The 144,179-nt window shown below is 37.7% G+C and overlaps 6 protein-coding genes across 7 annotated transcripts; 3 read left to right on the plus strand and 3 right to left on the minus strand.

Annotated features, from left to right (window-relative positions):
* Positions 1–1,139: 1,139 nt before the first annotated feature.
* On the plus strand, positions 1,140–35,955 carry LOC149067394 (uncharacterized). Its single transcript, XM_089252814.1, has 3 exons — positions 1,140–1,457; positions 27,068–30,014; positions 34,899–35,955. Exons 2-3 carry the CDS (start codon positions 27,924–27,926, stop codon positions 35,082–35,084), a joined length of 2,277 nt encoding a protein of 758 aa, XP_089108940.1. The 5' UTR covers positions 1,140–1,457; positions 27,068–27,923; the 3' UTR covers positions 35,085–35,955.
* Positions 35,956–36,098: 143 nt separating this feature from the next.
* On the minus strand, positions 36,099–43,868 carry LOC149067395 (5-formyltetrahydrofolate cyclo-ligase-like). The gene is made up of 4 exons (XM_089252815.1): positions 43,459–43,868; positions 40,303–40,442; positions 37,387–37,517; positions 36,099–36,624 (listed from the first exon to the last, which is right to left on the minus strand). The coding sequence occupies exons 1-4, from the start codon at positions 43,582–43,584 to the stop codon at positions 36,401–36,403; spliced, it is 621 nt and encodes a 206-aa protein (XP_089108941.1). The 5' UTR covers positions 43,585–43,868; the 3' UTR covers positions 36,099–36,400.
* Positions 43,869–43,994: 126 nt separating this feature from the next.
* LOC149067396 (G kinase-anchoring protein 1-like) lies at positions 43,995–61,034 on the plus strand. Its single transcript, XM_089252940.1, has 10 exons — positions 43,995–44,425; positions 48,160–48,282; positions 50,131–50,208; positions 51,980–52,151; positions 52,731–52,861; positions 55,344–55,436; positions 58,068–58,131; positions 58,361–58,431; positions 59,882–59,959; positions 60,458–61,034. The coding sequence occupies exons 1-10, from the start codon at positions 44,234–44,236 to the stop codon at positions 60,488–60,490; spliced, it is 1,035 nt and encodes a 344-aa protein (XP_089109066.1). The 5' UTR covers positions 43,995–44,233; the 3' UTR covers positions 60,491–61,034.
* Positions 61,035–70,124: 9,090 nt separating this feature from the next.
* On the minus strand, positions 70,125–73,773 carry Pmvk (Phosphomevalonate kinase). The gene is made up of 4 exons (XM_089252978.1): positions 73,345–73,773; positions 72,363–72,426; positions 71,104–71,395; positions 70,125–70,389 (listed from the first exon to the last, which is right to left on the minus strand). The coding sequence occupies exons 1-4, from the start codon at positions 73,431–73,433 to the stop codon at positions 70,259–70,261; spliced, it is 576 nt and encodes a 191-aa protein (XP_089109104.1). The 5' UTR covers positions 73,434–73,773; the 3' UTR covers positions 70,125–70,258.
* Positions 73,774–74,148: 375 nt separating this feature from the next.
* Scamp (secretory carrier membrane protein) lies at positions 74,149–96,723 on the plus strand. Of its 2 annotated transcripts, none has more exons than XM_089252811.1 (10): positions 74,149–74,363; positions 80,678–80,785; positions 82,516–82,686; positions 86,675–86,741; positions 87,154–87,282; positions 87,876–88,035; positions 89,994–90,095; positions 91,600–91,717; positions 92,704–92,872; positions 96,005–96,723. In XM_089252811.1, exons 1-9 carry the CDS (start codon positions 74,307–74,309, stop codon positions 92,866–92,868), a joined length of 1,077 nt encoding a protein of 358 aa, XP_089108937.1. In that variant the 5' UTR covers positions 74,149–74,306; the 3' UTR covers positions 92,869–92,872; positions 96,005–96,723. The 2 variants fall into 2 exon arrangements, with proteins under 2 accessions (XP_089108937.1, XP_089108939.1); XM_089252813.1 differs by having other exon boundaries at positions 92,704–92,854.
* Positions 96,724–98,331: 1,608 nt separating this feature from the next.
* Positions 98,332–103,445, minus strand: LOC149067399 (uncharacterized). Its single transcript, XM_089252972.1, has 3 exons — positions 102,929–103,445; positions 102,048–102,240; positions 98,332–99,292 (listed from the first exon to the last, which is right to left on the minus strand). Exons 1-3 carry the CDS (start codon positions 103,270–103,272, stop codon positions 98,387–98,389), a joined length of 1,443 nt encoding a protein of 480 aa, XP_089109098.1. The 5' UTR covers positions 103,273–103,445; the 3' UTR covers positions 98,332–98,386.
* Between the last annotated feature and the right edge of the window lie 40,734 nt (positions 103,446–144,179).

A 144,179-nucleotide genomic window follows, 5' to 3' on the forward strand; every position in this document is an offset into this window, starting at 1 on the left:
TGCAAGCTGCATCGGAGTAAAGTACATTACGTGTACGAGTATTATATTCATGGTTAAATGGAAATATGAATATAGTGCTTTTGGAAGTTCAGGGGAAGTAGGTTCTAAAGCAGTTTTCAAAGGTGCACAAAAAAAAAAGAAGAAGAAAAAAGTAGAACGTGACAAACATTTGATATGAATATTTATATCGACGGTCAGAATTATCATAACGTAATTAATTAGGTTATGGAAATAATCTTCACTCTTGATTTCAGCAAAAAAAATGAAAATTCAAGTAACCTTCGTTGAAAAAAAACTGGAGAAAAAAAAAGTCGAGGTGGCCGAAAACACGTGAAAATACGGGGTTTTGTGGTCACAAGAGCGTATAATGCAAAAAATCTATTTACAGAAAATCTATATTTTACTCACTTATAAATCATTTTCACCTCTATGTCGAATCGCGCTTTTAATTATACATCAAACCGTACAACGTATTATTGGTAAATACGGCTTCGGAATAGAGATTTTTGACCCGAAAAGAAAAGAAAAAGGGGGGAAAAAAAGCATTGGACGTTAATTGTTTAACCGGCAGGTCACAATCAAAGTTGAACATTAAAGAAAAAACCACAAAAAAAAAAAAATTGACCGTCTGGTGTGTGTGTGTGCAAAGTAGATAAGGTGGAAAACATTCGTGACTCTTAAAAGAATCACGTCATATGAAGGAGTGGAGAGAGAGAGAGAGAGTTTTTTGTGGCCAACGCAATAATCCTCGAAGGACATACGCATAATAACAACAAAAAGAAATTGAATTACGTCGAAAGAAGGTCATTAGAGTGATCCAGTTTATGAAATGGTCATTTTTTATTTTCTTACTTTCTTGTCTCGTACATGAGGTTTTGCGCAAGAAAATAGAAAGTTCCAATCGTAGACCCCGTAGGCAGGTAGAATAAAAAAACCAAACAAACTGAACTTACAAGGGCTATTTAATGTTATGTATTCGGAACAAATCTGTCCCTCGGGGTATTTAGAGTTGTAGTATTTTATTTTTTTTAAAAACTGAACTAGAAGACGAGGAAGTCTGTTGAGATTCTCCAAGTAGAAAAAAAGACAAAAAGTAAACACGTGTTTTAAGTGGTATTATCCGGCGTTTTTATTACGATACCTCAGCCATTCTTGTTCTCTGTCCCACTGGTGCGTGTTCAGCTGGAGGATCCACAGCATCTTGTTTTTTTTGTTTTGTTTTTGAAATGGCGTTGCTGAATAATTGAAGAAAAAAAAATAAAACAAACAAAAGTGCTCGAGTTACCAGTGGAGTAAGTTGATGTGTCAGGTGTAGACAAGGTCTGGGAGAGAGAGAAAAAGGGACAGTGAAATTGAAGTCAATTGATTCAATCGTGCGGAGACAAGTTCCGAGTCCGGGACTTTCCCTCTCTTTTGAATCAAGATGATGTCTTTGGATATCGCTGAGGTTACTACCGGTAAGTTGTTGCTTTTAGCTTACCTTCTTCTTCTAATTTTGTATTTTAACGTGAGAATACGTACCGTGATATCGTGTGCTATCCAAGGATTTTTTTTTTTTTTCGATTTTGCAAAAAAGGATTCAGATTTTCATCCCGGAAATTGTGTTTAATTTTTGCGCATTGTTTATAATCAACATATGGATAGGGGGAAATATTTAGGGTCCCACAAAATCTGAGACCTTTGGCAGGAGCCTGAAAAAATTACGGTATTACTATGTTTAACCATTTAAGCGGCATCGACGAGATATCTCGCTATCTTGAAAGTCTATTATTTTAGCATTGATAAGCCCAGATATTTAATAAAGTTGATTTCTCATTGGCTCAGTGATTTCTCAGTGGCTCAGTGATTTCTCACTTTTGCCCTATAACCCTGTTACTTCGCACCTGCTGGAAAACTGAAGAGAGCCTATTTCACTAATGGATGTGCTATTTTTTAGGGGTTCAGTGATCTCTGCTGTGCCGCTTAAAGGGTTAATATAAACTGAAAATATTTTAAAAATTCCGCGGACCGACGGGAATGGGTGAAATAGTTTGTGGACCTTCGAAAAATACATAAATCGGAAAAAAAAAATTAAATAATTTGCGAATCAACTATAAATACATAAAAAGGAGAAATAATCTGCGAACTGACTATGCAAATAAAGAGGAGCAATAAAATTTGCGGACCGATAGTAAATACACAAGCATGAGAAATAATTTGCGGACCATCAGTAAACCATACAAACAGGAGAATTAATTTGCGGACCATCAATAAATACACAAACAGGAGAAATAATTTGCGGACCAGCACAATAAATATACAAACAGTATAAATAATTTGCGGACCAGCAATAAATACACAAATAGGGGGAATAATTTGTGGACCTAGCAATAAACATGCTAACAAGAGACAATTTGCGGACCGCCTATAAATAAATAAATTGGCAGAATAATTTACGGATCGGCAATAAATACATAAACAGGAGAAATAATTAGAGGACCGGCAAAAAAATGCATAAACAGTATATAGACAGTATTTATTAAGTTTAAAATTATACGTAGCGGCTACATATAGATTGGACAAACTCTTTCGCGGACCGGTAGGAAATTCCCACGGATCAGCGGTCGAAGAACACTGATTTAAATTACGATTTGTTCCCTCTGGTCATTCACTATGCATATCGCTGTTTTATGAAAATTATATACAGGGTCCAACTTAGATATGAGGAGGCCCTGGACAACGCAAGAAACAAAGGACGGCAAGGAAACCCTACGACTAGAGTCAAATATGAAATCAATAGGCTCTGTGGATATTATGCCAAATAATTCCAGAATAAAAGAAATAAATAATTCCAGAATAAAAGAAATAAATAATTCCAGAATAAAAGAAAGAAATAATTCCAGAATTGAAAAAACAAGTAATTTCAGAATTAGTGAAAAAAAACTTACAAATCAATGACAGAAATGATTTCGTAATTTCTGATGGAAATTATTTCGCAATCAATGAAAGAGTAATTGCATGATTATATTGAAAGAAATGATTTCAAGGTATGATGAGAACGAAAATAATTTTGCATATAATTACCGTAATAAATAATTAAAGAATCATTTAAAGTAATTTCACATTGAAATTAATCGCAGAATTAATCGAGTTGATCAGTAATTGATCAAAAACTTTCTCAGAGTTGTTGAAAAAAAATTATTTAAGAAATAATCGAAATTTATAATTGTTATATGGTTTCAATGTCCTGCATTGGACGGGTGTGCGTTGTTGGGTAGCGGTAGAGTGCCTACCCCCCTCAATCGCTCGAATGTAACCATTGCCAAGACTTCTTCCAGCCTAAATTTGGGGCGGAGTCTGGTACAAAGTGTGTGTGCGTGTGTGCGCGCGCGCGTCTAACAGTCCGAGTGAATATTTAGTGTTGTGTCTGATTTTTCACATTACTGCGCCATCTGTATTTGAATCTTAAATATGAGCAAGCATTTCATGATGATATTCTTATGTCGAGACTTATTATAGTCGAAAGAATGACACCAATAGCTGATAATTTGAGCGACCACTTGGAAGGGATATCTTCAAACGTACAGTGTTTTTCAATAGCACTCAACGGAATTTTGGGTGTTAAAGTACTATATGGTTCAAACGACTGTTTCTTTAGGCTAACGATGATAGTGTTACCGCCAAAGCCCGAAGTGTGGCCAATTCCCGACGGGGCCGGCTTTTTCGCGAATTCGCCTAGAGTTTTGGCCGAAGTCCGAATTGCAGAAATGATTCGGACTTTAGCCGGCCGTTTCGCGAAGTGGCCGGAGATGTACTGATGTAAAGCTCGATGTACTGATGTAAGTAAGACGTCCCCGGCAGGAACCAAATCCATTTTTTTAATCGCCAACGTTTGATACACGCGTGTGTATATAGCAACTGTATTGGATTAGCTCCATGTGACGAGAGGGGAAGAAAGTGAAAATTTGAGAGAAAAAACTATAAAAATAATTATAGAAACATGTAGTTTTTTTTCCTGATAAATTTTGGAGAAAAAAGAAATGATTACCGCATCGTGACTGTGGTTTTATGAGTTGCCATAACTAACGTGGACATAATTATCACGAAAGTATACGTCAATTTGACGATGATCCCGAATCATGTCTTTTTTTTATCGAACTTTGGCCAGGCATGGCCGGTCACTTCGCGAACTGGCCAATTTCGGGCTTATATATTCTCTGAAGACGACACCCCCATAGTGTATTGAAATGCATTAGGGAATTTCGTTTTTTTTTGGTGTATTTGCCTTTTTTGTTGGTCTTCTTTTGTGATGTCAGGCAAAGGATTGTTTACTCTTCCAAAGATGTTTGTCTAGTCAGTGACCATATCTTGTTTAAATTTTATGGCTCCCAAAATCATTGAGCCCTTTGACAAATGTCCCTCCCCCCCCTTATCCAAGAGGAAATCGGACATTGATTCTACAGAATTCACGGTACTGCGCAGCTCTGCGTAGTTTTTATTGTTTATAGTTGAATGATATACATTATACAATATACTTACAATCAGGGGCGTACGCAGGATCTCTTGTACCTTTATTAGTGGCGGGGGAGCGCACACTTATAAGTTAGTGGTTTCAAGGGGAGGGGGGAAATCTTATTCACGGAAATTCTGAGATACTGTACTGCTTCAAGAAGCGTTTTAAATTAGTAGAAATTAATTAAAACCGAATTTAGAGAAATTTTTTTCAATAGCGTACTCCCCCCCCCCCATGTCAGACGGCATGCCGGGAAATTCGCGTCCCAGATTCTGAAAACTAAAAATACATTTAATGAATGTATAATGTGTGATTTTTCCTCGTTGAATCTCGCTTTTGCCGGTTTGACGAAAACCGGACCAGGCCCCCCCCCCTCCCAACATTAAAAAAAGACTGGTGTCCCCTGAGTCTTATGGCATGCCGGATAATGCGGGGGATACTGTATTTTAATTTTTTAATTTCTTTACTAAAATATATTTTCAAAAGTCTTGATCGCCTGTTCGCTATGCCCCCCCCCCTCCAGCCGACAATCGATTTTTTTTCTTTTTTTTTAAAAATCAAACAAATTAACCCATGACAGACAATGCATTTTCAGAATGCTTACATCTTCCTTTATATCACAGTTTCCCAAACTTTTTTGTCCCGTCACCCCCCCCCCCCAAACTAAAGCCAGCGCATAGGAACCTATACTAAACTCAAAGCTTCTACCGTTCCCTGGACCTTTCCATCCCCCAGGAGGCGATATTGCCCACTTTGGGAAACACTGCTCTATATTCTAAACTCACGGTTCTTGCCTCATTTTACTAGCTACACATGTCAAAAATTGGATGTGGTCACAATAATGTGACTCAAAGCTGTATTCGCAATCACAGCTGTACTCCGCAAAATATTTATTTAGATTCTGGTCCACACTGAACGCAGTGGTGAATTTGAAAGGGGTGGGGGGAAGGGTTGGCGGGCTATAGCCCCGGCGGCAAGTTCAGAGCGGCGGCAAATTTGAGGAATGAGTGGCCAAGAAAATTAGTAGAATGGGAGAAGGGCAGCAAAATTTGTATGTCCCTAAATAAATCCTCCTCTGCCGAGACAGTAAGGGACCAGGTCAGTGAATGACCAAAAGTGTGTCCTAGACAGTTTGCAAGCACGTGAAAAAGGAAAATAATGACCTAAAGCGTGAGCAAGCATGTGAGTGAACAAAAGAGAAACCTACAGGTAAGTGAGTGACCTAGAGCGTGTACAAGCATGTTCCTAGAGAGTGTGAAAACATGTGAATGACAAAAAAAAGATGACAGAGCATGTATAAACGCGTATGTGATCAAAAGAGTGACCTATAAAGCTAAAACCTTGCCAGTGAGCGACCAAAAGAGTGACCTATAAAGGTAAAACCTTGCCAGTGAGCGACCAAAAGAGTGACCTATAAAACTAAAACCTTGCTAGTGAGCGACCAAAAGAGTGACCTATAAAACTAAAACCTTGCCAGTGAGCGACCAAAAGAGTGACCTATAAAACTAAAACCTTGCCAGTGAGCGACCAAAAGAGTGGCCTATAAAACTAAAACCTTGCCAGTGAGCGACCAAAAGAGTGAAGTATAAAACTAAAACCTTGCCAGTGAGCGACCAAAAGAGTGACATATAGCGTGTGCAAGCATGTGAGTGACCGAAACAGTGTGCAAGCATGGGAGTAACCAAAATAGTGTGCAAGCATATGTGAGTGACCAAAACCGTGTGTAAGCATGTGAATGACTAAAATAGTGGGTAAGAGAGTGTTTGTGAGCATGGGAGTGACCAAACGAGTGACTTTGAGATACAGGTGTACTTGCAAGAGCGGGGGGGGGGGGGACCAAGTGGGTTATAGCACAGGGTGGCGAGTTTGAGTAATGAGTAGTGAAAAAAATGTGGACTATAGAGTAGGAGAAGGGTGACAAAATTCTTGTTGCTCACAGGTGGCAAACCATAAATGTGCCCCTAACTAAACGCACGTTTGACATTAAGCAGATATGCTCATCGAGAGACGACGTGTATACTCGTCAATTGACACTATCGATAAGGTTTTTTTTTTTAAAATCGATATTTTTCCCTTCAATCTTTTAATTTGAATCACCTACTCACCCGGAAGAAGACGTATTCACTATCATTAGCAAGTGACAGGCAACACATATATAGGGTTTTATTAACTGATACACCTATAATTATTATTTATTTTCTCAAAAGAAAATAGGGCATTGAAAGCTGGAAAAAGACATTATAACAGGTTCACTTAACAATGAAATTGAAAAATATTGGGGGGGAGAGGGGGGAAGAATTATAACTACAAATCGGTGAGCCTATAATCACGTTCGGATGAATCCCAATCATGACGTCCACATCAACCAAACATGTCAATACAAAAACCTCATTTCATCATTTATAACAGGTTTGATGGCATAGTTTGAAAACAATTTTGATTGACGTCAATGAAATCTATTAACTGGCGATCAATATTTTTCAAATTGAATTCCCGACCGGGGGTTATATTGAAATACCTGAATGCAAAAGAGAAGAATCCAAAAATCCCGTGACGGAAAAACAATAGGCAAACAATCCATATGATTTATTTGGGTCTTTTATAATGATTATCATAAGTCACGATCATTCTTCTTTAAAAGGGTCATGAATATTTTACGTGAATTTCAATGAATTCTCAACGTCGTGTATTTCGCGATTTTTTTTTATTTATAAACTGTATTTCGATCTGTATTTTTTCTCTAAGATAAGAGTAAAATTTACAATAAAATCCCCTTTATTGTGATTCGATCTATGTACTCGCTCTCGATCGTTATACTGGATAAGATTAATATTGTGAATCGATTCATTTTCTTATCGATTACCGAGACTTATTTGAATAATCGTTAAAATAGGTTGTTTTAGAAAGCATTAAGATAATTTCCTTTTTCTTGGCTTGGAAACGGATAAAAAACTTGTAGGAAATATTTTCGTTTTTGGTAATTTTTGTCGATTTGAACATTCAATCATGAATAAGTATAGTTAAAGAGATGATAAATTTTTCCATCGATGACAAAATGATGAATTTTTATAAAAACGAGTTTTAGATAAAATTCTGAGGGATTATTTGATTTCAGTTAACTCGAAATTTCTAGGAATGACTTCATTGATTGATGGCGTTTCTATAACCAATTTCGTTCAATTTTACCTATGATTTGTCAAACTGACCCCATTAAAATATACCCACGAAGGAGTCCTATGTATAGTTTCGGTCCGTTAATCGAGATTTTTTTCTTTTAACTGACAATGAAAAAATATTTTTAAGAATGACTTCAGTTGATTATTACAGTTTCGAAGACCGATTTCAGTCGATTATTTTATGTCTAAGACTGGTTTCAGTTGATTCTCCGCGTTATGCTGCCTACAGACGCGCAGCATGAAGATATGGTTTCCCCTACCTTTTTATTTATAGGTTGCTGCGAAATTTTCTAGCTGAGTAACAGCACTGAGAGTTCATACATTTGTGACCAGAGGCATACGCAGGAGCAGGGTCGCAACTAGGGGGGGAGCAGGCGGGTCTCGTGTCCCGGGCGCTGGACCGGGGGGGGGGTTCAAATTTTATTTTTAAACCTCTCCTTCAACATTACAAGGGGGCGCCAAAATGCGCACTTGCCCCGGGTGACCAAACATCTAGTTGCGGCCCTGCGCAGGAGAGAACAAAGGGTGCCCACTTCCTAATACAATCAAAAATTAGAAATATTTTCAAGTATATTAGTCAAGATTAAAATTTTGCAAGAGAACACCTTTATACTGTGTGTTATCTTTATTCATTTCTGTTAATTTAAAATGCTTTTTTATAGGCTAGTAGCTCAAAATTTCTCTGGGGAGAGATTCCTTGTGCCCCCAAACCCAATGTGCACCCTCTAAAGGTCGATCAAGCGCACGCCAATGCTCGTGACTAGGGTGAAGGGTATTGTAATGTGGTAACCCTTCTCATGGTGCAACCTAGGTAACACAAATTGTACCAGAAGTCATTATACCGCTTGATCATTGTTTGGCGAAGCATAACCTTGATGTTCCTTGCACAAGTAAAACACGCTCCAATCCAATCCGAAAGTGAATATGCAAGCACACACGAATGGTTGATAGCACATATCCTAGAAAATAAGTTAGAAAAAAAAAATATATATAGTCGGAAAAATACGATATTTGTTTTTGGTGAAGTGCTGTTCGTGCACTATCTAAAAACACCCCCCCCCCCACCTACCGCCTTTGCTGATGCGATACGACCGCGCATATTCTATGATCAAAGATGCTTGTTTAGGCGTCTTATATCACTATTAAAGTTTGTCTCATGAATTTAGAATCACCCTGTATTACATGTGAGGAACATCAATGAACTGGAGCCCGTTCCGCCACTTATCAAATAAAACTTATGTAATTCTTCGACAGAAATTAGCGAAAGGTTTATGATTAATGTGGAGCATGAAAAAAACATTATATGATATTAGTTAATATTTTATAAGCAAAATAATATTAGTATCCTGGATGAGGGTAGGGCCCTGGGTCAGACGGGGGGGGGCATGAAAAAATATGGTACAAAAGGGGCCATGGGCTAAAAAACATTTAGAAGCACTGCAGTACAGTTACATATTACACATGAGAAACATTTTCGAATCGAAACTTTTGCTGCCACCTATCAAATAAAACTGTTATAATTCTTCAATTGAAATTGATCACTCGATTTTGATTTATGCCTTTAATGAAAAAAAAAAATTATGATATTATATGTAATTTTTTTATAAATAATAATATATTAATATCATCTAGTTTATCCCGAAAATTTTAGCAATTGATACTTTTTTGTAGTAAAATAACGTTAGTAAAACACGCATAAAAGCCGCAGACGACCAACTAGTTATTAATTAACCCCTCTTGGCGTGTACATTTGACCCTGGAAAGAACGGCAATACATTAAAATTGTACTAACGTTATTTTACAATACAAAATTATTAACTGTTAAGATTTTGGAGCAAATTTGAAAATTTAATTAATATTATTACTTATAAAATATCAAATAATATTATACTATATCGATCTTTTTCATTTTACTTACTAATCAAAAACCAGTCATCAATTCCGATCGAAGAATTAAAACAGTTTTATTTGATAGGTGGCAGAAGTGATTCCAATTCGTTGGTGTTTGTTTCTCGCATGTAATATACAGTACTCTGTATAATTGTTTTCAATATTTCCATGAAGGCAATAATTTTGCTGATAAAATTTTACTTATACCTGTTTGGTGGTTGGGTACAAAAGTGACTGAGAAAGGTACAATTTTTTCATGGGGAAAAAGTTTGTAAAATATGGATGTTTTTGGACCTGAGAATCCTTCCGTGTGTACAAAGTTTTTTGTTTTTTTTGCAGAAAAAAATTTCCCACATTGTATAAGGCGGTATGTTATTGTGTCATTCCGCAGAGATATCAGAATTCTGGGGTAGAGGAAACAGGTCTGTGCTGTCTATCTGGAAAAAAAAAATGTTATATTTGATGTAAGAATAAAATTTATCTTTTACCCGCGAGCATTTCGGTGCTCATCATGCCCTCATCCATCCTGGAGCTAGCGTCCCCCCCCCCAAGACTCAGATCTTTGGTAGGGCCTCCTCTATATCTTTATAGTGAATTTATAGTGTAAAAAAAGCAAAACAATGTCCCGTACTAGAGCCCTGTCAGCCCTACCCTAGTGGGGTTCACGGTGCTCACTGACACCATTGAGGATATGTGCTTGATTTCGTACTCAGGACATTATCACCGACAACTAAGATGTACACCCTATTATTCAATGATTAGCATCATGATTATTTCAGTTGGAGCCATATGTCGGAGTTCTTGTACGGGTGTATTTCTTATGATGGTTATAATCAAAGCTCTTGATTCGTGAATTGCCTCCTCCCAGTAGGATATTAAACCACACATGTACCTCGTCCATATTCCAATTATAAAATTTGGTATAATGATTTATGACAATAAATTAGTAAATTAAGTGGTGGTGCTTAAGCCCTCTTTCATTTTGCGCTGGGGCTATGATATTGTTAGAACGGCAGTAGGGACACACTTTTATTTGGATAGTACTCAAAAATATGTTTGGGTTCTATAGAAAAGCCTCATTATCATCAAGGGGTGCGGTAGCCCTGAGAAACTTTACGTTGTAAATCCCCGACATGAAGAACAGATAAAAGTAAACAGAAATGGGCAGTCGGAACATTCCGCCAAATATGGTGTGCGTGTGCTGAAAAAAAGCATTTGTCCGAAGATGAGAACAAGGAATCCAAAATTGTGTTGGGGGATTCGACTAAGGCCGGCATTACACTATAAAAGTTTGGTAAAAGTACTTTTATAAAACTTGAAAAATGCAATCAATAGGCGGATCAGTGAAGTTCGCTCGAATGTAACAGATGTGCTTATTCGTTGCATTTTTCAAGATTTATAAAATAATTTTTATCAAACTTTTATAGTGTAATACCGGCCTAAAGAAAGAAAAGTCAGTTGGAAAAACGTTGATAAAGAGTGAAAAGATCCTTAACAAAAAAGGGAAGGAACCAGCTACTCTAGGGAAAGGTGGCACTTTTTGGAAGTGCAAGAAAGGAGGTGTATTGGGATGAATTAAGCATTGAATAGCGAAGAGTTGAATATCATTTCAACACTGAAAAGTATTTTATTTACCTGCGCATATTTATCCACTCACGCTTTCCCTTCAAAATTATTTCAATGCGTAAGACTTTGTGTGAGAAGAGTGAAAACACCGTCATAATAAATCTGTCATGAAAAATGCTGGCCCTGTAATCATGCTGCCCTATGTTGATCATTTTTTTTTTTATCATTTTTGTCGCACCACGGTCATTTTCTGCACACGAGGGCTAATTAGACCGGGACCTACAATTTATTGCCGATTCCGAACGGCAGGCTTGTTTTTTATACTCATCGGGAGGTTGGTGCGCTAACCCCTCGATGGGGGACTCCCTGCGGTAGCAATTTTTGCTGCGGTCAAGTCGCCGTTTTTTGTTGTACCCCTGCGTCAGGAAAGTTTTCCGACAAGGACGAACTGGGTATCGAACTCGCGACACCTCTAAACATCCTTTGGTACTTTAGGCGACCATCTTATCGACCGGGCTACCGCGCCCCATGCTGCCCTAGGCGACCGCCTCTTCAACTCATGCCTAGCGCCGGCCTTCGCTATCACTGACTTCAATTACATATACAGTCGGATCCCGTTATGAGGAATTCAAAGAGACCGGAGAAATTTCTTCGTTATAAAGGAATTCCAGGTTTTTGCATTGTTCCGATGTGAACTTATCTCGGGGTTACAAAAGTGTGCGTTAGATCGAGATTTTTTCGCTATAACGGTACAGTAGAACCTCTCGATAACGGATACCCATAGGACCAAAACTTTTGTCCGCTATTGAGAAGGTACGATATATTGTAGAATCTCGTTTATACGATTTTCACATTTATAAGACGTATGGCTTCGGTCGCAATTAGTTCCCATATGTTATTGTGCGTAAAAGTGATACACCGGTGGTTATGCATAGTCATCAATCGTCTCGATGAAGAAAGTTTTATCACTTTCACCGGTGATAATTCCCAAATAAAGTTTGATAAATATGGGAAAATTTGTAACCGTTCTTCTCTTCACTAAACCCCTTAATTATTTGTACCCGTGCATGGTACATGGTGCACTACGCATATATTTCAATAATAACTAAATTAAAATAAGTGTGAAACGTTCATAACAACATTGTCAGTAATGTTGGGTTTCTTCACACGTATCAACATTTGCAAACAAAACCAACATTACTATTCGGAATCCGCATCCTGGATAATAGTTATGTTAAGATAATCACGTAATTAATTGAATTATTATCATAATTACCAATACGAGCTTTTGATTAGACACCGTTGAATACGATAAATTCTCGATTTATGAACAAAAATTCACAAATTACTTTTACTGTTCGCTATCGAGAGTGTCCACTAACGGGAAGAGAAATACATTAAAGCCCTATTCCACGGGACCGGGGATCCGAAAGTGTCCATTAACGGGAGGTGTCCGCTAACGGAGAGTGTCCTTTAAGGGAGGTTCTACTGTATTCATTAAAACGGGATTCGACTGTAGTAGGATTTCTATCACTGACTTCAGTTGTAAATAGAATTTATAGAATTACAATCACTGCTCTGACTTGAATTAGTAAATAGGACTCCTATCACCGACTTCAATTAGTTAATAGGATTTCAATTACTTTACAGGTTTTAAAAAAAACACCTGTCAATACTCTTAGCTATTATTTCTGAGATTCAATTCATTCAATAACCCAAGATTTATTTCTACGATCGATGAAAAAATATCTAGTAATCTAGGTATTTGGATTATTTATTATTATTATCCGGGATTGTTCATCTCTCATACCATACACAGCCCTGGACCCAGGGGGGATTACAGACAAACTTCACTCGATTACGCAGAATCTCTAAGTAATTTACTTCAGTCAATTACCCAGTGGATCCCTCTATTGCTGACTTCGGTCAATCAATAAAACTTTCTAAAAATGACTAAAGAAAATTAAATTCAATCCAAAAATTCTAAGCTGGACTCCGGTCGAGTACCAGAACACAGTTTTGCTTTTTTTTTTCTTTCATACCATGCTAGAGCCGAGACCTGGAAACTAACTCCAGTCTCAATAAATTAAGGTTTTGAGACTGACATCAATCAATTACCCTCTTGATATGAGCCTGATGAAGGAGTCTTTTATATGATTGGTTCTCAACCTGGGCTCATGTGACCCCACCCCCTTTAGTCCTGGGATGTTCTGGGGGATGGGGCATGGGTGCAAATCAGATGGAAGGAAAGCTAAGACAAGCTGGGCGAAGGGGGCCGCGGAGAGCTGTGAAAAATTAAAGCTTTCGAGTAAATGGTGCGAGAAAATGTTGTAAATTTCAGAATTCAGAAGAGCAAGCTATTCATAGAACCAGGGTCATCCTAACCCACGGGCCCATGTGATCATGGCCGGGGTCTCATACCCATAAGGAAAGTCTTACATGGGGTCATTCAAGTAATACGTCCGCATCGAGGGGGGGGAGGGAGTCAAAAATGGCTGAAAATCTGCTTACGTAATATTTGAATGGCCCCCATGATGAGATCTGGTACTATAATTTTCAAAAATGTAAGTATGCAAATATGTAAACTGCTATTTCCAGCTAAGTATGCCCCAGATGATCACTTTGCCCGAGGATCCCATGACGTTGAGACACAACAATGCATAAAACCCCCACTAGGAGGAAGCTAACCGAACTTTAGCCCAGGTTAGACATGGACATAGGTTGACGTCTTGAGATGAGGGTATGCGACCCTGGAAAAGACAGGGGGTAACGAGAAGAAAATATTGTCGAAAGGGGGCCATGGGCCGAAAAAGGTTGAGAAACTGTTTTATACCATACATGGCCCAGGATAATATAGTATCTGTCACATCATAGTCACTTCCAGGCCGTTTTAGTATATTCATTCTAATGCCATCAATGAATACGATTACCCGCAAATGTTCAGTAACAAGACTTCAAAAAAAAAAAACAATACCGATTATAATCGATTGAAAGTGACGTCTTATAACGAGAGAATTACCCATTCTTTTCAAAATAATAGTCTGATTGGCAGGCATTTCTCGCTTTTTATTGCAATTATAAGAAGAAAAAGCTGTTATGGTTAAAGGCCGTCTTATGAAAAGCGGCTGAAGGCAACTCTTTAGAAACGCGCGCTAGGCCTCTTTCACCTGTCAAAAACACACAGCAGGGTTTTTTCATTTCGTTGGAGAAGAAAGCCATTCTTTTTCATTCTCTCACCTGTTATTTATTCGTTGCAAAAGGAATAAACAGGTAGTGACAATAATAAATAACCCTGTGTCTAATATTGAAAATGATGGTGGAATAAAGAAGAATATTTTATAATAAAAGTAGAATAGAAAACATCGGATGAAAAAACAAATGGTGCATTTTTTTCTGGACCATGGCCTTGGCTTCTGTTATCCTTCCAGAATTATTTATTACTAAGTATGTAAATGTTTCCGCGGGATTCCCATCAATAATATATTTCATTTCATTTTTTTTTAAACAGTGACCTTGAAGAATCTATTCTTGTCGTTCAATTTATGTTGATTGTGATACATTTACTTGAATTGTTGAATATTAATGAGATTTCTTTTAGTATCAGGAATTTGAATTTTCGGTATTGCTGAAGATTGTGTATCCCACTTTCTCTGGCCTAATTAATGATAATTACTCGATAATTAACAACTTATTGAATTAGTCGATTTGTTAATATTCGTAATGAAATTCTGTATAGGGAAGAAAAAATATAAACAGAGAAAGAATTATGTATAATTGCATTGCCAAATGGTGGCCTTTTGTGATAGTTAATTATATTAATCAATAGTCCATAACACCGATTAGAATCCGGGTGCCTTAAGTGTAACAGATTCCGTCGGATATTCGCTTGATCAACTGAGCGTTGATGGGGAGAGAGGAAATGTATTGTTGAATGGTACATTGTGGGAGAAAAGTTCTTAATGACCTGAGAAATTGTTGGAAAATCATTTTCGGTGAAACATTATTGTAAACCCATGTTTAGTAAGACATTGTTGCGAAATCATTATTGGAGACGTAGACATTGTTTGGAAATTATTGTTTTGTTGAAAAGACATTGTTTGGAAATTATTGTTTTGTTGAAAAGACATTGTTTGGAAATTATTGTTTTGTTGAAAAGACATTGTTTGGAAATCATTGTTTTGTTGAAAAGACATTGTTTGGAAATTATTCTTTGCTAGAAAGACATTGTTTGGAAATTATTGTTTTGTTGAAAAGACATTGTTTGGAAATTATTCTTTGCTAGAAAGACATTGTTTGGAAATTATTCTTTGCTAGAAAGACATTGTTTGGAAATTATTCTTTTGCTAGAAAGGCATTGCTTGGAAATTATTGTTATGTTAGAGAGGCACTGCTTGGATATTATTGTTTTGTTGGGAAAGTCATTGTTTGGAAACTGTTTTGTTGGGAAAGTCATTGTTTGGAAACTATTGTTTTGTTGGGAATGTCATTGTTTGGGAACTATTGTTATATTAGAAAGACAATTGTTTGGAAACTATTGTTTTATTAGAAAGACAATTATTTGGAAATTATTGTTTTGTTAGAAAGGCATTGTTGGGAAATCATTATGGGTGAAACATTGTTGGGAAATCATTATGGGTGAAACATTGTTGGGAAATCATTATTCGTGAGATATTGTTAGGAAATTATTATTGGCGAGACATTGTTGTGAAAATCATTGCTAACGGGAATTCATTATTTTGATGCTGCATCACATTATTGGGAAGTGGTAAAGAGGAAGAGAAGTGAATAATTATTTATGATAAATACATAATTATTTATGATAATGACATTGCTAAAAAATAGTTCTTAGCCGAACATAGTTGAGAAAAAAAATCATTATTAGAGCGAGACGACATTATTATTTAATGAAAGTGAGACATTTTTTGGAAAACAAGAAATTGGTGAGAGATTTTCTTGGAAATCAAATTAACTCATAAAGCAAGCAATTGGCACATAAAATAAAATAATAATAAATTAATGCCTAAAATTTACCAAGGGGTGATAAAATGAAATGATTTTAAATCATTACTGAAAATAATTTTTTATAAGACATTCATAGATATTAACACGCAGCGTTACGGTATCGTTCACTATTATTGTAAAAGGTTAAGAACCGTCCTAACTATGTACGTGCAGCGTGAATATGGTAGAATATTGCATCAATTAGAATCTAGACCACAGCATAATGAGTGTTTAGATAACGGATTAATCCATTTTTACTGCAAAGATTTTAATAGATCGTTATCGTTTCAGTGTTTTCAGATGAGCCATTCCAAAATGACTAAATCCCTGACAGCAATTTTTTATTTTGGAAAATGAATTTATTAGCTGGAATGATCAATTTTTGTTTGAAAATCTGGTTTTAAGAGCAAGTGAAGAAACTACGTATTGTGTTCTCAAGTCAGACATGGCCTTCGCCTATCAGCAAGTAGAACTTGAAGGACACTCGGCAGACGCTACCAAAATACGATAAACTAAATTGAATGAATTCAAAGAAAAATCACATAATTGTTGCCGAAACGCTTTTTTTTTTTTTAAATTCAACAAATGGCGTTTTATCATGATCTCGAAATATGGGTCGCGTTCATTATCTCGCTGTCTCGATGTGAAAAACGATAAATTAGCGTTTATTGATGACGATGAATCTGTCCTGAAACGCAATTTGCATTCGGTCTGTGGCTTCTAAGCACTAGTCATTAATCATGAGTGAAGGGAGGGAAAGGACTTTTTTTTTTGACATAAATAAAAGATAACTTATCTTTTCTTTTTTTTTAAATCTTAATGTGTTACAATGTTACCAAAGTTCGCGACCAAATGCCCACGAGATCGCGATACATGTTATGCAGAGCAATTACGATAGGCGTTGTTTTTAATCCATTAAAACTTAATGTCAAGTGCTTATCGTTTTCTTCACCTTTCACTCCAAAAATAAAAATTTACGTGTTAAGTTTATCTCTCTCTCGCTCTCTCAACATGATTTTTACACTGAGTTATATTATATATAAATTTCGTATCTATCAGTACGTAAAAAGGAGCAGCATCGTTCCGGGGCTGAAATAAATTATGATCGGAGAAAGAGATGCAACTTCAGATAACTGTGAGCAACTAGTTTTGAAGTGATAACACAATATTTGAACATAACGAAAAGATATAATTGAAGAAATTATCAGAAATTAAGAACGCGATAATCACTGATATCTCAGTGAATTTTTATCTCAGTGTTAAAATGTTTTTTTACGAAAAAGACTTGAATTTCACTGACTAGGTATTATCAAAGGGCGCAAAGGCAAAGTATACAGGGTGTTTCCTGAAGTGCTAATGAGGCCTTTATCTCATCAACCATCCGTCGTAGAGGTATAGTTTCAATTTAAAAAATGCTCAAAATTCGTTCAAAAGTTACCCTGTAGCAGTTTTGCGAGTGAAAATACAGTGTGTCACAAAATAAAAAAAATCTAAATTTTTATGTGATCCTCCTGTCTTCTAACTTCCAATTAGAGAGTTGTTGCCCTGTTTCTCGTGAGACCAACAGAAATATTCAAGTTTGTAAGTGAAATGTTCGCTGAGATATTTCAATTTACAATTCAAACAAAAGTTAGGAAAGGACAGCATAAGCGAAGGAAAGGAGCGTTGTCTGTTAGTTTTTGCTTTCTTTCATAACTTTTCTCCAATTTTTTTAATTCCAATATCTCAACGAATAAGCGAATATTGCACTTGGAAACATGGAATTTATTCTGTTGTCCTCGGGATAGACAGGGCAGCAACTTTTTAATTGGAAGTTATAGGACAAGAGAACCGTATAAAAATTTAGATTTTTTTTTTATTTTGTGATACACGGTGTTTCCCATTCTCAAAACTGGTGCAGGGAAATTTTTTAAATCGGAATCATACCTCGATGACGGACGGTTGATCAGATGAAAGACGCATTAGCACTTACGGGACACCCTGTACATGTAGCGTTTGACATCGTTTGATCAAAGAATGATGACAATAATGGAATGATGACAGAGAATGGTGCAAAAAATTATCCTAACGAGTGTGGGTGCTCGGTGCTTATTACACGTTTCGTAGCGTTTTCTTGAGCCTTGGTTTCAATTAGAGGAGGGGTGGGCTGGAATCTCCCCCCCCCCATAAAGACTGAGATAACGTACAGAATTCAAAGCGATACCGAGAAGAAGGTAAAATATCGAGAGAATTAATGAAAAATCAAAAATAATAAAAATTCAGAACTGATAAAATTAATGAAGGAAAAGGAATGTGAAGGAATTCTTTAATGAGAAAAATAATTTCAGAATCAATTAAAATTCAGAATTTAAAAAAGGAGGGGGGGGGGGTTTGAGTTATTCCAGAATCAATGAAAGAAATAATTTTAACATTAATGAAAAAAAATCAATTTCAGATATGATGGAAACCTGGGAATAAAATGAAAATTCAGAAATAATGGGAAAAATAATTTCAGAATCAATGGAAATTGAGAAATAATAAGGAAATAATTATATAATTAATTAACATCTGCAATAGTTCAGGGGATTTATTTCACTCTTAGGCACAGGTCCCGTCGGAGTTTACGGAAATTTCAACTCCGACATCCCTTCCCCTCCCCCTTACATTGCGTCCCGACATTTCGCCCCTGCGACGCTTCTTTGCCGGTACATTTCGCTCCCTGAAATTTCGACTCGGACATTTCGCTTGCCCTAACCGTGTGAGGGACCAAGTGAGTGAAAAAGTGAATGAGTGAGTTATCGTATGAGTGACAGTATGTGACTGACCGTATGACAAACCAAGTGAGTGTGGTCATTCATACGATCACTAACTTGATCACGAAAACATCCACTCACTTGGTCACTCATCCGGCCATGCACTTGGTCACTCATACAGTCACTTGCATACTCACTTGGTCATTCATGCGATCTCTCACACACTCACTTGGTCACTCATATACCCATTCACTCACCTACAGCCACTCACTCACTCATACAGCCACTCACTCACTCATACGGTCATTCATCCAATCACTAAGTCACTCACATGGTCACTCACTCACTCATCAGTCACTTGCATACTCACTTGGTCATTCATACGATCCCTCACACACTCACTTGATCACTCATATGCCCATTCACTCACCCATACAGTCACTCACTTGGTCACTCATTCATCCAATCACTTGGTCATTCACACAGTCATTTATATGGTCACTCGCTCGGTCACTCATAGATTCAGGGCAGGCGAAATGTCCGTGGACGAAATATACTGGGGACGAAACGTCGGGGGCGAAATGTCGGAAATGAAATTTCCGGATTCCCCCCCCCCCCCGTCTGGCCACCTGTTAAGACACTACACCGAATGGGACTTAAGATACGCAATACTCATATTACTCTGCATAATTTTTTTGTTGTTGTCATTGGTGGGATTGATATGCATGCAAACAACTCTATTCATGACTATTCGTGACTTTCATTTTAAAAACCGTAAGTTTCCATTAGTATTTCAATTGGCAACCCCAGGTCGTAATTCTAGTCTATTATATCCTGTGAAGACATCGCAAAATAAATGCCATGGTATGGGTTGCGATAAATAAAGAGGGGGAAAACCCGTTCCTTACAGCGTTGTTTCCCCCCCCCCCCTAAACGTGTGGTCAATCGGTGAAGAAAGTGGACCGGCCGGTGTCCAATAAATGAGAATAAATTAAAAGAAATAAATAAAAATAATAAATATAGGCCGAAAGGCCCTTATTTATATTGAAACATGTACGTTTTGTGGAAAACAACTTTTTTTCCAAAGTCCACACCTACACCTACCTTGTCACTTAGCGTCCTATTTTTCCGTTTCGGGCGGTAATTTCCTCAAACATGAAATATTTTGTAAATGAAATACAATTATTACCAGATTGTGTTGTTTGATTATAGGTTGGAATGATTGGTTCGGAACTGTATTATACAACTTCGGTATTTTTAATTATGTATTTCCTTGATTTGTATTGTGAATATGGAGTGTATTTATTGGGGAAAAAATGAGATTGTCGGTTAGTTTTGAATTTCCTATTCATTTGTTTGACAACATTTCATTGAGGGACGTCTCAAAGGCCGTCATACAAGTAATTTCCTTGGGACGGATATCGGCACACAGATGGGAGGAAACCATGATAATTATACATTGCAATTACCTGCATCGATTTCGGCATTTGGCTAGGGCTTTCTGATAAGGATGTGATAATTACAGTCTGCTTCGATTTTATAGCAATTGCAAGCAGTTTTTAATATCTGTTCATATTTTTTATACACTTTTAATATACTATATTTTTGTATTGATAATTTCTGATTTGAAAATCTTTCCCTTTGTAAAATTCTTTGTATGGAGCTTGGAGTGAAGACTTGAACAGTTGGCTGTGTGTGGTCTCGTCCCGTTTTTTGGTGGCGGTTATATGGGTTCCTGTCGATGGCATATAGGGCTCTCTGTGCGATAGGATACCATGTTGCGATGACAGCTTTCTTGAATGGGAATCACATTCATGTCGAGAGGTAGTCTGGAAGGAAGCCTCCAGTGTATATTGATTGTCCATAATGCTATTAAATGATCTCGCTTTTATATGCGCATCCAGGGCCCGGTTTCGGCATGGGCAATATTGGCATTTGCTCAGGGCTCCACGTTTAAGGGGGGGGGGCACAAAATTTATAATAGTACATATTTTATTGAAATTTTTATAAATTTTATTTGGTAAAATTTTGAAAAATCGAAGAATTTCCCCTGAATCATATCATACTATTTCCAAAGTGTGCATTATTAGCAAACACCTATTGAATATCAATTTTAGTATTATATCAATCAGTAATATACTTTGCACAGCAAATCCCCGCAAAAAATATATTGCAATATGTCACATTCTTTTGTTCGATTCCCCAATTTCGCATCTTTTTCACCGTAAAATGATTCAAGAAAACGATGACAAGAAAGTTTGCACGTGTGATCAACATGAAATCCTCACTTCTTAGTGAAGATTCTGTATATTTACAATGCAAAACTGTGCATCTGATCGTGCACGCACTTTTTCAGACGAACTGCAACAACGTTCATTTTTGCCACAAATGTTAAATAACGCTACAGGTGTAGAAAAGACGTTCTCAAATGTTGAGACAGCATTGAATCGTCATTCACAACATTACCAATATCAAACTGTTCTAGAGAAAGATCATTCTTCTTATTAAAAGGGATAAAATCATCAGTTCGCTCGTCTTTTACAAAGAGAGAGAGAGAGAGAGAGAGGGGGGGGGGGTAGGTTGAAATCTCTTAGAATGGTTAGAGAATCTCTTAGGTTGAAATCTTTAGGTTGAAAAAAATCAACTTAGAGGTGGAAATTTGAAAAGTTCTTCCTTAGTAAGCCATCATAAAATAAAACAACTGACTAAATTTCATATTTATAGCTTCAGTGATTTCAGCTAAGCCATGATTGCTCCATATAACCTTTGAACTCCCCTCCCTTCGGGTTGAATTTTGAAAAATACATTTTTCTCACAGTTATTCCCTATATTTCAAAATAAAAATACTCATCAAATTTCATATTTTTGAATTCAGAGGTTTCACGTGATTTCTCTATGTAACCTTTTAAACTCCTTGTGACTCCCTTGGGGGGGGGGGGTCGAAGTTTGAAAAGCTCCTTCTTAGTGAGACTTTACGTAATGAAATAAAACAATTAACCGAATTTCATGTTTATAGTTTCAGTGGTTTCTTCTCGGCAATGATGAATCTGTGAATCTGTCAATGAATCAGTCATTCAGGACATGTTATTTTATGTATATAAATTGAAGCTGAAATAACTCGAAAATTGGATTTTGATTAACAATGATTTTGCTCGTATGAGAAGTACGAAAAAAGCATTCATTGTAAGATATTTCATGGACAAGTTTACATTGCATTTCTCATTTAAAATAGCACATATCCTTTTTTGATGGGTTTACAGTAAACAAGTACTATTTTTGCTGACGTACACACACACCAAACTTCTTCGACCACAGTCAGGAGAGGGGGGGGGGGTACCTCTTTTGCCCAGGGCCCCTTCAAGTTAAAAAGTCAGGCCCTGTCTGAACCATGCACTGGTTCAGACTGGTGCGTGGTCACGTGACAGTGGGTATTACAAGGCAGCAAGGTATTAAAAGTAGGTATATTACAGGGCAAAGAATGAAAAATTAATCATAATTTTCTAATGAAGTTTTAGAAGTTTTTTTTGCCACAGTTCCTTGAGTAGACTCCCCAAAATCAAGACCTACGGAGAATTTTAAATTAAAAACAGCCTTAAAAAGAAGGGGGAAAAGAGAATCATTTTGTCCGTGTAAAATATTGATGGCATCCTAAAGTAATTGTGAAAGTACCTTGCACGTTTGACCCAATATCCTTGAGTGGGGTCCCTAGTTTGTCTTCTTTTGTGGGGGGGGGGGCGGCACGCTAAGACTTCTAGTAGGGGTCAATTTATTTATTTTATAACAAATGTGAATTTTGAAATCAACACAATAATGTAAGATCACTTCCTAGACCACCCCCCCCCCCCAGACAAGAGCTCTGCCAGTCTTTGCCTTGTGATAGCCTATGAGTAACCTCCCTTCGGATTGAGATTAGAAACTTTAATCACGCTTATGAATTTTAATTCCATATAAATACTTACTTGAAGTAAATTAATAGCGTTGGATCGATAAAAACTACGAGAAACAAAATTTTCACCATCCTACAATTGTCACCTCGATTTCAACCACAAAATATCACGTGCCCCCCGCCCCGCCACATGGCTAAACACAAATGACGATATCAAGCCAAGGTACTTCCTAGCACCTTGTAAGTGAAACCAATAACGAAAAGGCTTTTAAAAAAATTCCGCTTTATGTCACAATGGGTTCGATACCGCACCCTATTCATAAACAAACTTTCATTAACGGGAACAACATATGCTAACGCATTTGATTTCGTACCAAACTGTAACATGTATGTCTTATCACACATGTTCCGTTTGTTTTATTCTTATCGCCTAAAAAGAAATGCCTCAGATAAAAAAGAAATCACTTTTTCGTGCCACACCCCAACATAATCGGTCACATAAACACTGAAATGGCAGCGGTGATACGTGACCTTAAATGGATTGTACGAGTAATTATACCGCGATTATTTTTATTATTATCTCCGAGATAAAAAAAGAAATAAAGGACCGTGTGGTTAATGAACGATAAATTACAACTTTACATACAATTGGCTCGATGTCTCAATGGCGGATCGAGAGAGGAAAGACGAGACAATTATCAGAGACAATTAAGATACAGCTACAACTTTAGCCAGAGAAAGACAATAGAACAGATTATCTATACAACAAGGCATGTCATGATAGTTTTTATCACGGCAGCGAATCCGTCCGCACCATTCTAATTAACACATTAACAGCCTGTTTCGATGTTTCGGAAAGTTTTTGAGCTGTTCAAGAGGAACATAAAAAAGCTGACTAGAAAAAATCATTTAGAAAAATACGGAAAAAAATGATCTTTTGAATGTGAGAAAATATGGCTTTTATCAATGATTTCGGTCAAAAATATTGTCAACGGTTGGTAAAGTTGTCAACTGTCGGTGATACGTGTTGGCCAGAGCGAAAATTTCCATGTTGCTGAAATTCTGTCACCTTAATTTAACTGTTCAACTTCATTAACTTCTGAAATGTGTGGTTAGATTTCACAATGTGCCTTTATATGGTTAGTAAAATAGTATCTTGAAAATAAGGAATATCGTATTGGCCACATTAAATTTTGACGTGGATTTCTATAAAGTTCTAAAAACACCTACGAGGAAGAACTCATAAGTTACGAGAATTTTTCTTTTCTGGAGGCACAGGGGACGAAACTTCCATCTTCTCTGTGTTGGTGAGAATATGCGACTACCCTCCACATCAGTTGAGTTGATCGTAACAGCATCATTGAGGAAAGATCTACAAAGTAATTAATAGGATTTTTGTCTGCGATTTTTTTCATGAGCGCGTCGTAAATTTTTTTTGGAAGGCATGGGGCATGTTTGCATCAAGTTCTGTTTCCTATTTGAAAAAAAAAAAATCACTACATTGGACGGTTTTGATTGTTTAAAGCAGCGGTTCTCAACCTTTTTTGACTCGCGGAGCCCTACCCAGTTTATAATTTCCATGGCGGAGCCCTGTTTGACTCGAGGAGCCCTTTTTTGTGCATAATTTTTAAAGCAGAACCTTGTAGGCCTCTCTTATTTATTTATCTATCAAATTTATTGATTTATATTATTTTCCTCGAGTCACCGCGGAGTCCCTGGGACGTGCACACGGAGCACCGGTTGAGAACACCTGGTTTAAAAGATAGACGAATCACGGTTGGTTCTAAAGTGAAATGTCACCGAACTGAGAAAAACATTCCTAAAACCCTTTACAAACCTTCAAAAGCTTCTTTTTTTTTAAGTAGTTTCTGGAAGCATCCTAACAGTTTCTGCTGTGGTTTCCTTAGAGATGAGACTTTCAGAAAACTTCCTACTATCGAAGAAAGGTGGCAGCACTTCTCGAAGGCGAAACATGAACAAGTCTGATATCATAAAAAAGGTAGGGCCACGCGCACAACGCTTTCCGGCATGCAATGAATTCGATAGAAATTTCCCAGACGAACGTGTAAAAGTCAATACGAATGTAAAACAAGAGTAGCAGAGTAGTCCTCTCTTTTCTCGCGAAGAAATAATTCTCGCTTTCATTCTTGTGCCTGAATATTGGCAAAAGTGCCTTATCTAGAAATCTTATGCTAATTGGTCCTGAAAACTCGGGTTTCACTGCCCTACGAATTGTACGCGAAGAAAATACCTTTATATGTTGTTATAATCAATTTCTGTTAATTTCAATGCTATTTGAAAGCTATGAACTCAAAATTTATCTTTAATAAATTCATTGCGACCCACCTTCTAAGCCAATATATGGTAAATCGCATAAAGCTGTTGGCCTGCGGACATAAAGCTCTTGGCCCTGGGGGTTATCTGAGGAGGCCCTGCCCTTCTCAAACATAATTTTGTAAAAATGAACTAAGCTGCACATTTACAGATCGCTTAAATGATACGTGGTACAATTCCAGAGCATTTAAGTGGCCCGTGGCACATTTTCAGATCACTTAAATAACCCGGAACACAGTTCCAGAACACTTAAGCGATCCGTGACACATTTATAGATCCGTTGAGTGACATGTGGCATAATTTTAGCGCACTTAAGCTGCCCCCCAGTGCGGTTCTACATTGCTCAAGTGACCCTCGACACAGTTCCAGATTACTTAAGTGATCCGCGGCATAATTACGGATCACTTGAGTGATGCGTGGCACAGTTCCAGAGCACTTGGATCCGCGAAACATTTAGAGATCACTAAAGTGGCTCTGTAGAGCACTTATCAATAGGGGGAATGTTACTTCAAGTGCCCACAAACTATCGAAAGGTTTTTCTCGTTTTTGGCGCACCGAGTAAGATGCCATTAAGAATATTTCATATTTTCATAAAGAGTGGTTGATGACGTAAGCATCATCCAAACCCCCTCGCCATCAAAAGTCAGCAAATCGGAAACCCTCTTCCCCCCTCCATCGATGCTGACGTAATACTTGAATGACCCCTTTCTTTATATATAAGATCCCACTTAACATATTTTTCTCAATGAAACATGGTCATCTAATCACTTGAATTTCTTTTTCCGTGAAATACATTTTTGTTTATTGCGATTTGTAGCAGTCCTTCATTTCCCCAACGTATGCAGCAATAAATTGCAGTTTCGACAAAATTTAGTGATTATATTAATCGCATCCTGTAGGATAGCAATTCCCGACATTCTCCACGATGATGTATGTTGAACCACAGCTACCTATCTTCTATAGGTTCTGCTGGTTTAACCCGAGTATGAAGGTACAGTTGAACCCATATGGAAAAGAAACTAATATCAATTACAAAAGCGGAATAATTTTTCATTCAGTTAGAATTTATTTTATCAAGTTTGCTTGCGGGCCACCTTTGGTCCGCGGACCATATATTGAAAAACACTCGTATATGTTGTTGTCTTTTGTTTCTTTTAATGAAACGCTTACGTGAATATTTTCTATAATACAAGATATACAGAAGACTGGATGTTGTGAAGATATTTATTATTTGAGATGTTAATTTTTTTAAGGAAAGAAAAAAACTCATCTCTGCCTCTACCGGGAGTCGAACCCGGGTCCCTCGATTGCCGGACGAGTGCTCTGACCACTAAGCTACAGAGGAGATAGAGATTTTCCTTCGCTAGAGCGTATATATGCCGAACGGAACCGTTCAATGGACGGTGAAACCGATCAGCTAATAGCTCATGGACGACGAGCCACCAGAGGGCTATATATATGACATGAATGTCGCTCTGTATACAAGATATACAGAAGATACTTCCTTAAAAAAATTAACATCTCAAATAATAAATATCTTCACAACATCCAGTCTTCTGTATATCTTGTATTAACAAGTGGAGAGCGACATTCATGTCATATATATAGCCCTCTGGTGGCTCGTCGTCCATGAGCTATTAGCTGATCGGTTTCACCGTCCATTGCACGGTTCCGTTCGGCATATATAGCTCTAGCGAAGGAAAATCTCTATCTCCTCTGTAGCGTAGTGGTCAGAGCACTCTTCCGGCAATCGAGGGACCCGGGTTCGACTCCCGGTAGAGGCAGAGATGAGTTTTTTCCTTCCTTAAAAAAATTAACATCTCAAATAATAAATATCTTCACAACATCCAGTCTTCTGTATATCTTGTATTAACAAGTGGAGAGCGACATTCATGTCATATTTTCTATAAGTCATAAAATATATGTTTTTATTTGTAAATTAGTCTGATTATAAGTCAAACTCAATCATTAATACATTTTCCTCTTTCAGTGGATGATTTTAGACGATGATCCCGTACAGGGAAGGACCAAAAGACAGGGATGTTGAAATCTCTTCTTGGATTTTGGCGTATCCAACGGAAGAGACCTCTCCTGTCTAATTCGGAAGTAGATAGCATATACGAAGTACCGGTGAGTCGCATCAACCCTCTCTTTGAAGACAGTGAGGATCCAACTATCGATGCGGAAACTGGAAGCGACGAAGATTGCGGAAAACCACCAAAAGTCCCGCCGAGAAACGAACCTATCAGAAATGGTCGAGAGACTGTAGCGGATATTTTAGAGGACATATACTCAGAACCGATCGAATCAGCAAACACCGCGAGAGCCTTATCGACCCTGCAGAGAGAAGAAGTCAACGAAGTGTTACAGGTCTTGGATCAGGCCATATCTGAATCTACTGAAGTGAACCTCGAATCAGTTCCAGTAAAAAGAAGAACCTGTGAAGTCAGACCAGGATATTCAACAATTTCCTAAAAAAGATGAACCTGTCACTCCAGATCAGGATATTCAATCATTTCCTAAAACAGATGAACCTGTGACTCCAGATCAGGATCTCGAATCAGTTACAACGAAAGAAGACCTTGCGGCGACAACGACGACAGATCAGGACCTCCAACCAATTCTTGTAGAAAAAGGACCCCGTAAAACAAGATCAGGTTCTCGAGACTACAACTGAAAATTTGATAAATCTGTCCGGATCTGATACCGCAAAAGAACCCGAGACTAGCATTGGGCAAAACGATTCGAATTCAGAGAATAGACCAGAGACAAACGCAATTTCAGCTCCAAATGTTACAACGGATACGCTGAGCAAGAACGCCGAAATCGTGGAAGAATCTACGAACATGCCCCGCAGAGACTCGAGAACAGACCAGTCGCAATTCTCAGGCGCAAGCCGAAAAGAATCCTCGTCATCAGTCACTTCCGACACGTCGGACACCAGACCATTGCATAAAAACAATTCGAACGGATCGACCATCAAGAAGGCGTTGAAGGTTCGAGCCAGAGCCATAGACGAACTGATAAAGAAATTCCAGGCTCCAGCAGATAATCCGAGCATCCGACCATCGCCGGGTATCAAGAGACCGGCTGTTAAGAAGATCTTCCCGACCATCGAAACAGCAGCCTCCGAAACCACCAAGTCTGTGCAAGTTCCTCTGACTCTCCCTCCGAGATCCGCCCCCGTACTGACTTTCCCGGATCCACCACCACCTCCTCCTCCACCGCCGCCACCAGCCGGGAAAAGGGAGCCAGAGACCAAAACGAGGCGCAAGACGCCTCCAAAGGACTCTACACCTAACACCGAGCTGTTCCAAAACACACAGGCGGTAGAGAAGTCCGATCAAGTGACCTCTTCTTCGTCAACTTCAGAGAATCACTCCGCGAGATCAAGCCCTACAAGATCTGACGAAAGTGTCATGTCAGAGACTGCAGCTAGAAACTTCTCAGGAAGAAGTTCGTACCTGCACGACACGAAACCACTCGATACTTTCACGAAAGGGGTGTTCAGAAGTGAATCTCAGAAAACCGGGGACAATATCTCAACGTCTGTGAAGGAGAAAATCGCGATTTCAGAAAGTTCCAACGACTCCGTCTCTTCAAGTCACTACAGAACCGAAGGAAACAAAAGCTCCTCCATGTCCAAGGTCAATGGTGTCGAGAGATCCAACTCATCTAGGACTAAAGTGAACGACGGACTATCAACGAGCACTAAAGTGAAACCTCTAAGTTCCAACAGCAAGGTCCACGTACATAATAAGTCCATCAAAGCATCGAAATCGTCCCGTGAAAAGACCAGTTCGGGCAACGAGGGCTACCCGGTAGATTCACTGGAAACGAAGAAACACCAGAAACGCAGAGGTGCGAAGACAGTCCCCAAGACCAGCCACGAAACGACTGAAGATAAGAGAGTCAATTCCGAAGAAGACAGTGGGGTCACAAAGACTGACCAGACATCCTTAGAGAGTCAGTCGTCAGAAAGCAAAGTTGCTCAAGAGTCCGTCGCGGAAGAGAAGCCCGAATCCAAATCAGATTTGGCAGAAAAAGAACAGTCAGGAGAGAATAGGAGATTGAAATCAGCTCGGACGCATTCCCTGCGATCCAACGAGCTCGATGATGAAAACCCAGGTCGGTTATCAGGGAGCCAGTGTGACGATTACTACGACGATTTCATTCCTAAACACGGTAGGCACCTGTGGCACTACCACAGACCTCGGAGTCTGGCCAGCGAATTGCCGTTCGAAGACTTTCTGGAGAGGGGATACTTCTCGAGAATGGAAGATGGCTTCCCATTCGTACACCGTCACAGCAACAGCGTCAGGTCCAGCTACAGACCTTACCAGAACGGCAGCCGTTACAGGTCGTACAGGAAACAGCTACGTTCTTCGCATGGTGCCATTCCCGAGAGTTTGAGTAACTCTCGACAGTCGCATTTTGATCCTCATCACCACCATCACCATCGCGGTTACAAGAGCGGGCTCGGTATGAGGTCGTCTTCTGAGGACAGTCTGGCCGGTTACGGACTCGTGCCGTCTTTCTGTCCCTGCCGTGAGTGCTGGCTGAGCTTGTGGAGGGACGCTGCTCTGGCCAGGTCTTCGATGAGAAGTCGATCCTCGATGGTCCATCGTGTCGGTCCATGCACATGCACGGACCCGATCGCGTCGGGAGCTAGCCGGAAAGTTAAATTCGCGGAAAACCGCAAGGAGGACCCGGCAGAACTTTCGCAGATGGACGAGGTGACGGAGACCGACGGCGACGCACACCAAAGCGTCTCCTCCGATAAATCCGAACATAATGAAAGTGCTCCATCAGAGAAGACGGATAAGGAGTCTTCAAAGAAACACCACAGTGTCCGCAAAAGTGCCAAAAAAGTCTCCAAGAAAGAGAAGTCACCGAAATTTCCTAAAGATGGCGGTTTCATCAGACCGAATTATTTCGTAAGTATTTCTGGGAGCATAAAGGTCTATTCACACACATCAGTGCAGTCGTCATACTGTCTTTATTCAGATGCCGATGCATCCGACCCGTTACAGTGTGGGGGCTGTTAACACACGTATCATTTCAGTGTTGGTCAGGTTTCAGTCACCGCCACGCAATTTACCAACAAGCAATTCAACGACCATAGCTAGTGAGTGGGATTATGAGCAAGTGAGCACTAATTTGCTCAATCGCTCCCTCCTGAGTGAATCATCCCCCCCTCCCCACTGATTTGTCATACACCCATTCTTGTGCCCACTTGCTCACTGATTTATCATACACTCATTCCTATGCTCACTAACTTGCTAATTCACCACTTCTGTGCTCACTTGCTAACTTATTAGCTCAATCGCCACTCCTATGCTCACTACCTCAGTGATTTGCTCATTCACATGCTCACTTTCTCACTCGTTTGGCCACTTACTCACTCCTATGCTCACTTGCTTACTAACTTGCTCATTCACTACTTCTGTGCTCGCATGCTTGTTCGTTCACTCTCATGCTCACTTGATATTTCCTACGTTCACCTCCTCATTGATTTGCTCATTCACTCATTTTCATGCTCACTGATTTGGTCACTTAATGACTCACTTGAATGAGCAAATCCGTGAGCAAGTGAACACAGAAGTGGTGAATGAGCAAGTTAACGAGCAAAAGAGCATAGGACTGAGAGAACAAGTGAGCGAGTCAGTGAGCATAACTGAACAACTTTCTTTCTTCCAAACCGAGCACAACTCAGGTTTATCGCCATATATGGGCAATTTACTACCTAGTGATTTGTGCCAGAAGTATGTGTGTACCTAACAGTCTGAGTGCGTATCTAGTGTTGTGTCTGATTTTTGCAGTGCTGCCATCTATATTTAGAAGTGAAGTGTAATGATTGAATTACATTTGTATCGTTTGTAGGACTGTTGCTCTCTGTGGCGAGACTTTTTAATGGGGAGATCGGCTCGCATTCACACCTTGAAGTTGGGAACACATAGAAAACCAACTTCAGCCGACAACAACAGTGAACAACTGAACACAGTAGTAAGTGAGTAGCATAGGATTTTGAGGAAAAAAAACCCCATTATACTTAAAATTAGGAAATAAATTGGCTAATGCTTTCTGCCGATTTGCCAAAAATTTTCTTCCAAAGAAACCGAAACATGACGGCAATCAGACTGACGGGTCGGATTCAGCACCGCGACTGATGAGTGCGAATGAAAAGACTAGCTGAGGCAACAAGAATATTTTTTTCAACTGAGACGAGCCGTGACGGATGCGTGTGAAATAGACCTTAAACTACTAACTTATCGTTTCTCGAGCGTTCTATTCAGCCATTAGTCGGATCGATAACAAAGTTTGAATATGTACTATTCAAAGGATGTGCCCGATGATTCTACAAAATGAAAAATAATGGTTAAAAATCCCCCCGACAGTATTTTAACATTTCCTGCTGCATTAAACGGATATCTACACAGAGTAGGGGCGGATCTATGGCAATATGTCGAGAGGGGGGACTTATTGTGTACGTTCGTTTAATCTTCCAGTATTTTACGTGACAGACAAGTTTTCTCATATTATTCGTTTCTTGAGAAGGACGAATAAAGTCGTAGCGGCAGTACTGGTCACGCAACCCTAGAGCAGCTCCTACCTGACCAATTTAGTCACAGAAAATATCTCCAAAGACCACTTACATCTAATTCTTTGAGAATAATTGTCTCAAGATCGATGCAGAAACGTCCTCGATAGAGTCATTCTGTAACTATTTTTGATTGTCGAGTCCTGAGCGCATATTCCAGGCTGATCAGCACGGGCACAAATTTCAGAACCGAGCTCACCTCTGGTCCATCACAATGAGGCGTTTAGTACCGCTTATTGAGTAGTGCCAGTATTGTGTATATATACCTAACGGTCTCAGTGGATATCTGGCGTCCTGCATGAATTTTCAGTGAAGCCACCTATACTTGAAATTGAGAGTCATGTGTGATGATTGAATATTTCTACCGTTGTAGGTCTGCTGCACTCTGTGGCGACACTTTTAAGGGGGAGATGGACTGGCGTTGAATCCTCGACGTTGGGAATCACAGATAACCAACTTCAGCCGGCCACCGCTTTGCCGTATCTGAGGCATGGGCGAGATACGGGGGGAGGGGCATTGCCCCCCAGTGTCAAAGTTAGAGTCGACAGATCTAATGTATATGGATATATATGAAATGACATCATCATCATCGTGCCCCCCCCCCCAGAATTCCAAGTCTATCACCGCCTATGTTCTGGGGGTTCGAAACTCGATCCTCCCGAAGTGAGTCCATGACGATAACCACAGACCCGCACAAAGGCTATCGATTATAATGAACATATCGATTATAACAACCGATAATTATTGGTTGATACTGCAGAATGCTTTCAACATGCCCAACTTTTACTGTATATGTTACTGCGAAAGCCCGAAGTTGGCTAATTCACGACAGGGCTAGCTCACTTGACCCCGCCAATGTCCGAAATTCGGGTTTTTGCCGGCCCCTTATATATCGATCTCTCTCTATGGTTCGGGATCATCGTCGCGTTGGAGTATTTTTTTTGTGATAAGTTATGGCCATTTATATAGCCATATTAATTTTCATAGTTAACCATAATGATTATGGTTAGCTATGGCAACCCTAACGATCAAAGGAATCTGAGTATCAATATCTTATAGGACCCGGCGAAAGCCAGTATTTTGGACAATGGCCGGGTCAACTGGGCTGGCCTCGTCACGAATTGGCCAACTTCGGGCTTTGGTAGTAACATTTACATAAAAACTCGGTGCTACTTTAACGTTTTCAGAATTCCAAAACGAGAATTTAAATTGTTATAAGTACTTACTTACTTACTTACTTCATAAGTACCACATGTTCGGAAACTTAAGCAGGGACATAAATAATGAAAAAAAAATTATATCTTGCGTGAGGTTTGAGAAATATTTTTCTCGTGGTAGGAAAAAAAAACATTATATAAAACAGAATTAAACATTATCCTTGACATACATTAGGAAGGAAATCATTATTTCACGTCTCGCCGACGTTCGTTTTCCAGTGAAAAAGGGGGGGGGGAATGTCGCTCAAAATAACATTTTCCATTTAATAAGGCGACTGCAGATGCACAGACACAGAGATTATCCATTTTCAAGGTCTGTGGTTAAACAACACGTTATCGAAAGTATTATTAAAAGAGAGAGAGAGAGAGGGGGGGGGGGAAGTAATTATACTTAATAGATGACGACGTATCGAAACATATCTCAGACGCCTTTTCAGCTTCTTCAATTGGTTTTCAATGTTCCCTGAAACGAATTGGAATTTCGGTCATTAAGCCTGATCCGTAGCTGCACTTTTTTTCCTGTATAATCTCTTTACTATTAATAATTTTTCCCATCATTGGTTGAAATTAGAGGGCCGAGAATCGAATTGCACACCAAATAGAAAAACTCGAAATAATCTCGGATGCGCATGAATATCACAGGGTACGTTTGGACACAGGGCAGGTACCAATTCGGTGGTGGTGGTATGTGTGTGTGTGTGTGGGGGGGTGATTGGTTCTTAAAAGAGTTAAAAAATAATCCCGTAATTTGTCCCGATTTTCCACCGAGTTGCCCCTCTGAGACATTGCCCTGGATCCAAACTTAATGCTTCAAGTGAACCAGGCCCCCCCCCCCACTCCCTAAGTTATTAAAGATTCGTAAATTATTTTTCATTAATGTTTATAATTCATAATAGGGGAAATTATTCCATCCATTTACTCTCTCTGATGATTATTTTCATTTATTTACTCTTAGATTATCTCGTTCATTAATTCTGAAATTATTTGTTTCATAACATTTTTCATTTACCCTTAGGTCATCTCTTTCATTTATTCTGGGATTATTTATTTCTTTTCTTCTTATATATATATATATATATATATATATACACACACACACACACAATTATTTCTTTCATTTATTCTGAAATTATTTTCAATTCCAATTCCAAGATTATTTCTTTCATTTACTGTGATTTATTTATTCTTAGATTATTTTATTTATTCTTAGATTATTTTATTTATTCTTAGATTATTTTATTTATTCTTAGATTATTTTATTTATTCTTAGATTATTTTATTTATTCTCAGACTTTTTTTAATTCTGAAATTATTACTTTCATTTATTGTGAGATTTCATTCATTTCAACTGAGACAGTTTCTTTCATTTATTATCAGATTATTTCTTTTATTTATTATGAAATCTTATTTGCTTTATTTTGTTTAAACTTCATTTATCCTAAGATTATTTCCTTTATATATATATTTTATAGATTCCATTTATTCTAAAATTATTTCCTTCATTGAATCTGAAATTATTTCCTTAGTTATTTTGTTTATTGATGCCTGTATTTTTTTCACACACATATTTTCAACATTTCTGTAATTATGAATTTTTTTTTATGCCAACGCCTTTCCTAAAAAGAGGGCTTGGGAAGGAACAAAAAAAAAATTTTTTTTTCCTGATCCCCCTGTTCATCAGTATCATGCTTGTTTGAATAACTTTCATTCGTTCGTCAATTAATTATTTCATCCATTTATTCCGAGATTATTTATTTTATTTAGCGTGAGACTTCTTTCATTTATTCTTAGATAATTTCTTTAATTTTATTCTTAGATAATTTCTTTGATTTTATTCTTAGATAATTTCTTTGATTTTATTCTTAGATAATTTCTTTGATTTTATTCTTAGATAATTTCTTTGATTTTATTCTTAGATAATTTCTTTGATTTTATTCTTAGATAATTTCTTTGATTTTATTCTGAGAGATTATGACTTTTTATTTTTTATGAAATATTTTCAGGCAGCCGACTTGTATCCAACTCATCCGTGGAGTATCGATGAATGGGAAAATTTCATGCGCAAGAAACAGTTGAAGAAGCGGAGAAGAAGAGCCCAGTTTATGGCTTTTATGGCTCTGGTGTTAATAATCATAGTGGGCCTTATAGTAGGAATCGTGATAATTTACTTGAGAAGAAAATCTATCTAGTCCATAACACATCGGCGATCAATGGTGAAGAATGAATGGATTTGGTTTCCTCTATAACATGTGCTTGGGTCACTGATCGGGCTGCAACATCAGAACATACCCAGATGCATATGTCGAAGAATGAATCGAAACAACAGATTCTGGTGAAGTGCCATTGCTTGAAGGCAATTTCGAGAATAGGCAGCCAGGTACTTCCAGCTAAGTAGCCCCCCCCCCCCCAGAACATAACTTTGCTTGGGAGCCATGACGTTGGGGGGGGGGTGTTAAGATATTCCTGCTAACATGACACATTTCAAATGAAATATCAGAAGAAAACTTTGATGAATGTAAAGATTCATCTATCCCAGCATACCTTACTATAGGTTTATCCATAACTTATTGCAAATACTCTCTCTCTTTCATATTTCACCAACTATTCTCAACTATATATGGCTCTCCAAACCATCATAGATTGCTTTAAGAGAGGTTATTACGTTTTATCACTAATAAATCAAACTACGGGGAATGATGAATGAGACAAAAACCTACTTTATTATAATCCCAGCTCTCCACTGTGCATGAGAACCATGCTGTGTTAACCATTTAACATGGGTTTAGCAAGCAGTAATTATGGAGCTTTTTTCATGTGTTAAGCCATTGCAAATTAGAACATTGGGGTGTTAATGAAGCCAAAATCCTTGATCTTGAATACACATACAGTGACATTTTCAACCACAGAAGTCAAATATTCCATATAAAAGATCATCATACACATTACCGTGAGCACTTTGAGATATCGATGCTTGACTGCCTGTACTTCATTCAAGAATTTTCATTTGATCTGAAATAATAAAGGTTTCTGTTTTTCTTTGCAGTTGAATTTGGCCGATAATCCATTAATTTGTTACTATATTACAAATTCTTGAAATTTATTTGAGAAATTTTTTTTACCTTTTATCTTACTAAAATAGCAATGAAGTGTACTGAACATTCATGCAATATGCGTTCTAGATATCCATAGCTGAAACAATCAAGGATTGCATAGAAATTTTTATTGCATTTGTAAAATTTTGTAATTGTTCTTACAAATATAAAGAAACTCGAAAATGGTCCCACTACTTTGAATGTTTGAGCTCGGGGATACATTTGTAACATGAGGGAAAAAAGCTTAATAAATTTGGAAAGATTTTCCATTTAAAATTTTTTGTAAATTTTTAACATCGTATAACATTGATAAAAAAACTTTTGGATTTCTTTCTTGTTTTTTTCAAAAGCTCATAATATATATGTTCATGTTGATCAACAAACCCGACTAGAGAAAACTAGCAACCAGTCCTTTAACTGTCCTCGTAGATGACTTCATCCACCATGAAATCGTGAACATCAGTCGGGATGCTGTGCAGTAGTTGCTCGTGAAATGCCAATGCTATAGTATACGGACGGCCATGGGGATCATGATGACAGCGCTGAACATAAGCATCGTAATATCCTTTGCCACCTCCTAGACGATGACCTCGTTTCGTGAAAGCTAGCCCTGGAACAATCATCAAATCCAAACCACCTGACAGGAAAAAAAAATTAAATATAAATACTTATACATTTAGCATAACACAGTTTTTAAAATTGCAATTCACTGAAATAAGTAAAACAAAATAAACTTCCAAAATCTTTGGCCCTCAATAATCAGCGCTTGAAATCATTGATCCACCCTAGCTAAATGAAATTATTAAAGCTTTAATTCTAGCCTAACAACATGCTTTAAAAGAATTCTGTTTAAAATTCTGAACCTCTAGTTGAACCTTTTTTGTTTCCAAACAAAACCCAGTCACTATTAGCGGGATTCAACTGTATATTCAACAATTTGCAAAGAATAAAACTTATCGTTCATGGATGAGAGCGGCATTACTCAAAGAAGTCAATGTTTATTTTTATGAACAGGCTTGAAAATTAGTTTGTAAAATCAAAAATTTTCAAAGGGGAAAAACATGGATGAAAAAAAAAAAGGCATTGTTTGAGACCAAATAATTATTTCATTAAATGCACCAGTTTGTGAATTGGAGGTTCGTAAAATTAAGTAATGACCATATGTTCAGCCAAGACACAATACAAGCTCAAAATATTGTTTTGTACCCTCATGCAGCACTGACACCTTCATAACTTGCATTGTGTGAAGAAGAAGTAGATGTATAAAGCTTTGAACCATTCTGGTATTATAGTAGCAAAACAAACCTGTAAAGCTGTACATTAAAAACTAATGTTCTGTAGAGGCACTTAACATAAAATACTAAAAACTTAAACTAGATAGCCATCATCTTTATGTTACCGCTGACAACAGCATCTTCTCGTTGCATGTCTTCTTCTGAAGGAGGTTTAATTTCCCATTGATCGGCGACCAACTTTGCATAATCTTCGAGCGAGTTCAACTTCAACATTGCCATATCATGACTGTCTGGCCTACAGAGAGAGAGAGAGAAAAAAAGGAATGTAAATCAGTTGTTAAACACAGTGTAATCAATATATATAAAATTGATTTTCGGTGTGTATGTCTGTCTGTGTATGCTCTTTACAAATATATAATTTTGTACCGATCTCTACCAAATTTTGTATATATACGAAACAGGACCCAACTTGAACGATAGACTACTTTAAAAGTTTGCCAGAGCTGAGAAAATGTCCGAAATAAGTGAAAACTCTCAGGCAACAATGGTTTATAATCCTCATCAATGACTTCCTCAAATGACTGGCCTTAACTGTTTACTTTGGTTACCGTGGTTCCCACGGAAATGTTTCATACATGTTTAATCTTCTTAAAAACCTTCACAATGGTTTGTCACTTCTTCAATACTCTCACTAAATCGGGTGGAAACCCAAGCAGAACTGAGTATTTTCATTAGTATAATTTATTTAATTATTTTCATTGTTTTTTAAATAATTTGAGTTTTTGATAATCTGAAAAAGCATTTATTTCATTAACTTCAGCTTACCAAGACCTGACTATAAGAAAATGGCAAAGTTATCTCCATGCTGTTCGTATATTAAGCTGCACAATATTCGACAATGCATACAAACAAAAAATCTCATATTATATACTGATATGTAATGGCATCTAACTAGATGTGCAGCCAAAAAAATAATGAAGGGGAATGCTGGATAGCATCTCTCAAACCAGATGCCCGAAAATCATTAATGACCTGACCTGACCTGAATAAAACGTTTTTCGGCGGTTCCGCAGCACGTTTGCCGTTCTACCGCTCTTAACAAGCGGGCCAATGGGGTGGCCTATAGCTTCATTAATGAGTTCAAATGTTAAGTTTAATTAGGAAGAGACTTTTACAATAAATATGGACATTTTGAGACACCTATGGAAGAGATCACATGCATTATTTATTATTCCTTTAGTGCTTAAAGGTTATAAATCACAGCAATAACCAAGTGCTAAGGCTTGTATTTAGTGATTTCTAAGCTTCCATGTCGTGTAGTTGGCTACAGCAAGCACATATTTTGGAGCCCAGTGTAATGTAGAAGGAGCAGTTAAAGGGTGAATTCAGGAGCCCCTCTGGTCCACGGCAGCAGACCTGATTACTTCACCCCCAGTTGCAGCTCAAGTGGACAGGATGACAGGTTAAAGGATAAGCAAGATTTAGTGGTTAAAAAGGATCCACAAAATTTTAGTACCTAAAAGAGACACTTCATGACTTTTCCAAATCATGTGTGAAAACTGTGATCAATTTGCATGCTAACAAAGAAAAAACACAAAAGAATGATTGTTTCCCTTGATGTGTGCAAACCCAAAGAGCCCAAGTACTCATAGTGTGTTCGAGGATTCACTTTAATCTCTTCATGCCATGGTAACTTTTCCCCCCACGGTTTAGAAAAGGGATGAAGGAGAAAGAAAAAATAAAGAAAAGAAAGAAAACAATAAACAGAACAGGAAAAAACAGAAAAGATGAGATTGCAGCAGATTCTTCTTTCACCCTCACCCTAAATGTTCTCTTTCACATATAGAAAGATACGTAATATGTAGCGGAAAAAATCATTAACAGGAGTATAAAAAGAATGGAGAGAAAAAAATAAAACATAGATTCGTAGGGTTACAATAAAGCTTCACAATGATGAGGAGAGGAAAGAAAACACAGAACTGGATTGAATTTCTTCCACTGGACTTTGGATGAAATATTTTGTCCGTGATCATAAAGGGGTAAAAACTAAAAAGTACTTATCAGTAATGGGGACCACAAGAGTTCAGCTAGTTTTCACTTGTCAAAAATGAAGGTGTTGGTTTCATTTGCCGACTGATGAACACATTTTTATTCATCTTCTCAATAATATCAGGAACTTTCGAATTTGAGGAAAGTATCTTTTTGAATCAAAATAATAATAACAAAATAATAACAATCTTTTTGAATCATAAATAACAAAAATTAGAGGATTTCCAGAAAGGAGACAACATTCATGTTAGAATTCCAACCACTCTAACTAAAAAAAATGTTTGTTTCATTAATGGTTCCTCATAATTTTTCATCACTATATTTCATTGACAATTTCATTTTTGATGAAAGAAATAAGAACTACTTGTTTTACATTGCGAAAATGCAAAAAGAAATATTGACAACAAACATACAAAATCATCTACCCCAGTAGCACACTATACCATTAGTATATCGAACCAGTATCATTATGATATACTAATGATATAGTGTGCTATTTGGGATATATTTTGCGTATCCCATAACTCAGTGGTTCTCAGTGGTGTTGTAGCTCTTAGGGGCGTCACTGCAAGCTGGCAACATTGAAGCGTGCTTATACCATACTTTTAAGCGGTTCATTTTTAGATAATCGCAGGGAGTCATGGACAAATGTTGTCACAGCAAGGGAGCAGCTAGTGGTAAAAGTTTGAGAATTTCATGTTTCATATTTGCTGAAACGTTTGTCCGAGTGGAAGACGATAGAAGACAAAGTGAACTCTTTCAATTATTACATTTAATACACATACACACATGATAAAGGAAGAAGCATGAAAGAAATAGATGTTAATGCGTTGGCTACATGATTGCGAAAGCTAGAGAGAGCGAGAAACACAGAAGCAGAACAGACAGCAATCTTAAATCACTTGAACATTATAAACAAAGCACAGAATAAGGTCCATTAGATGCTGCCATCTACATTAACTAAATAGATCACTACAGAGAACTACTGCCATAACTGATATAACAAGAGAACCAAATAAAATAGCACTCACGTGAATTTTGGCACAAAACATTCTTTCCCAGTTTTGAAAATATATTCGAGTATACCATGGGTCTGGACTCTTATTTCTTTCTCGATGCTCACATATATGGACACTCGCTTGCTTTGTATGAATCTGCTGTTCCCAAACAACTATATATATATATATACAACAGAAAAGGTTAAACAGATAAGATAAAAAATTCACAATGTCACAAATGTAAATCTATACCACATTAGAAAATTCAGAAAATTTTCCTAATAGGAATTTTGAATACATTTGAAAATTGCTGTAACAGCATGTCATAATGAATTTGCAACCTCACGAGATGCATTCAAACACCGATTTAACGGCACCATTTACTTTAGAGTTTTGGTGCTATAACAAATTTGGTATTCTATAAAGAATCACTATTTAACACATGAAAAGCCGAAAAATGGAAGATCTGTTCACTGGAAATTTCTGGTCCTAAGCTGGGGGCGTGGCATGAAGGGGGGGGGGGGTATAACAGGGTTTGAATGTGGTTATGAAAAAAGAAATTTCCTGGAATCATCTCCGTTCACCGATGGTGTGCTTGTGCAACAAAAAAAGTTTTAAAAAAATGTATATACAAGGCATTTGAGAGACACTTCACAAGTACTCCAGGGTAATCTGAGATAACTCTCGACAGTGCTAATAAAAGTTCCAAATGTAAATGCGTTTATTTTGTTTGCATATATTCGATCAATATTACAATAGTCATGATAATCTGAGGTGAATGGGACCAACACCACCTCCGATTACTGGAAACTTGGATCATTTGTGGACAAAAAAAAGAGAAAATTATTTTCAGGGTGGGGAGCTTTATATATTGGTTTTATGGTGAATAAATACAAAACAAATTTGATACATGATGAATGAATGAGCGCCAGAACTTTGCCACTGGACTTATCCTGTTGCCGACAAATTTGATACAAAAAGATAATCTACTACTACTACTAAACCACACATTCACCTCATCCACATTCCTCTGCAGAACTTCTTACAAATTGGTACATGTTGAAATGTGCTTGTACGTGTTGTGAACTTGATGTGAAGTTTGTTTCTGTGTAATGCTTGTTATGTGTAGTGCCACCGACTGCCATCAGTTTTTTCTAACTGTGAGTGAAGTGTGATGACTGAATAATTTATCTTTGCAAGTCTGTTGCTCTCTGCAGCGAGACTTTTTAACAGGGAGATAAAGATACTCTGAGGACCAAAAAAAAACTTATCATAGAGGGATTATCAACAGGTAACATTATCATCAGGTGTCACCAAATTTAAGTATTTTTGGCAAGTCTTCTATGAATTGCTGTTGCTTATAGTTGCTTCACAGCATAGGCGGAGATAGACTTGCAGTCTGGGGGGGGGGGCAGAATGACAATTCATCTATACATATATGCATTAGATGAGTCAACCTCACCTTTGATGCTGGGGGGACAATGCCCCCACCACCCGTATCTCCACCTATGCTTCACAGCAACTTCATAAACACATTCAAACATTAAATAGTGTAAAATAAAAATGTATTAGACACCCTCGAAAGAAAACTGGTGAGAAATTTAAAAATATTTTGCGATTTTATATAAAAAAAATATAATACCAAATATAGAAAATATTTCAGTAGCAGATTTGAAATCTCAAAAATATCATTGTGGGGGGGGGGGGGGGGGAGGATTTATCATTGCAGCGATTACCATTGTAATTTCACTGTATATAGTAAAAATTAAGAAAATACAAAGCTGCCACCTATCTGCAGCCCTGTCAGGATCCTACTTGTGTACTGGCCTTACACTTTCTTCAGACCTGCATAATACAGTCGAATACTGTTATAGTGAAAATCTCTTTTTAACGAACACTTTTCTAATCCCCCAAATAAGTTTACATAGGAACAATGCTAGGTAACCTGGAATTCCTTTATAAGGAAATTTTGTTATAACGAAGCGATTCTTCTGGTCTCTTGGCATTCGTTATAATGGGATCCGACTGTATCAGCATAGTTCATAACAAACTGAGGCTGCCAAAACCCATTGCCCTTTTCATAAAAAAGAGTGACAAGGGACCCAGCCATAGGCTCTGCCACAGCGGTAGTCGAGTGGTCATAGTGATGGACTCGATTCCTGAGGACACGGGTTCGAACCCCACTGTGACAGTGGTGATAAGATGAAGTTTGTTTTCTGAGGTTTTAACTTTTTGGTGAAAAAATGATGTAATTTCCCTATTGAAAAGTCTTGCCACAAAGAGCAAGGAATATAACAAAACAATTATTCAATCATTACACTTCACTCATAGTTAGAAAAACTAATGACAACACTACACATAACAAGCATTACTCAGAAACAAACTTCACATTAGGTTCACAACACATTCTAACATGTACCAATTTGTTAGAAGTTCCACAGAGAAATATCGATGAAGCGCATGGGTGGTTTAGTACTAGTAGCCATAGCGCCTGATATAATTATTTCTAGGGCTCAGATTTTTATGACCTAAAGATGAAACATCGTTGCTGATCAATTAAAAAAACTTGAAATTTAGGTTTTTTCTAACCTATCAGTAATGGCATTTCATCTTTACGTCATAAAAATCTGAGCTGTAGTTGTTACTGTTATGTTTTTACACTGTAAATTCACTATAGAGGGGGAGGGGGTCTGCGGAAAATTCAGCCCTGGGGGGGGGGGTTTACCAAAGACCTCCCGGCAAGGGTTCAAGACCCCTTCAATAGCAATCCAGACTACTTCTAGGTACCCAGAAGAGGTGATATGCCTCTATTCCCAATGATTGTAACACACTGGTATTATTTTAAATTTTATTATAGACTAATCCATGATAAAGTGTGCTATAGCAGAACTTGACAAATCGCAAAAAAGTCTAAGCACCGAAACAATTTTTTTCAGGAGCCAAACATTTTTTTCCTTCAATATTTTACAAAAATTTCCAATGCTATGATACATTGTACTAATGTACTATATAAAAATAATAAAATAATGATAATAGTGAACTGAATATAATACTAATTGAAAAACAACACTACTATTCATAGCTCTTATTACATAGATAAAAAAAATAATGTGTGTTTACACTATTCTAACAAGATTGCATATAGAGAACACTATAGATTATTGTGTATTGCTACAATAATAATAATACTTTTTCGGTGACAATCTTGGACTGTCTCAATCTATCTTCATAAGGTATTTCGGCCAAACGCTTCTTCAATTCGGTACGAAGAGCCGCTTTGGCAGCTCTAAGAGCAGTCGTAGCTGTGCTCGCCATACTTTAAGTAATTGAAATCGGTACTCTTCAAGAGTTACAAATTAATCTGATAACGTCCTCAGTTGCTAACCGCTCAGGATAGCATGAACTTTAAACTGTTTACATAAATTTCATGTACGTCTAACGCCTGGGCAGCAGTGAACTGTCCGGTTTTTTCACCATAGCCAATCATTTTTTTTATTTCGTCTCATTCTCATAACATCCCCGTGAAAATTCTCAATCTTGAACAATTTTGATCCACTCAATTCCAATATTTCTGACTTACGATTGACGATTCTGAATTTATAGATAAAATATATTGTCCTGTTTTTCAAACATATGGTCAGACAGAAGAACGAACAGGGCAGATGTGAGTTGTTTGGTTTTCTTACCGCAAATGCTCGAGTGGCGGAGAGACCTCAAACTTGCATGTTGTTCCTATGCTATCAATAGCAGGCTTGGTTCTCGTTTCTGTAGCTGCTGTTTACGTTAGTAATTCAGTTTTAGTAATTGAGGCGTTTTTGATTTTTTAGTAAATTTATTTCTGTCTGGAAATTGATTGATCCTCGGAATCGTATCTGTAACCTCAAGTGTTTGGAGATCATCCATCATCCTTTTTTTTAAATTAAGTTATCAGTCTTCTGCTTACATCGTTCAGAGAGGAGGGATAATGGCTGTTGCTTGTGCCTCTAGATTTGCTGTTTTGAAAATTGAGGATGACGAAGTGATGGATGAAATGTCATCTACGAAAGCCAAAGGGAAGAGTAAGCAGTCCGCGAACAATAAGAGCAGTAACGTAACTTCTTCCGACAGCAAGGCCAAGTCGAAAAAGAAGAAGAAACCTGCTAGTGATATCGCTGAGGTTTGTATCATCCCAAATTCACGTTACGTATAAGATATTTAATCAGTTTTGCTCCCTTAAATTTACTAGGAGATATCCTCAACAAAATCCATCAATAATTCAGTCGGAAAATTGTGTACCAATGAAGTTATGAAACAATCACACCAAAATAATCATGTTTCAAATGTTATAGGCCATAGACCACATGCTCCGTTTTGAAACCATTATCAAGTTGTCATTGGCATACAATGGGCAATGTCATTGGCTTTCATATGGGAAACAGCTATAGTATAATTCCTTTTTGGCGATTTTTTTCTTCAGTGAGAAAAATGCCTGAAAGCACGAGAAGTCGCCAAGAGTGAAACAGAGTCATTCTTTTGGATGTCTTGCTTGCCAAAGAAAAGGATTGCTAAAAAGGGTTAATACTATGACTGTTCAGTAATGAATGATAAAAACAATAACAGAACAACATTTTTAAGACTTATTGAAGGATCTTGGTTAAAAATATAAAGAAAATTAAATGTAGATTAAATATAAAAGGATACAGTTGATGCTCGTTATAACGACCCAGCGATATAGAGACCATTCCGTTACAACAACCGGTAGGATAAGTCCCAAATGTTTTCATATAACAACTATCATTTTTCAATATAACATCTGTTTTTGACTGGCTGTAGGGGGTCGTTATAAAGAGAGTTGATTGTAACAACAATAACGGACGGAAAAAAAATTCTCACACATATGTGAAAATGGCCAGCCATTGCTGGGAAGAAAAGCGCCAACAATTTAGAAAGGAAATTGCCAAAGAATTGAAAGGGATTATACTGTAGCTTTCCTTAAAGACAATTGCTAGTGTTCGTTTCAGTATCGCTTTGGGAAATTCTAGGTCCGAGTATTATTAGTCAACCAATGTTCGTAGAGCTATGAATTTCCCCAGTCCTGCACTCAGGATACTTGACCTGCCAATCCCCCTTCCCGTAGTCCTGTGTGTGTAAAATGACCCTGTGGTGATGAGAAACTGCTGTGAGTAGTCCAGGTAGATGATACAATCACCCAATGATATCCACTTCCATGGCACTGATAACTTCTGTTCTGAAATTTTCTATTCCCGGCTGAGCCGAAATAATATAGATTGTCAAACACAGAGAAAATTTAAATAGGAAAGGAAGAAATGTTGCATTTGAGCAAACCCATGGCATCCAGCAATACGAAAAACAAAGATGAAAACGTTTAAGAAACCAATGCTTTTGAATTCTAATTCCCCGATTCAAATTTGAACATTTTGATCCCCACCCACCCAATCAAAAGCCGTCATTTCACAACGATGAGGTTGACTCTTCCTTGTCTTCAGCCAAAGCATCAACAAATAATGGTCTTCCAAGGAGGTTGTTTCTTCTCCTTGCTTGCTGCCACCTGCACTGATGAAGTTCATCACAGTGAGTAGTGGACAAAATATCTGCTTGTAAAAAAAAAAAATCCTCGAACACAACATAAGTCTGAAAAGTTTGTATTTTATAATAAACTCTGTCCGTGAAAGCCTGCCTTCCAAGTCCATTTTCTGAATTGCTGTCAGTGAAATATTTCCTTCACGTTTCAAAAATAATTGAACAAGCAAAAAAAAAAGTTCACGAAAACCTTGCATTAGGCCATCTACACTCATGTCCATAAATTAAGGATAATTCAGAATCACACGGAAATCGAAATCTAAAATAAAAATTTCACCTGTAGAATTATCACACACATCTGCAAGAATGATATGCAAATTTCAGGAAGCCACCAGATGATGCCGATAGTATGTCACAATGACGAGAGTGTAAGAGGGGGGTATATAAGGAATGGTGGCAAAGAAGTGAAATTGTTCACAAGAGTTCTGTAAGGCGCTCAGTGCCATAAGTGAATAGTTATGACACAGAGGACGCATGTGGATGATTTTTTACGTGGTAGAATTATCGGCCGCCTGGAATGTGGGCGTGCTCAGATGGAAGTATCCGAGGAACTTGGAATTGCCCAAAGTGTCATCTCTAGGCTTTGACAACGATTCCAAGATAACGGAAATGTCAGTAGACGTTACAGTACAGGTCGCTCCCGAGTTACAACGCCGAATGAAGACCGGTATTTGGCAGTAACTGCCAAAAGAAGCAGACGGAGCACAGCATACGACCTGTCTCGTCAGCTATCTGCAGCCACGGGTACCACAGTTTCAAAGCAAACCGTGTACAGACGTTTGGGAGATATTGGTCTATATGCTCGCAGGCCTGTCAGATGTGTTCCGCTCACGGCAACTCACTGTCGGCAACGATTAGCCTGGAGTAGAGAACATGCAATGTGGACATCGTCACAGTGGGCTTGTGTGATGTTTTCCGACAAGTCCAGGTTTAGCTTGCAGTCTGATTCACGTCGGACTTCATATGTAGAACGCCAGGTACCCGTTACCACCAAGACAACATCATTGAACGACACCGTTACAGTGGTGCAGCATTGCTCATTTGGGGTGGAATTACACTGGGTTCCAGAACAGATCTGCATGTTCAAACCGGAACCATGAAAGCCCAAATTTATCAGGACATCATTTTGGAACAACATGTACGTTTGTTTAGGGGTGCCATGGGCGCAGAATTTGTGTTTATGGATGACAACACCCGTCCTCACCAAGCAAACATCGTAAACAAATGCCTTGAATCTGAGGATATAACCCGTATGGAATGGCCAGCATTCTCACCTGACTTGAATCCGATAGAGCATGTGTGGAACATGCTTGGCCGAGGAGTTGCAGCCCGTCAACCACCTCCTACATGTGTACCGGAACTTCGGAGAGCATTGCTTTCTGAGTGGAGTGATTTTCCCCCAAGATCAGATCGATAATTTGATACTCAGCATGCCTAGGCGTTGTACAGACTGTATTTCATCGCATGGGAGACATACAATGTATTAACCATCATACCAACCACGTAATAGTAAGTTTTTGTAAAGCAGATATTTTTACAATTGCTCCAGGGAGCAAAAATCATAGTTTTTATGAATGGTATCATACATACACCATCGTTTTTGTTCTTTATCTTTTGTTTAATAAATGGGCTTTATGAATAAGTAACGTTTGTTTTGTTTCTGAACCTTTATTTGCCGGAGCTGGCATTATCCTTAATTTATGGACATGAGTGTAGTTAGGCCTGGGTTTACATTGCAAATCGTGGCTACTAACTCGAGAGCTTTATACTCACATATTTACTTAAATAATCTCTACTGGAGTGCATAAAATGCTGTGGTAGAATTGTGAGACAAAACTTTTAACATCAGGTTTTGTATTGTTTATATATAATTAAACATGTAGGCCAGGGATTCTTAACCTATGGATCGCCACCAAAACTTGGGTTGCAGGGCTTCAGAAACAGGTCACACAAATCCTCTTACAGCTAGGGATTCTTGAGCTATGGGTCACAACCAAACTTGATTCACAGGGGCTTCTGAAAAGGGTCATATAAATACACTTAGTCAGGGAGATTTGAGCTATGGGTCATGAAACAAACTTGATTCACAGGGGCCTGTTAGATGGGTCAGTCAAATCCACTTACAGTTCTGTTATAAATGCACTTATTGCATGTTTAATTTTGCAAAACAACAAAACAAAGCAACAAACAGTTCCATAGGTTGCGGCTAAAGAAATTTAATAATTATTCCCTGACGTAGGCTGAAATATACTAATGGAATATTGATGCACATATATTTGACATCTTTTCTTTTTTTTTTGTATTTTATAGCTGCAGAATCTAGCTTTTGGAAGCGGAGCATCCAAAAACAAGAAGAATTCGAATCAGAATTCCAATAATGCGAAACCCGGTAATGCAAAACAATGGGAAGAATGGAAAAAGAAGGACAATGAGGTGAAACATTAACTTATTGTTAGGACCCTCCTCATTTTTGCTTTTAGAGCAGTATTATAGATTCTTCTTTTTTTTAATTTCCCCATGATGAAGGGAAAAGTTGTGGTAAAAATTGCGAGCAACGATAGAAACATTCACATATCCAGTGCTTTACAATGGGGCTTGACAGATGTTCAAGAAATATGTTAGGTGCCACACAATTTTTTTTTATGAGCCGAGCATACTTTCATTTTTGAAAAAAAAAAACAGTCCAGGGTGATGTCTCTTTTTGCCCGGTAATCCAAAGTCACCATGGCAACTAGAAAATCAGTAATAGATCCAAAATAGATGAATTGAGGCAAGGATGTCACAAAATATTTTGATTTTATGACAGTACATCTTCTAATATGAAAAAGGGTCATAAAGTTGTAACTTATTGTTAGGACCCCCCGGCACAAAAGTCAGCTTTTGGTTCAATCTAATCAATGCATCAAGTGAAATATTTTATCTGTCAGAATATGTATAAATAGTTACCTTTTGTTCTCCCAGAGGTCATTATAAATATTGTGTGATTGGCGATCACAGCCAATCCACCTGAGTGTCATTATTGTGTTGCAGTTTTAGATTGCTGATTGTTTCAATTTCAAATCTGAAAAAAAAAATAGGTAAATTTTGGTGATATTTTGACTAAAATATTTTTTGCATCCTTAGATGTAAGGTATGGGTAATCCAATTTCTTCGCATATAAATAGTTTCAAGTCATTTACGATCTGCTCCTTCTGAATGATACTAACATGAAGTGAATTACTGAATGACTGTGCTGAGGCACTTTTGCTGGCTGGTCCGTATCGAACAAATTTTTCCTTTGAGCTCTATTACAGATCGAGTGGGGTGATCTTGTTAAGGATAATGGGGTCCTTTGTCTCTAATGGTTCTTTCTAATCTCAAGGGTATTTATAGCTGATGCGTTCTTGGCGAGAACATGATGTCTGAATATTGGGATCTTTCACGACAATTTACTATGGCTCTGAGGTGACAGTCTGTCAAAATTGTCAGCAGATAGACTGGATAACCAGTTGGGAAACTTGTTTGATTCTTTTATGACATATCTCTGCACCTGTAACTGATGTACTGATTCACGAGGAAAGCTGATTTTGCATCATCAAAGAGACTACTGAAATGCTCAATAATACATTGGGAACTATGGATTGCAGGACCTTTTTGACGAGATCAGAGATTTTCCATAAGAAAATAGTTAAAAAAATGAATATCAGAAAAATGTATCGTACTGTTAAAAGAGTTGGCAAACTTAATTGTTAGTGCTAGTAGTATTTAATTATCTCAATAGTGGAAAAAATAAATAACTTTTACAGAAATGGTTTTTGATTTAATTTTGCGGTCTTGCAAATTTGAATCATGGGAATACAGTGGATTCAGTTGCGAAGTCCAGTAAAAAAGATTTAGGCTGTTTTTCTTGAGGATAAAACCATGCTTAGCTCCTATAAAGCGACTGGTACCTGAATTTTTCTATAATTTTTAGATCTGGTCATTTTTGTGCATACCACACATTTTCAACATTGAATTGGCACATTTTAGCTTGTTTCTTTCCGCACGTCTCGTTTTAATAATAAAAAATTTATAGATATTACACTAAAAACACTAAACAGGAGGCATAAATTTGAAGAAAATTTGCCATATGACATAAAAAGCACCAAGTCAGATAGTTATAAAGAAAGAGTACCATGAGTCTAAGTACCGTAAAAATTCTTAAAACTGCCAGATCTACTCTTGAGTTTTTATGCACCCATGTTATAAAGGTTATCATTATATAAAGCAATTTTCATTATTTCTTCTATTTTATCCACACAGTTTGTTTCCGAAACTTATGAGCAAGATCTTCAAGAAGCCTTACTCTTAAGTAAGATCGATTATGAAGAAAAGAAAGATGTAAATATAGTTATTTTTCATTTGTATTCAGTTAAATATTTTATTTTGAAAATTATACATATCAATATATACTTTTGACATAATCTGATTGAGATCATTTTTAGGTACTTATAATTTCCCACCAAGATTTTTTTGCTTTTTTTTCAAGTAACATATCTTGTAATATTGTATTGTATTGAGGTCTGCTTGAAATTATTTCAAACAAGTGTTTCTCAAAGTGGGCGATATCATGAGCTCTGGAATGAATGGGGTTTAGTAGAAGCTCAGATATAATACAGGATCCTATGGGTATATAAGTATATGCAAATGTAATACAGGATCGTGTGCTGAGAAAAGGAAAGAACAATAAGACATTGTTAAATTAAACGTATTGGTAAATTAAAATTAATGAATAGCTGTATAAACTCAGTTGTATGAGTGGTTTGAATTATATGAACTCCAATTAGAATAAATGCTAAAAGCATGTACAGTGATACCTCGGGTTACAAATTTTTCAGCTAACAAAGATTTTTTTTCGACGATTTGCTGCCTTGGCTAACAAACATTTCAGTTGGCATGGATGCATGTATTAACATAAAACAGCAGTGTTGTGAGCTGAATTTTTTTGCTAATCGAAATGAGAATTCAATGAATAACTGTTACCTGAGCAAGATAAATTTATTTCCACCTTGGAATGGCTTTCCAGATAAACCTCTCTTTCAGAAAGATTTTACGCTGTTTCATGTGAAATTAATGATTAAGCTTGATGACCAAAAAAACTTACAGCATTTTGAAAAAGAAAAGGCCTTAGGTGAGAATGGTTTCAGTGGATATATATACGGTAAGACTCTTAATACCAAACTGAATAGGTTGGACATTCTAGGAACTTATCTTTTTCATCTGCATGTGTGTGAGAGAGAAATGAGCTGAATATCATCACATAACACCACTTCACATACTCTTTTTTTTTCCCACTATGACTCCAGAACCTGACTGCATAGCATACGTATATAGTGTAAAATAAAAGATATATTCAGTTTTTCATCTTCCTTTAAATTTTCTTCTCGTCTATAATTGTAAAGTTGTTTATCTGTTTTTGTCATAATTTGCATTTTTACAATGCTTCTTTTAGTGTTTGTGAAAAATCTTAAAATTTTGGGCCAATTCTAGAACGAACCAATCAATTTTCACATAGAAACATATCGAAAATTCCATTTCTGCTAACAAATAAGATTCTAGAAGGAATTAACTTCATTAGCCGAGGTATCGTTGTATACAGTTTTGGTTTTGCTAAAATAAGTTGTTTGGATTAACTTTTCTATAGCTCTTGAGTATAAAAATTATCAAGGTTTACATCAGTGGTTTCCCTAAGTAGGCAATATCGCCCCCCTGGGGATGATGGAAAAGTTTGGGTGGGGGGCGGTAGATGCTCGGGTTTAGTATAGGATCCTATGGGCTGATTTGAGCTGAGGAGGGCGATGAGCAGAAAATTTTTTTGAAGAAAGGGGCGATGGGACAGAAAGTTTGGGAACTATGGTTTACATAATATTACATAATTCAAAAATATGGTATTAATCCTTAAAAACTATATAGTTCAGTGAGTAATTTGATTCACTATATTTTTGTCTCGCCTCTAGGTTTTTTCTGAGTGTTTCCATCTGATTCATGCAAAGCAGTAACTTTTTTTGTCCTGTCAAATCAGTGACTTTTTCCGTTTATAATGTCAGATTGCTTATGATTTATATTACATATGAATAGGTTTAATGGTTATTTAATAATGATCTTTTTTTAGATATATGATGCTAATCAAAAAGAAGCAGAACACACGAGCAAAAGTAGCAGCAGTTCTTCCCAGAAGAAAAAGAAGAAAAACAACCAAAAGAAAGAGAAAGGTGTCATGAGCTTGGATGAGTTCCAGAGTCTTCCTTCCTCACAAATCAATGGGAGCAAAGGAAAGCTTGATGGTAAAGTCGCAAATTTTCTTTTGTTCAGTGAGAGGTTTCATAACAGAAAGTATCGTAGATTCAGTTTTTTTTTTCCTTCGAAAATTTTGTCACCAAGATAATGGGCAAGAGTATTCAGAATATGCCTTGGTACCAAAAAAAAAAAAAGAGAGAAAAGAAACTACAGTGGATTCTTGCTAATTCAGTACGTAATCAGACTAGGGTGTGATGGATTACTGAAAGTTAATTGAAAAGGCTCATTTAAATAAATAGATTCTGCGCAGACATGCAGCGGCATATTTTCCTCTTCCGTGGGCTAAAAAAAAGCCTGATTACTAGGCAGGCTGAACCAGTGCAAGATTGGATTATCAAGTCTACTACATAAACTAATTTTTTTAAAAGGTGAATTCTTAAGTTGATAGTTAAACTTCTCAACTGAAAAATGCTATCCTCTCATTTTCGTCTTTTTATGTTAATATTCAGTATGTATACTGGACATGTTGATTATGATTAGCAACACCACTTTGCTTGTTACAACAAAAGTGTAATTAAATTTTTTTTTCCCCCAGTGTAATTTTTTAATTTTGATATTTCTACAAGCACTTGAAGATTTTGGCTCACCTGAAAAGCTAGCACCGATAAATGAAACAGATTTCTTCGAAAAAATAGACGACGATGTTGAAAGAATAATAGTTCGAGAACAGAGGCAGGAAACATATAAAAAGAGTGAGGTTTGTATTATTTATAATCTTTTTTGTTTGGAAGATTCGTGTTTGATTTATTAAGAATGTTGCAATAAATCTGTTGCTCCAGAAATCAATCAGGATTTTTTTCTGGATGCCAACCAATTAACCAATAATATGATAGAGAAATTAAGCTCTTGTGTACGATAGATAATTATTCATTTCATATAGATTTGTTGTTGGAACATTTATAAAAAAAGTTGACTTTTTTAAAATAATTAAGAACTAACTGGGCAATAAAAACCCCAGATATTATTTATGCTGTTACCTGTATTATCTGGTAGATATACAAAATTTAGAGATTTGTAGCCGGTATATAAACAATCAATTTGTCATATGCCAAATTCTGGTAACTCAAATATCTGTTTGAGTTGAACTTTTCGGGAATGAGACAAATTTTAAAAATAGAATTTAGTAATAAAATTTAGCATTTAGGCCAGTAAGTTTTGTAAAAATTCTTTCATAAAACTTGACAAATGCAACCAATAAACTTATCAGGTTGTATTTGGAATTTCCAATAAGTCGGAACTAACGATTACTCACAATTTTTTGTCGGCCGCTGCACATGTATTTTTCAAATACTAATACATTGCCACAACAGGCAAAATGCCCAATGAGGTGGCTGAGAAAAAGATGTCCATAAAAAATATGAATGTCATATACAGGGTGGACAAAACGTCCGCAGAAACTTTAAAAATGAATAAAAACTGGAAAAATAACTGAAATAAACGGTTTTTGCAGGGTGAGCGTCATTAGGTCACAGGACTTTTTTTAAGATAGGAAAAAATAAACAGCCAAAAAGTGGTGCTGGTATGACAGACTTCAGTGGAAATATGCAAGTGAGATGGTTATAAGAACTTGTGCTCCTAATCCACAATCAGTTCACTATTGTAAACCTTGTATGTGGACCTGTTGCACTCTGCCTGTGCTGTATTTGTAACTTGCTTGAAATGTGTAATCCCTTGTGGTGGTGGTCATGTGCAACATATACTGCTGTAATAAACGTTTTGGAGGCATTCTGTTTGTTATTTGCATATATTTTCTTCGACTTGTGTACATCAGCGCCACCCATCAGCTGTTTTTTGAGTTAATTTTTTTTCCTGTCTTAAAAAAATTCCCATGACCTAGTGATGCTAACTCTGCAAACTGTTTATTTTGGTTATTTTTCTGGTTTTTATGAATTTTTACTACTAGTTTTTACTACAAGTTTCTACAGACTTTTTCCCCCACCCTGTATTTCTAAAATACAGCAACCCCCAATTACAAAAACTAAAAACAATATATACACATGATAAAATATTATACAATGCTCATAAAGAGTACTTATGGTTGTCTAATTCTCAGTATGGATAGGTTCTTGATTTACCCCAACATGTTTATAGTATTTATTTTTGAACGTGCCAGTTGTGCTAGAATTTGCTACCACCAGGGGTAAGCTATTCCATTTATTAACAACCATGGTAGAGAAAAATTCCCTGCGACACCATATAAGCTAGAATTGTTCCTTACCAATTGATACTGGTATCCCTTTGTAAAAACAGTCGATTGGCAGTGTACTAATAATTCATGGTCCATCCTGTTGAAAATTTTAAACACTTCAATCATATTTCCCCAACACCTGTGTTTATCCAATGTAAACATAAAAAAAAAAAGAAAGTCTCTCTTCATAATTCAAGCCCAGTGTGCCAATAAGGACATGCGTGGCTCTTCTCCGCACTCCTTCAACCAAGTCTATGTCCCTCTGTAGGTATGGTCTCCAAAACCTTACAGCATAAAAGACCTTTTTGAAAATGAAACTATGTGTGAGTATCCTATTCACTTTTTTTTTGACCACTGCTGAACAGTGTTCAGAAAACCTAAGTAGCTCGTCAATGATAATTCTCAAATCGGCGACTCAATTTACATTCGGAATAGTGATACCATTGACACCTAAGAGAAACGGGATTGTTTAAACAAAAATAACCAACCTTTACGTCATCTGTGAATTTGCTAGCAATCCCATTGATATCTGCCGAGTTTATCCATAAAAAGTGAAAAATGTATAGGGCCAAGGACACTTTCTTGAGGAACACCACTTGTGATGCCTGTCCAATCAGAGAATTCCCCAATCACCATAACTCATTGTGGCCTATCTCTTAATCACGATTCTATCCAGTTCAGCAACTTGCCCCAATCTCGTGTAAACACCTTAAGAGTTTATCATGTTGGACCTGATCGAATGCCTTCTGGAAATCAAGGTAAGCAACGCCTACATTTTTACCCTTACCCAAAGCCTTTGTCATGTGATCATAGAAGCAAAGGAGGTAGGTAAGTTACACGTGACTTCCCCTTCTTGAACCCATGCTGATTTCCCGACAATACATTATTCAAAACAATATATTATTTCAATTTTATCATGTATCCTAATACATATCTTACTGTGAGAGTTTATAAGATTATATGAAATAAAATTAATTTTGTTACCTTGCAGCCAACAAATGCACGGAGGTTGCAGTACGAAGATGAATTACAGAAGAAAAGTGCACAGATTAAGTATTTGAGTGAAGAGGTATCCAAATTAAAGGTATAGTGTCTTTTTTAATTATTTCATCTGTTAGTTTGCATACCAATTTGTTTTACAATTACCAAGTTTCTTTTCAAAAAAAATAAACATCTTGCCAACCTTGCGGTTCTGCAGCACATAAGATGGCAATGATAGTATATTACTACACGTATTAATGATTTCTGTAACTTGTATCTTATTGCCAACCTAGTGACATTTGCAAATGAACACTATATTTTGCTATTCTTGATACAATCACCAGTCATTGAATATCATTAATCAAGATTTGTTGATTTGCAAAGTTTGAAATTTGCTATGTTCTCATTGATCTCAAAATAAATGTATTTGAAAACCAGATACATAGGTGCCCAAGCTTTTTATTTACCCGGATGCCTTCTGATTTTTCAGCCTTATGAAAATCTTCTAGTCAGAGACCAGATTCTTCCGATTTTCCAGTATCATTATAGAAAAATCCCTGAAAATCCTCAAATTATGCTTCGTAGAAATTAAAAATCTCTAAATAAAATCCCCTAGTCCTTGCAATCTGAAAGTGACAGTGTTTTCTCGAGAAAAATATGGGAAATTGCCAATTGTCACCAAATATATGAAAACTGAAAAGTTTCCAATTAAAATATTAAAGTTTCCTATTAAAATTTGCAAAAAATTGCCAATTGAGGAGAAATGAAGTGCTGCTGCAAATCAGTGCATTAAGCTGAATACCACGAGGGGGAAAAAACCATTTTACATGGCAAATACGTGAGATAACTGTTCAGTCATAATAATTTGCTTGATTTGTGAGAGTAAAGATTTGAAGGCTAAAGATTCAATTAGCCTTTGTCAAAAGTACAAGAAGAAACTGGACAATTTTTATAAAAAAGTTGGGGGAGCACCAAATCTACGGGTAATTTCCTGGAAAAATGGATCATATGGCCACTCTGAAAAATCCCTAATTTTCCCTTTTATTTTTATGGCATTTTTTCCGACAATGAAATGTTTCATCATGTGGCAAACTACACATTTGTCTGGAAATTGTCACAGATAAATTAATTTTTCATGTCACACTAATATAGTTTCCGACATTATTATTATATTTTTCATTGACAAAACTGTCCTTATAATTCATCATATACCAGTACTCGTATTCCTGACCAGGGTTGCAACTAGGGAGGGAAGCAGGCAGGTCTGGTGTTCTGGGCATCTGACCAGAGGAGGGCAAAAATTAAATCCTTTAACCTCTCCTTCAACATTATGATTGGGCACCAAAATTAGTGCTAGTCCGGCTGACAGAGCACCTAGTTGCAGTCCTGCTCATGAACTCCATTGAATATCTTTATATTGTTATAGATAGAAAAATTTTGAATGGAAGTCTCGTGTAAAATGTGTCCAATATATCTTTATGTGTTTTATAGTTTATAAATTATATTGCTTCAAACAAATTTAATGTTGTTATTATTCTATTTTCCTTTCACATCTGATATTGACTTACTGTTTAAGGCAGTGATTACAAACCTATCATTTTGTTTCGGAATAAAACAATTCAATCACTAACTACTTCACTCCATCATCTTCTTGACTTAATCTGTACTTAATAAGTGTAGATCAATTCTTTTTCTTTATAAATTTAAAATAAACTGTCTTCCCCAAATTTATCAAGGACATAAAATCAATACAACAAAATTACAAATGTTCCTTTAATACATAAAAGAATTAAGACAAACCATTTCACACACCTTATCTCTAAATTTTTTAATTAACCACCTTATGACAGAGTTTGACAAATCCCAGGACCCAGGTGTGAGGTCTAAAAAATTGGCAATGTTGCCTAAAATTTTATTTGTATAGCTACTAAATTAGAGTCTGGACTTCATATCAACATATATGTCAGTATATAAGAGGATCACTATACCCTAGAAAAGTTAAAAGAGATGCTATTTTTGACCTATTTTTCTCGAGTAAAAATTTTTTGGCTCCAAAAAATTGTTCTGGTGTTTTATTGCAATTTATCAATCCATATGATATTTGTTCTGCTTGCATACCCGTACTGAAAAAAAAGCTAAGAAATTACCTTTCTTAAATAGGTAATGCCAATGACAATTTTTGAATACACACAGATTGATCAGTTCCAGTGTTCAGTTTAACTTTATATGCAATTACACACACTGATTGTTTTAATTATTCAATTTTACTAACCAATTCCCATTGACTGTGAATTATAATATTGCATATTTTTTCTCATTTTTAATGTTTATGTGAAAACATGTATTGTACCAAATTACTGTCCAAGCGAAAACCATTCTGTATTTTATTTATATATTATTGTACATTTGATCAAATATTTACTCATTATATTGATGCATTTAAGTCACTGTATTTGTTCATACCCTCTTTTGTTCTCGTTTTCTGCCATCCATAGGATTTGTAATAACATTTCACCAAGTTATTTTGCATTCATCAATACTTTTTCAGTGATCTCTTGATAGATTTTTTCCTTCTCCATCTTAAGTAAACCAAGCATCATTGAAAAGTCTTCAAAAAAATTGGTTTTTTCTTCCATTGAGAACTGATTTCCCATGTGATAATATTAAGACATACTTTTGAATTTATCATTAATGATTTTTTTTCTTCAATCTGTTGTGTTTGTTAATTTTCCAGGAAGAATTGAAAGATGTCAAAGCAAGGAATAAGAGGTTGTGTAGTATTCTAGCTGAAGGAGAAAGTAAGATTAATTCTCTGAGATTGTTTTTCATTAACGATTACACTGATTTTTAGAATTGTGTTTCCTATGTTTTTGCTTCATGCTTTGATTATTTATGAGTAAATTTACTGTGATAGTGAAAAAAAATCTCACGATTGCTGTCCAAAATGACTTATTGCTACACAGTTGTACAAATAATTTATTCCACCATGCTATTTTTTAATTAGGTTCAATATATTATTTTAAATAGTGAGAGAGAAAGCAGAAATTCTCATGCAGATAGATCAACTGACAACGGTGAAAGACGAATTGACAGAACAAGTGAGTATGATTTCATGATCTCTGTTCATATCTTACCAGTGCTTTTTGCTTAATTATTAAGCAACATCGATATGTTATCAATTTGTATTTCTTAGTATTAAATATTGTTTTGAATTCAGACATAATTTCAAAAAATTAACAAGGTGGATAGTATTGACTGCCCAATAATTATACACGTGATTCCTTGTGAAAAAACTAATATGGAAATAAGTGTTTTCATTTTTTTGACCAATAATTATAGTCATAACACATAAAAAATTGATGTCACTTTCGAATCCTGCCAAATTCAAACATACACCAAACATATAACTTGGTGTTTTAAACCTGACAGGATGTTATAACTTTGAAAATAATCAAGAAAGCTAAAGCTGTTCGTACCAGTTTTCTTCACCCCTTTCTCTCAAAAACTTTGACTTAACAGTGAAGGTAAGAAAATTAATGCCTTTTTGGTAAAAAAGTGTTGATTTTGGGAGAACAATTTTTCCAATAGATCCCATTTAACTAATGCTTCACAAATCTGGTGATAAATTTGCCGATATAGTGGGGGGCGAAGGCAACATTTAATGACAACGTTAACATCACTCTACACGAAGAGGAAAAAAAAGCACCAATGGTGAAAGACAATAACTGAATTTGGCTTCTAATAGGATTGAATATTTGTTATCAATTAGCAGCAATCAGCTGGATAGGAAATTTTTTTTCTTTGGGCGTTTGGCATGGAACTGACTGTTAGAAAACTGACATGTCACAAAATTTCAAGATGCTATAATTCCCTTAATAATCGTCCAATTCTAAAATGGAAAACACTTTTCTATATTAGTTTTTCACGAGGAATCACACCTATAAAAATTATTGAATGGTTAGTAGTATCCATTCTGTATGAATATGTATACATATTGTGATGTTTTGACGAATCAATAAACTTTAGATTTTTTTCAAAATCAACAGTTTCACTTATTTTAGACACTCCTCATTCTCACCTGATTCCAGTGATAATTGTAAACCTAGCGTACACACTAATAGAATCATTTTTATAGTTGTGAATGTAGATGATTGATATTCAGACATGTAAATTTGGATTTTCTTTTGAATGTCTGATAACATTCTCTCTAAATTTTATTTTATGTATGAATGCCATACCCATCTATAGTATATTTTATGATTGTACATGTGCAGGACCATTTTCACTGTACATGACTGCCGACGCATGTAATATAGAGGGAACAGTGATGCCGGCTAATTTTAAAGATGCAGATGAAATTAAACACCGAAAAATCAAACAGACTTATGATTGATATAGAATGAGGAGTTGATTAATTTTGTCTAAATTTGAAGAATTTGATAAATGTATATTTATGAATGCATCGATGTAAGCTAAAAAACAGACATGAAAAACCATATGAAAATCATCCTGGAAACTAAATTATTTTTTTAAAACGAATTATTTTAGCTCAATGAGTTCCATGTTGCCTTAGAGCAAGAGAGGTCGAAGGTTCATTCTTTGCAGACAGAGTTAAAGAAATATCAGGTGAGAATCACATTGTGTCTTTTGTTCTATATTAATTTGAATTTAAGCTATAAAATGTAAAATTCAATTGCTCTCAAATTGTAATTTCGCATGTGAATCAGTGGATTAAAATTTTTTTTTATAATGAAATATCTTAGGTTTGCTTCATGCATTACAATGTTGAAATGACGTAACTACCATATAAATGCAGCTGGCATTCAATTGAAAATGTGGGAGATCTGTCAGACTGTTGTTATGGTGTTGCAGTTTGCAGGATGGGATGACTATTGTCATTGGAAGGGTGAACCTGTGGGAATTACAAAAAATAATTCTGTATTGTAAAAATTTAAAAAGAATTATATGGTTAAATTTTATTTTTTTATTCATGGAATAATTAAATAATCCAGAAATTCTCAGGTTTTTTTTTCTTTCAGAGTTGTATCATTTTTTCTAATGGTTATTGGCATGAAGACCATGAATGGCATGATTTTAATGGAAATCTTTGTTGGTCTATTATAGGGCATCAAAAAAGACAGAAGAGACTCTAAGTAGCATCAGATGAAAAGCTGTGAAAATTATCTCCTCTTTCTTTTTTCATAGTCATTTGGATGGTAAAACGTGAAGAAAAATCATTTTTTGGAGATGGGTTATTGAAAATATTACCAGAATATTTATTTCTTTTGTTGAAGTTTCTGGTAAATTGTTGTGTTTCTAAATTTTTCTACGCTGCTTCTTGATCTTATTATATATATTAAAAAAACCCTTTTCCCTTTCCCTCCCATGTAGTTGCTGGATGTTTTATTGCACACTTGTTGTATTAGCACAGTCAATTGTAGCAGCTTTCTTTGATTTAAAAGTTTTTTGTTTTTACAATTTTTGACGCGTGTTGCACCTGTAATTTTTAATAGTCAAGATTTAATATTTCATTTCAGAGAGAAAATAGATAAGCCTCCCCCCCCCTCGCTTAAATCCCCAATATTAAATCAGCCTGGCTCAGCCGGAAATAATTCAAAATAATGTAAATTTTGTAACATGTTTTCTGTGCAAGCAAAAGATTTTTTTATGGATCAAACAATAAATTTTTTTGTATTTTTCATTTGTCTTGAAGTATGAAACCACAAAAAAAAAAAAAAAAAAAAAAAAAAATAGAGAGGAAACTGGTATTTTTTACCTGTTCCTTATGTACGGGGTGTCCCTATGCATTAGATGTCTGCAAATTCAGAGTTATACTCTGTTCGTTCTAACTTGGGTCCTGATGTAAATAAAAGCACGTGTGCGATGCCCAAAATGATTGGTTGAAGAACATTTCACCTTTTCTTACTGTGCAACACTGCCAAAAATATAGTCCTTTGTCGTTTGCCTCTCATACCGTAAAATACCTCATAATTTTTATTTTTTTAAAATATTTATTCCATATTATTTCAAAGTTATCTGGAAGACGGGGAAAAATATTTTTTAAAGATCGGTCACAAAGTGTTTTTGCTGTTATGTCTTCAGGGTGGGTGTTGACAGGATACGCCTTTCTCACTCAACCATTACCGTCCCTTTTTTAAATGGAAGTTTCATTTTATTATTATTATTCCTATTCGCAAACAGATTTGATATATAATTGTATACGCTTCTTAAAGAGGTCTTGCAAGAAAAAGAGCTTTCTTCTTTATCGTTTGATGACATATAAATGAAATATGCGTGTCTATCTTGTTTGGGAGAGCCATTTGAAAATGTATTTCTTTGCAGCTGCTCTGGACTCCTATGAACAAAGTTTCTGTCAACAAGATTTTTTTTTCCCACCCACACGCTTTGACGTACACTGAAGGGGGGGGGGGTTAACTTATCGTTTGTGGTGAATATACGCATTTCAAAAGAATTCTCACTTCTGCTTGAGCAGCTTGTTGGGAGGAAGTAATATTGGTTTCGTCGAAGGCGGCGAGCCGAAGTCTGAGGATTAACACGTAGACGTGAAGGTAACGTTCTGAAACTCTGGTTCGAAAGAGTAATGCTCATTTTTGATTCAGTTAGCCTCATTATGACAGACACTATAGATCCGGTGAGAAAGCCTCATTAAAGATCTCAGTCCAGGGGCTCCTGCTGTTGGATGTTGGGGTCATGGTTCGCAACCTACGCACGGATACAAAAAACAGGATATCAACAACAGGTTGAAGTAAATGTGGATGACTCTTTCATCAAATTGGAACTACTACAGCCCGTGGATTATTATGAAATATTTAATTATACAGACCCGCAAGAAAAATAAAAAGCGGCAACACAACGGTAAGTTGCTCATAATTTGTTTCACGTTATAATTGGTAGCATATCCGGCCCAGGAAAATCATACGATGTAAATTAGCTCAGAAATAAAATTGTAAAATTCTGAAGGAAAAAAGTAATAGAAAAAAAAAAAAGATTTTTTTCCTCACTATCTGCCGTAAAATAATAAACAACTCGCACAAACTTTTGTAACGATCATGACCCCCCCCCCCCCCCCAGGCTGTGATCTTTGGCGGGCCCTCAGACCAACCTTTCAACAGCCCTTCTATGTAGTAAACTTTTAGCGTAAAAAAATAAAAAATGACAAGAATTGTCGCAGGCAATGTCCGGGCTGGAGCCCTGTCATCCCAACTCTCGAGGAATGTGCCATGATAACGACAGAATACCTCATCAAATTTTTTTTGGGTGATATATACCTCTTTCTATTTTAATTAGTGTTATCAACAGTTTTTATTTCAACAAAATTTGGAGAACAGTGAAAAAAAAATTCCAGTAAAATTCATAACGAATTTACAATCTAACAATTGAGGAAAAAACGCACATGTTTGGAACCACGTAATGAAGGGGCGGGTAAAATTACAACCAATAGAGATAAAGGATGCGGAGCGATATCAAAAATTGGTAGAGCAGTTTATTTACATCAGGACCCAAGTTAGAGCGAACAGAGTATAGAGACAGGCATCTTGATTGGTAACACTGCGGTCTCTGAATATAGCAGAGGCCACATTCATGTCAAGTATGACCCAATACTTTCCAATGTTGGTCGTGAGCAGGGTTTAAGCTACGGTCACATTTTTCGCAAAATGTGAAAGAAGTGGTAGCCACTTTCGCAAAAATGCATACAGGAGGTACGAAATGAGTAGACATCCAATCATCAATCATTACATTAGCATTTTACTAAAGCTTTTCTACCCATTTTCGTTTTTTTGCGAAGGAATTTTTTATCTAGCTTAAACCCTGGTCGTGAGTAAATAGTGTGGCATTGAACATTGAAGGACCGGACACACCCCGCTTCCCATCTCAGAGAGACATCGAAGCTTTCCCGGGGGATGGGTGTATCCGGAAATTTATTAATTTATGTGAAAATAACAATGATATACATATATACAATAAATAATCTGGAATGAATAATCGTACAAATTGTGATCATATAGCATCATCCACAGATAATCTGTCCGTAATCGTAATAGTCCTTATATAAATAATCATAGAATAATTTTTGTCTTGTATGTGATAGAATCTGGAAGTGAGTTTATCCAATCTCGAATATAACAATCTCGGCAATCAAGCTGTAATAAGATATAAATTGACGTCTATGTCCGGCATCTCCATTTCATTCACACCCGCCGGAAAAAGGATGAAACAGTTGACACTTGTCTTCTTGGGCGTAAATTGTATCGATTATTAGATGTCGGTGAAACAATCGATGCATGTCTTCTTGGCCGTAAATTATACTTTTTAATAGGTAACTGTGTTACCTCTCTTGTTGGCACGTAAGACGGGTCCTCCGAGCGCGAATGCCGTCCCCTTGATCCCGCAGCTCGTGTCTTATTGTGGAGTAGATGTAGGTTGCGGTCCAGGAATCGAATCAACCTCTGCAAACGTTGAAAGTTCAGAGGGCTATCTAGAATTCTCATTTTCCAAGCAAGCATTCTGGACTCTGGCAGTTGGCCAAAGTGGAAGTCTCTCGTCTGGGGACACGTGGTTATATAGTGCCATAGGGAACCATTTGAACCGCAGATGCATACGCTGTTACTAGAACGTTTAAAACGCAGAAGATACACCGGAAAAGGGCCATGCTCGGTGATAGCGATTGTTTTCTCTCTAGGCCATACGTTTAAACGCCATTGAACTCGTCGTTGTATCTTGTATGCGTCCTTTGCTGCACATGTATTCCAATTGGTCTGCCACTCCTGCAACACGTCCTCTTTAAGCACCCGATGGACCAAACTCCTTGGCCAAAGGTGGTCGTCTTGAGACGGAAGTTTTGTGGCCTCCTTGGCAAGTTTGTCGGCTATTTCATTGCCAAAGATGCCTGCGTGGGCTTTAACCCAGGCCAATCGGATTCTCGTGTTGGCGCATAAAATTCGGCGAATCTCCCGTACATTATGATGCACAGAACGTGGGTTTTTGATTGATATCAGGCCCGAAGCGCTGTCTGAGAGGATCAGCACTGGTTTCGATAAGGCGTGTGCCCTTGAAACGGCATTCAGAATCGCATATATTTCAGCTTGAAAAACACTGTTTTCTTTTGCGAGCCGCCTGCTCCATTGTTCCTCGATGGATCCATCTTCTTTTATAACTACATAAGCGCACCCTGTACCGTCAGAAGACTTCGAGCCGTCTGTATAGATCTTTACTGCTCCAGGAGCCAGCTTAATGCATTCAGCACCAGACAGCACGACCTGATTTGCGTCAATGTCCACGCTGGGATGCATGAGCCATAGCTTGTGTTGCTTTTCAAAAGCCTGCGCTTGCAGTGATTGAGTACTAATGACAACGTCTTCATCCAAATGAAGAATGCTGATCTTGCGGGCTTCATATTCAATATAACTGCTCAGCCGCGGATTCCCTGTGGCGACATATAAGACTTCATTTGCAGTGGTGGAGTAGGCCCCGGATACATACAACAGGAACGGGCGCTGGGCTATGTCCAGAATTCTCCTTTGTGTTTGCGTAGGATACCGAAACCAAGAGGCGCATCCATAGGAAAGCTGACGCTGCACAACTGATCTGTATAAAATATTCCTAAAATTTTGCTGGAGCCCCCATTTTGGTCCGGCTACTCTACGAAGGAGTTGGAGGGTACCGTGTACCTTGTCTACTTGCTTAGCGATATGTGTCATAAAACTGAGCTTGTCATCTATGTACACTCCTAGATATTTAATTACTTTGGAAGGCCAAATCCGTAATCCATTGATAACGATCCTCGGCTTCTGTTTCTTGGGATGAAGCCAAAGAAACGTGGTTTTCTCCACTTCCATCTGCAGCTTATTATTACTCAACCATTTCGACAGAGACATGAATGCATTTTGCGCTGTGAGAGTTATGTCGCCGTGGTCGTCCCCTGATATTACAAATATGAGATCATCTGCGAATGCTTGTATGTAGACATGAGGACCCCAGTTAAGTTTTAACAGCGTATCAAGCACCAGCGTCCACAATAAAGGACCACTGCAGGATCCTTGTGGGCATCCTTGACGCTGCTCTTTTGTTGCTACACCTCCATCAGTAGTCATTGTTATGTAACGGTCTCGCAACATATTCTCCACAATACTTACCAAAGACGACGGAAGTGGCGTTCGACGTAACTGGTTTATAATGAGTTCGTGGCGTAGGGAGTCGAAAGCACCACGTATGTCCACCGACATGACAGCTGTTTGAAGACCATGGGCGTGTTTGTGTCTAATGACACGAAGAAGAGCCTCAATGGCCTTTTCTGCTGATCTTCCAGCGCGGAAACCAAACTGGAGAGGACTTAACCAATTAGCCTGTTCTAAATAATACACAATACGCTGGACCAGAACCTTTTCAAAAACTTTTCCTATTGTGGATAGAAGACATATTGGACGATATGATCGCAAGGACTCTGGGTCACGATCCTTTTTCAGAAAAAGAAGAATCTTCCCTTTTTTGAAATGGTGAGGAAACGCCGATATGTCTAGCAGTTTATTGAAAACGAAAGTAAAGACTTCAGCATATTCTTCAAAAAGTTTCTTCAGAATTGGGATGTTGATATTGTCACAGCCTGGTGCGCTTCTGTTCTTGAGGTTATTCACTATGTGAGCTATCTCTGACGTCGTAATTGGTAAATCATGTTCGAATACGTCGCTTCGTCTCTGCACTAGAGCAATTCGTTCTACCGTATCCGGATATATAAGATTCAGCTGGTATTCTGCTGCCTCAAGAATGGTTGAGTTGAACATACCATTGAAACTCATCCTCACTTGAGGCGGTATACGTTTGCATTTAAATACTGAACGATATGCTCCACCGTAAGGACTGCTTTCCTCGGCACAAAACTTCGTCCAACTGGTGATTTTAGCCTTCTCAACAGAACGCTTGTATACTGCCCTTGCTTTCTTGTATTGCGCTCTAGCTATATTTTTGTCCTCTTTGGCCTTTATAAATCTCCGTTCCAGTGCCCGAACCTTTTTTCTTTCAATGGCCAACTGCTGGGTCCACCAACTTGGAAGACGATTCGGTCTCATTTGGACGTACCCAAGAGTATCTGCGCATTTTCTCTGTAATTCCAACATAAAATTGTCGATGGTATTATTTACGCCATCTTCCGTTGAAAACGTCCCAATTTGCTTAAGGAGTTCATTGAACAGCGGTCTTGTGACTGCTGCCAGCTTGCGCAGCCTCCTAGTTGTTGTTCTATAACGACCTTGTGTGATTGATCCGCACTCCGCACGCAAGGACAAGTGAATATACTTATGCGAACTGTGGGAATCTTCCTCGCCAATGGACCAAGTGACATTCTGAAATAGCGACGGAGAGGTCGTGAATGTCAGGTCCGGCCAGCCTCGGCCATTTGCCAACTCATATGTAGGTCCTGTGCGGCTAGTGTTAAAAAGGAACATATTACATCCACTGAGGAAGTTTTGCAGTTTTCTTCCTCTGACGTTTGTGTCTTTATAGCCCCAGAGAGATGAATGACAATTTAGATCTGTGCAAAACAGTTTTTCGACTTCTGGGGAGGATTGGCAGACGTCTTCCAGTTCTCTGATGGCCTCTTCTATGTCTTCGTAAGGTGACTTGTACGCACTAACCAGAATGAGCTCTTTGCTCACTGTACTGATTTGGACAGCCACGAAATGCCTCCCTACTCGAAAAGTAGCCGGGTGAATGCGTGTTGATGGAACTAAGATAGCGCTCTTACCGTCCAAGGATGTCCAGGTGGACCATCGTTGTGGCAAGCCGCACAAGGAACCTTTGTTGCTCCACGGCTCTTGAACAAGCACGATATCTACTTTATTCTCTATGGAAAACTTCACCAAATGATATGTGCAATCCTTTGATTTATCCATATTGAGTTGAAGGAGACGCAGGGTACTGTCGTCACTGGGGTCTTGAAAACCTATCTGGTCTCCCATAAGCAGTTTTTCTGATATCGCAAGCCTTGAATGAGGAGGTTGCTGTGGCACTCTCCACTGGTTTTGCAGTGATTAGTGCTTAAATTCAGTCCCTGGGCCATATTTAACAGTACGCAATTGATACAGCGATTCCTTGATCTTCTATCAGGTCTCGGATGAGTCCCCGCCGCCTCATGATTGATATCAGTCGTACCCCAATGGATTGTCCTAGTATATACTGGGTGCGTCTGTCGTTCTTGTCTGTTCCAGATGTTTCGTGGGCCACCTCTTTTTCTACGGTTATGCCATGCTGTATCTTCAATGTGTTCTTTCTCGCCCCATATGCGCTCCGAGCAATGAGATGCTCCGTAATTGTGTTGTGCATACTCTTTCCGTTGCACCTGTATTGAGCCATTCAATCTACCGTAATCCCTTCCTTCCATATTATGCACGTAGTGTCTAGCAGGTTGTTATTTACAAATGAACATCAGACTCGGCTGGATATGAGTGTGGCCCTAGCTCAAAGCTTCAGTCTGTATCAGTGTTTCTCAGAGTATGAGTTGTGAATTCTAGGGGCATCACCAACCTTTGTCAAGAGCATTGCGGTGAGCTGGTGAAAGTCATGTGTACCTTTTTCAGTGCTTTGAAGAGGCTCTTGAACAAGAAAGGGGATGGGAAAAACATTATCCATATAGGTACTAATGCTTCCAATTTACTTGAAGCCTTCTGATTTTTTCAGCTTTATTGAAATCTAGACAGAAACCACCTTCAAATTTACTCATCTTTTTGAAAAATCCCTAAAAGTCCTCAAATTGTGGTTTGAAAAAAATTAAAAATTCCCTAAGAAAATTTCCTCAGTCCTTGCATTCGTTTTCAGCCCTAGGCTGACCATGTTTCCTAGGGAAATTGAGATTATAAATATGCAAATTATAATGTCAAAAGTAAGCAGAGCTGCTAATTATTACTAAAATCTCCTAAAAATTTGCTAAAGGCAGGAAATGAAACATTGCAAATCAGAGTGAATTAAAATGAATTACACCAAAAAAAAGTTTGACTTGACAAATACTAGAGATGAATATTTCTATTTATAGCCATAATCAGGGTTCCTACTTTTTGGTAAAATGTCCTACTTTCTTACCAAATCCTATCAACAAAATTCATGTAATTGGTTTTAATTGAACAGGGAATCATATTGCCAAATATTACAAATGTTGATTACAATTAATGATTCTGCCAAAGCAGAAATTGTATCGTTTTCAGGTTATTTGGGAAGGGGGGGGGGGTATGTAGACCATTTGGTTTATTAATTTTTCATTTGCTTAATTTGAGGGTTCAACAAGTAGAGTAGGGAAAGAATAATTTTGTATTTACTTCTCGTGGCCTTGGACAGTAACTAGCAGTCATCATTCACAATTATGGTGCACAGTTTGTGTATAGGCGAAACAGTATGCATTTCTAGGCTAGTAGCATTCAATTGTCTTCTGTACTTTTAGGACATGCAGAGGCATAAACAATATTTACAATACTCAAAGCAAACTACAATAGCAAAGAACTAGAAATGAAAGTGCTTCATTTTTCAAAAACGACTACATTGGTATTGAACAGTAAAAATCCCTTTGAAAAAAAAAAAGGATGGACAATGCAGCAAAACCATCTAGTTCACCTTGACTTATTTACAATGGATATTTTAATTTGCACATTTTGTACTGTGCTCTTGAAAGTTGTCTCGAAGGAGCGCCATTCTTAAAAAACATGTGTCTTCATAATTTGCTGTGCATTGTCGAAGAAAGTTGACAAACTCTGCACTTTAGAAAAGACCTCCCCAAAAAAAACTAATTTATGCTGTGAGGAGAGATGGAAAATAAAAATAATTATCTGTGGTTGCTAGCGCACCTGTTTTGGCTAAAAATTGTTTTTGTAACTAAATCATTTCTGTCATTTTGCTTTGGCTTGAGTCAGTCTTACAAGACACTGAAATAGTCCTATGGAAAAATAAAATGAAATTTTTTTTAATGATGCTATAAGTATTGGAATGTGATATGTTGACAGGTTCATATCACATTTTTAGTTTCAGACCCGGAGGGCCGACCTGTCAGTTATTAAACGTCTGCATGATTTGGTGAGATGCATGTGATCCCGATCTCTCGACCAGGCCAAGTCGTGGGTGCTCCATCACTGGCTCACAGGTTCCTCCTGGTGTCAGATTACCTGTCAAAACATCACATTCTGATACTTCTACAACCAGCTTATTCCCTGATTTTGCCCCATGAGAATTTTTCCTTGGATAAAGAATACTTAAAGGGTAATGATTCTCAGGTTCTGAAGAGGTGCATCAACAAAGGCACCGGAGGATGTGACAAAAAAATGGCTTGCAATTGCATTTACATCTTTGTATCAACAATGGCAAATATACATAATTGCACAGGGTAGTTACTTTGAAGGAAATGCCAAATATATACACAGGTTCTATCTGCATCCATTCTTCCAGAATAAAATAAGCCTCAAAACTCTGAAGTAGTATAATGTATAAGATGAAAAAATAATGTTAATGCTGGATTTCAGTGAAAGGTTTCAATTCAAGAAGGCTTTGTTGAAAATACAGAAAGAAAAAAGGAACATCTTCATGAAAAAAATGTGTGGGCAGCCGGAACTATGGGAATGTCCCGGGAAAATGAATCATGTGGTCAGTCCATGCAATCTCCCCCTAAAAAATCCCCAATTTGTTTGTGTGACATATTTTATTTGCCAGTGGGATGTATTCTGTCATGACAATCAACAGATCTTCCAAGTCACCTATGTGACAGATTGAGCAATGAATCCCTTTGAAGATACTAATGAAAAAAATTTAGTAAAGCCTTTATTTGCATAAAAACCCCTTCATTAAGCAAATGAAATAAATAATTGTAAAATAATATGAAAATTATTGATGGAAGAAAGTAAAAATCATCATAAAGTATAACTGTATCCATACTGTTCACAATTTGTCTTCAATCAAGTTCAGCAATGGTTTCAAATTCTCATGCAATCTACCATCGTCATTATTTATCACAAAGTTCCACTTGTGGTAGCTGTCTAATCCACATTCAGATTCTTTGTCATCCACACCTATGAATTAAAAGAAAATATTGTTTCCTTATGTATTCACGAGTGGGTTTTATATTATATATATATATATATTATATTTATATAACAGATTGCACACAGTAAAGATGTCACATGATCTTTTTTGTTTGAGGGTTGTGGGTGTGGCCATTGTTCTTATAAGGCATGTGCTATCAATCATACGCCTACACACTCCCACTATGTTCTGTCCTTTGGTGATTAGCTGAGCTCTTGAATGTGAATGGGTTGACAGATTCATGAGAAAAGTAACAAAAGTCGTCCTTGAGAGACTATTCATTCATGGCCAATACAGACTTCCATTGGTCCTCTTTAAATTTGTTTTGTATAGCGAAGGTGCTGGTAATTTGTGCATTGGTGCAGGGAAAAAGAAGAAAAGTAAAAGCCAGGAGTGATTATTTATGACCACAGTCAAAGTGAGAAAGCATTTATACAGGACTGCAAGTAAATGAGGGCAGGGAGATTTTGTGCCCCCGGGTGTTGGATCAGAAGGGTGCGGAGTTAATTATTTTTCCATTCAAAGTTACAAGGAAGGGGTGCCAAAATGGACACTGGTTCCCACGCAACAGGGAGTAAATTTTCTCTTCTGGTTGCGGCCCTGGATATGCAGGCATAACTTTATATTGCAGTATACACAATCTATTCTATTTAATTCCTTAAATAGATCATGAGTTCTTAGGAGGAGGGGGAAATAGATACCTTCAGTGAATATCCAGCCTCTTTGTTTCCTGACTTCTTCAGATGCCTGGACCCGTATAGTGTGTGAGACAGAATGATACTTTCCCAAAAAGAATTCCAGATCGGTAATACGCCTGGCGTCACTTATTATCCACATGGGCTTAGATTTGGCATTAGCTTGTGCGATGGCATTGCGACAGAAGAAACCAGGGTCTTGATTCCTCTTCTCTTCACCCCAATCGATCATCTTTAGCCTGTGCACTTCTTTATAATCAGTGGCTTTTAGAAGTTCTTCATAGTTTAGATTGTGTTCCTGAAACACAGCAAACATTTTCACAAGAAATTTACAAGGTTCTTGCGAAAACAAATATGTTACATTCGGAAAAAAATTCAAGGCGATCAATTTGGTTCATGTTTTAATCATTTATTGGAAATCATACCAGGGTTTAAGCAGATAAAAAATTCCTTCAGCAAAAATGGAGAGAAAAGCTTTGGCAAAATGCTACAATGCTAATATATCAGTGATTTATAGTTGGATGTCTTCTCGTTTCGTACCTCCTGTGTGCATTTTTGTAAAAGTGGCTAATACTTCTTTCGCATTCTAAGATTTTCTTTTGCATTTTGTGAAAAATGTGACCATAGCTTAAACACTGAATCCTACCAATTACAATTTTATTTTCTTCACCCAAGTGGCGCAGTGTTAAGATGCTCATCTTCCACCATGACGGTTGCTAAAGGTCTGCCAGTTTGATCTTGGAGAAACACATAGACAACAAGTTCTTTCCCTACCGAATCTGAGATAACCACTAACAGATGGCGGCTTCATTTTCGACCAAACGTCATTGGTCGTGTACTACTGTATGGTGCTACTACCCTACATGTTAGCCATTCAATATGACCACCCAATATAACGTCTGTTTTGACAGAATGGACATGGGAGGGGGCAGCATATGAGCAACAACTGTATTTATGTCAATCTGGACCCAATATGATTTTCCTCGATTTAACAAATAAAAATTCTGATTTTAGGCGATTCGTTGAATCAAGGTTCAGCAAAATTTTGTGTGGGTCTCATAATATTTTAGGTGCCAGTTCCCAATTCTTAGTTGCCATGGTGACCTGGAGTTTGTCAAGCCAGGTTGTTACATAAGTTATGCCATTCCAATACATCTGGTTATCAGTGTTTATATTTTTTGCACCGATTTCAATAGCACCTAATTACACAAGCATAATTTTTTGTTTCCTGTATAGACTACACTGCTTTCGACTGAATATCTTACTTCTGCATACTGTTTCTTGAGAGGGGCAGACAATCTAATGATCACGCATTGTTCTCTGCCAATCCTGAAAAATAAAAAATGGTGTAATAACACTCACCAATGAACTCAAGTTACAGAACAAAATAGTTTATATGACTTTTGTGGCTATCATTCATGTTTTGAGACACAAATGCGAGCTGATCTCCTCAGTTAAAAAGTTGCTCTCCTAGAGAGCAACAGTACAAATATTCAATAATTACACCAGTAATAATTTGAAATGTAGATGGCAGCACTAAAAATTCACACAACATTATATACATACTCAAACTGTTAGGTACAAACAGTCCCAGAAAACAAAATGCTATTATGCATTCAAGTAAATATAGGGAGAAAAAGTAAGATTTTACTTCTGGAAACGTAGAATTCTAACAACAGCAAAGCTGGCTAGTGTCTCTGTAGCCAGTGCTGTCTTAACGCATGGGCTCACCTGGGGGGTCTCAGAGAGAGAAAAAAGAAATTTTTGAATTTTTTGGGAATTTCCCAGGTAGGGCCTCAGAAAAATCACTTGGCCCGGGGGCTGTCTCTATCACAGAGGGGTACCGAGATCGACCCTTATTTACAGAATTTTTGTATATTATGAACTTACTCCATGGGCTCACCTGGGGACCTCAAAGAGAGAAAAATTTAATTTTTGCATTTTTTGAGAATTTCCCAGGTAGGGCCTCAGAAAAATCACTTGGCCCAGGGGGCTGTCTCTATTACAGAGGGGTACCGAGATCGACCCTTATTTACAGAATTTTTGTATATTATGAACTTATTCCAAGATCAGTAAGTGGAGAAAGTCTTGCTCTTGAATGGGGGGGGGGGGGGGCACAAGAAAAAAATGGCCAAATCTGGGTTATGAAGGAAAAACGTTTAATAAACACTGCTTCAAACGATGTCTTAAACTGTTTCAAATAAAAACTATAAAAATTATACATAAAAAAAAAAAGAGAGAGATTACTTGTCACTTAAATAATCAGCGACATAGTCTTTTCCACTCTTTCTTTTCCCGCTAATTATCAATATTACTTTCGGCCAACAATCTGTCATAATAACAAAATTTTTATTTATTTAATTTGACAAGGCACGTCGACTTCAACATTTGACAGTGCTTCATTGACAAAAACACAGATGCAGATTAACGTCCTCTATGCCTGCTGAGGGCTCTACGACAGCTTCAGTTCATATCTTCAGAGTGCCAAGTTGAACAAAACAACAGATGCCAAGAAGATCACGAATGACAGAACTGTGCAGAACAAAGAAGTACAATTTAGAAAGTCTCAAAAAAAAAAAAAATTCACAGTTTAAAGAAAAGTTGGAGGCTACCGATATATCAAAATTGGTTTTGTCAAAAACTTCACTCACATGAACTCGAAATCGGATAAACACCAACGGGCTTGACATCACTACTTTTCATCTTATTCTACAATTATTTTTCCTAAATTAGAAACAATGAGATTCAGCAAGAATAATAACATTTATGTTTGGAAATAAAATAATTTCCCATATTTTGCTTTATTTTATCCCTCCCTTTTTTATAGTTATGGGAATTTCATGCTTGGAGCGTTTCCTACCACTATAGAAAAAACTAACCAATGGCATAGCAGCTCTTAAAATACTCATACTCAAACTCCGATATTAAATGATTTTTGATTGACGAATAGAATCATGGAATTGCATGGTTTCAAATGGGAGAAAAAAAGAAGAAATGGGAGAAAAAAAGAAGTAATCAGATCTAAAAACTATCTTGCTACTGAAGTAAGTTGTGTTGCTTCTGGATCCCATGATAACGATGCTATAATGCAAATGTGTGCGATGCATTTCGCCTCGTCGATCACTGATTAGTTTTTTTCCTTCATCAGAGATAATTATTATAATTAGTTTCTTTTCTTTGTATCATTTCAACGCGTAATAGCTTTAATAATGTCGGGGTTCGACGCAAATCCGTTCGCTGACCCTTTTGCCAGTAGTCCTTTCGCGGTGAGTATCCATGGAGGGGCAGTGTTATTTCCTCGAAATGTTATTTACAAGAAAATAAAAACATGTTTATATTGTTTAGGTTGAAAATCACGTGCTTTCATACCTTTGTATAGTTTTTTTAAAAAATATATTTACAGTGTTTCGTATTCGTTAACATAATTGCTTATCGTTAACACTTTGACCATAATGTTGAAAGCAGGGCTGTATTGACCTAAGCACTGGAGCTTCAGGTGCATCGGGACCTAGAGGTGTATGTACGGGAAAAGGGGGGGCGGGGTGGCCCAGTGCCCCAAAGAATTTGCAGGGATTCTAAATTTGAGGACTGAGTGATCATACTTTTGATGTTTTCGGGGCAGTGACCCTCTTTTGTGTTGACAGATACCCTGTTATTAATTTCAAAAAATTTTTGCTGCTCTCAGCCTGCGATTTATTAAATACAGGAAGAAAATCTAGGGCGCCAATATCACAATTTTTAGTCACCATGTTGACGGATTTGTCCAGCCCTGATATAGAGTGATTAGGTCAGTGAGCAACCAAAACTGCCCCTGTCACTGGGGTGAGCTTAAGTATTTGACAGCCCAGTGTGAAAGCAGCTTTGCGGTCCTCTAAGACTGGGATTACACTATAAAAGATCTGTTACAAAATTTGGAAAAATAAGCTTATTAATTATATTCGCTTAAATGTAACAGTTACGCTTATTGGTTGCATTTTGAAGTTTTATAAAAGATTGTCTAAACTTTTATAGTGTAATCGTGGCCTTAAATGAAGTTTCGCAATTCCCCAGTAATCATGAAAATCCTGGTACATGCCAGGTTTACCTTGACACCTGATAATGAATATCAAATTACTATTTCATGCTCATGAAAAACATTTTTAGAAAGCCATTGTACAAGTTTAGACGATAGTGCCCATTGCCCAGTAAAAAATGCCATGTAGCATTAAAAGGTTGGAAAAGGGGGCTGCCCATTTCAGGCTAGAGAACAGATTATCTACAAAGGGTCACAACTAGACTTGGAGGGTGCTGGGGAGTTCTGTGAAAACCCTAGGCCAGAGGGCTCGATTTCTGAATTGTAGAGTTCTTGGACAGAATTTTAAGCTATTTGTCTTGTTAATAGCATTCAAGTCAAAATGTAATCAAAGTATTTTAATCCCATTTTGCAGCCTCTAAAATTTAGCAACCCACTGTGACTGCACCCTTTGCACTTGCCTAAGTCCGACCCTGGTCCCAGAACATCACTTTGCTTGGGGGGGGGGGGGGAAAGCCCGTGATGTTTTTGAGACAGTCCTGGTTGAAAGCATGTGGGAATACTACTAGGAAAGAATATTTCATTCCTCTTGTGATTTGGCGATATTTTGATAAATATTACTAAAGGCCACGATGTTACTAGAGGCCTATGTGCTTCTCTATTTCTCGAGAATAGTTAAAACTAATATCATTTGATTGATAACATCATGTCTATTGTGTGCTTGTGTCTTTGTAATTATATAAATAACAGCTTTTGGTGAGAATGTCTGAGGAGATGTGTTGTTTAAATATATATTGCCAAAGTAAGAATGTGGGCTTAATAAAAAAAATTATCTTTCACCAAAATATGGACTGGAACCCGCTATTCTGTGAGTGTTCTCGCTCATGAATCCAGTACTCATGACTATCGATAAGATCAGGCAATTTTGACATGCACGATTTTTGAATTAGATTACACTATTCAGATAAAAAACACATACACAAAAAGTGAAACTGAGGCTACCTTAATGTTAATTTAATCAGAAAAATTACTTTGGTATGTGAGTTACATGGTTGGACAAAAACATAAACTGATTCATCCGTATAGGAAAAGAGTATGATGTGGCATCTGCAAGTTTGCAACAGCAAAGTTTATCTGCTATATAAATATATTGCATATTTATCTGCAATATATCAATTTTATCTCTGGTAAAAGATAGGATATGCTTATATTTAATTAGGCTATTAATGTTGAATGCCTTTTCACTTTTGTCTTAAGAGTATTCTGGGTCCGGGCAAATGGCAAAGCAATTCTTGTGAGGGGCCCTGCTACCTGGATAGAAGTCTGTACCCGAGTGGGCACCATGCGAGAGGGCACTGTTCGTGGCCACCCGCACTAGGAATTCTGCCAGGGCTTGTGCCTGATTTCCCCCCCCCCTCAATAAGTTACTGTACTAAAATGTAGTAGAAAGATCCTTGCCTATAATAAGATAGCAGGAAAAATATTTGTTGTGACTCCTGGTTTTGCTTATTTTAAATATTGCTGTACAGTTTTGGCATTACAAAAGTGTTTTGATCTGTTGTCTTTGTGTCAGCCTGAGCAGTGTTTGAATGGGATAAAGTATAGCCTATACTTGCTCAACCAATGACCAACGGGCCAAATGTGCCCCCCCCCCCTTGAAGTCAAGTGATGTGGCCTGTAACTTCAAACCTAATTGTGTAAAAATCAACTAAGTGGCACATTTACAGATCAGAAGTGACCTATGCACTGTTCTAGATCACTTAAGTGCCCTGTGACATGTTTTAAAACCAGTGAAGTGACCCGCATTCTCCTAAATGTTGATCATCACCCTCTGTATAGCCCCATGGTGAGTTCTTACATAAAATAAACACTAAACCCTATATCATTCATATTAGCTATTTCTTGGCCTATGAATTCCAATACATTATTTAGTTGGAGAATAATTAATGAAAAAGGGGTGACTGTCAGGACTGGGGGGGGGGACAAATCCCAGGCAACTGAAAAATTGGAATTGACGCTTAATATAGGCCTATATTATGTATGATAACTTAATTGAAGTCAAAGGACAGCAGAAAATTATTGGAAATTATGCGAGTGTCTGCTAGCATGAGAAGAGGCTTCCTAAGTCCTGGACAAGTCAAAAATATACTTTTGGGCTGATCATTTCGGGGAAAAAAATTGTTTTGCACCTAATGTGAGATTTTGCTGGTGCCTAAATTTTCTTCCATTTGTCAAGCCCTGGCGACTATGGTATGGAACCGAAGTTTTCTATAATGAACACTTCAATCCCATAACTAACTTAATGTCTGTTTTTTTTTCTTTAAATCTATTTTTCAAATACAAATACAAAAACAACGTTACAACAGGCAAAATGCCCAACGAGGTGGCTGAGAAAAGATGCTCACAACAAATATGGACGTTATACACTTCAAAAACACAGCAACTCAATTAAAAATGCAATTACAAACAATATATACATGATAAAATGTTATACAATGTCCATAAAGAATACTTATGGTTGTCTTATTCTAAGTGTGGATAGCTTTTCAATTTATTCCAACATGTTTATCTTCGTATTTCTTTTTGAACCTGTCAATTGTGTTAGAATTTACTACCTCCGGGGATAACCTTGGAACTGTCTCTTACCAATCAATACTGGTGTCCTCTTGTAAAAGCAGTCGATTGACGGTGTACTAATAATTCATGGTCCATCCTATCCATCTTGTTGAAAATTTTGAACACTTTTAATCATATCTCCTCAACATCTGCATTCATCCAGTGTAAACATATTAAAAAAATGAAGTCTCATTTCATAACTCAAGCCCCGCGTAGCTCTTCTCTGCACAGCCTTGGAAAAGTGGAAGTATGACTTTAGAAGAACGCGAAGATACCTTTTTGAAAATGAAACTGAGCATTCTATTTGCTTTTTTGACCACTGCCGAACAATGTTCAGAAAACCTAAGCCGCTCGTCAGTGAGAATTTCTAAAGCTTGTAAGAGAACTGTGAGTTGTTTGAACCAAAATGAGTGACCATGCACTTGTCAATGCCAACCTTCATGCTCCACATTCATTTGCCCATGCTGCAATCCTGTTTAAGTTGGTCTGGAGCATCTCTGTATCGCTTTGATTCTCAATTACCCCCATTAGCTTCACGTCATCTGCGAATTTGCTGGCAATCCCATCGATACCCTGATCAAGTTTATAATGAAAAAGTATGGGGGACACTTCCTTGAGGAACCCCACTTGTGACGCTTGTCCAACCAGAGAATTCCCCGCTCACCATAACTTGTTGCGACCTATCTCTTAACCATGATTCTATCAAATTCAGCAAGTTTCATTCAATCTCATGTAAATGCTTTGAGAGTTTACCATGTTAGATCCGATCAAATGCGTTCTGGAAATCAAGGTAGACGACATCTATATTTTTGCCCTTACCCAAAGCCATCATGTGATCATAGAAGCAAAGGAGGTTAGTCACACATGACTTTCCCTTCCTGAACTTGCGCTTATTATCAGACAATACATTATTCTCATTTATTCACTTCACTCACTGCCTTTTGATGATTTCCAAAATTTTCGAGAGCGAGCTCGTCAAACTCACTGGATGATAATTAGACACAGGTTCTCAACTATCATTTTTAAATTTGGAACAACATTAGCAAGTTTCCAATCCTTTGGGACGATACCCTCAGCAACACTACTCTTGTAGATCTGTGCCACTGGTCCCAACAATTCATTAGCACATTCCCTGAGGACCCTGGGATAGATATCTTGTCCTGGTGTTTTGCTTACACATACATTTTTTAGAAGATTTAGGACCTCCATGTGAAAATCGTTGAGGATTTTATTACCCCATGCAACACTCGTACATTGAATATTATTTCTATTTAAGTGATGCGAAAAAGTCATTGGAAGCATTACACCCCAAAGCAGAATGTGCCAAAATGTGCGACGTACGTCGCAGAACAATCTGGAAGAATTTTAAGAATAGTGTAGAAAAACGCTATTATGTACATGCAAATTTTTACCACAGAACATTTTCAGTCAGCCGAGGGCTCGTTACAGAACATCGCAAAACATTCTGCTTTGGGGGCATTACATATGCCTACATTGCTCTCTACCCTAGAGCCAATGTTATCTGCCAACCTAGATTCAACTTCCTTTTTACTATCCCTTATCGCTTTCTTTAGCGCCCTTTTATCAATAAACAATGACAGGTCACCTCCACCACTTTTATACTCTCTGAATGCTCTTTTCTTTTCAAAAGATAAAGGTTATGCACGCTATCCATGAACCACAGGGAGTGCGATGTACAAACGCTTTTTTTGAACAAAGTGTATGACGTCGTGCAAAACAGAGGACAGCTTCATACTAAATTCTTCCCATTGACTTACCACTCCAACTGATTCCAACCGGTCTTTGAAGACTTCCGCTAACCTCTCTCTCAAAACATCAAAGGTAGTTCTCCGAAAACAAGAAACCAGTCTTTTGTTATTAACCTTACCTGAAAAAAAGTTTGTGAAAATTGACAATACGATGATCACTGGAAGAAAACTCCTTCCCCACCGAAACATGTTCAAATAAGATCTTCGGAACTAGTAATAACTAAATCAAAAATAGCAGTACCACCTAGTGGCTTCTGATACATGCAGATACAAAAACTTATTGTGCAGCAACTTAAGAAAGCCTCTTTCATATTGATTACTAGCTGAAAGGTTCTCCCAATCGATACCCGGGTAATTGAAATCCCTTACTATGACATACCTCTTATACGCTAACAATCCTAACGATAAGTTTATAATGTCTTTTGTTTTCAAGCTCAACCCATATAGTTTCAATATCACTTGTCTTCACGTTACACTCTCTAGCCTTCAAACGTAATTTCACGTATATATCAAGACTCCACTTTCCTATCAGATCTATTTCTCAAAAAGTATTGTACCTTGAGATGTGTAAAAAAAATTCATTTCCCCAACGTTTATCCAAGATTCTGTAATGGCTATAAGATCGAGGCCCTCCACAACTATCATAGTTTCTAAAACTTTCTGATTACCCAAGCTCCTGGCTTTAATTAGCACACATTTTAATTTGCCCTGTTATGTAGTGTCATATTTGTTTTCACGGTATCTTCTGCCTCCCTTGTAGTTTTGACAATTTTGTTCAGAATAATTTATTTTCTTCCTAGAATAAGATTCTCTCAAAAGAGAAGGCATTTTGTGATTTTTTTATGTTGATGTCCATGGGGGACACTTTTGTGGCTCTGTAATATTTATTATGTTTGTTTAATTGGGCATAGGGCATAGGATGGTTTTGTATTAGAAAGTATCTTAAAAAAAGATAACCTTTCCTTTCTTAAAAAATATCTTGACCTTCAGAAAAAGAAGAAAAAATAAGTGTAGGAAGCAATTGGCCACTTTGGGGGAAGGAGCAGATATTGTGCCTGTCTTGATTGTCATCCAAGGCTAATTCAATTATGTGTTCTCTTTCCGAACTTTATTTTTTTTAGTTATTTATTTCTTTAAAGTTTTCCGTGTTTTGTGATGATGGATTTTCTTTCTTCTTTCAAAGGACCCGGCAGTCACCAGAGTCACAAATCAGTCGGGACTATCGCAACCGGCTTTAGATGATTATAATCCTTTCGCTGATCAACAGAAAAGTCAACAGCAGCAACAGACTGTAAGTTGAACTTTGTATTGTGGATTACAATAAAATAATAAACTTTGTAGAGACTGTTGTTATGGAAAGAGACAATGGGATCTACAGAAATGTCTTGGCTTGTGAAGATTTTTTTATTTTTCTGCTTTGACTACTGAAAATTTTCGTTAGCTGAGCAAACAAATCTACCAAGTCATGAGCTGAATTTTAGCACCAATCGTCATCAGAATTTTTGTTGCTCAAGCCTGAATAACTGATGTCCCTTTCTCTGAATTATTTTCCAGGTCCATCTTCACTTCTCTTTCTGAAAGTCATTGAATCATTTCATGTAAAAGCAAGGGTTTAGCTAATGAAAAATACATTGAAAAAAAAGGAGCCTATGTTTTCAGAGCACGTGTTCTTTCAGTGCAAGACTCTCAGTATTAAACTGAACAGTCTTGGACATTCTAGCAGCTTATCTTTTCCATCTGCATGTATCAGACATACAAATGAGCTGATTAAAACACACAAATGGGGACACCTGCAAACTTGGCTTAATTATGTCAACATCAGCTGTAGTCTACCAAAGCTAGTGTTGGTTGTATACAGTTCAGGTTTCCCTGACTTTTTTTAAATCAGTTTTAGCAATTTGGCTAATCACATGGGAAAAAGTTATAACCAAATGAGAGAGAGAACCTTGGCCAAATTATATATATATAACGCGTCATAAAATGTGAATTCCAAAAAAAACTGTGTCGAATGGCCGATTCGACCATCAAGAGACCAAATAAACATGAGATTTGGTGAATTCAATCTTCCATTTGTTTGCCAAATTAAATATTGTCGCAATTTGGTGCAATGTCGATCAGCAAAGGGAACCTTGATGCAGTTAATTTGTGATAAGTCAAACTCTGATAACTCGAATATCTGTTTAAGTCAAAGTGTTCACTCAGCCTCTGGACTTTTCATATTTTAGTGTTAAAAATTTCCCTTAACTCAAATTTCTTCCTTTAAGTTAAAGTTTTTGGAAATTAGAGAAATTTTCAAAAATGAAATTTAGCAATAGAATTTTCAGTATTTGGCAATACAATTTACAATTGGCAACAGATTTCAAAAATTAGCAGTAGAATTCAGCATTTACAATAGAATTTTACATTCAGCATTTACAATAGAATTTTCATTCAGCATATATAATAGAATTTTACATTCAACAATAATGTTCAGGAATTTTAAACAGAATTTAGAAACTAGCAAGCGAATTCAGCATTTAGCAATCCGTAGGATTTAGCACACTTATTTGTCCGCTTGATAAAAGTGAATTGCTTTTTCATGAAAGAAAAAGAAAAAAAAGTGAAACAGTCAAAAAATCACTGCATTTTTTTGACAGCAATAGTCTTGTATACACTTTATAGTTATAGTTTTTTTATATTTATATGAAGTGTTGTGTATACATTCGTTTCCAAAATACAGTATGCACGTATAGTTTATTACTAAATATTCTCATTCAATAATTAAATATGATTGTAGTAACTTATCGCTTTCAAATTTCTTCATCTCCAGTAGTTTGAAAGGTTTTACTATTATGATATTCATTAATATAGCGCTGTTTTATTTTTAATAAATTTTTTGTTTTCCCACTCTGAAACTGGAATTTCCGATGAGGGGAACTAATGACAACTCTGCACTGTATATTTTTTAAGTATGGTGCATAATTTTCATGAGTGATTTTGGTAATTTATATTTTTATTGACTTTGAAAAATATATTTTGTAGCCAAAACCTGTTACAAATCCTGGTACGCTCCCCCAGTACGCAGCACCAAAGGCAGCATTCATGGAGCCATCTCAGCCTGCCGTGATGCAGCCTATAGCTGAACCGCCCCCGGCATATAGTCCAACTGGTGCGCAAACTATGACATCTGAGGAACTACAAAGGAAGCAAGAAGTATGTCATGTGCTAAATTAGTTTTGGATCTGAATCATAAATTTTATGCTCTTATATGGGAGAATAAAAGGCATCTTGCTACCATTTTGTGTATGTTACTTCTTGCATAATCTAATTTTCCATTGATTGGTTTTAAACAAAACTTCACTTTCCTTATGATTTCATATATTAAAAGTAAATAAACAAAGGAATTTGCTTTTCTATTTTATATTTTCATATGACTTCATTGGTAATTGAAAAGACCGAATTTTGAATAATTTTCCAATTGTTCAACTAGTTTTGCACCTGTCCTCAAGTGTAAAAAAAAATTTGAACCCTGTCTCCTGGAGTACTTCTGTCACTTTTTCTTAACCTAGTTAGATGTATTCTGGAATGTAGGGTTCAGTTTTTGGGACTGTATTTGCAAAGATGTATAGATTTGATTAGGGTTGTTCAGAAAAGGTTTACAATAGTTTTTACTATGCTATGGGGGGTTGGGATACAACAAAAGACCCCTGTTTATTTAAAAAAAAAACTTATTCTTTCTCTAGAGTAAAAAAGTGTAGCTGAGAAGGGGGACAATAAGTGTTTAGATGTTTTGAAAAATTATGCTATGATGTCTTGATACACGCAAAGCATTCAGACCAGAAGGCATCCACATCTATTGGATGTTGTTTACCTGGACTTAAGTGTCAAAAGAGATTGCCTTCTTTAATAGGGTGGTTATCCAATTTGTACCCATTGTACTCAAATGAGTACAGCAAGGATTTGGCTTTGTATACAACTCCAATTCAAAAAATTTGAAAAATGAATTACAGGATTTATAAATTGATTTTATTTCACCGGAATGAAAATGTCCACAATTTCCAAACTATGTCAACTGATTCTACATACTTTGCAGAAAAATGTTACGTAAATAAAAACAAACTTTACAAATTTAGAAAAAAATCAGCATTTCGAAAAATCACAAAATTACTGTAATTTTAACTTGATTCAAAAAATTACGATAATGTTACAAAACTTATGCGAAATCATTCAAAATGAATTAAATTAAATGTTCAATATTTTGTGGCACCTTTCTTAGCTTTAATAACCTCTAGCAAACGAATTTGTAAAAATAATGACGAAAATCCACTAAATTTTTGCAATTGTTTTTACTGACACTTGCCCACGTGGTCTTCAAACTCATTCATTTTTGTCTTTTGGAGCAAATTTTTTAAGGCATTTCTTCATGATACCTTATAAATTCTCCATGGGACTCAATTCTGGTCAAGGAAGCAATTTAATTTGTTTTTTCTTTGAGCCAAGCAGTGGTTGATTTTTAATTGCAAGAAGATGCAGTCTTGTTGGAAGATGAAATCAGCATCCAATAAATCTTCAGCAGATGGTATCATGCGGTATTCTAGAATTTCTTGATATACATCAGCCTTTACTCTTCTGGTCAAAATACAAATCCTTCCTGGGTGCCAGCGCTGATATAACCCCATACCATAAGGGAAGTAGCAAATTTCACTGACACTTCTCATGTACTGCTTAATGAATGGCTACATGGTTGAGAGAAGCCAAACACGGATACCTTGATCACTGTGGTATACACAAAATTATTCTAATTCATCACTGAAAATAACCTTATTCCAGCCACCCCCATAACTGGTCCCCCTATAACTGTCTTTGTTTGCACTATCGTACTCTAGCATTCATTTGTTTGCATGTAAGGAGTGACTCTTTCTTAGGCAAACAGCATTTATACAACCTCTGACAATAAAGTTCGGTGAATAGTCCTGTAACATTAGCGTAGATGAAATGTTAACGAAAGTTACGTTACTGTCCTTCAAAATAGTCACCTCTCTTTACTATGCACCGCTGAGATCTCCTATACATGTCCTGGAAAATTTGCAAGAATTCTTTTGGAATGGAGTTCAAAAGCCTCGTTACGTTTCGTTGGATGTCAGGAATATCGTCAAATCTCTTTTTTTTTTCAAAGCGAGTTTGAGTCGTGGGAATAGGAAGAAGTCTGGAGGATTGAGATCTGGCGAGTATGGTGGATGTTCAATTTGCACCACCTCCTTTTTTGCTAGGAACTGTTTGACGATATTGGCTGTGTGAGGGCGAGCATTGTCGTGAACAAGAAACCATGAACCTTGTTGTGCGTACTGAGGTTGTACCCTGCGTAGACGTTTCATGAAACGGGTCAAAATTTCAATGTACCTTGCAGCATTCATCGTTGTTCCCTCAGGTAGAAATTCCTTGTGTATTTTCCTGTTAATTTTCCTGTTCTCAGTGACGAAACAACGCACTAAACAAGCACTTTCTAAAACAAGTCTTTCACGGAACACAAACAACACTCAACTGAACAACGGTGGCGGCAGATGGTCAACACCTGCCGCTATGCATGTGCAGCGTTTTGCTTTGCCAGATCGCGCGTTCTGACTTCATTCACCGAACTTTATTGTTAGAGGTTGTATATCCATAATGATAGAGTCTCGGTGTGGTGGAAGATGACGCATTGACACCAAGTTCTTTCCACATTTTTGTGTATGAACCTGACACTACAAAAGTGGTGAAATCTCACGATGCTTTTTAAGAGTCTATCCTGTCTCACAGTATGCATTTTCTCTGAAAATTGCTATCATTGGAATGATGTCTTAAAAGTTTACTCACACTTGCTTTCTAGGCGCCAAGATGCTATCATCTGCCGAGTAAATCCCTCTTTGTAAAAATTCACTACCAGAGATTTTAGACCTTCTGTTAAATCTTTCTTCTGACCCATTTTCAACACACAACTAAATAAAACTGGTTTGCAAGCCTGCCTTTATATGTCTAACGGTTTCACAATAGCATGATTTATGAAAATTTTAGCATTGATGCTTATCCAATCAGAAATTTGCCCATTCTAATGTTTTGAACCATCTCTTCTGATTATTCTAATTTTTTGTGTATTATTTTAATTTTATGTTATTGCAATTTTGAACATCTAATGGACATCACTGGTAGGTTCAATTTATTCTGAACGACTCCTATTTTGTTCATTTACTTCCGTTTGTTTCCGGTGATCCTCTGTTGAAGAAAAGAAAACTATTACTTTTTTTGTTATTCTATTTTTTTTAAAATCAAAGTTATAATATTTTAACCTTGCAGCCAGATGATGTATATTTTAGCACTTGTAGATGACAACCCTACTGAAAGATTGATGTGAAAAAAATTCTCTAGAAGCCATTTCTAAGTTAGAAATGAGCTCTTGAAAAGTTTGTGTATTTTATTATCTCATGGATACTTTTGTTTTCCACCTTATACAGTGAAACTTGTATGAAACGGAACGTCGAGAGATTGAAATAATACTCTGTTTAGACAGATTTCAGTTTTATAAAGGTGCAAATCGAAGCACTAATCATTGAACAGACTATATTTTGATTTTGTTTTAAACAGGTTTTCGTCTCATATAGTGTTCGTCTTAGACAGGTTTCTCACTGTATATTATAGAACATTATATTATTATTTTCATGCACGTGATTCTTTTGTAATTGATTATTTAGATTGCAGTTTAATGGGAATAATACAATTCACTTTCGTTTCACCACTTTTTTTTTTTTTTAAATGTGTTATATTTTGCTGTCCTCAATTGAAGACACTTGTTGTCCAGTGCCATATTGGATAATTCTCTATTGGTGCAATTTCAACAAAATAGCCCAATATCAAAATTGAACGAAAAGTGCATCAAGGTACGGGCATAAATGGGTTAATATGCATAACATGCTGCCGTGAATTAGCTGTAGATTTGGGAAATGTTATGACATCTATTGTACACAGTGTCATATTTTAAGTATTTTGGGTCTTTACATGGTCGGGGGGAGAAGGGGGTTGTTTCTTTTGTGGGTACTTTGCTGGGCTAGTGCCTGTTGTGGGCCATCTATGATTGTATTGAATAATGCCTACCATAAAATAGTTTTCAATCAATTCATATTTATATTTTATGTATATACACATTATTTTGTCTTTCATATCTGTGCAGGAACTTGAAAGGAAAGCTGCTGAACTCCAAGCTAAAGAAGAGGCTTTGAAACAAGGGAATTTTGATGGTAATTTTATTTTTTAAATTTCATTCATGGTCTCATGGTCAAAACAGTGCTGTAAAAAAAAAGCAATCAGAATCAAATTCTTAAAGTATTAACATAAAATTGTATGCCTAAAAGTTCTGGTCGAATCAAACATTATTTTGAGCTTTAATCTTCTAGACCTTGACAAGAAAAAATCCTAATAATGCACCTAACAGTGTGAGTACATATATTTTATTCATAAAAACAGAAGCCCACTTAAAAAAGGTCTGGTGAAAGACCCGTGCTAGTGTTTTAGAGTGAATCCCCTGTAGATTTCACATTATTTAAAATTTTAAAGATGGTCTGGGGGTTGGTTAAGAAGAAACTATTATATTTAAGTTCTGAATGTATAACATCTTTTTTTAACTAATTTTCTATATTTGTCTCTTTACAGCCAGAGCAAATAATTGGCCTCCTCTACCCAAGTCATTTTGTGTAGGTCCCTGCTTTTACCAGGATATCTCACTCGAAATTCCTTTGGAGTTTCAGAAAATAGTCAAGACGATGTATTACATGTGGATGTGTGAGTTCGATTTTTCTTGTGTAATGTTTGTTATGATTGAGGTATTTGAACTTATAAGTATTCAAATGAGTTTGTGCTTGTTTAGTTTATAATCATGATCACATAATCTGCCATCTTTGCTGGATTTTCACTCTTGAATTTCAACCCTAAATTTTATCGTTTCGAATCTGTGCAATTATACAATTCTCATTTTCCAAGGTTGGCAGCTATATGATCTTCACATGCATGGAATTTTATTGTATGGTTACCTATTTAATCAATTATTGCTCTGGAGATAATTTCACTGCAAGAAACAGATGCTCAAAAGTATTTGATTTCTTGAGTAGTTTAATAGTTCATGCAAATTACTGCATGTAATAGGCCTACCGATTCACAAGAAAATAACAATAAGATTGATTGTGTGCATGCAATAAATATTACATTAAAGCATCAATGGCAGAATGTGAAGAATATGCTTAGTAATAAATGAATATGTGAAATTTGAACTTCAATTATCTTAGAATGTATTAGAATTGACATATTTATATAAATGCATTTAAAAATATTCCCACTAAGGAAGAAGTGTCTTAACTTTCAACATTTCCATGTTTCAGATTATGTGGTACTTTTATTTCTGAACATGCTTGGTGGTCTTGCGTTGCTGTTTATTGATTCAGGATATGGTACCCTCTTCGGGTTTTCTATATTGGCTATGGTCCTCTTTACTCCTTTGTCTTTTGTCTGCTGGTTCAGACCACTGTACAAAGCTTTCAGGTGGGTTGGAAACTATTTTAATTTTGTGTATGCATGTCCTTATTTGAAATTAATTTGCCAATGTGAATAATTGATAGTTTTTTTTTTCTCAGCCATCATCAAATGATGGGGAGTTTTTCGAGACACCACACTTTTAGAAATCCTTTGATGTTAGACTATAGTTTTGTGTGTGTGGAAGAAAAACTAAGGATGAACTTAAACTGACAATAACCCTTTATCCTAAGAAACTATTTATCAATATCAATGCTGATAAGGTGATTTAAAATATTGGAAATAATGATTTACACTGATTCAGAAAAGCATTTTAATGAAAAATGTTGTGTGTTACAAAACTCATTGTTTTAATTAGTAATGTGTAGACTACTATATAATTTTACATATTAACATCAGTAATCTCTTGATAATAGCTTGGCATTTTCAAGGTGCATTTAAAAGATTTCACTGTATGTATGGTATCAGATGATTAAGATGGTGTTTTTTCTTGGTTTTTTTTCATCCAGTGAAGCATGTCATACAGAGTTGAAATTGAAATGTTTAACCGAAACTGAAATATAAGTTACAATAGGACTAGATTATCCAAGTTTCAATTAACGAAGTTTCGGGTTATGCTAGGAACTTTTAATAAATTTATTTCAAAACATGGGCGCAGTAAAACAACTGGCAAAATAACTTCCGGTGTAACAAACTGGTGCCAATAATGTCTCTGCCAATGTTTCAAAAATCTGGAGATATCGCCCTTTGAGGGTGGGTAGAAACTGCAGATAAAACTTGATAGCCAATGGGTTGGCGTAGTGATGAGATAAATATATTTTGAAGGTGGTGGAGCACACCATGGTGTTTCTTGAAGCATCTAACAAGGCTTGATGACAGAAGGCATTGAAAGATAATTTTTTCAGAATCCTGTATGTAAAGATAACTTCGAAATGTTGTAAACTGTGTAAAGGTATTACTGTACCTCTCATGTAATTTTATGCGACTAATATTTATTCATTTGATCTTTTCGAGTGAAAACTTTTCCACGAGCCTTGTGTGATTATTAGAAGTAACTTTTGTGTTAATATAATTTTCACCATTTATGACTTTATTAATTTAATCCCAAAATCTTGTAAGGTTTGACTATCAGTGATTTTGGTTATCTGAGTTAGGTATGGTTTATATTAACTCAGATAATTACCTGAGGTAATGTGGACCAGATTATAATCAGGGTAGTTCCCAAGTGGTGCAGTTGTAAGATATTTTCATCTTCCACCATTAACGCTACCATCATATTAGCTCAGATAATTATCTGAGGTAATGTGGACTAGATTATAATCAGGGTAGTTCCCAAGTGGTGCAGTTGTAAGATATTTTCATCTTCCACCATTAACGCTACCATCAGGGTCCACTGGTTCAGATCCTGGGAAAGAGCATTAAAAAAAAAACAATTTCTTCACCTTAGCCGCTGCACTGAAATGATGCCTTCATTTCCTATCTAACTCCACTGGTTGGGAATTGCAGTATGGCGATGTGACCGGAGTTGGCTTGCAGTAAAGCAGATTATAATTGCACCCCGAGACTATAATACAGATCCCGATTATAATCTCTAATCTGCATCTGATTTAAATGTAAACCAGCCCCCCCCCCCCGACGGCTTTTGAAAATACACTAAAAGTGGTATATATATATATATATATACACATAAATATATGCATACATACATTGAGTACATGTTGTTTGCCCCCTGGAAAAAAGATGAAATGACGGCCCTGAGATGTAAACAAGCATTTCCTATTCACATCATCCCTCTGAATTCACTTGTCCTATATCACTGTGTCTATAAAGAATGATTATTATTTTTCACTGATGCAAATGTGTGTTATCTGCGTGAATCAATTTTATCTGCATTTAATGCTTTTTTTTCAAGTTTCATCTAGGTTTATTATGCCAAATACATGAATTGTTAAACTCTGTTTTTCCAGGTCAGACAGTTCTTTTAACTTCATGGTTTTCTTCTTTATATTCTTCTTCCAATTTATATTGTCAGTCATCTTCGCAGTAGGAATTCCTGGCTTTGGAGCATGGTAAGAGTCATTCTTTATTTCTGGGAGTGGGATGGAAGCTGATAGAAAATTTGCTTTTTACAAGTGTACTTCACATATTATTGTAAGGTTGACTCTTTTTTTACACTATAGCCCAGTTTACATGGGAAATAAAAAAAAACTGGGGAAATTACCATTATCAGGGATAGTTGTTACAACCTTTTTACATGGTGTTCAGTTTATGCTTTTATTCTCCCCTTTTTTTCTGGAAGTCATTAGTCGCATGGTTTGAACGGAAGTGGTTGGTTCAAGATGGCTGACAAAAGGAGCTAACTGGTTTTCATGACAACAAAGGATTATGGTAGAGTAGGTGAAGTCACCCACCATTTCTCTCTCAAAAAAGACAGGCTTCTTTTGAGGGATCTCCTTCCCTCAAGGGAAAAAAAATTCCCCCACCCTACAAGGAAAAACAAGTTCCCATAGAGGTAATAATCACCAAAGCAACCCCTGATCTTGAACATGTAAATGGGGCTATCTTTCTATTACGAGTGTTTTTTGCAAGAGATTGTCAAAGACTAATGTTAAAGATACAAAAAAAAAAATATTTATTTATAACGAGTTTGAAAATTAAGATAGAAGCTTCTGTTATAACATCAACAAAATCCTCAAACGACAGTTTTTTGTTTCTATCTCTAAGAACTGAATGAAGGATAGATTGCTATCACTTATCATTTCACATGCTCCTGGTAAACATTGAGATGATACCTCTAACAAAGGATGGATGCTGAAAAGTCACATTTTTTACCTTATCTTATTTGTAGGTTTTGTCAATATACACAAGGGACATGTAACTATTGACATTTTTTTTTTGAAAATTTTTTTTAAAATTCTAGTGACTGACAGAGCACGGCCATTTTTCATTGCCAAAGTTCTTAATAAGAGTACTTAATAAATGTTTTTTATGTGCTGAACTGAACTTTTTATAAATTGTTACAGAATAAATGGTCCAAGAATAAAAATATCTGGATACATTTTAGGATAAATTATATTATGTCTAACTTGATTGCAGAAACGTAAAATCATGTACTACTGTACAAATTGAATACATATGCTTTCAGAATAAACAAAACAAAAACCTGAAATGTTGGTGTTTCTTACAAAAATCATTTGAACGTATTTTTGACTGTTAATTGTGATAAATAACTACGCAAATATCAAAAAGTAGGCCTAAGATGGAGTCAAAACCCACAGTTTAGTTTTTGAAAAGGTTCTTGATAGATCACTGCTTCTTCCTTATAGCCTTCTTCCAGGATGCAATGTCCCTCCACTCATGCTCTAACCCATGCAAAAACCAGTTTTTAGATGTGGCTAGCACAGCGCGGGAGATTTTAATGGTAAATTTTGTGTACCCACACCCCAAAATTTGGTTTTTGTGCATCTTTGGAATCACTGAGAATTATTATGTATGTGTGTTTAACTTGGCCGGATGGTACGGAGACCGGATAGAGTTGAGAATTATATGTATATGTTTTTTTTTTTTTTTCAGTGGTTTCATTGTCGGCTTCAGTGCTCTCAGTAGTAACAAAGGTGCTGGAGTCTTGGCTCTTCTGTTGGCTGCACTTCATACAATGTTTGCTGCTGCATCATTCTTCATGCTGTTGAAGGTGAGAATTTTATTCCTCCCCTTCCCAAAATTTCAAAATAGTTATGCAACTAATTTGAATATTCTATATTATCTGGAAATTCAGTACGATAGCATATATGTAAATTTTTTTTAACTGAACTGAAGCTTGACAAAATAAATAATTAAAACTCCAGTTAGATTTCTTGAGCCAAGCCTATTATATATTTGAAAAAAACCATCCAATTTTTTTTTCAAAGTGTACAGAATTTTACTTGCTCCTCCTTCAGTGTTAGTAAACCTGTTCTTTTAGTAATCAGGCATACAAAAATTTTGATTGTTTTTAGTTGCCATGGTGTCCTGGCTCCTGGGATTCATCAAACCCTGATATAAACTGCAGATATTTTAGCATAGTTTCCCTGCATCACATGGGTGTAACGTGAAAGAAAGCAAAGGGACTTGTGCTCTGAGCATCAAACTCCTTAGGGTAACAAAAACCTCAATATTATTCTCTTAAAAAGAATTGTCACCCTCCTCCTCACAAAAATCCTGGCTGTGCAGGTGGCTCATCAATATGTGATTTGATGAAGCTGGACTCAAATTTAAATGCTTGCGATGGTGGTGTTTGAGAAACCATGTTTGATTGAATTTTATGTTGACACCTGGAGTGCTGAAGAGTTCTTGATGTTTTATGTAAAGAATGATACTACGAAATATCTCTTATCATTTTCGTTCAAATACCAGGATTTTAATTAGATAAATTTGAATCCTAATCAGATAAATTTTTTTGTGAATCAAACTACCATTAATGGAAAATATGCATTGATGCAAATTTGCTAATGCAACTTTTTGTTTGCTGCAATCACTTGAAGGTTTGTGATAATTCTGAAAAATTCTCTGATTGGGTCGATTGATTGATCTCTGATTGTAAATTTCAGTTCATTACACGTGTATGTTACACTGCTTGTTTATTGTTTGAATTTCCTTCCAGTGATTGAAAATTGTTTTTTTTTCCTTTAATATTTTTAGATTCATCGCATTTACAGAAGCACTGGTGCAAGTTTTGCAAAGGCGCAGCAGGAATTCACCTCTGGCGTACTTCATAATGAGCATGTGCAGAGTGCTGCTGCCACAGCTGTTGCAGGCGCCACTCGTCAAGCCATGAACCAGCAGTTCAGTGGTAATCGATACTAATAAAGTATGATGACCGGTTTCTTGAATGAGGGTCTTGCTTCCCCCTTCCCTATCACTCTTTTTCTTCTTTTGCTTCACTTAACTGCCTTCTTTACCCCACTTCCTCTCAATTCTTCAAAATCGCCACATGAAACAGTCAGTCTTCCTCAGTGCAATATTCCTGTCAAGTGATGCTGTAAATTTTGAAAAGCTGATTTCAAGTCTCCTGTTTGCTTTCTTTCCTTGCTTTACCTTATTCTTTGTATGACACAAGAAACCAAGTTCACTTTCCAAATATTTCTGAATTTTCATGTGATAATTGTATAATTTATGAAAGTAATTTGATTTCTGTTTGCGTCCCACCAATCTTGTGTCACTTTAAAAATCAAATACAGTCAAACTTGATTTATTCAAAGTTCAAAGTCACTGGAAAAACTTCCAAATTATCCAATAAATCTCTTCTGGATCCATAAAATGACTACAAATCCACAACTTAATTATCAACATTCACGTAGGATAACAATTATCAGTTATTGATTTTATGACTGAAATCATTTCCAGAATATTAATAATTATAATAATTGATTTTAGTTGCTACATTATTTGACTGTTCAGAAATAGTCATCACTGCAGAATTTTTTCACCATGCTGAAAGCCTGATTTATGAAAACTGTTCATTATAATTCATTATGAAACTGTTTCCCAAATTTTGCTTATCCTGCTTGTGCTATATCAAGGAAATAAGCTTTCATTGACTTTCAAAATTTTTTATATTTTGACTGGTGTACCTTGATCCTAGGTTCAACAACATAATCAGTATCAAGTGATATACATTCGTGATGCTCTCCAACAATGATGCTGAACAATGTTAAAATGGGTATTAAATTGTCAAAAAAAGAGGAGAAATGGAATTTTTACATGAACTTTAATTTATCTTTAAATATTTGTTGTTTAACAAATTGGTCGAGACAAGAACAGTCTAACTTCTTGTAGAAATTTTCCAAAATAAATATGCTCATACAAAAAAATAATTTTTTTCCCTCCAAATTCAAATTATCCAAAAAAATTTGAATTAAACAAGAAATTTCAACGTTAAAATAGATAGAAAACTCAAGGGGAGTTTTTGTAAAAGTTTGAGTTACTTCAAATTTTAATTAAGCATGTTCGAAACAACCAAGTTCTACTGTAATCGTATTGTTTCGAAGATTTAGCTTTCATCAGTGTTCATTGTAACAAGATTTGAAGCTTTTTTTTCCTAACTGGAAACAAAAATGAAATAATACTCGATTAGGAAGCCCTCATCTCTCTTGAGGACATCACTCATCATCTCCAGAGAGATTTTGGTAACGATTTAATAGGTGAAATCACATTAGTCCAGGGCTGGACAAATCTCATCATGGCGACTAAAAAAATTTGTATTGGCACTTAAACTTTTCTTTGTATAGTTACTAAATTACATGTTGAGAGCAGCACAAGATTTTTGGAATTTATAGCAGTATATCTGTCAACATGAAAAGGGTTACTATGCCCTGAAAAAGTCAAAAGAAGCATTATTTTGGACCTTTTTCTCCAAATAAATTTTTTTTTTTCTGGCACCTAGATTTTTGTTGCGATTTGTCCAGTGCTGCATTAGTCAAATGCTTTTTTCTAGCACCTTATTTGTACATTGTTTTTTGTTTCTGAAATTTTATTGGTTTTTTTTCTTATTTAACACCTTAACTTGAGGTCAACCCATCATATCGTCTTGCCCTAAAAATGATTTTTTTATTAGCCACGCTTTGAACAAAGCTTGGAAGCTTTTGCGGTCATGTTCTTTGAAAAGAAATGTTCCCTCCCCAAAAGCTAAATTGAAGAGACGAAAAGATACAAAAGAACTGTTTGACCCATATTTTAAGGAGTGTTCCCGTAGGCATATTTTCCCATGATTTTAACCGTTCCTTTTTTTATGCCAGTGGTTCAGCATTGGTTGAAATGAATACAATAAATTATGATTGTTATTAAATTACAGTCATTAGATTTTGATGAAATTTGGTTGATTTATCATTTTGACAATACAGGATATTCATAAATTTTGTAGGAAATAATGGAGGGTTATCAAGACAAACAATAATTAAAATGGAACCTATAGTCGCTATCCAGTGTCAGAAGAGCAAAACTTAGAAACACATCCAACAAGCACAAGTCCTCATTTCTGCTCGGCGAAAAAGCAGCACATTTCCAGAACATTGCCATCATTCATTTGCCATATGGAAATTTCTAATGAGAAGAAGCAGCAGCATCGACAGTTGCAGCTGATTGGCTGGTCAAGGTCTATGGACTCCTTGCTCACCAGACCTGAACCCACTGCCTTTTTCTTGTGGGGGTACATGAAAGCATTGGTGCTTAGGAGACACCCGTAGACTCTGTAGAAGAGCACAATCCCCTTGTTGCAGTGGACAAAATCAATATGATATCAGAAGTCTATGAGAGGGTGTGCCAGTCTTTCATTCACTTATTTGAACTGTGCAATGATACCCTTGGATGTTACTTTAAGCATCTCCTTTGAGACTTATTCATCTGCACAGGATTGTGCAACTTCATTGTTTTTTTTTTTCGTTGTTGAAATTTCGACTTGGACAATTTACTCTACGCTATTCTGACACTCTGAGTGGATTGTGACTATAGGTTCTATTGTAAATATTGTTTGCCTTGATAGGTAATATCACACTCTTCCATTTTTTTGTAAACAGTTTACGAACACCCTGTATATCATTTGAAAAAATAAACCTAGACTTACATCTTCTGCTACTTTTGTCATTGGTCTTGAAATTAATGGGTTTAATTGAAGTCAGGATATCATTGTATGTTTCATATGCACATGATTCTCGCCTATGTTTTTGACTTCAACTCAAATCTATATAAGGGGATACCCAAAAGTAACTAGAATTTTTCTTTTTTATAATTTTTTTACAAGAAAATTTACAGTAGAACCTCTCTATAACAGACACCATGGGAAAGATAATTTTGTCCTCTAACAAGGAGTGTCTATAAAATCCTATATAACCATAACCAGCCGTGAAATAATTTTTATGTGGATTGCTTGATGATATTGCACGTTTGATAATTATTTTAGTTTATAACACAATTTGAGATTTTTTTTCCAAATCTCTATTTGCAGGTGGTCAGCGTTGAATGACAAAAATCAATAAAAATTTCTCGTCTTTATGGAGGTATTAAGATTGACATATTCACAGCTATTTGGAGATCGTTCTTTCTTTTCAGATTGATGAAACATTGTCTTGGTGAATATGGAAGTGATTCTGTGTTGTAATGTGAAATAAAATTCTCATATGCATGTTATCGGACTGAACCTAAGCAAAAGACTGCTATTGATATGTTAAAAATTACACATATATATAAAAAAAAGAAATTGAATGGACTAATCAACAGTCTGTCTTTCTAGTTTGTTTTGAACATCATTATTATGAGTTGAGAGACATCACGTGTGTACAACTGTTCTATTTGCGTCTCCTATTGTAATAACAATACTTTATTATCGTTAGTTGATATATGACAGTGACGATTAAAATTACCTTGTAATGTTGTGAATTTTTAAATCTAGTGAATATAAATATTTGGCGATTTCCCTGTAATATTTTGGCGATTGTTTGGTGGCATTGTATTATTAATTAAATATGTAGCGGCATATAGAAATAATTCTTTTCGAAATTAACGCTAGTGCACAGCTCTTTATCCGTCTCGTGTAGGGCCATGGCTGTTGTATAAATTGTCAAAAAGTGCTGCACACAAAAATTTTTTTTCCGTTGTCTGATATCGATTGAGCTTACTGCATGTACTGAACACATTGTTGTAATAAAGCATTGTAAATGAATGATATCTGCAGTCAAGTTTACAATATTATAAACAGCGCAGTCATAAAGTGACTTTGCCAATATACAAGCTCCTAGCAGTGGTAAAAAGCAACGAATTCGGATGAAATTTGAGATATAGGTGTTTCAGAGTATGTGCGCTCGAGGTTGTCGAAAAAAAACCTAGCTCTTGTAGTTAGTCACAACAAATAAATTTTGAAAAATTTGAATGTTAACATCCACTTTTATGCATTGTAAAATTATCAGCATGTCAAAAAACATAAATGGCTTTGAAATAGTATTTAGAACCAAAAATGTGGTTGCAGGATGCAGACAAAGATCTCACCAAGTGGTAGGTGCTCTAGATGCTTGGTTGGGGAATTTCTTCAAATCTGTGGAGGTCTCTGACCGAGCTTCTACCGCCCTAACCCCTTGGTGAGATCTTTCCAAATTTTCATGGAGAAAAATTGCAAGCATGCTTGCCCGGTTTGTAAGAGGGCTGGGTTCATTTTTCTTTCAGAGTTCATCTTGGCATAATATCCAGATAAAGTCTTCTATCTGTTGGGCTGAGAACCATCTCGCTCCCATAATTTGATATTTTCACAATCAATGTGGTACAATTAGTGCAAATTCTTATTTTCCTCCATTGCTTTTGCTGTCTCGGAAGAAACCAACCTGACTGCTTAAGTCTCTGTTTATATCTCAATTTATGCTCTAGAACAGAGGTCTTCAATCTTTCGAACACTAGAGGCCAAAAATTTTCCACGAACCGCCAAGTCATAAATTAGTATTATCGGTTATTAAACAGGGTTCCTCAAATTTATATTGAATACTTTTATTCACTGTGAATTTATTTCTTTAAATAAATTTGAATTTTTATTTATTTTCCAATAGTATTCTTTCATTAACTAATTCTTTTTAATCGATTACTTTTATTAAATCTGAAATTCATCCCGATAATACTGAAATTATTTTTCATAAATTTTTCATATTTTGACAAATTATTTTCAACAATTCTGTAGCTATTTTTTCATTAATTATAAATTTCTATCCCAATAATTCTAAAATTATTTCTTTCATTAAGGTGTTTTTTTAACATTTCTGTAAATTCTGAATTATGTACACCTTTCGGTTGCTGAATTTGGCATCTTGAAATATGCAGCCTTTATGAAATCATAAGCCTAAAAACTGATTTGGCTTAGGATCCTGAGTTCATCACGATGGCAGTTCAATGTATCAAATGCACAGCATTACTATTGAATCTGGAAAGTATCTTGCACTTCTAAATATAGCAGCATAGATTTCAGTTTCCAGAGCTCTATTTTAACAAATTTTTTTTGGAATTTTCAATTTTTTTTTGTTTGTAAAGTAGCTATTTCCTAAAAATGATCCGTAGGCCACAGCAAAAAAGCTTAGAGGGATACATTTGGCCCGCTGGCCATGGGTTGAAGACCTCTGTTCTAGAACTTATGATGAAACCAATCCAGTATCGTGCCTTCCAGATTGAGTAAAATGGTTCATAATTAATAAAGCCCCCCAGCAGCGGGTGATTTCGTCATACATGGATTGATACATCCCAAGCTTGCTTCAAACTTTTTGTCAAAATATGAATTCAAAAACCAATGACTACTAAGGGTACGACTAATTTGTTTATTTAATTTCATGAGAATGAAAATTTCGGTTAAGACAGATCACTGTCTTATTTCAAAGGGCAACCTATACAAAAATTCACCAGTGTCATCGTAAAAACATCGACCAACTTTGTATACAGCGCCTTTCTTGTACACTGGTGATGGTATTCTAATTTTCAGTTTCACATTCTCCTTACCCATTGGGTACTGGTATCCTAAAGTACTATCGTATAAATAAGCAACACCTTTCTCAGTTGTCAGCTTGACAGTGTTCTCATTGCTATATTTCTGTATGGCGTTTGAAGTCTGAATAGAGCCAGGATCGACACTGATCGGTTGAACCTCAACGTTTTCTTTATGCTTGTTGTTTTCCAGCCATTCCAAGTAAGCTTCGTCAGCCTTTGACTTTTTCTTTTTGTTGCGATATTCTTCTGTGACATTTTGCTTAAACTGTTCATATGACACATCTGGTTCATCTTTATTTTGTCCCGATGTTGCCAGAAAAGATGTCGCAAGATGATCTTCGGCATCCGATTCGTAGACACGTACACTCATTAGGTCTGGCATGATATTTTTCTGTATGTCTGTCACCTTTTCTGACCCTTGCATAGAATCATCTGTGGAAGATGATACAAGTTTTTCCTGTTTATCTTCCAACAGTTTTCTTTCTTCAGCCTCTTTCTTGAAGTCTAAATATTTCTTGATGATGGCTAAGTGTTCCCCGACTGACTTCGACTTAATCTCTTTGAATTTTGGTTCTGGAGGTTGAGGAAGACTGACGTTGCCCGAATAATAGTCCTTCATAAGTTTTCCTTCTTTCCATAGTCTGACGGTAACGGGTGATATGGAGCTTGAATCTCCACCAGACTGGAGTGTTTCCCATCTTCTAGCGACTTCTGCATCGTGTGCTTTTATTGTTTCTGGTTTTTCAAGTTTGCTGAGTTTGAAGGTGTTCTTGATCAATCGCTGATTGAAAGAAAAAACAAATAAATAACGTTAGAAACAATCTGAATAACATATTGCAGTGCTCCAGAGATTTGACACTAAAAAGTTACTGAACAGAGGTGAACTCGCGATAAAATTCTAACCCCCCCCCCCACATATCTGACAGTTTCATGCTAGAAAAGTTTTACAAATTCTGAGTATCCAGTTTGTAGGGACAATGGGGGGGGGGGCAGTGATTAGCTAGATATGAAAGCTAGATTCGCATGCATGCAATAAGATGGTTCATAGCAGGGTTGTTTGGTTTAAACCTTGGTTTTAACCAGTGGGTTTTTCGAACAATCAAATAAAAGTGGCCTAAATATCATATTAGTTTATTTATTAGCCAAAATTTTTCATTTTTACCCCATTTTTATATTCTTAGGGTAAATTCTGATGGTACATCTTTAAATGGTATAAGTGGTTTTTTTTAAAAAGTCTCATAAAAAAAGTGGCTTGAAAAAAAAAAAATATATATTTTCCATATGAAGTATCTTAGTTATTTAAAGTTATATACAGAAGCCAAAAACATTTCTCATTCTTACCACATTTTCTAACCTATGGCTACATTCTGATGCTCTATCTATGGCTGTGGGGGTACCTCAAAATTTTAGGAACAGTGGTCAGATTGCAAACTTTGGTGAATTGCAACCTCCAACGCATCCCCTGTATGTTAGAAATTAGTCAGAAATATTAACGTGGGGGACACGTTTGGTTTAATAAGGGTGAATTGCAAGCGCATCCACATCATGATGCGATAAAATTAACTTGTAGTTATTTGTTCAATTACTTCATTTTTTGAGATGTTTCCATGAATTATGAAATCGTGCAGGGCTATAATTAAGTTATCATTTTGCCATGGCTGGCTATCATTTCCATTCTGCGAGCAAATTTCCCACATGTTGGATGATGTCATTAATTTTAAATTTTTAAGTATTTTTTCCCCTTTACCAAATAAAATTGCATTTTTTCAGGAATATTCATGTCAATTTTCAAGTCATTCTGACAATCGTTCTTTTTTTACAGTGTGTTGAAATCAGAACCTTAGTTGTAATCACCCTGTGTATCGTAAATCATCGCAAATTAATCTGCATTATTTATGCTTCATTAAATACATATTTTCCTAATTTTTATTATAGTTTTTGCAAAATAGCTTCCTAATTAAGCATACTGAAAGTAGCTTGAGAAAATATCATTATATGTTATATGATTAATAATAACATTAAAAAAATTTTCAAACGCAAAGTAATCCATTGAGTTAAGCAAAAAATAATTAAATTGCAAAAGTTGGTTTTTGTTAAAATGTAAGAAATATTGAAATATTGATTACCTAATATGGGAATAGTGTTAATTACATTAATAAACATTTTATTTTAAATAATTATTAGAAGTTTGAACGATTTTTCAGAAACTTTATTGTTTTTAATGTTTAATACTAATTAAAACAAAAGACCTGTTTAAACCAAATACCTGTTTTTTTTACCAACCCTGGTCCATACTCATTTTCATAAAACATTTCCCTGATTTTTCCAGTCAAATTTTCAAAAAATTCCAGGCAACTTTTTCATTGAAAATTTATTATAATTAATTATAGAATTGATTATTTTTCATTTATTATAATTGCTATCATAATAAACATAATAGTAGACTAGTTATTACATTTTTTTTTATGAATGTATTTATGCTTTTCAAATGCATGTGATGGTAAAATAGAACACAATCAAGAAGTGCACAAGATTTCCCTTTTCTGAAAACTACCCTTAAAAATGTCTCTGAACATCCTTGAATCCATTATGGACACTATTTTAATGTCCACAAGATTTAAGACTTCAACTACTGTTTAGTTTGTGACATAATTAATCCAAAATGTAGTCGGTTTCGCTGCATCACAATTCCTTGCAAATTGGCTGAAGGGTGCTACATACTACTCACTGTACGTGGTCCCAAGTACCAACAGAGTCGTGTGTGTGTAGCCGCCTACATTCTGCATTTGCATTGTCACTAGAACGGAAAAGTTTAGTAATCAGGGGTTGTTTACAAAACTCTGATTTCACATGCTTGGTATGACTGAATAGCTTGTCTGTGCATTTTGCTGCAAAGACGACACTGCATTTTATACGGGTAATTTTTGACTGCTTCGATCTAATCAGCCCACTGATGATCCAGGTTTTTATCCACCCATTCCAGATAGGAAACAGTTTTTCTTCTGAAACAAAAAATTACCCTTATGGAAATTGTAACACAGTGAAACCTCACTACGATGATACTCAATATAACGATATAAATCCCTCTATAACGATATTTTTTCGAATCTTGTTTGGAATTGCCTATAGCCTAACGTTAAACTCCTCTCGAGATATTTTAGGGGATTTTTGAAATCGCTACATATATATCAATTTTTTATACTTTGCTCAAAATTGTTTTGAATTTAATTTACACTAAAGGATCACCGAAAGCTAAAGGAAGTTATTGGTATTGCTACTTTCTGTGTAAGACACAAAAGTGTAATACATTTAAAGTAAATTTTATTAATAAACTAATCAATTCAATTTTATGCATGGTAGTATGGCATAAGGGTCTTTTTTTCAAATCTTAAATTGGAAACTATTTCGCAAATACTACTATTACTCAGAAGCATACAAGCATGCAGAACAGAAATGATCATATACCAGCCTGTACCATCACTGCTTAGGCTATTTACCACGATGGGGAGAGCAAAAGAACAGATAAACATTCATACCTTTGCACCCTCGACAGATATCGGGAAACATTCCGATAACCTTTCTGGTGTCCATTCCGCAGGATCAATCTGGTGAAGGTGTCTTATTTGTCTCTTCGCTGCCCAAGTCAGGAGATTTGTCTCTGCTGGCGACTTGAAGTACCTTTTCTTTATGATGGCTTTTCGTATAGATCTTTCATGCTCTTTCATGTGCCTGGAACAACAAATGTATGGGGGATGTAATTTTATACTGAATCTTTGACGCACAAAGAATAACTATAATGCTCAGCATGTGACAGTGAATGACATGTGCAAACTTTCATAGGAACTTTCCCCCCCCCCCCTCCATAAAAACAAGATCTGCTACGATGACTGAAGAGAGCAAGCTTTTTTTGTCCTGCAGAACATGGGTTGAGCATGCATGCTGTAAGGCCACTTTGGTGGTTGAGTGGTCATAGTGATGGACTCGCGTCGTAGAGACCCGGGTTAGAGCTCCCACGGTGGTGATCGGCTGAAGTTGGTTTTCGGTGGTTTCCAACTTTGAAGTGCAAATGCGATCCAATCTCGCCATTAATAAGTCTCACCACAGAGAGCAACAGGTCTACAAACAGTACAAATATTGTCATTTCTTCAGACTTCACTTCTGAAATATGGATGGCAGTACTGAAAAATCAGACAACACTAGATACACACACTTACACTTCCATCACAACTCACTAGGTAATAAATTGCCCATGCTGATAGACCTGAGTTGTGCTCGGTTCGAAAGAAGGGAAAGCATTTTACAAGCCATCAGATTTGGATGCCTTCAATTCGGACACCCTGCACTTCAAATTTGAATAACCATGGGGGAGGGGCATAAGGCAAGAATTGAATTTTTTTTTATCAAGACATACACTTACTCTATGTTCATTAATTCGCCTTTGCCTTTGGCGGAAAACATCGAAGTCACGTCAACATCTCCGTCCATGTCAATTTCCAAATCTATCTCCCCTGGATCGACGAACATTTTCTTGAGTGACCTGTTGAGCTCGTCGTAGGATTCGACAGGTCCGAGGCGATCGGCGACGTTGTCGTTCAAAGTCGTGACTTTTCCTTTGATGAACTTTGGGAGCCTACGATCGCCGCTACTCGCAGCTGTACGCAAGTCCCTCCTCCCTGATGACAAGATCGGGTAGTACAGGCGTCGAACTTGTACAGCCTTGCGAAACATGGCGTGGTGTACAAGCGAGCTCAATTTCTTCATATATTTTAGTTGCAGTGTCTGACGACACGATACAATAGAAATTAACGTGCTCTTGTTTGTCTGCCCTGGGTTTTAAACCCATAAAGATCTCGACTTGACTGACTTGTTTTACGCCCTTTTGTATTTACGTAACGATCTCGGTCGGCATTTACAAGGAAGCACGTAAACACGGTCGGCTTGGACTTGGTATTTCCAGAAAATTGTTGAACATAAAAAATTTGTGCAGATACTTTTGGCATCGGAGAAAAAAAAAAATGTGTTAATACATTTTTATCGTAGAAAGGTTTATTATGGACTTTCAAAATGCATTTGTGAAAGCTCAAATAAGCTTTATTACGTGTTGCCGCAGGATATAGCGCCTGAGAGAATGTTACACTAGAGTTTTTGCTGCCATCTAAGAAATATAAAACCAACCAGACACCGTGACATGTGTATAATTAACTTTATATATCTTAGATGTCAGTAGAAGTTCCAGTGTGACGTTTGAAAACTCCGAAATGAGGATGTACACTTTTGTTCTTTTGGCAACGGCTCACTTACTTCCGTGTACAACAGATGGCGTCACTATGTTGAAAACAAAAAATAATTTTCTAACCAAAACACAACCTGCTCCGTTGCCAGAACAACACCGCTGCCACACTTTAAGGGAACTTCCGTTCTCATTTTCGTGGAATTTAAACGATGATTGGTCATTTTTTGGGAAGAGTAATATTTAAACACAGAATGATGAAAAGATATGTTTCGTAGTGCAATTTTTTTTTCTTTAGAAAAGAAAAGGAGAAAGATTTCCAAATCCTGAAAATGAGGTCATAACGGTGGAATTTCGGAAACGTATGAGGACGCTTAAAAAAAAATGACAAAAGAAATGAGGACGTCTGAAGACCCTACTAAGAAGTGGAACTAATTCGCGACCTTCGTAAATTTGAAAGCCTTGAATTTTCTTTCCGAACTACATCTCGATCTCCGCTTGGTTATCCAGGCTTTGGGCCCATTCAAGCATTACGTAAGCAGATTTTCAGCCATTTTTGACCCCCTTGTTAGCAAAAGTTAGCAAAGCACTGGCCCTCCCCCCTCCCCCTGCCAGCAAAATTTCGTCTGCAGCTTAAAATATTCCATATCTTCAAAAAGGGGTGGTTGATGACGTAAGCAACCTTCAAATCCCCCTCCCCACCCCTTGTCATCAAAAGGCAGCAAATCCGAAACCCCCCGCCCCCTCGATGCTGACGTAATACTTGAATGACCCTTTTCGTATTTCGTATGAACAGCGGAGAGTGACATCGTTTCTCTACATATGTCGCCATGTGGGGCTAATCGCAAGAGCTATTAGCTGAGCTAGGAGGCTATTCATGCGCAGTCCCATTCAGCATTCATACACATGCTCTAAGGAAATATCCTCTGTAGTTCAATGGTTGGAACACTCGCCCGGACAGTGAGAGATTGGTGGTTCGATTCCCCACATAGGAATGCGAATTTTCTTTCCCAACTGCATCTCGATCTCCGCTTGGTTATCCAGGCCATCGTAATGCTGGTCTTGTTTCAGGTTATACTGGTCTTGCCATTTGCCTTCAATAAATAAAATGGAAAGTGCCTGAATTTTTTCATCATAGAAAGAGAGGAAATACTATTTTCATCATAAGGTTCCCGGGCAAAGTGATTTTTCTGAGGCACCCCACTTAGTGAAAAATACTTTTTTTTTTTTTTCAAACCGAGCATAACTCAGGTCTATTGCCATAGGCAATTTACTACCTAGTGAGTTGTGCCGGAAGTGTAAGTGCGTGTACCTAAAAGTCTGAGAGCGTATCTAGTGTTGTGTATGATTTTTCAGTGCTGCCATCTATATCTCAGAAGTGAAGTGAGTGATGTGTAGTGAGTGAATATTTGTACTGTTTGTAGGACTGTTGCTCTCTGTGGCGAGACTTTTTAACGGGGAGATCGGCTCGCATTTGCGCCTGTATATATATATATATATTCTGAAGGGGTGAGCTGGATATGTAAGGATCGATATAGAGGTGAGGCTGGGGCAGGCTCCTTACCCTATCGCAGTCCATAGGTTAAGGAGACCTAGATGAGGAACGAGATGCGAATCTTGTGGTAGAGGCGGGAGTGGATGTCTACGTGAGAACCACAAGCCAGAATTCCCTGATGGTGAAAAAGCGGGTCTTGCATGGTTGATCGTATTAACCTAATTGTATGGCAGGTATTGCTTCGAATTGACGAGTAAATTGCGCATGGTGCCAGGGAATTCGAGGTGCGGTGCGCGCGGGATGGCTATTCTATCGTCCCTTGTTGGAATATTGTTTGTGTGAAAAGGAAGAGAATTTCTCGAAGGCGGTGTTGAGTTTCGTTATTGAGTCAGCCGCAAACGATATATTTTCGATTTTGAAGCAGGTCTTGCGTACAATTAAATAGATTAATTACAGTTTGGGGGGAAAGCTGCTTAAAAAAAAAAAAATTAAGCGCCCCACACAGCTCTTACAGAATGCAAACAATTAATTAGCGATTAGTAGAGCCCGAAGTTTAGGCACTAAAAATGCTTAAAATAGGCACTAAAAAGGCATTTATAATTAACGGAAGAAATAAAGAAAATTGAAAGTTAAGATATTTAGGGTCTGAAAAGTAACTAAAAAAATTGGTTGCACTATTCCGTCTACTGTTTCAATTACAGTAGAATCTCGGTAATTCGACACCCCAAAAGTATCGACAAACATGTCGAATTAGCGGGGTTTCACCCTAAATTTTTGCCCGATCATTTTTGTGTACGTAATTATACACATTCTAACAATTGTATTAAATAACTTGCCAATTTTCATTAATTTAAATTCGGGGTTGTTTCAAAATAGAATCAAAATGTATAGAAAAATTTACCTCATGAAAAATAATCAAGTAGGCTACAATTGCTTGTTTTCCTTTCCGAAGAGAAAACAAAAATTTTTCTACGCTATTCAGTTTATACCGCGATTTTTCGGCCTCTTCCTGACTGTGTAGGAAGTGAGGTATCACATCTAGAGTTTTTAGTGCATCATGGAGAGATGGTGCAGATACTTCTTCATCTGAACTTTCTGTGATTCTATTTCTTCGAAACACGAAACACTTGATTTGGGTAATTGATTCTAGAATATCGTCATCTGCTAGAAGTCCTGAAGTTACAAGATCAGAGTCAATATTCACAAATTCATCGTCGATACAATCACTCATAGTGCTATTTATGCTTTCTTCACACTTAATCAGGGAGGAATCTTCAGGAGAAATAACCTTTTTATTTTAATTAGTTAATTTTCTTTGGAGAAATAATCGTTCTCCAAAGACTCAGAACAAAAACCAACATGACGGAAGCAGTTCCGAACCGTGGCACTCGTGCCTTAGTTCCATGCAGAATGAATCATTTCAACTGCATCTAAAACAGAAATTTTTGAGTCCATTCTCACATCCACAAATTCACAAATTTTTTGTCAGTAATTTTATGCAAAATGTTTTCATACTTATAGGATAATTCCTAATCGAGGATTCTCCTAATGTAGCTGCAAATAATAATTAGATTATTACTATGCGTGCTTGGGACGAAGTTCTGGAAGAAAAAAAATTAGTATTCAGCTGCAAACAAGTCAAATCATTTTCTAAGAGAGCCAAATTTCATTTTGGTCCTCATGATTCCGACATTACGTGACACGCCGTGTCCAAGTCTCATCTTGTGGTAGGAGGACTATAATGCAGATGTTTCTCAAACGGAGTATGTGGCCAAAGCAGCCATGGTGACAAGACTCAAGAGGAACATTAGTCTGGGGGAGGCCCAATACCAGTGGAGTGAGCTAGAGCAGAGAAGGATAGGCTGGGATGTGCACCCCGCCACCGACATCCAGGAGAGCCAGATCATCCCCCTGGAAGAAACGGGCCCTATCTCATACGAAGGAACCACCATATTCACAGACGGTTCTAAAACCCAGGATGGAACGGGTGCTGCCTTCGTGAGATACGAGGATGACGTAGTAACCCAGAAGTGGAAGCAGAGGATATTGACAGGGTGCACGATTTTCCAGGCGGAGCTCTTCGCTCTAAGAGAAGCGGTAAGCAGCTTGGAAAACACAACGACCCAGTCCAAAGTATACACAGACAGCCGATCCAGCCTGGAAGCCATAAGAGACCCCCCTCACGAGACACGAGGACGCCAGGACCGTCCGCAGGGCTCTATCAAAAAATCCAAACATCCAATTGAACTGGGTTCGTGGCCATGTCGGAGAAAAAGGGAACGAGGAGGCGGACCGATTGGCCAAGGCAGCAACCTTGAGCCGTACGATCCTCCTGGAAAAGAAGATTCCAGCAGCGACTGCAAAAAGGATAATAAAGATTCACATCCTTGGAGAGTGGCAGAAATTCTGGGACCACCCCGCTACACATGGGAAGTTAATCCATAGGGTCCTGCCCAAAATACAGTGGAGAGAGAGATCTTGGAGCAGAGAGAAGACGATATTCTTCTCGGGCCACGGGCCGTTCCCCACCCACTTCCTCCGCTTCGGGATCTCAAACAATGACAAGTGCCTGTGTGGAGGAGTCGGAAGCCCATTGCATTACGCAACAGAGTGCGAAAAGACCTCAGATTTCCACCTGGTTAAGCCGGTCCCTCAGTTGGAGCATGAATGGTTCAAAAGGATGGAGAGAGATGGAAAAGCAATGGAAACCATCAAGGACCTGGTTAAATTCCTAGAGGCCAACCAGGAACATCTCCACACCAAGAGGGATGAGACCATCCAGACTCCACATGAAACGCAACAACTGAGGAGGAGCGAAAGACTGAGAGCAAGGGCAGAAGCCGAAGACAGCGTCGATAGGGTACTCTCCCAGGAAATAGAAGAATTAGAAGACGAAGAATACGACACAGAGGGAGAGCAATCGGAGAGAGAAGAAGCGGTCGAAATATGGGAAGACTCTGACTCTGACTTCAAATAGGATGATCCAGTGAAAGAGTAATCAAGAAACAAAGTCCCAATGATCAGTGTTTAAACTGTGAAGCACCCAACCAAAAGCTGAGGAGCTTTTGAATAATCGAACAACCCCCTCCCCTCATGCTGAAGGACCTGGCACCTGGTTGGACCAATGTGACACGAAGGGCTCACACTAGCCAACAAGCCAACGAGGGAAGACATGGGTCCAGGACCTGGCACTTGGCCACAGAGAGGAACAGGGAGCTCGGGCTCAATAAAGCTGGAAAGGACATCAGAACAGCTCATCGGAATAAATTGTATATTTTTATATTCAATGTTCATGTATTTTATATTTTATATGCATAATAAAGCACCCGACATCGCCCAGCCCCTCATCCGGGCAATGGCTAAAATTGACAATGGTCGATAGAGCCTGGGCGGTGTACGGAATGAAATGAGATGTTTCTCAAGCTTCTTGGAGTCATTGGTGACTGTAACGACCTCTGGTATAATCAAATGCAGTAGAAGTCCGTTATAACGACAGCTCACAATCACAGGAAAAATTGTCGTTTTAGCAAACTTCTCGTTATAAGCGAATGTTTTTTTGTAAATCAAGCTCTTTTATTTCGTTATAACGGATGTTAACTGTACCTATCAACAGGGCTGTCTTAATAGCATCATGGGAGCCCGGCCAAGTGATTTCATTGAGGCCCTACCTGTAACATTCAACTACTTCTCATTTTTCTGAGGCCCCTCTTCTCTTGAGGCTCCCCCCCCCTCTCAGGTGGGCCCATGCATTAAGACGGCACTGATCTCAGCTTGAACTCTCGTAAAATGGTCGTTTCCACTGTTTGATTTAAATTGTTGGTGCTGCCATCTAGTCTCAAAATTAGAGATGACTAGAGCCCGGAAGTTAAGGCGCTAAAAATACTCGAAATAGGCAGGCAAGAAGTCACTAAAAATGCCTGAAATAGGCACTAAAAAAAACATAATTTTTGGAAGGAAGAAAAAATAACTAAGCGCAAAGGTATTAAGGGTCCATATATATAAACTAGCTGAAAAATGAATTAATTAACCTATTAATTATTTTAATTAATTAATTAATTATTTAAAATTAATTAATTTTACCTCAGGGATAGGACATTTCAGGTCCGTATCAAAAACGCCCTCTCCACCAGACGTCCACTAAAGGCATCTATTTGTCAAGGGTCGGTAATTGGCCCAATACTCTTCAATATTTTTATTAACGATTTTCCTGCTCCACAAAGAGGAATCTTAGCTTCTTATGCTGACGACTTGAAAATCCTTATGGCATCTAGGGACCCTCAGCAAGCTCTGAGGAACTTGCAAGAAATGGTCCGAAGGGTCGAGATCTGGTGTCAGCTACATGCAGTGGTCTTAAACGAGGGTAAATGCAACTTTATATGGTTTGCAAGGAGACAACTCCCTCCGAACACCACTATCACAGTGGGGCAGACCATATTACAACCCAAGTCTCAGACAAAATATCTTGGTGTTATTTTGGATAAAAAGCTCAGTTTCAAAGCTCACATTCATGAGGCAAAAGTTCGAGCCGCTAAGGCTGCAGGACTTCTAAACAGAGTCTGTTACACACGCTCTGCACTTAGCCTCAAAAACAAAACCATTATGTACAAGTCAGTCATTAGACCAATTATGTGCTATGCAGCACCATGCTTTTCCACAGCGAAACCCTCTGTCATCAAACAATTACAAGTGCAGCAAAATAAAATACTTCGGCGATATACCGGGGCACAATGGTATATCAGAAATCTTGACATAATGAAGGATTTGAACATTGAAACCATACATGACTACTTAGTCAAACTATGTAGAGGATATTTCGATAGAGCTGAAACATCAGAATATCAGCACATAAGAGACATCTCGCCTTATCCTGCGGTAGAGGTGTTGAGGTTTCTTCGACCTAAGAACATACTGGCCTGATATGGCCCAATGAATTGGTTTAGTTTTGTAAAAAGTGTAAATAGTTCTAATTCTCTCTTCATTGATTGGAAGCATAGTGTTGCATATATACTGAACGCCTACCAATATGTATCGCATTTAATCTTGTATCCACGTGTAATCATATATATTGTATTCACGCCATTTATTAGAATGAACATATATATACTCTTTTGTAACCATTAGGTGCAGTATTCCACTTTTTTGTCAACTATTTGCTGAGATAATTGACTGATTTTGTAATTGTGTATAAAATGCGTTCTTGAATTTTGATACTTCACCTCCTTCGGACATAGCTCTACAAATTTCAAATTTCTGTGATAAGTAAGCCACAACTTACCGAATTCATTTTTTCTAATATGATCTGAATTAATTTGACGTATACTGACTCTCTGAGTACAGCATGGGCTGTAAATTTTATTATCTTTTATTGACACGCCTCTTATACACTTACACTCACACACTCAACTATCACATACAAACAGCTTTTTAACTTCTTCATCCAGCTCGTACGGAGCAGCATCAAACAGGGAAGCTTATGGGAGTCTTAAAGACTCGGTACGCCCTGAGAAAATGTATCTACCTCAGTCAGTCAGTCAGTTAGCTTAAAAATTGGTTGCATTTAATCCCTCTCTGCTCCTACCGTCAAGATCTCTTGGGGCAATCATGGGTCTGCTATACGCATACAACGCAGTCCAGTGCCTGAGCAAGGCATATTATGTGCATCCTGAGCGGAAACAAATTTCTAATTTTCTTCTGCTTTTCTAACACAAGCTGCGTTCATCTGAAACAAAATCACTCTCGTCTATTACCATCCGTATCAAAGCAGAATTAATTCATGCCAACACCAGTGCCATCTTAAGGCATGGGCACGCCAGGGCACAGCCCGGGGGTCTCAAGAGAAGAGCGGCCTCACAAAAATGAGACCTAATTGAAATTTTCGAGAATTTTCCAGGTAGGGAAAAACCAGTTGGCCCGGGGCCCATGATAGTCTTAAGACGGCCCTGTCCAACACCAATCTCTTAGATCACTTGGTTGCGTATAAATGGGGCTGGAAGAGGGGGAGGGGGTTGATTGATAATTAATACTGAGAGTTGGAAAATTTCAAGAAAGCAATTCCTTTGGAGTTCTCAATGCCCAAAATATTCAAGATTTACAGATTATGAAATTCACTAAAAAACTTGAAACTACATTAAAATGGGCATTTCTGACACGAAAATTTAAAAAAAAAAATCATTTTTACCAAAAAAGTTTGAAAATAGGGGAAAAAGGCATTTATGTGGCATTTTGCCTGAACTTCCGGGCCCTAAAGATGACTAATACAGAACCAGGGAAGAAGCATACTTGAAATAAAGTGCGAATTTCCACTGTTCTAATAAACTGTTTTGCTGCCATCTACTGTCAAAAAGGAAGATGACTCAAATCGTGATAATGAATTTCGGATCAAGAAGCAGAAACTTTTATTCAGTATGATTCCCTACGAGAAAAGCCCACAAACTGAACTTAATGGCAAGTTCAGTTCTTTTTAAGAGCACAAGGAACCATTAAAAACAAAGCACCTAGAAAAAAGCAGACGACAGAAGAAGTTTTCGTTCACAACAGCTCCCTACTATCTACGCCCACAAACTGAACCAGATGGCAAGTTCAGTTCTTTCTCAAGAGCATAAGGAGCCATTAAAAACAAAGCACCTGGAATGAAGCAGACGACAACAAAAGTTTTCGCTCACAACAGCTCCCTACGTGCAAAGAAATAAACTGAACTGAATGGCAAGTTCAGTTCTTTCTTGGGAGTGTAAAGCCGGGTTTTCCTAGGAATAGGTTTGTTGCGCAGCGTAAACCGAATTAGACTATTTCGCGCCAACAGAAACGTGTTACATAATCACGCAACGCGTTTGTGTTTTCCTAGCGAGGCGCATCAGATCAGGGCGGCTATATAAAGTATATGGCTTTGGCATCAGCTACTCTGTCGTCTGCATGCTCCGGTTTGAAGGGAAGGAAAAGAAAACACACAAGAGTGAAGAGAATATCGGCAAAACCGCGGCGCACGACGCATTTGACTCCTCCAGAAGCAGTTGGCCAATCACGCTCGACGTAAAGCGCTGTCGTGAGGCGTATTGCGCTCTGTAGGAAAACAGTCATGCTGCTTTTCTTACTGGTGAGTGGACGGCGTGTCGCGCTGGGCGAATCATGTTGAGCGCGGCACAGAAACCTGCTTCTAGGAAAACCCGGCTTAAGGAGCCGTCAAAAACAAAAAACCTAGAAATGAAGCAGAGGACAGGTGAAATGAGAATTTCCACTATTTGATTTCGTATGATACAACTCGTGTTCACTGTCGTTTAGTTTGGAAGGAGAAAAAAAAAATTTTGAGACACCTTTCCCCTTCTCCTTCCTTGCATTAAATATCTTTTACACATATAATTTATGTCTATGATAATTTGCTTGAAGGACTCCTAGGGGCTCCTGGTGGGCTACTCACTCGCTTCCACACTTTTCTGGACAATCTTTTGGTCGTTCACTGACCTGGTCACTCTTTTGCTTACAAACTCTCAAGATTAATCTTTTGGTCATTCACTGCTCTGGTCCTCCCTTTAAAAGTTCCCTATGCTGCATAAGGTAGCGTGTTATTCTGTCGTTCAACACAGATAACGAAATTTTGCGCGCAGAGAAACAACAGGTCTGCGCAGGTGTGAAAATTAGAATGTGTCCCCCCTTTTCCCTTCTGGGGGAAGCACATTTTATGTAAGAATAAAATTTTTCCTTTCTCTGCGAGAGCGTCTCGATGCTCACCAATGGCACCCCCCCCCCCACATCCTGGAGCCTGAGTACTTTGGTGAAAGTATTTATAGTGTACAAAAACAATAATAATATTTGTCCAGGGCCCATGCTACCATTGTGTGTGTGTGTGGGGAGGGGGTGTTATGGAGCTCACTTAAAACATTGAGAGTGGATACTTGATTTCGTATTCAGGAGACATTCACCGACAACTCAGTTGAACCCCTATGAACATTGTCAGAGATAGACTAGAACCTCGAGGTGGGAGGGGGGGGCACGATGATGATCATGTCAATTCATCGCATTCCTATGTGAAAACTCCTGTGCGTATATTCCTATGTACATTACATACACTAAATCAGTCGGCTACGTATGCAGAATTTTCTCGAAAAGGAGGGCTTTTCATTTTTTCTTCTTCTAAAGAGGGTTGGAGGTAGGGCTGTCTTCAGCATCATGGGTCCCCAGGCCAAGTTATTTTTCTGAGGCCCCCCGTGTCCCCGCGTTAAGACGGCACTGCCTATCCCGCTCTGCTGCATCTGTTTCGAAAGAATCGTGATCTTCAGTCAGACCACACGCTCGTAATGCTGTGTTTTAGTTTTGAATAAACACTGACTCTCAATAGTCGGATACACGGACTCTCACACGGAGGAAAACAAGACTCTCAATAGTCTTGTTTTCCTCCTAACTGCGCATGCAAGAATGGAAAATCCATTTTATCTGTGGCAGAGTAGGTACACTGCTGGCCACCCAAATTGCAACACCAAGAAAGACAAGAGATATCGCAACAATATTTATTTTGTAGATAACATGTTGACCAAGCATCAAATGATTAAATTTATAGACTTTTGTGAAGTGTGATTCCTGCCAAAATCAGTAGCCAGAGTAGCCGCCATTGTTGGAGATCACCGCTGCCACACGCCTCGGCATTGATTCAAAGAGACTTTGGATGTGTTCTTGGGGTACAGCAGACCAAGCAGCTTCCACGTGTTGCCAAAGTTGATGAAGAACCTTTGGACAATGCGTGCCACGTGTGGTCGCGCATTATCCTGTTGAAATATGGCTGTGGGCAAGCCCTGAAGGTAAGGAAGGACAACTGGCTCCAACACCTCGGAGATGTAGCGCTGGCTTTTTAAAGTACCGGCAATGCGTACTAGAGGAGTGCAAGAGCGATATCCAATACCGCCCCATACCATAATACCCGGTGCAGGACCAGTGTGGCGGTGCATAACGTATCCTCTCTCCACGGTGTCTCCAGACTCGAATCCGACCATCGTGGTGTTGCAGACAGAAGCGTGACTCGTCAGTAAAGACAATTTCATTCCATTGTGCCGTCCACATCCTTCTTTCATCGCACCATTGGCGGCGGAGACGTCTGTGGTTCTGCGTCAAGGGTAGACGAAGCAATGGACGTCTTGCGGACAGACCACTCTGCTGTAAACGGCGTCGAATGGTACGCGCAGACACTGGATGATGCGGTACAGACTGAATGTGCTGTGCTATGGTTCGTGATGTGGCTGAGCGATCCGTCACTGCCATACGCACAATACGCCTGTCATCACGTGAAGTGGTGCACTGAGGTGGATGCGATCGAACACGTCGGTCCGTCGTACTCTCCTGCATCCAACGATCACATATCCGCATTACAGTTGTTTGGTTTCGTCCAACACGACTACCGATTTCCCTGAAAGATAATCCACAATCTCGGTAGGCCACTATCCTTCCTCTGTCGAACTCGGATACTTGATCAAAAGATGATCGCTTTTTTCTACGAGGCATAATTGATCGTTTTTTTGAAAAAAACCACAAGAAAAACACAATTGCCGTACTTCAAATCGTCGAAATCTCCAAGCCTTAAATAGCGCTTTGAAGTGGCGCTACAGGCGCGCGTGATGTGCGTCTGCGCTGAAATTCTAATCATTTGCATATCTCACCTCCGCTAATGCATGTTGTAAATTTCATATTATTTGCATGCTTCCTTCAGGGTGTTGCATTTACGGTGGCCAGCAGTGTATTTGACCTTATACCCGTGTTATAAACGACATTACACGTAGTCTTTACATCAGTGTTGCCACTATTAAAAAAATACAACCTTCTGACGAGAAAGAATTACTCTAGGAATTACTCGCTAGCGTCGAACGTGAGCAACATCCAGGATCCTTCCAACGAATTGCAATACTTCGGAACGAAATATATAAAAAAAATCTCACAATTATTCATATAAACCTTCTTTATGTGTAATAAGAGAAACTTTCACTGGAATTGAAGGTTGTGAATTTTCAATTTTTTTTCCCGGGAAAGAAATAACTTTTTTTTGGGACTTGGAAAAAAAAGGTGTGTTTCAAGATTGTAAATTAGCACTTCCAAGTCCTTTTTCCCCCCAATTTTATTTTTAAAATCCTCTTAATACCCTTTAATTTCCAAGAACAAAAATTTTTTTCAGTGGCCAAACTCCTTTAAAAAAAAAAAAATAACAAGGCATTTTTTTTTCCCCGGACAAAAATATCGCCCCGTTTCCTTGATAATAATTGAATCTTAGAGAAGTTTTTCGGTAGAAAAGTCTTTGCTTCGGGCCTTGGATTCTGGGCGGAAAAAAGAAAAATCTACGCATAGAGAAGAAGGGAAAATAAAAAAAACATTAAAAACTGGAGAAAAATTTCAAACGGGAGGAGAGAAAAAAAAAGGACTTGCAAAGCAACTTTTCCTGTCTCTTAATTGCCTCGAAAAGTGAGGAATGAATACCAAAAAAAAAATAAAAAATACCGAGAAAAAAAAAAACAACTTGAAAATTCTTTTGAAACGGAGAAGAAAATTCCGACAAGAAAGAATTTCTTTGAAAAGGAATAGAAACAGGATACTTTTCTTTTATCTTCCAAGAATTGCCTTGTTTGGTATTTACATTCGGGTTTCTCTCTCTCTCTCTCTTGTGTGGAAACGAGGACAAAAAACTTTTTTATCTAAATAAAGTGACATTATAGTCTCTTTGATTTTACTGACCAATCACGAGCCTGGTGATCGACACTGAGGCTATTTGAAGGGATTGAAATACACAGAATCAGTAGTATCAGAGACGTAGTTATGGGTTTTGCCGCCTGTGGGAGCTACATGAATTTTGCCGTAATTCTCTCATTCTAGTCTATTGGAAAGAGTAGTCAATTTTTTTGACTACTCTTTTCTCGAATTAGCCATTCCTGCGTTATAACCCGCTTGCCTCGCCCCCAATCCTACAAGTACACCTGTGTCTCTGTCACTCTTTTGGTCAATTCTATGCTTACACACACACACTCCAAGTCACTCGTTTGTCATTCACATGATTGCACACTGTTTTGGTCACTCAAGTACTTGAACACGTTCTAGGTCACTCTTTTAGTTGCTCTCTGACATGGTTCCTTGCATGATGGGTGACTCTTTTTAACATTTACACACATACACATGCTCTAGGTCTAGTGCAGGAGAGGAGACCTCAACCTTTTTTTCGCATCACGAGCACTGCCAATGCCCATCATCAAACAAGGAGCATCCTTTACGGCAACTTTGACGTACTTATGCCTGAAATCTGCGTAATTTTAATCCTTGAATGCAAGTTTTGAAGGGTTTTTAATTGAAGCATGTGTCAAGTGCTCGCGGGCATGAAATCAGACACGAGCATTGATGCTTCAGAGATCAAAATGGCGATCACGAGCGGCAGGTTGAGGATGGCTGCTCTAGGTCATTCTTTTGGTCATTCACATGCTTGCACACGCTCTAGGTCACTCACTGACCTGGTCCTTTATTATGTAGGTCACTCTTTTGGTCATTCATATGCTTGCTCACGCTGTAAGTCACTTTTTTCTCACGCACTCACTTGCAAACTATCTAGGTCACATTTTTGATCACTTACTGACCTAGTCTCTAGTTGTCTGGGCAGAGGCGGATTTATTGAGGGTCATACAAATTTTTCCACCCTTCTCCCATTCTAGTAATTTTCTTGGCCACTCATTCCTCAAATTTGTTGCCTTGGGCTATAGCCCGCTCAGCTCTCCCCCCGTAAATACGCCACTGTATAGTACTACACTTCCATTTGTTTTGGAACCCAAGATAGAGTAATCGGGCCAACAACATTTGAAATTCAGGCGTGATACGAACCGGCAAATAAACTGGCAAGTTGTTTACTTACGAATTTTGGCGACAGGTGACAGCACTCCTTTAATACATATTAAGCATATGCCTAGAAACAAACTTCACGTTAGGTACACATCACATTCTTACGAGCACCAATTCGTTAGAAGTTACTCAGAGGTGCATGTGCAGTTTGATTATAGTAGTAGAAGCCTTGGTTCTCAGTTCTCTCTCTCTCTCCTAGGTGGCCAGGTAATCACTTTTTCGTTAACCCAAACCAAGCGAAGTCTAAAACAGCAAAAAACCGGATGAGGAGCACAAAAAACTATGGAAATACCCGATAAATATACAGCTACTAAAGGGGGGGGGGTGAGCCTTGTTGTTAATGAAAAAGTTCCCTCGGCAGGACGACAGGACGTCGAGATGAGTTACTATATATGGGCGTGAAACATGCAACTGATTTTAAGTAAGTTGCTTCCTCCAGAAGCATAACCCTGGCTCCATGCTTTGTTCCCCGAAGTATGATTTTATTATAAGTCAATGCTTTTGTCATTTGGCGGAAAGTGTGTATCCTATAACCGATGCGGTGAATTATTCAGAAGATCCAGCTTTTCAATGGACAAATAATTTACGGCATAAAACGTAATCACAAGAACCAAGTCTCTTGATCTTTCATTCTTTCAAACCGAGCATAACTCTGGTCTTTCACCACGGGCAATTTACCACCGAGTAGGTCTATGCCAGAAGTAGGTGTGTGTGTACCTGACAGTCCGGTTGCCTACTTAGTACCGTGTATATGTGGACATATAGTGTGGCAATCTGTATTTCATATTGTGTGTGAAGTGTATTGATTGAATATTTGTACCGTTCTAGGTCTGATTGAGGTCTGTGGAGAGACTTTTCAGCTGGGAGATCGGCTCGCATTCGCGTCTCCAAGTTTGGAACCACAGAAAACCAATTTCAGCCGACAAACACTGTACCGCCAGTGTGGTTCGGACCCCACGGTGGACTACACGAGTCCGTTCCTTAAGATCACACAATCGCACAGCGGCAGTGTCTTGTGATCGATGGGAAGATATTTTTCATCTTCTATAACCCTCCATCATTGATCATGTGTGGAGTGGAGGCGTACGTAGTAATGGGGGGGGGGCATAGGGGGCAGATCCCCAAGTCAATGAAAAACTTAGAAAAATTGTAAATAACTTCGTACAAAAATTTAAATATCGTAATAAAATATCTTTTATGTGTTAAAATCTATTTCTGTTAATTTGAATGATTTATGAGGGTTGGCAACAAAATGTTTCTGAAAGAAGTTCCTTGTGCGCCCCCTCCTCCCAAGTTTTTTGTGCTCCTCCAAAGGTGTCGATCCTGCTTAAAAGGTCTGATCACGTGAGAACTGTGTTTCTCGAAAACACATTCATTGCTGTCGATATCGAAGAACCCTCACAAATGAGGCTCACGCGCACCATTCTGGTAACACATCGTCATCAACTTAACCCCTTTCCGATCACGGACGAAATATTTCGTCCAAACATTCATGGAACAAATTCAATCCTGTTCCCTGTGTTTTCTTTCCTCTATCCTCATCATCGTGAAGCTTTATCGGAACCATATGTGAGAGGAACGTGTTTCTCCCCCTCCCGTTTTTTTTCTATACTTATGTTAATGACTTTTCCCTCACATGTAATGTGTCTTTCTACTATACACATGGGAGAGCGAAAGAGAACACACGTAGGGTGAGGGTGAAAGATAAATCTACTATAGGCCTACTTTCTTATCTACTTATTATACTGTTTTTGCCTCCCTTCTATTCATTTTTTTCATCTTTTTCTTCTATTCTTCCCTTTTCTGACGTTCGGTCAGGTTAGGACAGTCATCTTCAACCTGCTGCCCGAGAGCACCATTGCGCTTCCATTAACTTTCATGTAACTTCCACCATTGTGCTCAATGCTTATGTCCGATATCGTGCTCGCGAGCACTCGATCAACTCTTCAATCAAAGACCCTGTAAAAATCGCATACAAGAATTACAATTGCAAATGCATATTTCAGGCACACGTACGTCAATGTTTCCATAAGTGGGCTCTTTGTTTCATAAGCACAGGCAGTGCTCACGACTCAAGAGAAATTGAAGATTCCCCAGGTTACAAGGTTACCAGATTTATTTCCAAATTTGTTTCCCCAAAAGCTTGTGATGGAGTTAATCTATAACCGACAGTCATGGTTGTTGGGACTCATAACGTTTCCGGTGTGATACATGCACGTGTTTTTCCGACGGTGTGAGATTTGGTAACTTTCATCCCCGACACGACCCGATGGTCTCCAATTTTGAATTTTAATATACGTACAAACAGCAATGCAAAATAACGAAGAAAGACACAGCTATCGCAGAAACTCCTGGGAAGGAAATCGGTTCCAAACTAAAACTCACAAACTCACAAAGCATTTACCGTGAAAAATAATGACTGCATACTCTCCTTCATCCGCCATTTTCCTAGTAATTTTCCTCTCCGGAGAATATTTAAAGTCCTTCTTTTGCCCGACGAGAACAGAAAAGGGCGCTCATTACAATAGTCTTCTGGAGCGGGTTGGGTTTCGGGGAGCGCCGTGAAGTAGTTTATAGTTTGAAACATTTCGTATCTTAAAACCGTTATTTTGCCGGTTCTTACCACCACCACCATCACCACCGTTGTAAGTCGATGTTTTCCAGGTTGGTGGTGGGAAATATCGCACACTCTCGCACACTACACTCTCATCGTTGCGAGAATTAAAAGTGCATGGATGGTACTTGATAAGAAGCAGGGCGAGCGGGGGGGGGGGGGGGGTTAAAGTCTCGCAACTTCGGTGTCGTTTCTCCAAGGAGTCGTAAGTTCGATGATCGTTTTCCCGAAGAATTTAATGGTATTTGAGAGAGTTCAACTTGTGTGTTTGTATGTGTATTTATGCAACCAATAAGATGGTTGCCTTACGACGTGACGTGTGTAAAGGCGAAGGGGGGGGGGGCGGTTGCATTCCTCTCGCCTTTCTAGCAAAATACGACTTGAAGAGGATGGGAGAGTAAAATGTTCCGATTAATTTATTCTTTTTTTCCCGCTCCTTGAAGGATCGGGAATCCCTTGATGGAAATCATTTAGGGGCTCAGAGATTGATTATTTAGGAGCCTATTTTCCGTGATAAGATTACGTTGGAATCTCATTGATTTTGGTGGTGTGGTTGGTTTGAATACGTGAGGAGTCTGTTGAAAACAGGTTGTGATCGTCGGTGATTTGGTCTTTCGGAATAGTTCAGTTCCTTTAACTAAAGATTCTTGAAATACGAAGCCAAATGTCTTGAAATAACACGAAGGCGGCCGTTATGTAGTTGGGCATGATTTAGTTAGCCCGGCTAGACGTGACAGCCATGACTGACAGACAGACAATTTGGATACAATATCACTCAATTAACTCGCACTAAACATTCTTCAAAATGCCATATATTTTTTTAATGAAGTAGGCTTTTTGAGATTTTCAGTAGGTGCAAACTAAGGGGAATAGAAGAAAGATCTCCATTGAGATATTAAGATATGAACTTTACAAAATGCCCGGGCTTGTCAATGCTAAAATAAGAGGCTTTTAAGGAAGCGAGATATCTCGTCAATGCCGCTTAAAGGGTTATTGCTCTCTCTGCCGTTTAGTGCCAAGAAATAGAGATAGATAGATAGAGAGAGAGGAAAAAAGTCTGATTAAGAGCAAAACGTATTGATTCCCGGGACTTGAATATGAAAATCCAAAAACACCTGATTAATGACGTGTCTCAAAGCCATGATGATGATTGGATGTCTCGAATGTTGGAAAAAATGCACATTAAATAGAAATTTTGAACTAATTTAAAATAGCTACGGATTTTTCTATAAAAAAAAAAATTCTTCTCCAATGATAAGACGGAGAAGAAACTTGGTAATTACGGACATGAATAAAATACTAAAGTTTGATTACACAACATGCACATGTACATATCATAGAGATTTCTGTAATGAGATTTTTGAGAATGTGGATTCAATTATTCCGTCGGATATGAGAATTCTTCCCTCCAAAAAAAAGTTTTTTGGCTTTAATTTGAAATTATCTAGGAAATAAGCTGTTTTCATTTTCTCGTTTTCATATTAAAGTAGGATAAAGTGACTTTAATGAATCGAGGAAGGATATGGTTTTTTTTTTCCTCCTTCATGAGATCCGACATGAATTTTTTAATGAACCAACATCCATTCTTCAAAGAAAAAAAAAATTCACTCTTGAAAATTTAAAATTACTGTATTATATTAAGAAATTCTTTCTTCAGGACATTGTGTTTCGTCCAAAGTTCACTAATGAATCGATACTTTTTTTCTTAAGAATTCGGAATTTCATAGGTTTGGGGGACTTTCTGCAGGTTTCTTGAGGACTCAAATGGGGTATGTATCAAGCTCGATGTGGCCAACTTGTGGCACGAGTGCCACTTAAGGCATGTGGAAGTTTTCAACAAAAATATTCCATGTTTTGCGAAACATCTGAAGATACGCGAAGGTATACGAGTTAAAAAAAAAAATAACCAATTTTAGGGAGTCACAAATTTGGTCCAAACATTCATGGAACAAATTCAATCCAGTTCCCTGTGTTTTCTTTCCTCACTCCTCACCATCGTGAAGCTTTGTTGGAACCCTATGTGAGAGGAAAGTGTTTCTCCTCCCGTTTTTTCTATACTTATGTTAGTTGGTGATTTTTCCTCACATATAATGTATCTTTCTACTATACACATGGGAGAGCGAAAGAGAACACACGTAGGGTGAGGGTGAAAGATAAATCTACTATATAGGTATACTTTCTTATCTACATATTATACTATTTTTGCCCCTCTTCTATTCATTTCTTTTCATCTTTTTTCCGTTCTTCTTCCCTTTTCCAACGTGCGGTTAGGTTAGGACAGTCATCTTCAACCTATTGCTCGCGAGCACCATTGTGCTCCCATTAACTTCCATGTAACTTCCACCATTGTGCTTAATGCTTATGTCCGATTTCGTGCTCGCGAGCACCCGATCAACGCTTCAATTAAACACCCTGTAAAAATCGCGCTGCTATACCCCTTTAAGCATTAAAGTCATTTATGTGATTATTAGTCTATCAAAAACTTTGACTTTCACTGAATTACTTACTGAAAACCACATGCAAAAATTCCACTTGTAACGCGAGTTACGTTTAAAACTAAAAGTGTAAACAACGATTATTGTGCGGTGAAGGTTTTATGCCTTTTGTTGATTTCTCAAAACCACAATATTTAACCACGCGCATTATAACTCAAAAAATAATTACCCGATTTGAGAATAATTTGGCAATTTTATTTGCATTGATATAATGATTAAAATGATTTCAGATCCAAACATAAATATTTGATTTATGAAAAAAAATCTTTTTCTTTTGAATTTTTTAAAATTTAAACTTTAAATTAAATTTGCATAGGAATGGGTCAATGAAATTTCAATCTTTCAGTTCATTTTACGAGATGAACCATTTTCTTCAATTTAATTTCAATATTTTATGGTTACATCGATGTCATGCAGGCAAGCTGTTTTTAATATATTTTTTTGAAAATTTTAAAAAGAAATTAAGTATTAGAGATGTATGTGAAATTTTATACTGGCATGCGATAGCATAATCAATCAAAAATATGCGAAAAAAGTAGTTTTTGAAGATCCCCCCCCCCCCACTCCACCTTCTCAATTCAAGACCATCCTGTACGTAAGGGACTGTGCAGTTGAAAAACTTCATGTTGAGTATTATATGTACTATAAGGAAGAGTAGATGACTTTTTGCCAAATAATGCTGGATCGCCATGATGTTTGACTTAGACAGACGTATAGATTTTTCGTTCCGCTGACAAACCGGGATTGAAGATTTGGTAATCAAGGGTACTCGGGACACTTGGTCAGTGTGTAATTTTTATCCTCTGAAGACGATCATTAGGTCATTTTTTTCGCACCGAGGTCATTTCTGCATACGAGGGGTATGTCTTCAACATAATTTTTGTATGTTTTCAAATAATTTATCTTATTAATGTATTTTTCGCAGGCCCGCAAATTACAATATTTGTTTAATTTATATATATTTTTGCCGGTTCGAAAATTACTTCTACTACCGTATTTATGAATTTTTACTTGGCAACAAGTTACAGTAAAACCTCCACTTAACGGACACCACCTCAGATACTGTCACCCCCACCTCTTTTACCGCCAAATAATAATTTCCCCTTGTATAATGAAAATATGAATTTTGAACCCCTGGTTAGCGGTCACCTCCACTTTTACGGACGAATTCTATTTGTCCCGCCGGTGACGTCAAAAAGGGAGGCTTTACTGTATTTTTCTTATTAAGTTATTGCTGTCCCGAAAGTTAAAGTATTTTTGCCATTTATACAGGGTGTTCTGTTAATGGACCGACAGACTCAGAGGGTTGTTAGTAGCCATCAAGAGGAACAAAAATTCCGATGGAACATGGTGTCGTAAACCATGTTGAGAGTGTGAAATCGCGAAAAACGCATGCAGGCTCTGAGTCCAGAGGAGACGAAAGGTGGATGTCAATTGATCGCTGAATGCGTTCGTGAGTTCATTCACCATATCTGACGTAAGCAGCGTCGCGAAACGCATGCGCTTGGGTAGGATCACGCTCTGCGGACGACGTAAATTAGCGCTATTGCAGTAGTAAGCACGTGTAGCAGTTATTAGTTGTCTGTTTCAATGAGTATCGTAATGGCTGACTACAAGAACGAGGAATACGCTGATATGCATCTGATGGCAATGGGAGCTTAGCACAGCGAATGTGCCAACAGCAATATCCGATGAGGCGTTGTCCGCACATACTACCTTCGCCACACATACGATCGACTACTACGGGAGACAGGGACCTTCAACCCAGCACGATGTGATGCAGGGAGACCGCGCAATGTACGCACTCGTCAAATGGAAGAAACCATGCTTCAACGGTTTGCCGATTCCCCGTCGAGAAGTACACGAGCAGTTGCAGCTGAACTCGAGGTTCAGCACACGGCGGTCAGGAATGTTCTACATAATGAAAAGATGTACCCGTTCCACATCCAGAAGGTACAACTCCTAACTGATGACGTCAGCGGCCGCCACATCCAACAACCGTTGTAATAATTAATCAAATAAATCTTTTTGTAGTTATTGTTGTGCTGTTTGTCGTTCCAGCGTGACGTCGACACCTGCATGCGTTTTTCGCGATTTTTCACCCTCTCAACGTGGTTTGCGACACCATGTCCCATTGCAATTTTTGTTCCTCTTGATGCCTACTAACAACCCTCTGAGTTTGTCGGTCCATTAACAGAACACCCTGTATATTTTCGCCAGTTCACAAATGATTTCTCCTATTTATGTATTTTCTCACACAGCCGGTCCACAAATTATTTTTCCCCATTCATTTACTTTTACCGAACCGTAAATTATTTCTCCGGAGATTCCGTCGGTCGGAGTACAGTAAAACACCCTCTTGACGGACACACCTCAGATGCGGTCACCCCTTTTTTATTGCCAAATTATAATTCCCTCCCCCGTATAATAAACGTAGGCATTTGAAACCCTTCAAACCCTTGATTAACGGTCAACCCCCCCACCCCTCTTTTACGGGCGATTTTTTTTGTCACACCCGGTGTGCACAAAAGAGCGAGATTTTACTTTAAATTCCTTTGAACGGGCTTCATTTGGTTTTCTCTTATATTGTTTATTAAAGGCTCAATTTTTTTTTGACAGTGATTTCACATTGGAATTCTCGTTCGGTTCAGCGAGATAAAGCGAGACATAAAGTTAGAGAGACTGAGAGACTCGCATCATGAGTCTGGAATACGAAAATATCAAAGAAGAAGAAGATTCCATTTAAATGCAAAACACGTCTAAAGAGAGAGAGAGAGAGAGAGACATTCTCTGCCTGAGAATAAATTTTTCATGCGGCGGAAATGTCCCGATTCGACTGACATCTATCTGCCAAGAGTTGACATCTTCAGGGATGACGGCTGCGAGAATACGTAAGAACATCACAGCGCTATGAGCATATGTCCTATTTGGACTTCATTCCTGGTGTCGAAATTTTTTTTTCCAATGTGTGATTGGCAGTGGCGTATTTACGGGGGGGGGGATAGCGGGTTGCAGCCCAGGGCGGCAAATTTGAGGAATGAGTGGTCAAGCAATTTAGTTGGATGGTAGAAGGGAGGCAAAATTTTACTGACCATAGGCAGTAAAACCTTAAATCCGTCTCTGCTTGGAGAGTGAGGGACTAGGTCAGTGAGTGACGAATCGGCTGACCTAGAGAGTTTGAAGCATGGAAATGATAAAAAGAGTGACCCAGAGGGTGTGTAAGTATGTGAAAAAGAGTATGCAAGTGACCAAGGAAAGCGTATGCAAGTGACCAAGGAAAGCGTATGCAAGTGACCAAGGAAAGCGTATGCAAGTGACCAAGGAAAGCGTATGCAAGTGACCAAGGAAAGCGTATGCAAGTGACCAAGGAAAGCGTATGCAAGTGACCAAGGAAAACGTATGCAAGTGACCAAGAAAAGAGTATGCAAGTACGTGAGTAACCAAAAGAGTCACTTAGAGCGTGCTTAAGCATGTGAATGACCAAAAAAAATGACGAAGATCAAACTTTGAAAACATACAGACGTATACCACGGTTGCATAACCTTTTTAGTCCGCGGGCCAGATATGCTGTATTTCTGCATCTCGCGGGCCAAAAACTATTGAATGTTTGACGTACGTGAAGGGGAGGGGGGGGGTGTGGGAATTATAAGTCCTTTCCTTGAGACGAGATTATAGTGTTATCTTGCAGTAAAAAACGTAAACCCCGCCATTCAGAAGAAAGACCGGAAGATCACCGAGATATATTTACGGAAAGGGAGGGGCGCGCGCTAAACAGGCTATAGTCTGGAGTGGCTGGTTTGCAGGATTTAGACAAGAAAACTAGACTATAATGGGTGAATTAATGACGGGAAAATAATTTGTATAGCCAACAGCCCACAAAACGATAAATACGTATCCGGAAGAGGACGAAGTAGGGGGGGGGGGCAAAGCCCTCTTCGGAGGGCCTAAAATTATGCGGTGCTTGTCAGTTGCTCGAATTTCATGGAAAAATGAGGCTGAAATGCGGAAAAAATCCTGCTTAGCTGAATAAGATATTTTCGTTTCTGTGGTACCTACCCCCAAGGAGTCTTTCTTATTTTCCAGATATATTCTCTTTTATTCTCCAGCACATTCTCTCTATTTTCACCAGCACCAACAGACCAGTTGTTTCGCTGCGCACAGAATTTCGATATCTGTGCGCATTGAAAAAAAAAATATCGTACTTTATAACATAGACATGAGATTATTAGACATATCGTATAATATAACGCTATCATAGAGAGTTATATTATATCTATGATTGAAAAATATCATTTAACTGGAATCGCTTCTGCCACCAATCAAACGAAAAAAAAACCACAACTGTTAATGATCCTTCAAAATATAATTGGTAAAGAATATTCATGCGTCGCCTGAAAAAAAATATATAATACGATATCAATAAATATATTTTAAGCAATAGTATTTATTAAATTGCCGAATTTGCTTCGAGGTCTTAGCAGTTGATGTTTGTGTAAAGGAAAATAACATCAGCATTATTTGCAAAATGTAATTATAATTATAATTACATTTACTATCCGATTATAATCGGAAAGTATACAAATCATAGAAACAGTTTCATTTCCGTTCTACGTGTTTATCCGATTGTAATCACAAGGAGGCATCAACTGTTAAAATTTCAAAGCAAACTTGGCAGTTTAATAATTATTATTAGTCATAGAATATTTTCTAATATTTTACTGTATTGTTTTTTTTTTCATGCGGTAAAAACATTAATCAAAAACCAGCCATCCAATCGAATAATCATAACAGTTGTGCTTTTTAATGGACAGGTATCATATATACATATATATATATAATGATGTTTCCCAATATTGTACATTCTGTATTGTATAATTGTTTTTCTGAAAGGCATATTTTAAGGTTGATAAAATTCTATTTTTACCCGTTTGTTGGTTATGGGCAAAAGAAAAAAGCACCAACTAACTTAACTAACAAAGGCACCATTTTTTCATGGTTAATAAATTTACAAAATATGTTAGTTTATATTCTGAGAATGTTTTTCCGTGTTTATAGTTTTTTGCTGCGCAGAAAGAAAATTCCCTACATCGTATAAGGTAGCATATTATTTTGAGATTCTGAAAAGGTATCAAAATTCTGTGTGCGGAGACTGAGATCTTTAGTGGGGCCTCCTATATAGTGTAAAAAAAGCCTACAAATCATCTAAGTTCATCAGGTATTGGTTATTTTTCAAGCATTCCCATGATTATTTAAAGCACATCCCAGATTTCTTGTACTGGAGCTCTGATAATGGTTATGAGCAAAGATTGATTCATGAATATGCCTCCCAATAGGATCACAGGGCTCCAACCTCTTGAATCCGAACCATGAGATCAATCGGGCAAGTCACGAACATGTGCCTTATAAACATCAAGGGTTCCTCGAGCGACTCTACGTTGGAGAGTTGACCCCCCTGTCCTAATTTCACGTATTTTTACGAAGAAAATGTAGCCAGCCCTTTTACTACTGATACTACTGGAACACCTTTCGAGGGCCAGATGGAATTCCTTGACGGGCCGTACTACGGTCCACAGGCTGGAGATGTGCTCCCCCCCACCGCCCGGCATACACGTTTCAAAGTTACGATATATCGAAGGTAAATATTTCTAAATTTCAAAGGTTAACGAAAAAAAAAAAATTCTTATCTTTCTTGTACAAAAATTTCTTATATATATAATTTTTTTTTTTAGTTTTCCCTTCAAGGTGACATTTTCCAATGACGTGACACTGATGAAAAGGATGTGTCAGGTGACGTTAACCCATGGTGGATACATGCAAGGATAAGTTCATGTCCAACACAAAAGAAACGTTCGACTGTAAGGTGTCCAATGAAATAGAGAAAAGCAAAAGAAAAAACTCTGCAGAGAGATAAAAACATTTATTTTATTTTATTCCCTTCGGCCATTTGTCACTGTTATTTTCGGGAGGTTGAGGTTTTTCGAAGGTTCTAGAAAAGATATGGTTAAAAGTGATAGACACCTTCACGTGGGAGAGAGAGAGAGGATGAAAGAAATAGAATAAAATAAACACTAGCTTAAACTTTGTTCGTATTTTCTTTTTTCCGCTCACAACTTACACGTTTTTCGGAAGTTTATGTTACACTTACTATCAACGATTTCTTTTGTGCCTCAAAGGTTTACTTACGATTTTTTTCGTATATCTTGTTCCTCTTTCTTTTTACTTCATTTTACCGCACATCCATCATACTCAATGGGTGTGTCTTCTCTTTCTTTGTTAACTGTCCCGTTTTTTTTTTCTTTTTTTTTTACTATTTTCAGGTGATTGTATTGGTTAATAAAAGAAAAGATACGACTTATTCAAGATATTTTTCGATAAAATTTATACACGCAATTACGTTTTTCTTTTAAAGGTATTTTCTCTCTTCTCATTGAGAGTCAATTTTCTGTCGGAGGCCTCCAAGTTCATATAGTATGCACTATTTGACCATTCATGCACCTCGTACACATTCCTCTGCAGAATTTCTGAAGAATCGGTGCATGCCGGAACGTGTGTTCGTACCTTCCTTAACGTATTATTGTTGTTAGAGTTGCGATTGTTTCGTGTTCTCGCTGGTGCTGCTATCTGCCTTCCGCATTTTTAGGTGAAGATGGTAAATGCTTGAATTTTTCATGTTATGTGAGGATCGTGTTCAAGGTCTGCCTGCTCTCTGCGGCAGACCCGATCGCATTTGCTCCTTGAAGTTAGTATATTGCAGAAAACCAGTTCCAGCCGGCTACCACTGCCTGCCGGCTGCTGGTTGGCTTGTGGCTTGGCGCGGGTGGTTGGCTGGTCTTAGATGTCATTGGATTTTTCCACCGTGGCCCACGTCTCCTGAGATGGACCAGCTTATATCCCCTGTCTGATGGTGGCTACCACTGCGCCGTCAACGGGGTTCGAACTTGAATATGAAGTTCAGCACGGCACCTATTTTGTTTTGAACTGCAAATTCGCTATAGAATTTCCTACTGAAGACACGGCCTAGATTCATAGCTTCAAGATCCAGGATAAGGGCCCCTGAGTAGGGTCACTTGATTTTCAACTGCGAAATGGAGCCAGTCAATGCCGTATTCAATGTAGAGTTACAAGATTCGGAAACTCCAAAATGAGGGCGCATGCTTTTGCGCCGCCATATATATAGTAACGTTACATTTATCTCGATTCTCAACAGATCCCACCACTATACTCGAAAAAAAAAGAAGCTCCGATAGTTTTCCAATAAAACCAGAACTGCTGGTACTATTTTTCAACCAGGGTAACCGGATTCCGAAACTTAGAAATGAGGATACATGCACGCGCACTCTTAGCAACGTCACTTGCATAACGTCACAACAGATGACACTTCTGTTTCAACAAATAATTGTTATTGTTTTCCAACCAAAAACAGAGAGATTATTTTAATATCTGCATATAAACATATTATTTTGGAGGGGGGGGGGGGTACAGCCATGGCCCTCACAAAGGCGGAGCTGACTGGGATCCCGTTTTCACAGTGATGAGTGAAAATACAAAACAACAACAGCGACGGTCACAGATACATTATAATAAGTCTAAACAAAACGAGCTTCACTTATGAAAAACGCGTAGCCACTATCGTTATTCTCACACCGACGTGGACGTTGAAGGAGATGCAATGGCGATAGACCAAGGTTGTGAGCTGTAAATAAAGATCTTAAGGTCAGTGCTCATAAGAAATACACAAGAAAAACGTAAGATAAACACACACACGCAAGATTTATATAAGAAGGGGGAAAAAAAAAGCTTTCTTTAGAAAAAAAACGACGTCTAAAGAATCGATTTCTTTCGACGATAGCAAATAGGCTTTTGCCCTGTGCCTCACAGAAAGACAGACAGACACGAAGTGTATCTACTGATTTATCCATGCCTTCTCATACAGGAGAAAAAAAACCCATCCTTTCCCCCCATCTCTGCTGACCGTTGCAGCTGTACCTATTCCAGTGGTTAGACAGATAGATTGGTCCAGCAATAAGAAAGGATAAACTTCTTTTTTTTAATAAGAAAAAAGATAAGAAATCAAATAAGAAGGAAGAGGCGAAATGCTTGATCTTTGGGAGAACTCCTCCCTTTTTTTTGGTTGGAATCAGCCATCCCTTGATCGTAAGTTCAAGAGGATCAAGGAATGCACTGTACTGCTGTACACTCCACTGCCCTATCTACGATCACAGCTCCGTGGGTGAACATTAAAAAAATAAACAAGCAAAAACACAGTAAGAAGTACGAAGATTTTGAGCGCGAGATATACCTAACCGAAATGCCCTAAGAAACAGAAATACAAAAAAAAGAACATTTTATTTTGCCGATATTGTTTTCTGAGAGGGTGAATCCATCTAAAGATGGATCATGGATCGGTCGGAGTAAATTGTTGTATGTATTCTACACAGACGGTTACGCTATAGGACGTGGGAAATAGAAAACCCAAGATGGCGGGAGAATGGAATTTTTTCGAGGAGTGAGGTCAATGGTTGTGATTGGAAGCACTTGAAATCTATTCTGGCATGACGGATGGCATTGGTGTATGTCACGAACAGCAGTAGCTTATGAAGCATTAGAGAGGAGGGGGGGGGGAACTAGGGATTAATGATGACCGATCGCATCATTATGTTCCATGAATCAACGATTAAAAAAAAGGGCTATTGAAATTTTCTTTCTTTGCTATCACTTGGGATTTATTTGCTCGACATGAATGGATTCCGCAATGAAGACCATATTTGTTGGCTAGCATCGCATCTGTGCCGCCCCCGGGTTCAAATTCCACCGCCGCCACATCGGCGGTCGACTGAAATTGGTTTTCTATGGTTCACAACTTCGAGGTGCTAATGCGAGCCGATCTCCCCATTAAAAAAGTTTCGCCATAGAGATCAACAGGACTGCAACGGTACAAATATTCCAACATCGCACTTCACTCACACTTCACTCAGAATTTGTAATATACATGGCACCAATAAAAATTCACACACAACACTATATGCAGTTAGACTGTTAGGTACGCATACTAACATTTCCCACACAATTCAATCGGTAGTAAATAGCCCATGGCGATGGACCGGAGTTGTGCTCGGTTTGAGAGAAAGAAAGAAAAGCATTGCATCTGTTCTATATACACGTCAAGGATTGTTGGAGTCTTGCTGGGTCATTTTAACTGTTTCGTGCTCCCCCTTCCCGATGCCGAAAAATGTGTTGGCACCCATACTGATATGTCCTGCCCCTCTTCATCTTTTCCGGTGTTCCCGAAGAGAACATTGCCTACAAGCCTGCCGCAAATGATGTTTACTGGTATTCAAGGTTATAACGATTCAAATTTTTCTGTACTGAATTAGACATCCTTAAAAACTTTTATCACTAGGGCCATGTATTTTAGAAGTTAAAATCAATAAATTTTGAATAAAATTAATCGTATTAATAGATGATATGCTGCTTAGGTGTGTTGACTAGTCCAAAAAATGAAAAATTGCTGAATGTGCATAAAGTGAAGACTTTTTGCAACAGCAAATCTCTTTGTTTCAAAACTTATTCAATGTGAAATAGATTTTTACATTCGCTTGTAGAAAAAAATATAGTTTTACCTGTTATTTTTGCAGGAGTTACCTCGTATCTGGAGGGAGGAGGGGGGGGGGTCTCCGTAACCGTTTGCGGAAGGGTTGGACGTCTCCATTCGAAGTTATTTCATTGAAGCCAGAAATGTCACCGACGGAATAGGATAAATTTTACAAAACAATACGCATCGAACCATCATCGGCAAAACAGCACAGTACGCATTGTACCACCACTGGCAATGCAATACAATACACGATGTATCACGATAGAGAATAAAGCTCAATGAACAATACAAAATAATACGCATTGTACCGCCATCGCGAATACAGCAGCATACGCAATACAGAACAATACGCATTGCACCACAATCGGCAAAACAGCACAATACGCGAGCCACCACGATACCAAATATGGTACAATACGCAATAGAATAATCGGTAATACGCGATGCATCTCAATACTCATTAAAGCTCAGTGCGCAATGCATCACGATACGAAATACAGCGCAACAAGCTATGCATCAACATCGGCAATACAGCTCAATATCCAAGCTATTACAGTAGGCAATGCAACAAAAAACGCAATTCACAATCATCAGCAATACAGCACAATACTCATAGGAAAAAGGGTTGAAGATCCCCTGTTATAAGTCAGACGAATTTTTATGAGTCACTCTTTCACAATAGATTTCTAGGTGATTCTCCGTCATTAGGACCAAGAACCATTTGTTAATTCCAAAGCCTTCAGAATCGATTTCAATTACAGAAATACAAATACAAGCGCCACAACAGGTAAAATGCCCGAAGGGGTGACCGAAATTTTGAAGACCAAACACATCCCGCTTCCCTCCAGTTCAGTAAAAGAACAAAACAAAACAAAAATAACAACAATTGGTAACTGAAACTGGTGTCCCCTTGTCGAAGCAGTTGATTGAGGGTGTATGGCCCATCATACATGGTAGCTCATGGTCCATCCTATCCTTAACATTGAAAAATTTGAACACTTGGATCATATCTGTCCGATACATGCGTTCCTCCAATGTAAACATATTCAAGAAATCAAGTCGTTCTTCATGGCCCAAGCCTTGTGTGCCAAAGACAGCACGCGTAACTCTCCCCTGCACCGTCTCAATCAAGTTTATGCCCCTGTGTAAGTATCGGCTCCAAAACCTTGCGGTATACTCTAGTCCTGGACGAACTAAGCCTCGGAAAAGTCAAAGACCGTTCCTAAGAATGGAACCGAGCATTTTATTCGATTTTTTGACCAACACTGAATAATGTTAAGAAAACATAGGCCACTACTACTGAACCACAACACATGTACCTCGTCCATATTCCTCTGCGGAGCTGCTAACGAATGGGTGCATGTTGGAATGTGCGTGTCCGTGCTTTGAACCTAACATGAAGCTTGTTTCTGTGTAATGCTTGTTATAGTGCTGTCATCTACCACCTATTTTTCAAACTATGAGTGAAGTGGGATGTTTGAAAATTTTACCGTTGCAGGACTGTTGATCTCTGCGGCGAGACCTTTTAATGGGAGCATTCGCACCTAGAAGTTGGGATCCACAGAAAACCAACTTCAGCCGACCACCACTGCAGCGACGGTGGGGTTCGAACCCGGGACCTCGCGAAGCGAGTCCGTGACTATGACCACTGGACCACCGCAGCGGCAGAAAACCTAGGCCGCTCGTGAATGAGAATTTCCAAATCGGTGACTCTAGTTGAATCCGAGATAGCAATACTATTCAACTCGACAAGTGAAACGTTGCTTGTTCGAACCAAGATGAGCGACCATGCGCGTGCCAACACTAAGGGTCACGCTCTATTCATTAGCTCATGCTGCAATCATATTCAAGGTCGTCCGGAGCAGTGGTTCTCAACCTGGGGGGCCACATGGCATCCTTGTGGTCCTGGGATATTCTGGGGTGCCACAGAGATCTCCGTGAAGAAACCACATCGCAAAGAATAAATTATTTATCATATGTTCATGGAAGAAATAAATAAATAATAATTAATTAATTTCTTAATTAAATAACTTAATTTAATAAAAATAAATAATTTCTTTCTTTTTCCAGTGAAATATGGTGATAAAAGAATGTGGGGACTGCTTTCACAGAATACAGCAGAGTTGTTCATAGAACCAAGGCCATCTTAACCGATGAGCTCATGTGGGCATGGGCCATGAAATCTGGTACTATGAATTTCATTTATGTAAGTACGCGAATATGTAAGTTTCTACTACTCGATATAAGCATGGGATCTTTAAACATCATTTTTTGCCCGGGAACCCATTATGTTTAGATGACCGTGCATAAAACCCCCACAGCAGGGGAGTGAACTGAACTCTAGCCCAGGGTAGGTGTGGACATGGGGTGTTGTGTCGGGAGGGTCGATCTATTGTGTAGGTTTGCTTTGTCATCTCGTACTTTATCCAGACCTATTTTTTGAAAATAATTCAGCTCTTTGGAGGGAAGATCACCCACCTTCTGGACCTATGTTTGGCCCAGGGTACCAGACATCGATCTTATTTATAAAATTTGTGTTCATTATAAATTTAGTGTTGATTAGATTCACTTCTATAAGTAGAAAGGGTCTTGCTCTTGATAAAGATGGGGGGGGGGGATGGTTGGACAAGACGGGGGACCACGAGAACAAAATATGGTCCAAGGGGAGGGCATGGGCTGAGAAAGGTTGAGTCTGGAGCATCTCCCTATTTCTTGCATTCCCGACTACTCCCATTAGCTTCACGTCATCTGCGAATTCGCTAACAATTCCATCGATACCCTGATCACGCTTATCGATAAAAAATGAAAAAAGAATGGCATCAAGGACCCCTCCTTGAAAGACCGCACTTTTGACACCTTGTCAATCAGAAAATTCTCCGTCCACCATAACCCCGTTGTGACCTATCTCTCAATCACGATTCAATCGAATTCACCAAGTTGGCCCTAATCCCAATCTCATATAAACGCTTAAAGAGTTTTTCATGTTGGATCCGATCGTATGCCTTCTGGAAATCAAGACAAACAAATCGATTATCTGTAGAAGACATTCTCTTTCATCGCGCGTGGTATAATAGATCGGCTTTGTGGTGACCTGGAGTTCTTTGGATCCCAGGAATCTCATTGCCTATTGAATAGTCGAGTTGACCGTCCTAAGAGAAGGATCTCTCCAGGAAAAAACTTTTCCCGGGTCAAACTCCCCTCATTATCCGCTTCCAAGAATTTTTCAACCCGGGAACGATCCTACAATACCGTACATTTCCATTATCTTATAGCTCCTGGGGGTACGTCCATTTTTTTTCATTCCTCTTTATACATATATAGCGTTATGCACAGTCAGCTGTACTTGAAAAGTCCTTTCAGTGTCCACAGCATGCGAAAAAAAAACGGGGGAAAAAGTGGATTTCACGCATCAGTTTAACGAAAAATTCTTGTTTTTTCCTCTCTGGCTGAACAATGGTCAAGAATAAAATAAAAAAAAAAGATGGAAAAGTTTTTTGCTGAGTCACCGAATTCGTGAAAATCCTGGAGAAAGAGAGAGATCTTTTGGTATATTCAGAGTATATCCCGGAAACTGTCCGGATAAAGAGGGAAATATCCCACATGAACGTGGTTTTATTTCCAATGAAAATTACAGATACTAGACACCCAAGGAAAATTGGGACGACCCAAGGATACCAAAGGCTCACTTCTTTGAGACAAATCCGAGATTTCTAGCCCATGGGCTTCCAACGTAGAGTTTTCTCGCGGAATCCTTGATGTTTATGAACCTTTAGTGTTCAGCGGAACCTTTGACGATGATAACGAGGCTGTTCGACGGAACCCTTGACGATGATAATGAGGCTGTTCGGCGGAACCCTTGACGATGATAATGAGGCTGTTCGGCGGAACCCTTGACGATGATAATGAGGCCTGTGTTACGGAACTCAATTTTTTTTGAATATTTATCCCAAAAAAAAAGCGTGTCCTTATACTACCGTCTCAACAGCTTTCTCGCCCCCAGAGCAAAATGAAAGAGGGCTTTGCATAAACTCTTAATCAGGGGCGGTGTATAGACCGAAGCGTACGCACGATCAGCTTTTGTAGAGGGGCATTTTCGTACGGTACGAAAAATTGCCTTTCCGAGAAATTTTGAGTTGCCACCCTTAAAGCATTAAAATTAACAGAAATAGGTTAAAATAACAAAATAAAAAGTATTTTATATAGGTAAAAGGTGTTTTTATTTTTATATTATAAATTCACTACAGAGGGAAACCCCTAACATTTTACATTATAATTGACTATTTACCCGTCATTACGTCATTCTCAAACCCTAATTTGTAAACTTATTAAAACCATGAAAAAATGGTTTCTTAACCCATTAAAGACTACTTTGATTCCTTGAAAAAGAAAAACACTGAGTAGAACCACTCCCATCATTTATTGGCAAAGAACATAATTAAAATGTCGAATGGCAACCGGCGTCAATGGGTCAAGTTACTTCTGTTTCAGCCAACAAACGGGTGAAAACGAAATTTTATCAGCCAAACATGCCTTTTAGAAAATACTATGCAGTACAGGATGTACCATAACGAGAAACATCGTAAAACTGAAACCCTTCTGCCACCTATCTAATAAGACACAAACTCTTACGATTAGATTCCTACCATTGCAATTAAATTAAAAAAAATATATACTTTGCTTGTGTTACTGATAATAATTTACTACATTCCAAAATCAACTATTTGTGTTTTGGAAGAAAATTCGTAATGCAATTTATATTATTGCTTAAAAAGTATTTATTAATATCGTGTCATATTGATTTTTTTGTATATAGCGCATTTATCAGAAACTGATCACAAATTCCAATCATAACAGTCGTGTTTTTTATTTAATAGGTGGCAGAAAGGGTCCTAGTTTAATGATGTTTTCAATATAATATACCCCGCGTATTTGTGGAGCTACATGAATTTGAATTTTGTTTAACCATTGACCATATAGTAGGAGTGAGTGAAACGAAGAGTAATAAAGACTTAGTAAAAATGACTGATTCGATCAAGGTTTGAGATCGTGAAATTTATAAATTGCTAACCGTAGTCTTTTTTGCAAGTACGCGACATGACTCTTCAATTTAAGATTGTGATCAATGTATATGCCAAGGTATTTAATTGTAGTAACTTGTTCGAGACATGAACAATTACAATAGGAACTAATAGTACAATTGTGATTATGGAAAATTAAATTAAGGTAAAAGTGAATTAACATTCATTTGGGAAGAGAAATTTATAAACTTAGTTTTTGACGTGTTTATCCGTTAGCAACAAACCACTTTCGAATTCAGGATTAGAAATTACTAAACACATGTATATGGAATAAGCCTATCGCAGAAATTTCGCAAGAAATTTTAACAAACCTATAGCTCTCCTTCGGTGGCGCCACTATATAGGAAACGAAATGCTTCAAGAGAGTTCTACCATATTCTTGTGACATCTTTACACTTTTCTTGGTTGATCATTTTTGTCGCACCACGGTCATTTTCCGCACACGAGGGCTTATGAGACCGGGGCCTACAATTTATTGCCGATTTCGAACGGCAGGCTTGTGTTTATACTCATTGAGAGGTTGGTGCACTAACCTCTCGATGGGGGACTCCTTGCGGTAGCAATTTTTTTGCTACGGTCAAGTCGACGTTTTTTTGTTGTACCCTTGTGTCAGGAAAGTTTTCTGACAAGGACGAGCCGGGTACCGAACTCGCGACACCTCTAAACATCCTTTGGTACTTTAGGCGAGTATTTTATCGACCGGGCTACCGCGCCCACACTTCTCTTGGCGCAATGACATAGCCAAATCATCGGAGCTGTAGCTAGACTTGCGAACTTGGCGATATTCATAGAGAAATGTGAATATGATTATTTAAAGACGAAAGATGGTATAATAAATGATAATTCTAAAATGGCTATTTACATAATTTTCTTAATAACAGTATTCATGCGCCATACATAACTTGACTGTCCCAATTAAATACTTCGAACTCATTGGCGAGTTATCGTGTTCAGCTAATTGAACTAGATCCGACTTGTATGTTTTTGTGTTGATTAATAAGAGAAAAAAACCTCAATTTAATAAGCGACCAGAAATTCGTCATTTGAATTCATTGAAGGTTCTTAGATATTTGAAAGATACTAAAGATTCCGTTTTGTTTTATGATGACCGAGAAGGTCGCTCAAATGGAAGCTGCTGACGATAGTTGGGGCAATGCGGAAGGTAGCAAATATAACTCAGGGTCAATAATTATATGTCAGGTTCATCATTATTGTATTGGAAATCCAATAAACGAAGATATGCTGGCCTATCTATATGTGAAGTTGAACTGTTTGCAATTCCTGAAGTTAAAAAACATCGAAATGCTAAATCGTCTATAAAAACTCGGTAAATAAATTCAACACCGAATTTCTGGAAATATTTTGCCGAGGAGAATCGAATTGAAACACTGCATTTACTTCCGTATAAGACGAGATATGATTTGAGAGATCAAAATAAAGTAAACTAAATTTATAATTTCAACTCTTTATTATTTTGATTCCCAAATAATAGCTTAAGGTTTTTAGAGCGAGACAAAATAAATGCTGGGTGATGTAAAAGACGAAATACACAGGAGATTTATGAATAAATTCTGAGAGGGTAGGGGACGTTCACAGAATGGTGTTACAAAATACTGTGGGTGCTTCAGTACCCATTGTACACACGGATCTAACGCCACTGTTAGGATCTGTCGCCTGTGTCTGGCCCTGAATCAATCCTGGTAATGTGCCACTAAGTTTGATGTTTTAGTAATGTGCCAAAACCATGTTTGGGGCCGAGAGCCACATCAGATGACTCCGAGGCCCAACATTTGGCCCGTGGGCCATGGGTTGCGCATGCATGCTTCAAACAATCAAAAGGGATTTAGTAATTAGAAATCTAAATAAGAAAGAGAAAAAACAACTGAGATAGAGGGGATACAATTATTATAGATCGGTTTTTTCCTTCAGAAAATATTTAATTAATTCGTGCATTGCGACGGGCAGTCATTCTCAAGATGTCGAAACAGGGAGGAGTCTTTCGTGATTAATCACGTTCTCGTGATTAGCAATTTTGCCGCCTAATTGATCGAACGTCACTCGTCGTTTTAGATGACAAACGATTCATTCGTCATGAATTAATAGAATTCTCTCATTAACTCTGCGTGTGTGTGTCCCGTCATAGTCTGCATTCATCCATCCCTCGTCCAATTCCGAGATCCCATTCGTGTTTACTGAAGCTCGGTCTTTGTCCAAACTTACGTTTTATGAATGTGTCTTGCGACGTCTACTGCTCTAGGAGATTCATTAAGGTTTAGTTAATTTCTAACCGTATCTGAAAATATTATTTGTAGGAGTTACAAAAATCGTCATTCATTGTGAAGTACTTTTTTCGGTATCTTATGGAGGAATCGGAAAAATTCTTTGTTTTTGTTAAAGAAAAAATTCCGATTTGGTTTCAAAAATGCATTCTGGAGAAAGAATACCGCATTACAGGGGGTGCACAACTTATGATTACTGCATCGTGACTGCAATTTGAGGGTTGCCATAGTTAATGTGGACATAATTATCACTAATAAATGCGCCAACTTGGCAACGACCCAGAATCATGCCTTCTGTTATCGGAATTCGGCAAAGGATCTTCGGCTACTTGGCAAACTGTCCTCACCGAAATTCGGACATTGGCCGTATCGATTCACAACGAAATAAATTCCCGGCATTGGCAGTAACACATATACCGTACTCGAGAATCATAATACCAGATGTTCTCGTGTAGGCCCTCTATGGAGACGAGGCCCCGGTCCATGCCCAAATGGGCATGAGCTAATGGGTCGTGATTAAATGGACAGCTTTGCTGGAATCTAAAACTAGTCATATTTTTCACGTTATGTTTCACGTGAAAGCTCTCTGTGGATTCTTTCAACACTTTCCATGGCTCCCCCTTTCATCTGATTTTCATCCGTGGGAGATTATTAAAAATGAAAAAAAACCAACAAAAACATAAATACAAGCGAGTGTCATGTTCCTTGATGATAAAAGTAAAATAATCTTAGAAAATTTTCGACTTATATAATAACACCAGGCCGTATTCATATTCATCGGAAGTGGCCACGACAAAGTTCCCAGAGCATCCAAAAGACTTCCTTCAAGTCCCTTGAGAGAAAACCAGAGGGATGGTAGCGACAGAAAGCGAGAGAGAGAGAGAGAGAGAGGTGGTTAAGGCAAAACGACACATCGGCATCTTTCATATGCAAATTTTTCGAGGGAAAAGGGCCTTTGTTTGCAGTTTTCCCACACAGACTCTCTCTCTCTCTCTCTCATCCTTTTCACACGTTCACCACCGACACGTTATAACATAACATTTCTATCTCAACGCCCAACTTTTCCTTTTGGAAAAGCAGTAAACGTCGAAATCACCACGAAAGAGTTTTGCGTAGAGCTGTGCCACCCTCTAATGCCCTTCTCCTTCTCTCTCATCTTTCCTCCTCCATTTTTAACACTCTTCCCAACGTCGAATGTTTGGTGAGTTTTCGCCCGCGATTCCAATCCCGAGAGGAATTGAACCGCCATCTGTCAACTGAGACAGATACCAGTCGTGAAAGGGCCAAGAGAAAGACTCAAGGCAACAGAGAGAGAGAGAGAGAGAGAGGCAAACGAAAATTTCCAGAGAGAAATCATTTTCGGTAAACACACGCTCATTCCCATAACACTATATCTAGTTGGGGGGGGGGGGGGGTCCGCGTGCCCAAAAGGGGAGTTTATTTTTCCATTCTCTCCACCATTCCTTGCCCCCTAATTATTCGGATTTTCCGGAGCCTCCTTTTCCACGATGCGTAAAATTAGGAGAACCCACTCTTGCCCCACTCTTTCTCTCTCTCTCTCTATCTCAACAAGCTCTGGATATTGGTGATGACGATGGGAAAAGAGTCATGGGATTGTTAAAAGGCCGCCGCCACTGCTTTCTCAAGAGAAACATCAACTTGGTTATCAGCAATGGAAACATGGCGTCTTTTAATGATACGTTTTCCTTTAGCCAAGAAAAGCCCTTCCAGGAATAATCTTATCGATGGTTGGTTGTCGTTTGTTTTGTCCGGATGTAGTTTAGGAACTAATTCTGTTTTGGAATTGGAATACGTCGTTTTTGACAGAGCGTGTCATTTAACCCTTCGCTCGCAAGCTATTGCCAAGGAATTCGGATGATCTATATTTGACGAATCGGCGATAAATATGGTAACCTCGTCCTAATCTAACTGCACGTTAGAATAAGGAAGAGGGGGAAAAGGGTAGAAGAGAAAAGGAAAGAAAGAAGTAACAAACAAAAGAGAAAAACGGTATAATAGATAAGTAGATAAGAGAGTATGCAGTAGATTTCTCTTTCACCCTCACCTTATTATAAAAGTGTTCCTTAATTTTTTTCTGCATATGATGTATCTTTCTACTGTAATATAGTAGAAAGATACATCATATGCGAAAAAAAAAAATCACTAACAGGAGTATAGAAATAAGAGGAAGTATAAAACAACTTTGCTTCATAGGGTTACAACAAACTTTCGCGATGATGAGGAGAGAGGAAAGAAAACATAGAACTTGTTTGAATTTATTTTACTGGCGTTTGGACGCAATGTTTCGTCCTCGATCGTTAAGTGCTTAAGGAAGTGTTCGAACGAAATTCATCTCCGTCAAAGCCGTTAACTACTATTCAGTGAATTTTAAAAGAGCCACAATCGAGAGAAAATTGGCTGCCGAAGAGAGAAAGATAATCTCTTCACAATCAGCTTCAAATAATTTATAAGCTCTTTTTTTTGAATACACATAGCGGTAAAAATGGTTATAACTCCAGTGTGGGAAGATAGATGGCGCCCTCAAAAGGATGATTTATGTCAAAAATGGTCCAGACGGTGCTGTGGAAGCATCCGTTTAACCCTTTCGTTTCTGACGGTACTTTAAAACCACCAACTTTTATCCCCGTAACATCCCTTATATACATTGTTGGCAGGGCCGCAACTGGATGCTTGGTCACCCGGGGCAAGTGCGCATTTTGGCGTCGCCCCCTTGTAATATTGAAGGAGAGGTTTGAGAATGAAATTTGCGCCCCATCTGGTCCAGTACCCGGGGCACGAGACCCTCCTGCTCCCCCCCCCCCCCTAGTTGCGACACTGTGTTGTTGGTAGTTAGAATTTTGAAGTATGAAAGCTGCATAACTACTTTACGATTGCCATATCACCGCAAAAGTGTGGAACAACTAGCTTTTTAAATATGACGAAGCCTTGTGAATAAACATTCATTTTCACGGTCATCTCGTAAGGGACCGTTCAAGTATTACATCATCATCGATGGGAGGTTTCGATTTGCTGACTTTTGATGACAAGGGGGGAGGGGGCTTGGATAATGCTTACGTCATCAACCACCATTTATATACATGTGAAATATTTTAATGGCATCTTACTCGGTGCGCCAAAAAACGAGAAAAACCTTTCGATAGTTTGTGGCACTTGAAGTAACATCCCCTCACCCCCCATATTGATAAGTGCCCTACAGAGCCACTTTAGTGATCTCTAAATGTTTCGTGGATCCAAGTGATCTGGAAATGTGTCCGGGCCGCTTAAGTGCTCTGGAACTGTGCCACGCATCACTCAAGTGATCCGTAATTATATGCGCGGATCACTTGAATAATCTGAGAATGTGCAGCGGGTAACTTGAGTGATGTAGAATCGCACCGAGGGCCCACTTAAGTGCTCTAAAACTGCGTCACATGTCACTCAAGGGATCTCTAAATGTATCACGGATCTCTTAAGTGTTCTGGAACTGTGTCCCGGGTCATTTAAGTGATCCAAAAATGTGCCGTTTAGTTCATTTTTACAAAATTAGGTTTGAGGAGGGCAGGCCGCATCAGATAGACCCCCAGGGCCATATTTGGTCCGCGGGCAAAGGGCCGTTATGCGATTTATCATTATATGGCTTAGAGGGTAGGTCGCAATGAATTTATTAAAGAAAAATTTTGAGTTTTTAGCCTTCAAATAACATTGAAATGAACAGAAATTGATTATAATAACATATAAAGGTATTTTCTTCCGAAATTTCAATATTGAAAAAAATATCTTTTTGCATGAAAAAAAAACAAATGTTTGATCGTGGGCGGGGGGGGGGCATGTGTCGCCCTACGTCCCCCCGTGTACGTCTCTGATCCCACCAATATGCATTAGGATTCACCGGGTTAATTAAATACTTCAACGGCCCCTAAGTAGTTATGGTTGCAACTTTGCAAAGGCGTAATACTATGGAAATAGTTGAGGTGAATGCACAATACTGTTCTTTCCTTACTAATTATTGATCCATTTTTCGGTTCCTGTCACCATTTTTATAAAATAATATCCATGTTTCTGAAATAACAAGCAAATTTGTAACTGGTGCTTATAAGTACCGTCAGTGCATGGCGAGGTGTAGATTGTATGTAAAAAATGGTGAACCCAAATTCAATTGAAGTTTGAATGCACCCCAGCCTCTTACTCGTTCATATAAAGATATACACATGCCTTATGAGCATTTCTAGAAGAACGCAAGCCTCGTAAGTTATTCATATCGAAAGCAACACACGTCCAAAATGCATTTCTGGGAGTAGGCAAGTTTAAGCATGAGCAAGTACCGTACGTATATACACAAATTTAGGAGCGAGAAAGCATTCTATGCATTTCTAGAAATACGCAGGCCCATTCTTGGTAAATCTATCGTTTATGCAAGCGTCACATATTTATAGTAAGTAGTTCGCATGCCTTGTACGCATTTCTGAATGTGAGCACGGCATGATTCCGACTTATTTATAGGAGGTATACTCAAGCCTCCTAAATGTTTTGAAGCGATATTTGAATCATGGAAAGGCTGTTATAGTCACTCGTGTATTCTAAATTCATTTCGGCATAAAATGTTTCTAAAGCATTAGATTTTATCCACAATCTCATTCCCCGACGAATCTGGCAATGTGCCTAATGGGTGCCGAGAATTAAAAATTTACATCGGGGGAATCGGATTATCGGTAAATTTGAAGTTTTAATGTGGAAAACTCCGCACAAATATGTGAAATGGCCAATACTTTCACTCCCGGAAATTCACCTTAATCCGACGTGGTATTACGGCTAAATATGTATAAATGTACCTTATTTGCACATATTACTTCATCATATGTATGTATTAATTCATATAAATGTATGTAAGTAGAATGGACCAATGCTGAGGGGAAAAATTATGGTAATAATTTTCCAATCGCTGTTGCTAATCTAAACAAAACCCACGAATTTTCCTCGAATTTATCTGGAAAATGGACGGAATATCAAATCAATAGACTTTTACTACTAGAAACAA

The sequence above is a fragment of the Pholcus phalangioides genome, unplaced genomic scaffold (genome assembly GCF_987345545.1).
Source record: "Pholcus phalangioides strain wild (caught in Gottingen) unplaced genomic scaffold, Ppha-v1.0 ptg000031l_1, whole genome shotgun sequence".
Taxonomy (NCBI): domain Eukaryota; kingdom Metazoa; phylum Arthropoda; class Arachnida; order Araneae; family Pholcidae; genus Pholcus; species Pholcus phalangioides.

Coding starts and splice junctions, on each gene's coding strand:
- LOC149067394 (XM_089252814.1), top strand. CDS start 27,924: ATGCCCCGCAGAGACTCGAGAACAGACCAGTCGCAATTCTCAGGCGCA. Junction 30,015..34,898: donor TCATCAGACCGAATTATTTC/GTAAGTATTTCT, acceptor AAATATTTTCAG/GCAGCCGACTTGTATCCAAC.
- LOC149067395 (XM_089252815.1), bottom strand. CDS start 43,584: ATGGCGAGCACAGCTACGACTGCTCTTAGAGCTGCCAAAGCGGCTCTT. Junction 40,443..43,458: donor CCAAGATTGTCACCGAAAAA/GTATTATTATTA, acceptor ATATATATATAG/TTGTTTGGGAACAGCAGATT. Junction 36,625..37,386: donor AGAAGATGCTGTTGTCAGCG/GTAACATAAAGA, acceptor TTTTCCTGTCAG/GTGGTTTGGATTTGATGATT.
- LOC149067396 (XM_089252940.1), top strand. CDS start 44,234: ATGGCTGTTGCTTGTGCCTCTAGATTTGCTGTTTTGAAAATTGAGGAT. Junction 52,862..55,343: donor AAACATATAAAAAGAGTGAG/GTTTGTATTATT, acceptor GTTACCTTGCAG/CCAACAAATGCACGGAGGTT. Junction 58,132..58,360: donor TATTCTAGCTGAAGGAGAAA/GTAAGATTAATT, acceptor TATTTTAAATAG/TGAGAGAGAAAGCAGAAATT.
- Pmvk (XM_089252978.1), bottom strand. CDS start 73,433: ATGACAGATTGTTGGCCGAAAGTAATATTGATAATTAGCGGGAAAAGA. Junction 72,427..73,344: donor GCTGATTATTTAAGTGACAA/GTAATCTCTCTC, acceptor TTTATTTTTCAG/GATTGGCAGAGAACAATGCG. Junction 70,390..71,103: donor AGGCTGGATATTCACTGAAG/GTATCTATTTCC, acceptor TTTAATTCATAG/GTGTGGATGACAAAGAATCT.
- Scamp (XM_089252811.1), top strand. CDS start 74,307: ATGTCGGGGTTCGACGCAAATCCGTTCGCTGACCCTTTTGCCAGTAGT. Junction 80,786..82,515: donor GTCAACAGCAGCAACAGACT/GTAAGTTGAACT, acceptor TATATTTTGTAG/CCAAAACCTGTTACAAATCC. Junction 86,742..87,153: donor GAAACAAGGGAATTTTGATG/GTAATTTTATTT, acceptor GTCTCTTTACAG/CCAGAGCAAATAATTGGCCT.
- LOC149067399 (XM_089252972.1), bottom strand. CDS start 103,272: ATGAAGAAATTGAGCTCGCTTGTACACCACGCCATGTTTCGCAAGGCT. Junction 102,241..102,928: donor GGCGAATTAATGAACATAGA/GTAAGTGTATGT, acceptor TTGTTGTTCCAG/GCACATGAAAGAGCATGAAA. Junction 99,293..102,047: donor TATCTGTCGAGGGTGCAAAG/GTATGAATGTTT, acceptor TCTTTCAATCAG/CGATTGATCAAGAACACCTT.